The sequence below is a fragment of the Urtica dioica genome, chromosome 4 (assembly GCF_054948205.1).
Source record: "Urtica dioica subsp. dioica isolate 48M chromosome 4, U.dioica_male_clone48M_v1_H2, whole genome shotgun sequence".
NCBI lineage: Eukaryota > Viridiplantae > Streptophyta > Magnoliopsida > Rosales > Urticaceae > Urtica > Urtica dioica.
The window spans coordinates 16,613,214-16,757,392 of record NC_142759.1 but is presented as its reverse complement, the minus strand read 5'-3'; the positions used below and the strand labels follow the sequence as shown (position 1 = coordinate 16,757,392).

Sequence of the window (144,179 nt, the reverse complement as noted above, 5' to 3'; positions counted from 1 at the left end):
ATAAATTAGCTCAGCCCTAAACCGAACCTCCGTGGTTCGATCACAACATTTATAAATGAAAAATCGAAATAAACAAAATATCACAAACTATCAAAACATGTCACAAACTATCAAAGCATGTCACAAAACTATTTTTCTTATTTAAATTACAATTTCATTACATGTTAAATCAACTACACAAACTTATCACAAATTAATTAACTAATTATAAACTAAGCAACATAAATGTAATTATTAAACTAATTACAATTTCTAGGTAATAATTTACTTACAATTAATCTAAATTAATTAAAAGCAAAAAATTTAAAAATGTCACAAACTATATATCAAAACATGTCAAAAAAAAAATTAAAACTTAATTTTAACCTAATATAAACTAATCACATTATTAAGCATGTGAAATTATCATATTAAAACTAACTAATTTACAATCAATTTAAACTTTTAACCTAAACTAATAGAATTATTAAACTTAACCAAATTTCCAAACATGTTAAATTAATTATCAAATTAATACTAATTAAGTTACACATTATTATTAACTTACATATTTCACATTAATTAACTAACCTAACATATTAACTAACATATTATATATACACTAACCTAACTAACTAATATATACACTAATATATATTTATACACTAATATATATTTATCAACCTAACTAACGTAGTTAACTAAGTAATATATGATTATAAAAAAAACAAATATATACACTAACCTGCTAGGACGGCCGGCCGGGGACTCGGGGACAGCGGCTCGGAGGCTGGGAATCGGGGACAACGGCTCGGTGGCTGGGACTCGGAGGCAGCGGGGCCGGGGCTGAGCGCACGGCGAGGTCCGGAGGCACGGGACGACGAGGCTGTGAGTTTAAACACTGATCAGAGAGAGAGCGAGGCAGAGAGGGAGCGAGGCAGAGAGGCAGAGAGGGATTGAGAGAGAGAAATACTGGTTGAGAGGTGGAGAAGACGGCGGAGCGCGGCGGAGCTACGGCGGCGGAGTGCGTCGGAGGCAGCGGGGCCGGGGCTGAGCGCACGGCGAGGCCCGGAGGCACGGGACGACGAGGCTGTGAGTTTAAACATTGAGAGAGAGAGAGAGAGCGAGGCAGAGAGGGAGCGAGGCAGAGAGAATCGTACCTCGAAACGAGATTGGGAACGAAATCGGCGAGTCTCTCGTAGTCGGTGAGAGCGTTCCAGACGGAATCCACGTCGGCTTGGACGAATGTCTCGGCCTTGACTCAGTAAGACGGCGGAGCGCGTCGGAGTGCGGCGGAGGTGGCGCGCGCGGCTTGGTGGAGGAGTTGCTGGCCGAGCGCAACCAAGAAGGAGAAGAGAGAGAGAGAAGCGGCGGCGGAGCACGGAGGAGGGTGTGGAGCGCGGCAGAGTTGCAGAACTGGCCGGAGAGAGGGTTTTTTTTTTAAATCGGCGGAGTGAACTGGTGACGCAGATGAGGCAGAGAGAGAGAAGCGGCGGAGGTGGTGGATAGGGCGGAGCGCGGCGGAGGTGGCAGAGAGAGAGAGGGTTTTTTTTCGGAGAGAGAGGCGGTTTTGAAATGAGGAAGACGAAGTGCAGACGATTTTGTTTTATAGAAAACCTAACTTTCAGGTGCGACATTGTCGCACCCAAAATATCTATCAGATGCGACTAGTCGCACCTGATGATGTATCAGGTGCGACTAGTCGCACCTGATAATATCTTAAAAAAAAAAATAATCCAGAATGCCACGTCAATCCTGAATGAAATAATGAGGGGGAAGAGTTGGCCCGCTTAAAATTTTGAAACTATAAGGTGCGACGTTGTCGCACCGGATAGTTTTTATGACTTTCGGGTGCGACTAGTCGCACCCGATACTCAAAAGCAAACAACAAATTTAGCGAAATTTTTAACACTTCGGGTTGACAATCCGGTGCGACTAGTCGCACCCGAAAGTAATTTAGATGTGACTTTTAGGTGCGACTAGTCGCACCTGATAGTCATGCGCATCAGAAAACCAAATTTGTAGTAGTGTATAGGAAAGCAAATCCGCAACAGCATAGTTGGTCATGATTGGGGGAGGTACTGTGCTGTACCCGAGTTCGATTCGAACGTCAACTTCGTGTACGAATTCTACACAAACTTGACGGACTCCCAAGGTGATGTTGTGACGGTCCGTGGGAAACCGGTCGATATGAGTGTCGAAGCTATCAACGATCTTCTTGGGACCCCAGATATGCCTTTCGAGAACGAGGGCTATCGAGAATGGCTAAGAAGTTGCAGCCATCAGGAGATGTCGCAGGTGTTGTGCATTCCGGGAGAGGATTGGGTCACTGATAAAGGAAAAAGGGTACTCAAGCATGACCAACTCACCAGGATCGCTAAAGCGTGGATTTACTTTGTTTGCGCTCGTCTCTATCCGATCAAGCACTTCACCACTCTCGACGAGGATCGTATCCAGGTGTTGTTCTGCATTGTTAAAGGCCTTTCCATTAACGTCGGTCGATTCATCTATACTTGGATGAAGAAACTCGACTATACTAATGAACGACACGGTTTGCCATATCCGTCGATCATTACCGGCCTTTGTACAAATGCGGGGGTACCACGCTCGAAAAGGGATACGATCAACAGTCCAATGGGGCCTATTACGGATTCCATTATCGAGCGGTACAAGATTAGGGAGGATCCACAAGCGGAGGAAGCGGAGGAAGAGGGGGAAGAGGGGGAAGCGGAGCCCCTATTGCGCTTACCAGCACCTCCGGTAATCGACCCCGCCACCATCGACTACATTGCTCATTGCTCCAACTATCTCGTCGGGGGGTTCCAACACACGCAACAGTACATGCACCAACAAGCGGAGTATGGCGCCTCTCACATCAATCAATTGAACGATCTCTACTCTCGGTGGGACATCAACCAAGAGAATAAGGTGTTATTTCCTCCATATCCTCAGTACTCCGACTATCCGTACGCACCACCACAGTGGCCACCGCATATGGCACCTCCTCAATATCTGGCGAACCCACCACCACCACCACCGAATGACGAGTAAATTTCAAGAACCAACAACACCAACTCTTCCATATAAATTTCAAACTCTTTTTAAATTTAAGTTTCAGTTTAAGACTCGCTTGGTTTGTTTATGTTTATGACTAGATTACTGTGTTTTATTTGTGTGTTTGAGACTTCAGTCTTTGTTTGAGACTCGTTTGGTGTGTTTTATTTCATATATGTTTGAAACTTGATGTTATATGTTTAAGACTAGTTTGGTTTGTTTTATTGATTGTAGAAATTTTAATTGAATGATCATTTTTAGTTGGAGAACAGGTTAAATATTGGAAAAAAAAAGTGAATGATTAGGTGGTAGAGTACTTCTTCGCCGCGGCTAGGTACCTTTCTCGCCGCGGCGTGAGTATTCTTGCCGCGGCACCGTATAGTCCCCGCCGCGGCGAGTGCTCTACGCCGCGGCTAAAATATTACTTCGCCGCGGCGAGATTTTGATTTTTTTCATACCGAGAGTCTGTGTTTTTTAAGAACTTGTCTCGCCGCGGCGAGGTGATATTACCGCCGCGGCGAACTACCATCGCCGCGGCATGGAATAAACGTTGCCGCGGTGAGGTTTCTACAACGCTTGTTTAAGCGTTGTAGAAAGGTTCTCGCCGCGGCAGATTTTGTATACTGCCGCGGCGAGATTTTGATTTTTTGAATACCGAGAGTCTGTGTTTTTTAAGAACTTGTCTCGCCGCGGCTAGGTGATATTCCCGCCGCGGCGAACTACCCTCGCCGCGGCATGGAATAAACGTTGCCGCGGCGAGGTGTCTACAACGCTTGTTTAAGCGTTGTAGAAAGGTTCTCGCCGCGGCAGGATTTGTATACTGCCGCGGCAAGATTACCCTGCCGCGGCGAGAGTTGTACTCAGCCGCGGCGAAGTCGGAGAAATGTAATTTTAATGTAAATGACATTGTATAGAGAAATTTTGAATGAAAAATAACGTTGTCCACAGGAGAATAACATAAAATCCAAAATGAAAATACATTATCTAAATGTTCAATATCAAACAAAAATAGGATCTATATCCTTACGAAGTAGATGTGAAACATCGTCATCATCAAAATCATCCATCTCTTGATCAATTGCCGGTAATCCTGATGTGAACGGAGGAATGCTAGACATGTCTTCGTCTTCTTCTTCGTTACCGTTTCTCGCTTTCATATGAACGACTAACGATAATTCAGGATTTGCTGGATCCGAAACATAAAACACTTGACTTGCTTGCGAAGCCAAAATAAATGAATCATTCTCGTAGCCAATCCGTCTAAAGTCGACAATTGTAACTCCTTCATTATCTACTTTAACGTGATTATTGTCTGCCCATTTGCACTTGAATAATGCGACTCGCAACCCGCAATAATCAAGTTCTCAAATATCTTCAATGTATCCGTAATACTTCATAAAAGCATGTTTTGGATTCTTATCTTTTGCCGACGAAACATGTAAAGCTTCGGCAAAATATGTAACACCACTATTTTGTACGGGATGCTTGTTGTCTCGTTCTCTTGTGTAAAATGTAAAATCATTAACAGACCAAGCAGTGTACCTTGTAACCATTGAGGAAGGCCCGCCAGATAGTTTACTCAACGTAGATGAATGTCCTGCCTCTTTAAATAAGCGTTTTCCAAGCCAGTTTTGAAACAAACGGTTGTGCTCTTCTTGCAACCATTTTTCATTTCTACCCTTCTTTGGATTATTCACTCTCAACTCATTCAAATGAATATCCACAAATGGCGTGACCTCGGAAACGTTGTGTAGCACATGGAGACTTGCTTGCTCCCATTCTTTTCGGTTGACGATCGAATAAGTACCTATAATGAAACAAATACTTAAAAATAATGTTCATATATAATTTAAATAAACAAATAAAGTGTTAAAAAAATATCTGTAGATAGAGCTTTTGAATCAAAATTGGTATTCTTGGGTAACCCAATTTCGTCTGTTTTAGCTAAATACTCAGAACAAAACTCAACCGACTCTTCTGCTATGTAATTTTCAACTATGCTTCCTTCCGGTCTATTGTAGTTCTTCACGTAGCTTTTCAACACTTTCATATAACGTTCGATTGGATACATCCACCGTAAAAACACGGGCCCTCCTAATTTCACTTCACGTACCAAGTGGACGGTTAAGTGGATCATTATGTCGAAAAACGAAGGTGGAAAGATCTTTTCGAGCAAGCACAGAGTTTTCACCAATTCTGACTGCATTAAATCCAATCGAGTTGGATCGATGACCTTCGAGCAAATCGAGTTAAAGAATACACATATCTTTGATATTGCAAACCTCACATCTTTTGGCACAATTCCTCGCAACATGGGAAATCAAATATCGGAAAAAGTGTGTACAAATCTCGAACGGGCCGAAATGGATATCGAAAGCTTGATCAAGAAAAGGTTAGATTCATTTTTTTCTTTTAGTTATTCCAAATGTTGCAATTATTTTTTAATTTATTATATAATTACTTCTTACTAGCATGACGAAACGGGGGAATGGCCTACGAAAGAGGAACTTTGGATTGACTCGCGAATGAAAGATGTAGATAACTACAAGGATGAGAAAGACAAATTGATGGGAGAAAAAATCGTAAGTTCTTTACCTTTGTTATAACAATTAACCTTGTAATTTTATTTTCAAATAATTTTATGTGTAGAAAACGTTATTACAACAAGCATCGCAAGGGACATGGTTGCCGGAATCGGGAAATAGTGTTTTGCAAGAAGCTTTGGGAACGTCGCGAGTTTGCGGTCAATCCAAACACACGTCGCGTTTTAAGTACTTTGTTCCTCCAACGCCCAACGAAGAAGTAATGAAGATGCGTCGGGAAATGAGCGAGTTAAAGTCTTTGGTGATGAAGGCCTTCGGTGGAAATGGTAGCATTAATGTCGAGTCGCCTAGTGTCGAGCAAGTGGAAGAGAATCTCAACGCGAAGGTTGTTGATGATAAAGAGATGGCAAATGTTGAAGAACACGTCAATGAAGCGGTCTCTTTAGGTATGTTTAATTTTTTTTATCTATTTATTAATAAAGATAAATGTTTTGGTATTAAGTTATTGATAATATTCTTGATTTGCTTAGAACACAACGATGTTGATGATCGTCCGAAGATCGATCCTATCATTGTTGATGATCGTCCGAAGATCGATCCTATTGTTGTGGAAAAACCCAATAGTGTTCGTGCTAGTTGCTCATTGAATCCAACCACCCCGGTGACACCGACTTCGGATGAAAGCGTCGAGTGTCTTCTTTTCATAGATGATGTTGTGAAAGGAGGCATGATTCATGTTGCAAATGGGCGAGCATACTTAAATGGGAGCGTAGTTCACTCTTTACCTTTGAAGGAAGGGGATGTACGTGTGACCGTTTTGGGGGTTTTGATTAAAAAAGCAAAATTGCCAATTCCCACCGAAGAAGCTCAAACCATTGAAGATGCCATAGGAGGATTTGTCTCGTGGCCGAAGAGATTGATCGAAATGGACACGGGAATAAAGAGTCGCGGTCCGGTTGTCAAACAACTCTCAAAGCTCGGTTTTGAGAGTGAACCTAGCATCGATGATGCTAAGAAGATTCCGTACAAGATGATTAATCCAAAGTTTCGATTGCTCGCTCAACATGCCAACAAAGTAATGTTACCGGAAGGGGATGTGATTATGGTCAATGTTAGTCCAAGTCTCGCGGCTATCCCGATTCCGGTGTCATTTGAAGATGTTTCCGACTTTTTGCAATACTTGGAAATTGGCGCGGAGAGCATAACGGTCTATATGGAGTAAGTGTTTTCTTTATATGTGTTTTTAATATAAATATTCAATATTTAGTGTTTTGATCAATCAAATACTTGTTTTTCATAGCTATCTACGCTCAAGGCTAGAAAAGGCGAAAAAGAGTCGAGACTATTGTTTTATAAATCCGGGCTTAAGTTCGTACATCGAAAACAACGACGAGGATGCTTATTTGTCAAAACGAGTCAAGGACGTTGGAAACATTGTACGAAAATGCAAATTTGGTGAACTAGCTTTGATGCCGTACAATAAAGGTGCGCATTGGATGCTCGTTGTCCTCGACCCTTGGAGAGATAGTGCTATGTTCTTTGACCCGTTTAGAAATAAAATTCCAATCGATTTAACTCGATTGATAAAAAGGTAATATTTTGATTTTTTTTAACTATTTTTTATTATAAATCATTGTAGAGGTTTTTTCTCTTATGATTTCCGTGTTATAGGGTTTTTGTGGATTTCAAGCTCGAGCACCAAAACGCCCATAATAACGGACAGTCAACGTACATCAATGCTTGGAACGCTCCGAGACAAACCGGAAACACGGAATGCGGTTATTTTGTTATTTCGTATATGCGCGATATAGTCGTAGGAGGTGTAGAAAAATTAGAAAGTAAGAAAAACTATACAAAAGAGGATTTAGAGAGAGTTAGGGAAGAATGGGTAACTTATGTACAAACATTTATTCATTGTGATGATTAGTTAGTTTTTGTATTCAATTTTGGATGTAAATATTTCTTTTGAATGTTTTGAAGATGTAGATATTATTTTTTGGATTGAAGGTTATTTTCAGGTGCCATATTTTTTACACCGGGTTTTAGTACGTGTAAAAAATGATTTCGGCTTCAAAATGAAGCCTTCGCCGCGGCGACTTAGACATTTCGCCGCGGCGAATAACGTTTGCCGTGGCGAAAAATAAGAGTCGCCGCGGCAAAAAAGATACCGAGAGCACATTATTCATACATCAACACCTCGCCGCAGCGATGTTTTGGTTTCGCCGCGGCGATATACACCACGCCGCGGCTAAGCTACAACGTCGCCGCGGCGTGTTTTTAAAAAAATAATCATAACGCTTCTACCACGGATTTTTATCCGTTGTAGAATCCCCTCGCCGCGGCGCAAAACCTACGCCGCGGCTAAGTATAATTCCCGCCGCGGCGACATGATTCTACAACGGTTTGACAATCCGTTGTAGAATGTTGTCGCCGCAGCGCGGAACGTACTTCGCCGCGGCGAAGTATAATGTCCGCCGCGGCGAAATGATTCTACAACGGATTGAAGATCCGTTGTAGAATATCTCGCCGCGGCGAGAAATATACTTCGCCGCGGCGAGATGTTTGAAAATATTTAAAAATTACACAATGGATTCAAACCGTTGTAGAAGCTTTTACAACGCTTAAATATCCGTTGTAGAATCTTAGTTTCTACAACGGATAATTAAGCGTTGTAGAAAGCTGTTGGATTCTACAACGGATTTTTAAGCGTCGTAGAAGCTTCTACAACGCAGAATTCTACAACGCTTGAGAAGCGTTGTAGAATCATTCTACAACTGTTTTTAAGCGTTGTAGAATCCTAGTTTTGTAGTAGTGATATGATTAATTTTAAGGGTTTATTGTGGCGTACATACTTAATGTTTCTTATTTTATACATATTTATATACTATTATTTTTCCAGAAAAATACCAAATGTCACGTTTTAGGACTACCGAAGAAAAAATCTCGTTAAAATACACGTGTGGAAGGTCAAGATTTAGCAAAGCCATTGTCTTATCAATATTACATTTTACTCACCTAAAAAAAGTAATTATTTAAAAAAAATAGTACGTATGGAAATAGAAATTTCCACTGATAGAAATTTCGGTCAACTTTGCAAAGAAAAAATCCTTCCAGTCAAACACGGAATTCCGTGTTTAGTAGAAGTGAATTTTCACGTCTTTCCATATAGGATTGAGTCCTTCCTTATATCTAATTGTATCAATTCAGAACCCATGCCATGTTCAATACTTACACGAAGTTGATCATTGTTGCTTGAATTATTAACGTGCGAGTGATTATTTTTCGCTTTCCTTATAATTGACGCATACTATTGTCACGTACATTGATTTGCCACTTTATTTCCGTAATTTATGGTTAAAGAATTGAGTCTTTGAAAAGTCGTCCTTTGGGCATAAATATTGAAACAAAGATTCCCTTTTTAAGCTCCTTAATTAATTTGCATGAAAATTGATGATGACTATGGTGATGAGTGCTCTTATGTCTGCCCTTCAATCCATACTACAAGCTAAAACTAACAGAAGTTCACCATATTGTTGAGTTTGATGAAATTGAGATCGGGATTTGATACGGAGAGAACGAATTAAAGCAAAAAGCTAGGGTTTGTATTGTAATGCCTTGATATTATATAATACAAGAGACACAATAAATATTGAAGATATAAAATAATACGCTAAAGTTCAAATACATTTATTAACATATATTTTAATATATCTTTTCGACTTCATGATGCATTGTATTGGTTAAATTTCATTGTTTAGATCAATCTCAAACACCCTAGAGATTTCTAATATTTTGCCTTCATTTTTCTAATCTTTTCGAAATTTTTTATAATATTATTTTGGACGTTTTACCTGCATAAATACTTGATTTTTCTAAAATGTTATTAAAACTGGAACTTGATTTTTAAAGTGAGAAGATATTAAACTTGATTTCTCAAATTTTTCCATGATAATGTCACTGATTTTTTATACTTTTAATATTATTTTTGGTATAATAATAATTGTGTTTGATTAACTTTAAGATTGCATACCTCGTGATTTGCAAGGTAGATTTTCTTAGACACTTCCCACTTCCATTATTACTCCTGCTTTAAAACAGATCAATCCTAGACCCAATTATTTTAATCCTTACACAATCTAATCCAGCTAACAAATGCCACTTTTAATAATAGATAAATGCATAAATAAATAAAAATTGAAGGCTGCTTGAATAATTGATGTGCGAGTGGTTATTTCCCATTTTCATTGATTGCATTTCAGTAAGTATAATTGATACATATTTCTCACTTCTTTTCCATATTAAGGAGTATACTGATTAATCAGTATACTTTCGACATTAACTTATTTTGCGCTACATAATCTATGTTAATGTTTTTCCGTGGTAGTTATACTCTTTTAAGAATAATTATACGGTGAAGAGCATCTCTTATGCAAAATTTTATTTTCAACGCAATTTAAAAGTAAATGTCAAAGAAGTAATTTTTGGTGCGACTTTTAGGTGCGAAAAATCGCACCCAAAAGTCATCCGCACCGAAAAACTGTATGTGTAGTAGTGGTAAATGTCAAAGAAATAAGTAATTCATTTCTAACCGAATTCTATTTTAACTTCAGATAATATTGTATATCACTAAGATAAATTAGATCCTTAGAAGTAACAAAAGTGTTTCAAAAAGTCCGCTTCTAAAGATTATAAATAAAATTTTAGAAATAACATGTCGTTTCTACTGTCGCTTATAATCCATCGTCCAAATCCCGACATAGAAGCAATATTGCGTTTTGAAGTGTCTTCCCGCCATATAGTCATATATCGCTTCTAAATTCATTATCGCCATATCGTCGAAAGACATATATATATATATATATATATATATATATATATATATATGAACAAAAATTCAATTCTAATGGACTGTTCTCGCGGTCCATATTTAGAAACGACTTAATTGCTTTTATATCTATTTTATTAATATGATTAATTTTAAGGGTTTGTTGTTGTGACGAACCGACTTTTCAGACTGTCTGACTTATCTTACTTCTTAAAACTTTAGAAAATTTGAGGTAAATTTTTTTAAAAAAATATAACTTGAAATATAAAATTTGAAAACTCATGACCAAAAAATAAAATTTTCATTTAAAAACTTGATGAATAAAAACAACCAAAAATCAAATTTGCATAATCGAAATATAAAACTAAAAATTGCATTGTAGATAATACCATAAATAAAGTCATAACCTTTAACGGAATTGAAATGCGTAACTTACACCATAATAAATAAAACCTTGGGTTTTGCTTACTTAAAAACTGAAAGCAAAACGGAAGTCTTTTATTTTTGTAAACGGTAACCATAACCCAACCCTCTCGCTCGCCCCCGCCGATCCAACCTCTTCACTTGTTCATATGTTGTTTACCTACAACACGAACGTATATACATAGAGTGAGCTAACGCTCAGCGAGAATAACTATAACTCACAAAATATAAGCTGTAAAATGCATGAACCAGTTATTAATGTTTTAAGCTAAACCGTGAGATAAAATACTCTATTATAAGTCTACATATTTTAATTCAGAGGTCCTCTTGAGTAGCCGTACTGATTTCAGTGTACACTTTGGAAACTGTTGGTGATTATTGCAACTTAAATAACCAATTAAATTCGTATAATAATAATTACACTAACAAGAGCTAATTATTAACATGGTTATTAAACAATATCTAGATTATGTTGTCAATGGTGCCCACAAGAAGATTAGTCATTACTTATATACATTTGATGTAATAAAGTCTTACGAAGACTCTTGCTTGTAACTGCTGAATAATTAATAAAAGTTGAAACTTTCATTCATTTTTCCTTGTCTGTGTGAAGCTTTATGATAAACCATAGTCTTTAGTCCTTAAACAAACCTAACAACAAATGAAGAGTCAAATATAGATTTACATGAACAAACTCTTCATGGTTTGCTTAAAACAGTATATTCACAATCTAAGGATCAAAAGGCTATTGATCTCAATATGATTGTTAGAGAATCTATGATGTTTGGTTATGAGACATAGACAGTTGGAGACACTATAGTTCTTCCTAGGTATCTTCTGAACGTACTGAATTGACCAGTGCACTTCTAGAGACATTGTAAGAAAAAACCATTTAACCTCTTCTGTCTCAGAGTCACTATGTATGAATTGCATCATGCTTACCTCAATCCTTAAATGAGAGATGTCATTTCGTAGCTTACGTATTCTCATTTGAGAAAGTCAAAGTTCTAGATTCACTATGTGATATAGACACGATTTATTGGTGAAGTACTAAGTTATGAAGATATCATGAACAACTTTGTGAAGATCTCATAGATATGGAATTCATGTACAAAATTGCTGAAATGCAATGTATATCACCTCATGCTTTGTTCCTTGGAATGTGAATAAATGAACTGGCCAGTGTCCAAAATGAGTCATGACTCTTTTGGACGAATCAATGTGACTTGTTAGCTCATCTTCAATACATTGTTTCTAATTTATTCACAAACAACAAAGGAGTTGAGTGTGACGACCCGACTTTTCGGACCGTCTTACTTATCTTACTTTTTATAACCTTAGAAAATTTGAGGTAATTTTTTTTAAAAAAAACACATCGAATAAAGGCAAACCAAAATTTTAACCAAACATAGCGGTAATAATACTAAAACATAATCCATATTCTAAATCTCAACCAAATTAGAAAACTCTTTGAAACTTCATAACTTTGAAATAATTGAAAATAAAAACTTTAAAAAAATTATTTCTAAAAGACTTGTAGTTGGAGATGTATTCTTAATAACGAAAATAAAACTTTAAACTTTATTCTTAATAACTTGTAGCAGAAGACTTATTTCGTGAATGGAAACCATGATCCAACCATCTCGCTATCGACGCCACTAGTCCGCCCTGCTCAGTTCATTGCAAGTTGTTTACCTACAACACGGACGGATATACATATATAGGTGAGCTAACGCTCAGCGAGAACAACTATACTCACAAAAATAGCAATGCAATGCATGAACCGGTTATTAGTATTTTAAAACTAAATCGTGACTTGATCTTTCTTTTCTTGATTCTATCAACTTTTAGTTCGGGGTGCCCCTAGGGTAGTCGTACCTATTTCAGTGCACACTTCAGAGACGAAGATATGGGGTTGCAAGGTCTCACACTTCGCTCTATCTAATAAACATATTAGGGCCTCAGCCCGAGAAATTTCCCCATTTGTGCCCGTAATTCGGCTCGAGAAATTCTCCTTAAGACCTCCGTAGCTCGAGGCGGTACGACTCCCTTGCTTATCTTTATCTTTTCACTTTTTTTTATTTTCGTTACATGCACGAATGAAGTATGACATACAATATACATGATAACATGACTAGAAAAAGAACATGATATAAGTATCCTAATTTATATCATATCATCACATAACATACCATACCATATCATATCATCACATACCATACCATACCATATCATATCATAAACTCAACATATCATTTATAATTTATCATACCACACATATCAAAACAATCAAACATATATAGTCATATAATACAACTAAAACAAATCGCATAGTCGTTAATTTTATTTTCGAACAAATCCGTGTTGTAGTGAGATTATTCTCACCTGAATAACGGAAGTTACGATCGTAGACCGTCGAAGGAATTGAACGCTCTAAAAGGCTTGGAACCTAAACGGGATAAAAGACTATCGGGATCAGCTGAGAAAAGGATTCAATACAAACTTTTGGTTCTGGAAATTTTCATAAACGACTTTCAAAGTGAAATTACCAAAATAACCTTGGTTATTAGAGTTTCGGTGAAAAACTAAAACTCTGAGAAAACTTCTGTAAAAATTCAAGTACGTATAAAACATAATTTTGATCATTTTTTGTAAAGAAACCACCGCCAAAATCATTTTTAATTATTTATTAAAAATAAAAGAAGTGCTAAAATCTAACTCTAAAATTTTTGTCAAAAACTGTCTGCACACCGTTTTTAAAATAATCAGCAATATTCTGTATTTCATAAAAATATTTTTCGATTAAAGGTTTAGATAGAAGACATTTAAACCTAACTTTTGCAAAAAGAATCAACGCAAAACCAAAATTTTTTAATACACAGTAAGCGTTTAAAGTCTGAAAATCGGAAATAAGTCTCAGGTATGCGCACTGATTTGAAAATAATCGGAAAATATTCTGTATTTCATAAAAATATTTTTCGATTTAAGATTTAGATAGAAGACACTTAAACCTAACTTTTCCAAAAAGAATCAACGCAAAACTATACTTTTTGAAACCAGGGCAAGCGTTTTAAGAAGCTGTTTTCAAGGAATCCGAACCAGATAGAAAAGAAAACATACCTAATTAAAGCCACGAATTTCCAAACAAAGAGAGGAATGGGGGAGGGAGAACAGAGAATAAACGTGAAAAAAAAAAGATGGGATGTTTATATATAGGGCTTGATTAAACCCTAAAAACTCAAACTAAAAGACCAAACCTTAATCCTACTTCTAATCTTAATATATTACTTATTATTATTATTATTATTATTATTATTATTATTATTATTATTATATGTATAACCTAACTTAAACGCTGACTACTATATATATATATATATATATATATATATATATATATATATATATATATATTACATGACATAGTATAATATTATATTATATAACATAATACATAACCTAATTATATATTCATACATACATATAATAACATAACACGTACATATATATAATAACTTAATAAATTAATTAAGTATATATAATATATAATCATATAATATATATAGTATATATATATATATATAATTTAGTTATAATATATAACTTATATACAATATATATATATATCCAATATTTGTATTTTAAAGAGTATATTAAAATTTAAAAACACTCTAAAGCACACATAAAATAAAAAAAAAAATAAAAAAAAATAAAAAAAAACTTCAAAAACTACCACATAAATAAATCATTCGCTACTACTTTATTAAAAAAAATATTAACGTCACTCGAACACCAATATTTTAGTTTTTTAATTAAGCTTAAAATTTGGGATTTCACATTGAGGAAATAACAACTAGAATGGTAAAATGGTAATTTTGTAAATCACATCTCGTTGATGATATTCATTAAGGGTAAACATAGATAATATTCAATGGATCCACTCATCACAATTAAGTATAATTCTTGATTAGAAAATATATTCATTTGAACCGAGAGATTTCAGTGTCAGCTCTTTAGTGGAGTCAGTTGACATTAAGTTAAAACTTGGAAAAGGTTTGTGAACTTTTGAGTCCAAGTATGCTAGCTCAAGCTTTGTTCATTTGTATATATGAGGTCACTACCACAAGTCATTAGAGTGGGATAAGTTAAACTAGAAACTAAGTCAAAACAAGTTCAAATGTTGAACTAGACAATTTTTACGAAAATTGTCTAAATGGTAATTTTGTCCATTAGGACATATGTGGTATGAATGTCAATAAATAAGTTTTTTTTTTTACATTGTCATAAGATGACAATGAAATAGTCCACACAGCCACAATTGAAGGTATTTGGGCATTGATGATTGAATTTCATTTCATGGAATTTTATGTGAAAATTCTACATGGGTTTTTCTTATATTGTCATGAACAAATAAAGACACATCTAGAAACATATTCTAGAAGCTAAATTTCGTGCATACCATAGAGAGAAAGAGAAATTTATTTTGTGCATTAATGTATGAAGATACTTACCCAAAAAAAAAAAGAGAAAACAAATTTGTGCTATGATAGCATCAATATGGGCGGCAAAGGCTATGAAAAAAAAGGGAAACTACTTCCAACCTTGGTATTTTGATAGGAATGGGAAATAAATATTATGCTCATGAATATTTGATATTCAATAGAAAAGAGGAAACTGCGTCTTCAAGGCAATCCATGCGACGACCCGACTTTTCGGACGTCTTACTTATCTTACTTTTTAAACTTTAGAAAATTTTAAAGAAAACTTAGAGGAATTTTTTTTTAAAACACATCGAATAAAGGCGAACCAAAATTTTAAAGATCTTAAAAAGAAACAAAAACATTTAAGAAAAAATATGAAGATTGCATATCAAACATTTCATGAGAAGCACTTAACCAAAATTGAAAATACGAATTTGAAACAAAACATCACAGCAAACATACTAAAACATAATCCATAATCTAAATCTCAACCAAAATATAAAACTCTTGAAACTTCGAAGTAAATGAAAATAAAAACCTTTTAAAATTATTTCTTAAAAACTCGTAGCGGAAGACTTATTTCTTAATAACGAAAACAAAACTTTAAACTTTATTTCTTAATAACTCGTAGCGGAAGACTTAATTCGTGAATGAAAACCATGACTCAACCCTCTCGCTATCGACGCCGCTAGTCCGCTCTGCTCAGTTCCTTGCAAGTTGTTTACCTACAACACAGACGTATATTTTTTTCGAAGAAATGAGCTTACGCTCAGCAAGAACAATATAAAGCCTATAAAGTAAAAAGAGTAATGCGATGCATGAACCGGTTATTAGTATTTTAAAACTAATTTGTGACTTGATCTTTCTTTTCTTGATTCTATCAATTATTAGTTCGGGGTGCCCCTAGGGTAGTCGTACATATTTCAGTGCGCACTTTAGAGATAAAAATATGACGTTGCAAGGTCTCACACTTTGCTCTAGCTAATAAACATATTAGGGTTTCGGTCCGAGAAATTTCCCCATTTGGGCCCATAAGTCGGTTCGAGAAATTTTCCTTAAGACCTCTGTAACTCGAGATGGTACGACTTCCTTGCTTAACTTTATCTTTTCATTTTTTTATTTTCGTGACATACATGAATGACGTATGACATAAAATATACATGATAACATGACTAGAAATAAGAATATGATCTAAATATTTTAATTTATAACGTATCATAACATAACATACGATACCATATCATATCATTACATAACATAACATACCATATCATATAATAAACTCAGAATATCATAACATATCGTTCATAATTTATCATACCATACAATATCATACCATACCACACATATGTCAAACAAACACACAATATCAATTTCAAAAAAAATATTATTAACACATTCAGATCATATGCTTATCGTATTTTATTTTGAACTAATCTGTGTTGCAGTGAGATTATTCTCACATTCGTTTCGGAAAGTACGACTGTTGATCGTGGACGGCTCGAAAAAACTAGACGGCTCGGAAAAGCTAAACGACTCGGAACCTAATCGACGGAAAAGATTTTCGGGGAACAGCTTAGAAACGGATTTCAAGACATACTTTAGATTCTGAAAATTTTCATAAACGACATTCAACGTGAAATTACTAAAATACCCTTGGCTACTTGGGTTGCGGGGGAAAAATAAAATTCTGTAAAAAAAAGGTAACTATAAAACATAAATTTGAGCACTTTTTGTAAAGGCATCATGGCCAAAACCATCCTTTAACTATTTCTTAAAAATAAAACAAGTATAACATCTTACTTTAAAAACTTGTGAAAAATTGGTTTCCGAACCGATCGTAAAATAATCAGAAAATATTATGTGTAGAATGAAAATATTTTTCTATTACCTTTTTCAAAAGAAAACATGTAAAACTAGAGTTTCCAAAAAAAGAATCAATGCAAAATAATAATTTTTGAATCCACAGTAAATATTTTAAAGTCTGAAAATCGGAAATAGGCCTGACCAACGAATCAGGTATGCGCACTGATTTGAAAATAATCGGAGAATGTTCTGTATTCATAATATTTTTCGATTAATTTTTTTTAAAAGAAGACATGTAAAATTAGCGTTTCCAAAAAGAATCAATGCAAAATAATATTTTTTTCAATCCACAATAAACGTTTTAAAGTCTCAAAATCGAAAATAGGTCAGACCAGCAAATCAAGTCTGCGCACTGATTTTAAAATAATCGGAAAATATTTCGTATTTCATAAAAATATTTTCGATTAATGATTTAGATAGAAGACATTCAAATATATCTTCTCCAAAAAGAATCTATGCAAAATAACAATTTTTGAAACCATAATAAGCGTTTTAAGAATCGATTTTTATTGAATCCGAACCAGATAGAAGAAATACATACCCTTTTTCAATGATTGAGTTGTCTATCTAGGGTTACGAATTTTCAGAGAAATGAAGAACGGAAGAGAGAGGGCTGAGAGAAAGCGTTTTAAAAAAAAGATTGGATGTTATATATATGATTTGATTAAACCCTAAAAGCCCAAACCCTAAAAGCCCAAACAAACATATTAATTATTATACTTATATTTGTATATAGACATAATATATGTACTACGTTATTTAAATTACTTATTATATTTATATAAGTAATATATTTATTACGTAACATAATATTATATTACATAATATGATATTATACTATATAACGTACTATGTATACATATATATATATATATATATATATTACTTATATACGTACATACATTAACTTTACTTTATAATCATAATATATATATATATATATATATATATGATAATATATGTTAAGTATATATATTTATACACACATGATTTATTTATAATATATATAACTTATATATATTATATCCAAATTTTGTAATCTAAAGAGTATATTAAAATTCAAAAACACTCTAAACCACGCATAAAAAAAATAAAACTTCAAAAAACTACCACATAAATAAATCATTCACTACTACTTTATTAAAAAAATTAAAAAAAAATTAAAAAAAACTAACGTCCCTCGAACACCAATATTTTAACTTTTTAATTAAGTTTAAAAATTTGGGATTTCACAATCCATCCTCCTATAAATACCACACCTCATTCACAATGTTGAACACACATTTTTAGAGATTGAGAGCTTCTCTCTCTAGAACTAGTAGCCGCCCAACCCTCTCTCTCTCTCTCTCTCTCTCTCTCTCTCTCTCTCTCTCTCTTCTTGCTCTTTTGTTTTGGCACCTAGGTCCTCATTAGACCTAGCGTTTTGTTTTAGCTCTTTGGCCTCAAGACAAGTTCTTGAGTCATAGTGTTTAAAAGTGCACACAAACTAAATCCAACCTATACCCAAAAGACTCTAGTGGTAGAAACTTTCGTGGTTGCTCACAGGTTCAAGAAGATCCGAGGGAGGTGTGCTAAGTGGAGAGACGAGTGTTTCAATCTTTCTAAGGCTTCTCAACGTTCAAGCTCAATTCAAGGTTGGTACCGAGTAAAAACTCAAAGTGGTTTTAAAATTTTAAATTATATGCTCATGTACTTTGTCTGGGTAGTAAAAACGTTTTATGAGTTTTTAAAGAAATTTTTTATATTCCGCCGCTTGCTAGAAGCGATAAATCTTTTCTTAATCCTAGATCTATTCCAATAGATTACTTAATTAATTAAACATAAGAAACTTCATCAAGCAACCATATCAGATACAAGACAAGTTTAAGAAAACTTACAGTTTTTGGCTCACGAACCAAAAACTTTCACAATCCGTCTTCGTCTTGAACGTACAAGCCTCCACACGATCAGATCTGGAACTCATCCTTCAAGGACTCGATGTGATGACACCAAAGTCTTCCGAGACGTAATCTTCGAGGAAGATAAGACAAAAGAATGGGCTTCGTTATATTTCACTAGATCTGCAAACGGGGTGTTTCCAATCTTTCTCTCTTATTTCTAAGAATGAAATTGAAGCAATTCCGATGAAAAGAAGAGGAGGAAGAATCGGCCAACTCAAGGAGAGAGAGAGAGAGAGGCCACAAAATGATTTGGCAAATTAGGTTAAATTTTGCTTCTCATTAGCCATCTATTTATAGTAGTTCAAAAGGTATCTTGTAGAATATCCTAGAATATTCTAAAAAAAAATTATTTCATTTTATTGTGTTCACACTAGTGGATTAAATCTCAGCCCTTTGATCTCAACAAGTGAATCATATTTTTCCTCTCATCCGCCAGATCAGTATCTAGAATTTTGTTTTATACATCAGTATAAAGTATTTGCTGTTGAGAAAATTTAGGAAAATATATTCTCCTAAATATTCTCTTTATATTTAGCCTAAATATTAGGAGAGAATATAGGACAATTATATCTCTTATTTATTCTCCTAAATTTTAGGAACAGAAAAAATACTGGTTACTAACCAGTAGAAAAAATCGCCTACTACAGTGTAGGCATGCCCAATTTTTTTCTTTTTCAAGGTCCAATAGATTTAAACACATCTAACACATATTTACTTGCCCAACAATAAATATAAAGTTTATTTGCTTGATCTAGCAATAAATAAACAGCATTACCATAAATATTTATTTAATTCCCCAAATACCCTTTTTGGAATTAATCTTGTCAATCACTATTACAGCAAGTGAGATTATAATAATAATACATACTATTATAACGTTCTTATCCGCCTTTATCGAAGCCGATTCGGGGACGGTGGACCTAATACTAGGAGCTTAACAATCTCGATAAAAGACAAAATATTCATTTTTATTTTCTAATCGAATTGTCTAGTCATTTACAATACTCCACCGTGTAATCCAAGACTGAATCCAACTTTGATACTAGAATTATATTTACTCATCGTAACAAGTGTCCACTCATTTAGTCAGTACATGATCATGACCCTCCAGGTTCTCTCGTATCGAGATATGTCAATTTGTTCCGTTATACCTTTCTCGTTACATATAAGCCATAAGTATCGTTGCTTCCCCAACGAAAGATTCAACCGAATGTAAGCCAACCTCAGAAGTGTGCACAATCAATCAGTTCTGGAATCAACCCTTAGGTGAGAGAACATTAACCTTTTTTCAGGAAGGCTGGATTCCGTATCTCTAAAACACTTTCTTCTACAATCATGTCCTGACTTCCTAAGACACCTATTTGATCAGCATTTAACTAGCCATTAACGTGATGAATCAAAGAAGCCGGTAACATGATTTCGAAGTCCATGATTACTTCAAGATATTAGATCAAGCGTCACTGTGACCATCATAAACGGCCTCGCTTTAACGTGCGAGTGGTTATTTTTCGCTTTCCTTATAGTTGACGCGTACTATTGTCACGTACATTGATTTGCCACTTTGTTTCCGTAATTTATGGTTTAAGAATTGAGTTTTTGAAAGTCGTCCTTTGGGCATAAATATTGAAACAAGGATTCCCTTTTTAAGCTCCTTAATTAATTTGCATGAAAATTGATGATGACTATGGTGATGAGTGCTCTAATATCTACCCTTCAATCCATACTACAAGCTAAAATAAACAAAAGTTCACCATATTATTGAGTTTGATGAAATTGAGATCGGGATTTGATACGGAGAGGACGAATTAAAGCAAAAAACTAGGGTTTGTATTGTAATGCCTTGATATTATAATACAAGAGACACAATACATATTGAAGATATAAAATAATATGCTAAAGTTCAAATACCTTTATTAACATATATTTTAATATATCTTCTCGACTTCATGATGCACTGTATTTTTTAAATTTCATTCGTTAGATCAATCTCCAACACCTTAGAGATTTCTAATATTTTTCCTTCATTTTTCTAATCGTTTCGAAGTTTTTAACAATATTATTTTGGATGTTTTACCTGCTTAAATACTTGATTTTTCTAAAATGTTTAACCTGGAACTTGATTTTTAAAGTAAGATGATTTTTTTACCGAGGTTAATAAGATTTATTATTGTTCTTGTTACGGTTAATAAGATTTATTGTTGTTCATATCACCATTAATAAGATTTACTGTTGTTCTTTTAACGGTTAATAAGATTTACTGTTGTTTTTGTTACGGTTAGTAAGATTTACTGTTGTTCTTGTTACCGTTAATAATATTTATTGTTGTTCTTTTTACCGGTAATGAAATTTACTATTTTTCTTGTTACCGTTAATATTATTTACTCCGACAGTTAATAATATAAACCCTTAAAGGTATTATTGGAATATTGAAATATTATTTTAACAAATTGGCTACTTTACTAAATATGTTAATAGTTTGGCTATAATTTTAAAGTAGGAGGCTGTTTGGGCTAAATACCTAGCCCGTCCTTCTTTTTTTTCGCCGGATAAGATATATAATGTTACTTTATGAAATTACTTAACGTGATTAAGATAGTTTTTCAACTAGTGGGTGAAACAACTTGTTGAACAACTGATTGTTTTTAGCCAGTTTAAATTAAACAACAATGAAACAAGCAATTAAAGAGAAAGCAATAAAGGACACAAAAGATTTGTAACCCTATTCGATGATAAAGCATCTACTAAAGGGGACTGATACGTCCGGTGGTGAAAAACAATACACTATTGACAAACACGTCAATGCAAAAACACGCGCTTACAAACTCTACACAAATAAAGCTACAACAGTTGGAAGCACCAAGAACCAGTTGTCGATGATGATCTCCAAGGCAGAGAGATTGATTCAATGTTTAAGACGGCGTGATTTTACCTAACAGAAAAAGTGAATAACCTAATTCGACTATGAAGGATTTTATTAGATTACCACAAAATCTTTGCGAATCTAATACTATCGGAAACCAAATATCCTAGAATATTTCACCAAATAATATCAAAATAGGAAACACGAATATTTCTTATTTTATTCGCGCGGGAGAAAGTGATGTTCGTAACCCGGTCTTGAACAATTTCTTGGAACTTGTCTTGAACAACTTAAACAAAATTGTTTTTTCAAATTAAACCATGTCACAGAAGGATCCAACACTTTCTAGTGTCACCGTTACTACGTAGTTCAAATCAACGGTCCAGATTAAAAGTTTTTTTTATTATCTAATGAGTAAAAAAAATTAAATCTCTCTCTCTCTCTCTCTCTCTCTCTCTCTCTCTCACGTGAATGTGAAGGGCATCGTCCGTCAGCTAGCTTAAACTCTCAAAAGACTAAGAGCAAATAACTTAGTTAATTATCTAATTCTTTTTATATATAATGGAGTTTAGAGAATGGTTGACTAAATATTTGTATTTCCTTTCATCCTGAGACGTGATTGTTTTTTTTTTTTTATTATTTCAAGCTCAATGTGTTCTGTGCTAACAGAGCTTAATTTGTCCGCAATCGAAACTCAAAGACCATAAACACGGACACAAACAAAAAAACGAAACACATGCGGTTGTCATTAAACCCATTTTTCCACTGATCCTATAGCTGATATATCCTAATTTTGGTCTCATAATAAAGAATCAATTTTTCCTTGACCATGATTCTACGACGTCCAGGACCGCCTCGGCTATGACCGCCCAAGCAAGGCTCATCAAGAAGGGTAAGTCTGCCGTTGACAACCCTGAATCTTCCCCCATGATACCCCACCCCCGCCAGACGCCCAACTCAGTACCAACTTTCTTTTTCACTTTTTATTTTTATTTTCTTCTGATTTTTGTTGCTTGATTTTATTTTATTTTTTACGAGGCCTTTTATTTAAAATCACATCGCGTACGCGTGTAATTCCGTTTATAAATAACACAAAAGTAGTAATGGCGAAATTATAAAATAATATTAGGCGTTTATGTCGACAAAAATATATATATATATATATATATATATATACCCAACCCAAAATATTAGTTATTTATTGCGTCATTTTCACTTGAATTAAAAAAGGTGTTAAGAAGAGTTATTTTGTACAAGTTATCATGAATTTATCTCAAATAATGACCTACTAAATTGTACAATATATATCAATTGTCCGATATTTTGAAAGTCTCAAGTTCTTTAAACGAGATTGGAGTTCTGGAGCACATTGCAATACTATAGTATGACTAGGATAAATCCTATATAATTGTGCTTCGAGCATGTAGTTTGGATTTCGTATTTTATTTACGCGGATGATACAATTCATGAATTACAGTTATTTGGGTCATAATAGTTACAAATATTTGCGGCTAGTGCATGCATAACTGGGAATAATTGAATCAGTTTGTTTGAGCAATGATATATTGCTTGGTAATTTATTGCATAAATTTAAAACAAAGATAAAATAATACACGTGTCGCAACTCGCTAGAAAGTTGATTAAATAACAGTTTCTGTAAAACCGTGTTTACAATATAAATCGTCATTCCCTATAAATAGGGTCAACATACAGAGATCCCAATACTCAGCTAAGTCCAATCGAAGAAATATTGTACACTATAACAGAGATGGAATCTACTCGGATAGCTATTTTAGCTCTTCTTTCTGTACTCCTGGTAAAGCTTTATTTCCTTTTTATCTGTAAAAAACTGAACGTCCCATTATTTCTCCATTCAAGTATATATATTGCTCGCATGGATACTTTATTTTTCCCAGTTCATTGTGCGTTGAATCCAAGATGTCTTACTACCACTGAGTTTCCTCTCTTATCACAATAGGAATACATTTTGTGTTTAAAAACAAACTTTGCTATTTGTATGCAGTTTGGGAGTATTGCCGTGGAATCGAGAAAGTTAGGAATCCAAGAATATTGGAAGATGATTATGAAAAATGAGGTTATTCCAGATGTCATTAACGAGCTTATTCAGCCTCAGTCAAAAACATTCATAGCTAATAAAGGGACCGGAGCCAACGAGAAGGCATCCAAAGAAATCGACGGAAACTTCCTCTTCTACGGCTACAGAGGCAAAGAGAGTGAAGCCAACAAGGCGGCATCCAAAGAAACCGATGGTAATCCTTTATTCTACGGTTACGGACGTAAAGGGACTGAAGTCAAGGAGACGGCATCCAAAGAAATCGACGGAAACCCATTTTTCTACAGCTACGGACGCAAAGAGACCGAAGCCAACGAGAAGGCATCCAAAGAAATCGACGGAAACTTCCTCTTCTACGGCTACAGAGGCAAAGAGAGTGAAGCCAACAAGGCGGCATCCAAAGAAACCGATGGTAATCCCTTATTCTACGGCTACGGACGTAAAGGGACTGAAGTCAAGGAGAAGGCATCCAAAGAAATCGACGGAAACCCATTTTTCTACAGCTACGGACGCAAAGAGACCGAAGCCAACGAGAAGGCATCCAAAGAAATCGACGGAAACTTCCTCTTCTACGGCTACAGAGGCAAAGAGAGTGAAGCCAACAAGGCGGCATCCAAAGAAACCGATGGTAATCCCTTATTCTACGGCTACGGACGTAAAGGGACTGAAGTCAAGGAGAAGGCATCCAAAGAAATCGACGGAAACCCATTTTTCTACAGCTACGGACGCAAAGAGACCGAAGCCAACGAGAAGGCATCCAAAGAAATCGACGGAAACTTCCTCTTCTACGGCTACAGAGGCAAAGAGAGTGAAGCCAACAAGGCGGCATCCAAAGAAACCGATGGTAATCCCTTATTCTACGGCTACGGACGTAAAGGGACTGAAGTCAAGGAGAAGGCATCCAAAGAAATCGACGGAAACCCATTTTTCTACAGCTACGGACGCAAAGAGACCGAAGCCAACGAGAAGGCATCCAAAGAAATCGACGGAAACTTCCTCTTCTACGGCTACAGAGGCAAAGAGAGTGAAGCCAACAAGGCGGCATCCAAAGAAACTGACGGTAATCCTTTATTCTACGGCTACGGACGTAAAGGGACTGAAGTCAAGGAGAAGGCATCCAAAGAAATCGACGGAAACCCATTTTTCTACAGCTACGGACGCAAAGAGACCGAAGCCAACGAGAAGGCATCCAAAGAAATCGACGGAAACTTCCTCTTCTACGGCTACAGAGGCAAAGAGAGTGAAGCCAACAAGGCGGCATCCAAAGAAACCGATGGTAATCCCTTATTCTACGGCTACGGACGTAAAGGGACTGAAGTCAAGGAGAAGGCATCCAAAGAAATCGACGGAAACCCATTTTTCTACAGCTACGGACGCAAAGAGACCGAAGCCAACGAGAAGGCATCCAAAGAAATCGACGGAAACTTCCTCTTCTACGGCTACAGAGGCAAAGAGAGTGAAGCCAACAAGGCGGCATCCAAAGAAACTGACGGTAATCCCTTATTCTACGGCTACGGACGTAAAGGGACTGAAGTCAAGGAGAAGGCATCCAAAGAAATCGACGGAAACCCATTTTTCTACAGCTACGGACGCAAAGAGACCGAAGCCAACGAGAAGGCATCCAAAGAAATCGACGGAAACTTCCTCTTCTACGGCTACAGAGGCAAAGAGAGTGAAGCCAACAAGGCGGCATCCAAAGAAACCGATGGTAATCCCTTATTCTACGGCTACGGACGTAAAGGGACTGAAGTCAAGGAGAAGGCATCCAAAGAAATCGACGGAAACCCATTTTTCTACAGCTACGGACGCAAAGAGACCGAAGCCAACGAGAAGGCATCCAAAGAAATCGACGGAAACTTCCTCTTCTACGGCTACAGAGGCAAAGAGAGTGAAGCCAACAAGGCGGCATCCAAAGAAACTGACGGTAATCCCTTATTCTACGGCTACGGACGTAAAGGGACTGAAGTCAAGGAGAAGGCATCCAAAGAAATCGACGGAAACCCATTTTTCTACAGCTACGGACGCAAAGAGACCGAAGCCAACGAGAAGGCATCCAAAGAAATCGATGGAAACTTCCTCTTCTACGGCTACAGAGGCAAAGAGAGTGAAGCCAACAAGGCGGCATCCAAAGAAACCGATGGTAATCCCTTATTCTACGGCTACGGACGTAAAGGGACTGAAGTCAAGGAGAAGGCATCCAAAGAAATCGACGGAAACCCATTTTTCTACAGCTACGGACTCAAAGAGACCGAAGCCAACGAGAAGGCATCCAAAGAAATCGACGGAAACTTCTTCTTCTACGGCTACGGAGGCAAAGAGATCAAGGTGAACAGTGGTGACATCGCCAACAAGGTTGCCCACAACAATTTGGCACACGCATGATGGCATGTTGATGCATCTTGAATCGTTTGAACGCACTGTTATGTATTGTTATGTGTGTATGTGGTGTGTGCAATGTATAATTATCATATAATAATTAATCATACACCAGCATTAATTAATGTTTTCTGTTTACTCAACTCTACGTCTATTGGTATTTTCAATAATGGGATAATATTATGTTTGATTGTCTTTTTACTCGGTTTTCAATTTCTTTTGTCTCCATGTGTGTGTGTGTGTGTTTTTTTTTTATGAAATGCAAGTCATGTCTTCGTTCAATAATCTTTCCATTGAAATCGAGATTGAAGCTATTAAAAATAAATAAAATTGCTTAGCCTATGGGATATTCTTATATAGCCAATCATGGGGAGCGTGGAAACTATGTTCTATTGTTCAAATTTTATGGCATATGTCCACGCGAAATTGATGTAAATCAGAATTCAGAACTACTTACAATTGTAGGATTTTTTTTTATTTTAACTTTAATTTTGTATTTCTTCCTCACTGTCTTTAAAAATAGAGGGACATAGATATTTAAACTACATAGAAGTAATAATATAAATAAAATATTTAGCTATATAGTAAAGTTATATCATTTCATTGAACTACATAAATATTTGAAAGTTTCCTGCTTTATGAAAAAGATTGACTAAAAAGTGTCCCGTTACATGTCCGAACTTACATACATAGTATATTTCTGAACTTGCATACATAGTATATTTCTGGACTTACATACATAGTAGCAACAAAAACAATATAATATGTAACGTAAATATATACTAAACCACTATGTCAAAATCTCTACCCCAAAGCTTCTTCAGGGAATAGTTCATCCTTGATGGAAGGAGCGATCCACTGGATCTGAATGTAGGTGATCTCCCATAGATCATCACCTTCCTTCTTTGCCAGAATCTCCATATCTTTCATCTCCGTGATGATCCTCCTAAGCATGTCAGGGACAGAGCCGTGAAGCCTGGACTTTCCATACTCTCCCAAATCCGCCTTCATGTACGTGTCCATTCTCCGAAGCACTCCGAGCCAGAAGGTCCTAAACCCGGGGCTATACGATATTAGCCTCATGAACCTAGAGAAAACCTCGGTTAGAAGATCCATGGCGAGCTTCAACGTCCCTTCCATGCTCCGGGTCTCTCTCTCCGCCCCGTCCCGCCTCGAGTACTCGAGCATCTTCTCGTGGAGGTCGTCGACCATGGCGAATATCACCAGGTTGAAACAGTTCATCACGTTGCTCGGAGTCAGGTCGAGATTCTCCGCGAGCTCGAAGCTCCGCCGGAGAGCCTCCACGGCATGGTTTCGGATCTCCTCCCGGCGAGCGAGGCTCGTCTTCCTGAGAGCCTCACCGAGCTTGAGGAAGAGGTTGACGGAGTAGCCGAGGGCCTGCTTGTTCGAGGGACTATTATCCGGCGAGTTCGACGATTGAGTCTTGTACCTGTTGGAAAAAAAAAAAAAAACGTCCACATCAGCTACAGGCTGACATCAAATATAGCCGCTGAATCAGACGTGATAAAGTTAATATCTGTTATATTTTAGATATTTGTATACTTTTTATCAATGACTCCTTTGCAAAATTATTTATCAAAATTTAAACATCAACCTGCTACAGCCTACAGGCTGGCATAAAATATAGTCCCTGATTAATCAGATGTGATTAAGTTAATTTCTGTTATACTTTAAATATTTGTATACTTTTTGTTAATGGCTCTTTTGCAAAATTATTTATTAAAATTTAAATTTGTACGTGGTCAATTAGCTACAGAAACTTTTATTTTTCCCCTAAATAATTTACAAAATAGCTCTCTTTAACTTTTCTTTTCGCATATTAGCTCCTTAATTTATATTTTTGGCTTTGTCCCTGCCTATAGTCGAGAAAATCATCCTTACCACATGACGAGTTTTGTAACGCTGTCGGAGAGGAGGTCGAGGATCTTGATGTTCTTGTCGAGCGGGCTGTTCCTGAGGGCGACGAAGCTGAAAGCCGCATCAACACAGTAGGCGTAGTTTAGCCACGACACGTGTGTCCCGTCGGAGATGAGCATGATTAGGGTTTCGACGGCTTGCTCGTACGTGTCGGGGTGCCTTCCGATGATGGATAGGAGGTGGAGGACGGACTTCCATCCGAGCTGGCTCTTCATGTTCGCCGGGTACTCGGTCAAGATCTTGTTCACCGACATCCTTACGGTATCGGAGCAGGTGTCGAGAACCTCCTTGTCCAGCTTCCACATCAGGTTGATCGATTTGAAGATGAGCTCTTCGGGGAGCTTCTCCGGCTGGTACGTCCCGAGGAGCTTGAGGCAGACTTTGAAGAGCCCGACGATGGCTCTCTCGGCGAACAGCGCCGGCGAGAGAGCCGGGAAGTTGGCGACGAGGATGAGGTGTTCGTGGAGAGCCGGCCAGAAGGCGTGGAACCTCTGGAGATTCGACATCGTGATCGTGATCAATAGGTCCCAGCAAAACCCGACGGTGTCTTCTTCTTCGGCCGAGCTGCTGAACTTCTGCCCTTTCCCAGCGGCCGAGAAGATGAGAGCCCGGCCGAGGTTGATGAGCGACTCCTCCGGCAGGCTCGCAGTGTTGCTGAACACCGACCCGATCCGGCAGTGCCTGATGATCTTGAGATTCTGCTCGAACTCGCTGACGCAGAGCGAGAGAGGCTGGTCCGGATCCGCGGCCTGGTCGGCTGCGAGGAAGCGCGAGAAGCGCCCGATCACGCGCGAGCCCTGCCGCGACCTGATCCCGAACATCATCTTCTTCTCTTCGGGGGGGTCTGAGGACGACGACGACTCGAAGTCGAACTCGAGGACGGACTGAGGGAGGAGGCGGAGGCGCTTGAGCTTGAGGAGGCACTCGACGACGTTCTTCCAGGCGGCGCGGATGGAGCCGCCGTGGGAGGCGGCGAGGGTGAAGACGGCGAGCGTGGCGATCTTGGGCTTGGCGTCGTGGCTGAAGGCAAAGAGGGTCTCGTCGGCGGAGGCGTAAGGGTTGAGGAGCGTGGTGAACTTGCAGAAGGAGGCGAGGAGCTCGTCGAGGGTCTCGTGGAGGCCGTAGCGGGCGATCCTGGCCACCGAGAACAAGCCCTCCACGCACTCGTGGAGGAGGTCTTCCTCGTCGGCCGCCTCGAAGAAGGCGCAGAGAGAGGCCACCGCGGGGCCCGCGATGCAGGAGAACATGTCCCTGCCGAGGCGCCGGTCGAAGCCCGAGCTGGTCTCGAAGGGCCGGGCGGTTCTCGAGCGGTTCATGAGCTGGAGCCAGCGCGTGGAGTTCATCTCCGAGCCCTGCCCGGACTGCTGCCCGAAGATGCTGATGGCGTTGTTGGAGATGGACAAGAAGAGCTCGTTCAGATACTCTTTCGGAAGGTCTCTCCCTCCGTTTATGGCTCTGTTGTTTCTGATGAACTCCTCCTCCGTCATCTTCTTCTTCACCTGAGGGTTGTGCTGGTCTGTGTTGAGCATGATGAGAGAGTAACACAGAATGAACACCACGTCCTTGCTCTCGAAGATGTTCTCGGCGGCGCTCTGTTGCTCGTAGAATCGGTCAGAGAAGGCCTCCAAGATCCTCTGAATCTTCTGCGACTCGCCGGGGAGCCGGAAAGTCTCGAGGTAAGTCCTCAGGGCAGTGTCCAAAACCATGCCAGAGAACTCGAAAAACTCGGTAAACTCCTTCAGAACCCGGAGGTTGAACTCGTCGGGGTCGCCGAGATAGTCCCCGAGCATGCTCTTGTCCAGCCCCGGAGTGTACCGGAAGAAGAAGGCAAACGCTCTCGGGTCAGGCGGGTCAGGAGCGAGCTTGGAGAATTTCAAGTACTCCAATCCTTTCTTCTCGTCGCGGTTGAAGTGATACGCCGCGACGAGGAGCTTCCTCTTCTGGACTCTCCTGAGCCTCAAGAACTCGACACGGCTCGTCACCGAGCCGTCTTTTGGCTCGTCCTCCCAGAAGGGGCTGAGCTCGGTGATGGACACCGGGTACGGGCCCGAAGGAGTCGGGTCGTCGGGTCTGTCGACGTTTTCGGCGATGGTGTGGATTACGGTCATGAGGCCCTCGAAGGCCTGGACTTTGAGGGAGGTGAGAGTCGAGGCGGTCGGGTAGGAGTGTCTGCAGAGAAGCTTTCCGATATCTTCGAAGACGTTGTTGCAGAGAGGGTCGCAATCGTAGTTTGCGTAGGCTTCCACCATGAACGTGGGTTGTCTGCAAAAGTTTATGATCGCTTCCAGAGACACTTCTTGGAGTTGGATCGGAACGCCCTGCGTCGCCCCCGAGATTCGGAGCACCACGAACACGAAGAACGCTTCCACTTGGAGACGAAGATGCCTGTCAAAGAAACTTAACTAGTTACATGAGTGTGCGTTTTGCATTTGAATATGCTGCTATTTTCCTAATCTTTTTTATAATGTAACATAGCAGCGTGGCGGCTATGTATGTATGTTTACCTGCGGAGAAAGTGGTAGTTATTCAAGACGGTGCTACAAATCATGGACAAGACGAGAGGGCTACAAAAAGTGCCGTAGTGGATGAGATGGTGGAACAAGTCGTCTTGGACCAAGGCCAGCAGGTTGGGGTGTCGGCCAATGGTGTCGCCGCAGAGCTCGATGGCTGTGGTTATGAGGACAAGGGCAAAGAGCTGCACGTCCTCGTCCGCCGCCGCGGTGCCTTCCCCGTCCGACAGCTCAACTCCGTTGAAGAGGGAGCACAGGAACCGGAATATGTCCGTCACGCACCCGATCCCGTACCCGCTCTCCCCTTCTTCCTCTGACGCCGTCCCGCCTCCTTCCTCGAATTCCGGCATTCGGGAGAAGACGATTTGGATGAGCTCGTGGGTCGCGTACCGCGCATTCCGTTGTAGGAGGTCCCCGCGGCCCGAAGATTGCTGGACTATCTGCGAACCAATAATGGATGCAAGAGTAAAATGTTACTTTACTTAAAATCGCGGAATTTGCCCTCACAATTTATCGTTTAAAATATTTTTATCTTTTCTATTCGCAACAAAATAATTTTCTTTGCAACGACAAAAAAAAAAAAACACATTTGATCTACGAAAAAATGGCTGAGTTGTGGAGCTTAATGTATCGATAAGACTATAAATTATCTTACGATAATATATCGCGGGTCGACTTGTGTCATCTAATCGACAACTTGGTTTTTGGAAAGGGGTGGTACGTAAGACCCCTCCTGAGAGTTGCAAAATTAAAATTGTATTGTAAAGTGTGTTTAGTCGATGCTATTTCGAAAATTTGCAAGAGACTATAGTCTCCATTTGGGTCATTCGTGAAATCTGTTGTGACAAAGTGGAGATAGCTCTTGCATTAAAAGAGCATTGCTATTCAGCACCTTCACGATTTTGGACGATCCACACAGCTTTTGACAAGTGGAACAATTTTAAAGAGTTTTTGGTGTTTATCACTTTGTTGGGGAAAATCGTGAGTCGTGAAGTCGTGTCAAAAATCATTCCCGGCATTAAAAGTAAATCACTATGAAAATGTGTGTTATATTATTATTTATTATTTTTCATTGTTTTCTCGTTAGGTATGGCTCAAATTTCATCACTAGATACAAACATGTAAAATAAAAGTCACAAACAAAGGTAACAGACCATACAAATTTAATTTCATAATTTGTGAAAAATTTACATCTTAGTTTATTGGCAAGTTTTTTTTAGTGTTAAACATTAGAAATGCAAGCTATACCAAATTTAATGAATTTTGTTTATACAATAGAAAAAACTGTTTCTAATGCAAAAACATATTTTCGTTTCTTATCTAGCTTTCTCATAATATAAAATTAAAAAAAAAAGAAGAAAGTAGTACCTGAAAGCAGGTATTGAGGAGGGTACAAACGGAGTGATCAGAGATGAGGGAAGAAGCGGGGTGGTGCATGAGCTGGGAGAGAACGAGAAGGATCTTGAGCATGACGGCGTCCTCGGAGAGGGGATCGGTCTTCTCGAGGCGGCAGCCGGTGACGGCGTCCACGACGGCGGTGACGGCGCGCCTCGCCCCGGGGCTGCCGCCGTCGAACACCTCCAGCTTCAGCGTCTTCAGCACGGCCGAGAGGGCCACCCCCGTGGCGGCGGCGGGGACGTTGTCGCTGGTCACCACGTCCAGGAACGGCGACAGGTACGCCGCGGGGTCCACCGCGCGCCACTCCACGCGCTGCTGCGCCGCCGCCCCGCGCAGGGACTTGAGCGCGTGGACCAGACGGGGCTCCGCCGACTCCTCCGCCTCCGCCGACCGCCGCAGCACCGCCAGCACCGCCCCCGCCTCCACGTTTAGCATGCACGACACCCCCAACTCCTTTCTCTTCCATTTCCGCACATCCAATTCTTCTTCTTCCATCTTTCACCGATCTCCTTTCTCTCTCTCTCTCTCTCTCTGCCCTCCAATCATATATTTGGCTGCTACGTGGACGTATATTCATGCATATTTGTCTCCTCATTCTTCTCGACATCGTTTACGCCTTAGGGGAGAGATAGATATACTCATATATTTATATAAGTTTTCTTTTGTAGCCCCGTTACTTTTATGAATTTCACCCAATAGTAACTTTGCAAAGGCCTTAGGTTTGACCCAAAGCTAAATTCTTCAAGGGTGGGAATAAAAAATAATAACTTTAGCAGGGGGCTACAATTATATTTAGGATAATTTACAATATTACCCCCTGAACTCGTGCATGATTAACAAACTGCATCCTGTACTCGGATTTTCAACAAAAAATACCCTGAACTCAGGTTTTTGTTGACTTTTGCCCCTTCTGTTAAACCTTTTCAGTTACCGTCCAATGGAGTTGCACGTTTAACTCACGTGAGCTGAGTATGGAGGGTATAAAGGTATATTTGGTTTGTATTTCATTTATTAAATAACTCGAAAATATTAATTATATTATAATTATATTCGAAATTATATCTAAAATTAAAACCGCCAAAAAAGTCTGAAAAATAAAACCCCAAATCGCAAATTTTTAGGGTTTATTCGAAAAAGGATAATTTCGGCGTGGATTCCTCCAGGTTGTTCGATGCGAAGCACTGGTGGTGGAACGAAGTCCCCGGCCAAGAAAAAGATGTCTCCGGCCAAGAAAAAGATGTCTCCGGCCAAGAAGAAGATGAAAAGAAAGTCCCCGAAAAAGAGAGCTCAGTCTCCGACGAAGAAAATGGATTCCAAAAGTAGCGCAACAACCCATAAGTTACCAAAATACGGTGAGAAAGTGTTATTAAATAAGAAATGCAGTAGGGACCACTGTGTACGGTGGACCTGAGATTGTTGTTGCGAAGCCTTAAATTCGAAACACTTGGGACCACATTTGATGTGTTTGTCTGATGTTAGTGGGTTTGTAGGTTTGAAGCTTCAATTTCGAAATAGTAGGGACCACTAACTTCAGTTTTTGGCTTTGTGTTGTTGGTTGTTCACGCTGGATTCATTGTGAGAATCCTTTGTTTATTGATTATTTAACCTCTATCAAATGTGTTTGATTTACTAGTTTATTGATTAATTAAACTTTGGATATCCTTAAACTTTATCTGATATGTTATTTAGGATCCTGTTATTCACTAGTTTAATGATTAATTAAACTTTATGTTATATATATTGATTAAGATGTTGTTTAATGATTACTTTATCTGATATGTGTCCTTTTATTTACTTGTTTATTGATTAAGATGACTGTATGTAACGTGTTTTCTTTACTTTTTTGTTTGATTACAGTGGATGGGTCTGGTAAGTTCACATTTCAAATTCACCATGGTGGTAAAATGAAATTGGTGAATGATCGGTTGTCTTACGTCGAAAGCAAAGTAGATTTTGTAGACTACATGGACATGGATCGGTTGTCGATAGTGGAGATCGACGGGATACTCATTAAAGACTTGGGATACTACTGTGGAGCAATGTATTACGTCATACCCGCGTATTCCGATGAGCTTGTATTGCTTGATTCAGACCAGACCTTGATGTCAATCGTAGGCGAGCTAATTGAGAACACGTTTGAGGTGTTGTTGTACTGTGACCACCCCATTCAAGAAGGAGGAAGTAAGCCGGTGCTGCTATTAGATCAGAGTCAACATGATGACACTTCACGTCCAGTTGAAGAGACTCAGTCAGTAGTTGAAGGGAATCAAGGATCAACGAGTCCAATTCCAGAGAGTCAAGTTCTAGAGAGTCAAGTTCCTGAGAGTCCAATTCCAGATAGTCAAGTTCCAGAGAGTCAAGTTCCAGAGAGTCAACCTCAAGCGTCCCAGAGTCCACCTCAAGTGACCCAGAGTCAACCTCAAGCTTCCCAGAGTCAACCTCAAGCGTCAGAGAGTCCACCTCAAGCTTCCCAGAGTCAACCTCAAGCGTCAAAGAGTCCACCTCAAGCGTCAAAGAGTCCACCTCAAGCTTCACAGGTTCCAACACAAGATACTCAAGTAGAAGTGGAAGCAGACGAAGAACCAGCAGTGGAAGAGCACAAAGAAACAGAGATCGAGGAAGATAGCGGATTTGAGATGAGTGAGGACGACGTAATCGTTGACGGAGCAGCTATAGATGGAGGCCTAAGAGGCAAAGGAAAAATGCATCTCAGTGATGAAGAACCAGTATCTGATACAGATAGTGACTACAACGACGAAGATGATATAGACTTGAAGAACTCGGACGCGTCTAGCGAAGACGAAGCGAAGACCGATAAACGTCGTTCAGTTTGGAAGAAGGTGCTTCCCAAATTCCAGGAGTTTAGAGAAGACACGGATATGACACAACCAGTACTGAAACTAGGATTAACTTTTCCTAGTGGAAAAGTATTCAAAGATGCTATTCGAGAGCAGTCTATCCGATCCGGGAAGCAAATCAAGTTTAAGGTCAACGATTCAAACAGAGTTAGAGCTGTTTGTAAAGATAAGACGTGCAAATGGTTATGCTATGCCTCTTTTCTCGGTAAGACAACCACATTCGTCATAAAGACGTACGTGCCTGAACACACATGCCCGAGAACAAATGAAAACCGGTTTGCTACGTCACGATGGTTGTCTAAAAAGTATATGCCAACCTTCACAGAAAACGAGTCTTGGTCTGCTGTTGGCTTCATGAACAAGGTACAACAAGACTTAGTCTTGAATTGCTCAAGACAAAAGGCGAACCGGACAAAGAAATTCGCGGATGCGGTGATAGAAGGCTCGTACACAGAGCAGTACGCTAAGTTGTGGGACTACGGGGCTGAGATCAGGAGATCCAACCCCGGTTCCACGGTTGAGTTTCTAACCGAGTCCGATGCTGAAGGTAATCCCATATTCCAGAGGCTCTATATTTGTTACGCCGCTTGTAAAGCTGGTTTCGTTGAAGGATGTAGACCTGTTATCGGTTTGGATGGATGTCACATAAAAGGACATCACACAGGTCAGTTGTTGACGGCCATTGGCATCGATGCCAATAACAGCATGTTTCCTATAGCGTTTGCAGTGGTTGAGTCCGAGTGCAAATCGTCGTGGGCATGGTTTTTGAACTTTCTGCGAGACGATGTGGGCATACACAATGGACATCATTGGACATTTATTACTGATAAACAGAAGGGGTTGAAGGAAGCACTGAGTGGGATGTGGGAAGAGAGGGTTCTGTACAGGCAGAGCATAGACATTGTGCACGGAATCTGCAAAGCAATTTCACGAAGGTAATGTACTACTTTTCTGATATTATTAATTGATGTCTTGATGGATTCACTCACTTAAATACTGAATTCTTGATTCAATGTCAGGTTTTCAAAGGTCAATTTCTTAAGAACAAGGTAATGGCAGCGGCAAAGCAATATTCCGTCTCAAAGTTCTTTCAAGAAATGGAATTGATCAAAGCAGAGGATCAAGACGCGTATGATTGGTTACTGGATAAAAACCCCCGTAATTGGGCCAGAAGCAGTTTCAGAACAACACCAAAGTGCGACATCCTGCTTAACAACCTTTGCGAGAGTTTTAATGGAACTCGGGCCGTGTTGCTAGCTAGAGGAAGACCTATTCTCTCTATGTTAGAGAGAATTAGGATGTACCTTTTGCAGAGATTCAGCAAACAACGTCTAGCTGCGGAGAAATGGACGGGCGACATTGGTCCTCGGATTTACAAAATCGTTGAACAGAATAAAATCAGCAGTGGTGCGAACATAGCAATCTGGTCCGGGGGTTTTAAGTATCAAGTTCAGAACATGTATGGGAGCATGTACGCAGTTGACTTAGGCACAAGAACCTGTTCATGTTGTCGATGGGATTTATCAGGTACGTCATGAAATGTATCCAATATTTTAAGTAGTTACCTTATTACTTATATGGTTTCAACATGTCCGATCATCCATAGGGATTCCGTGTGCACATGCCATTGCATGTATATGGGAAAGATCGCAGCAAGTAGAAATGTATATCGACGATTGCTACAAAAAAGAGACGTACATGAAGGCATACAAACACCAAATCTTTTCGATGAATCCCATCGAGCAGTGGCCTAAGACAGGTCTAACACCTATGGGAATGCCGCCAAATAGAGCAAAGCCGGGAAGACCCAAGAAATTGAGGAGAGTAGAACATGATGAGGTTATTCCACCGGGTGGAACCAGAATGACTCGAAGATACGTCACGGTTACTTGTTCTGGATGTGGAAAATCGGGTCACAACCTAACGACATGCTTTAGGAGGACACAAGAAGAACAGGTCATCTATTTTCTTAGCTACAAAAAAACTGTAAACATTTTCTAATTTCTAATAAACTTGCAGAGGCAACAACAACGACATGCTAGAGATCAACATCAAGCTGCTAGACATGCTCACCGAGGTACTGCTGAAGGTGAAAGTAGTCAAACAGGAGGCAGTCAAGGCACTCAACAACCACAGCCTAGGGTAAGTCTATCAGAACTGAAATACATTACCTTATACATACCTTAAATAGCAATGTATCTAATCAATTGAAATGTATACAATTACAGCGTAGCCCGAGGCTCAACAGGGTTCCAACGAGACGAAATATATTAGAACCGAAGAATTTGTTCTGATTCTCGTGTTTTTGGACCACAATATTATGGTGAACAAGTTATGAAGTTGGATTACCGGTCTCACAATCATATTTTGTCCTTTTGGGTAGTTTTTTTTGTGCATTTTGGTAGACTTGGCTCGTTTAGGTCTCGAAATGATGTAATTTAGTGTGTCAAACTTTTGGGTAGTTTTTTTTGTGCATTTTGGTGTTTCTTCAGTTTCTGGACATGGAATGCAAAGTTTGTAATTTCTTACTATCTTGTTTGATCAAATTGAATGATAACTTTTGGTTGAAATGGAATGCAAATTTACCAGCAAAATACCATAACATAATGTACATACCATTACACTTACACAGTTACACATACCATTGCTCACATAAAATACCATAAACCTGTTACACATACCATTAAACACATTCAGTTTGGGGCTATTTGAAACAAAACGCATAAATTAATACAACAACAATTATTAACATAATGTTCTTGATTTTCTGGGCTTCTGCAATCAGTTTCACACTCACTTCCTTCGCTTCCTTCATCTCACCACGGACTTGAAACACAGCGGCGTTAATATTGCGTAGTTCTGCTAGAATCAACTGGCTCCCTTCCTTAGTCTCGCAACTGGCTTCATATACAATATTCTTCTTCGCGCCTTCATCACTCATTCCCTCCTCCTCCAGTTTATTTATTTTCTTCAATAAACCCGGGATAATTTGGAGAGACCTTTTACACATTTTCGGATCAATCCATTGTAACATGCCACAACCAGCTTCCACATTTTTCTGCAAATAAAACCCATCACCGTCCTCAATTAATCAAGTGATACGCAGACGACAACTAGGAATACAAAACCCTTACCTTGTATCTGGAACAGCCATAAAACCTTCGACCTGGGTTGTCACACGTCCATGACGTGCGCTCGACACTCAACAGACCGCATTTGCAACGAGGACTCCGACGACTCTCCACTGCTTCGTCGACGCTTGCTGTAAATGCGCTACTCGACGACGAATCCATGTGGAACAAGTATACAATCTGAGATTATGGGTTCGTTTTGGGTTGAGAAGATTGGTTTGAAGATCGACGACAACGCCCGATTTGGGTTTTAAAATTGAAGAGACCGCGCGATTTGGGTTTGAACACCGACGAGACGCGCGATTTGAGTTTGAAGACCGACGAGCCGCGCGATTTGGGGGTTTAGGGTTACACGAGTTTGGGATTTTGTAATTGTTTCAGATTATGTTCAAATGTGGACATTTATTAATTTATTTAGGATTTTATTTATTAGTTTTTAATAGTTTGTAAGGGTATATTGATAATTTCAACTCCATACTCAGCTCACGTGAGTGAAACGTGCATGTCCATTGGACGGTAACTGAAAAAGTGTAACAGAAGGGGCAAAAGTCAACAAAAACCTGAGTTCAGAGTATTTTTTGTTGAAAATCCGAGTACAGGGTGCAGTTTGTTAATCATGCACGAGTTCAGGGGGTAATATTGTAAATTATCCTTATATTTAAGAAGAATATAATTCAGTTTTTTACTTTTTTTAACTCGTCAATTGCTCGTTTAATTAATATTAATAAATTCAATGCTACTATATGAAAAATAAATATAAAAAAGGACTAAAAGTGAAAGGAAAAAATTTTGAGGGGACATTTAGTATTTTCGTGAGCTTTTATGTTCATTATTATTGGTGATATCTGAATTAAGTAACCTCTTCGACAATACAAAACCCAATTCCTTTATCATAATAATAATTAAGTCATGAAATTACATTGTTTCTCAGCGTCGTCAAAAACAAGAGCTTCTCAGCTTGCACATCTGAACATCACTTTTTTCTTATGTTAACGTTGCGTACTAAAGCTCATGTAATAATCACCAGAAAATTTACATTAAACCAAAGAGTTTTTTCTCCTTTTGTTTTTCTCAGTCTTCAAACGCCTGGCCTAAACGAACCCTTAATCTCAAGCCACAAGCAGAGCAACGTGTCAAAGACATCATCGGCATCAACACTATTATCTCCGAACCGTGGAACGGCCATGAGATTCTTCAACCAACCCTCGTGGAGTGTTGAGAACTTCGATCTCCCTTCGCTTCCCTTGAAACTATCACCGATCGACCTTTCCATCGCCTCGCCAGCCACCGAAGCAGCTTCGACCACCCGATCGGGGATCCCCGCCATGGTGGCAACTTGCAGGCCGTAGCTTTTCGGGCACGCTCCTTGAGCGAGTCGGTACAGGAAAACCAGGTCATCGTTTTTGGATAAACGTCCCGGTCTAGGTTTGAAACTGCACGCCATGTGTTGGAGGGTTACGCGGGGGTGAGAACCGAATTCCTTTGTGAGAGGGTGGTAATGAGTGGCAAACAGTAATCGACAGTTCACTTTTTCGATCAGATGGCGAAACACCTGAGAGGGGTTTTCAGAAAAATAAGTAAAAATTGAGGAAATGTAAGATTTAAAAGTTTCTGACATGAAGACCATGAGTAAAAGAGTTATTACAGCATATGCAATGGCGTATCCATCGAACGTGCTTGTTCCTCGACCCAACTCATCGAGAATAACCAAAGAATCTTGAGTTGCATTTTGAAGAACTGAAGCTGTTTCTGTGCATTCGATGAAGAATGTACCTGATCATAAACCAAAGATCTCCTCATAAGAACACTCAATTATGAAATCATTCTGATTGATCACTGTGATTTATTATTTTCAGGACCATGACCACCGTGACTGTGAAACCTACATTGTCTTTATTACAATTATCACCATTGGCAAGTCTGTCACAAATAGTATGTAATACTAATATCCCAACCCCGAGCGATTTTTTTTTATAACTTATTCTGATAAATACAAATTTTAAACCAATCATGCTGAACTTACTTTCGCCTGTCAAGATCCGATCACTTGCTCCAAGCCGAGTGAATATGACATCCACAAGTGAGATAACACACATTTCACAAGGGACATAGCAGCCCAACTGAGAGAGTAAAACAATAAATTAGAATCTCAAGATCCTAGGAGTGGGTCGAATTCTAATCGAAGCTAAAACAGCTGTAAATAAAGGAGGTCAACCTGAGCCAGTATGACAGCCAAACAAGTTGAACGAAGAAGTGTTGATTTACCACCCATATTGGGTCCGGTCAATAGCATTGTGTGAGGATGATGAGAATCACTGGCATCCTCGCCGAGGACCACATCATTGGGCACAGCCACTCGTCCATTCTCACCAAAGGCAAATGGATGCCACAGCCCTTTGATTTTAAGTACGGGGCTGTTGGTTCCTTCACTTGCACGGCTAACGTTTTTTGCAGCCTGTACAATGGTCGGTCTCGATACGGTCCCAGTTGAGGAGCTAGCCGTGAGCGCAAACGATCTCAATACATCAATGCAGTTTATGGCTTGGATGATTTTAGACCATTCAGCCCCTCTCTCGACAAACAGCTCAATCAGAATAGTGATGATTTCGGCATCTTGATCTGTAACATCGTGATTCTGGAATATAATATGTATATATGAGAGTCAGAAATGTCTTGATAACACCACAAAAGGGTGAAAGTGAGTACTTAATAGTGTCCGGTTGCACTAATAAGAAAACTGGAATGGATGTATTTGGACAGCAAAATTCTTAATCGGACAATATGTACCTGGTAGTTTGGAAAGTCACTATTTATTGCTGCTTCAAACTGAGTCAGAAATTGATCTAGCCCATTAGTTCCACTCAACACAGGAAGCTTGAAATTTTTCAAGAGAAGTGCAAATGCATGTCTTTCCTTCTCCAATAGCTGCACCAAGTCAAATCCAACACGAAGTCCTTTCACTAGGGTCCCGAACAATTTAACCTTCACAGCAATAAAAAGGAAAATGTTAAATTTTATTGAATAATAACCTTAACGGACTGACAACACCCATCTCTTAGAGACCTGATTGAAATAAAAGATAGGAAAAAGCAAACAAGAGGAATGAGAGAAACATCTGTGACCCACTCCACCGTGAATTTTTTTTTTTTTTTTTTTTGTCTTTGTCTTTGTCTTTGCAGAAGAGACCGCAAATCAGTAATTTGCACAATGCACAGAGAAGACTTACTCTTCTTTTCAACACTTTCTTTCCAAACACGGGTAGCGAGAGAGAAGCTGATGACTGTGCGCTTGCCCTAATTTGTCCAAGCAACCTTTCTAAGTCTGGAAGCTTGCGAAGATACTGAGCAGCGAGTAACATAATTTCTGAATGTGCCATCAGATATTCAACAACATTGAGCCTATTATTAATTCCGTCAGCGTCCTTCAGCGGATGACAGATCCACCTCCTTAAAAGCCGTTTACCAGATGATGTCACACAGTTATCAAGATACTTGTACAAAGTACCTGAACATCCAATCAGTATAAAACTATTAGCCCTGTATCCGCTTAAAACACAAGGAAACTAGCATACTCTTATTTAGGGATTTTCCTCGAGGCTAAGGATTCACAAAGCACTTGCCTGATGGGCCACCATCGGCGTTATTACAGAAAATCTCGAGATTTACTAAAGTTTGTCCGTCCATTTTGAGGCAGCCTCTGTACACTTGGTATGGAGATATTTCCCCGTTTCGTAAAACATCATCTAACTGTAAAACACTAGAATACATCAGTATAATGGATGAGATCGTTCTCCCTCTCCAAATCCTTAATGAAAATATAAAAGACAAGCTTACCATAATCCGGGATAGATGATCAATGAGCCCACCAAGAGCAGATATGCTAATATCTTGGTCTATCACATTGTCAACTACATTATTCCACAAATCGGAAGATCCTTTAAAGTATCCCTTCATCTGAATCAGGTTTCTTATTTCAGAAGCATCTGCAAAGTCAGTGATCGGCTGCAATGGAGTCAATTGTGGAGCTGAAGAACCTGCAAGACAAGACTTGATTCAGCTTGATTATGAACATACACCTTGGTCTGCTGGAAAACAACTAGTAAAGTGCAATCGAGTCAATATGAAAAAGCCGCAGATATTATGACCTGTTAAGGAGTACTTTCTGAGTGCTCTTTGAAAATCTTTGGACAGCCCTGAGGAAAAAAACAAGTTTTAAATAACAGGATTGCAAAAGAAAAAGGGATAAGGAATGGGTTAGGATGTGATAAATTCACCTCTACTCTCATACAGAACTTCTTTGGGTGACACCTATAATAGAATACGAATGAGGGAGTCAACTCAATACTGATACTTCAACTGAGAAGAGACAATGAACAAAGATATAGCAGATAAAACAGTAGAAAGCTTGCCTGCATCAACAAGGCCCCCAGGCCAGAAAAGGATGCATCATCTTTGATGGAACCAACCCAAAATTTTAAAGCAGCACAATCAACAAAAGCAAACCCATAAACCTTCGATCCATTATCAAGCTCTATATTACCCTGAAACAATAAGCCACGCAGATATTTTCAACAGGTCAGTGATTGACCTTGCTGTCATGGAACAAAATTAGAAGCTGATATGATTTGCTTGGTGGTAATATTTCCATAATTGACATTGGGGATGGAACTATAGAAAAATTCTCTACAAACCGATCTTACCTAATTATGCATTAGAAAATTATGTATTCACGACTGAAGATAACATGGCTATATTGATGAATATTGTGTCATTAAGTTTCCCTAATAGAAGTTCCCTAGACCACAATGAAAAGTACGCAATTGAGAAAGAATCTAGCATAAGGGCAAAAGGTAAGACTCCAGGCCTGAAACTCATCTGCTCACACTTGGATCACAATTATTCGGAACACAAACCTCTTTTATAGCCAGAAGGTGGACAGCATCAGGACCCAAACTAACATCTGTCGCAGTTGACGGTGTGACCACCTGAACCAGTTTTCTTGATATTACCTGAAATTAGAGGGGTAACATTCACACCATTTTGTTATCCATCTGGTTTCTTTCACTATATTATTCATTTTCATTGTGGTTTGTTTGAGTCAATATATGATTGTAATTATGTTTTTCTTCACAGCATATAGTTAGTCTTTTAGCAAAAGAATTGACCATGATCATGCACGGACCATGAAGGGAAAGCACTTGATATTTTTCAAGCCAAACAAGTAGAGCTTATGTAACATAATTTTCGCCGTATTAGGCATGTTAAAATTAAACTTACAGAATTTGCGCCTCTTGCTTTTGCATCACCAGATGTTTCCAACTGCTCGATGCGGCCAACTTTATACCTGTGAGTAAAATGTAGAGAACGAAGCGCCATTGTAGAGTTTTATTCTTTGAAAAAGCGGAGTACCGGACTGTATTCGGAGTTGAATAAGCTTGAACAAGTAAATAGTCAACCCTTACCCACGTGCAACCAGCTTTTGAACAGCATCGTCAATCCCAGATTCAGAAACACCAACCTAAACAAGAAAGCCTTTTTAATTAAAATTCCAAAAATAAATAAATTACATAAGCAAAAGCTTATGAAAGGTTGCACATTCACAACTGAACAATTAACACCCCACCTGCTTGCATTTTCCAACTCCACTTAATGTGATTTTCCAATCAAGCTCTTTATGACCTATTTCAGCATCTAGCTCATAAAGCTCATAAAACTTTCCCTGCATTTCACAATACATCGCGGCATTAAATATGTTCAGTAACATAATGAAAACCACAGAATCCAAAGCTTGAACCATATAAGTTTCGAGCGTGGAATGCAAAAGTTGCAAGAAGCAATTACTAACCACTTTAAAGAAAATAACAACATCCATATATTGGCATTTAACACTCCAATATTGCTTCTGCGATGCTGACATTTTCTTCAGAGCATCGGGCGGTATATAAAGTGTCGTGTTATCATAAAGCGGATCATTGCGCCTTCTTCGATTAGCATCTCTGATTTGAGATGGATCGAGCCACTCAAACTTGCTGGCAGCTGTTTCCTTCGCTTCCCCCTTACCCTTCTTCAAATCTGCTGGCTCCTCCAAAAGCCTCATCTTTTTGCTAGACCCGAGCAATGATCTCTCAAAACCTTTATCCACCGAATTCGGTCCATCCTCTTGAATCCTTTTCAAACGTGGAAACAGACGCTGAGTTCCTGGTGTTTCGGGCGGGGCGATATCGCCATCGCTTTCGACACAAAAGGCAAAACTTTGATCAGCTTTCCCGTAGGATTTCACAGCATTTTTCTGTTCAAGAAGTTGAGAACCCATGTCTTTATTAGGCAACTGTTTGGGTTCGTATGTCTTTTCAGACGCCTTATGAGTGTCCCTGAAAAACAAGGCACAGCAAAATTACCAAAAATCAATTATACCAAAAGCAGCTTAATGACAAAATTTAAAAGTGTACAGGTTTGATAACAACAATGACAAGAAAACCTATATCAGAAACACCATGTTTAGTTGGTTACAACAAGCTCGCAGACTTGAGTGCTAAATATATGATAACAAGATCAATTTCAGGGATAGTTTGACCACCAATAGTAGCATCAGCGAGAAATTATTAGTTATTCACCCATCAATATCTTCCTCAACGACATAAAATTTTAACGAATACAAGAAAAGGAAAAAAAAATAAAAAAAGAACAATTAAACATAGGAAATTTACACAGTAAAACCCTGTCTCGCGTGCTATGGCGAAGAATTTACCTCTCGGAGGCTGTCTCTCTATCACCGGGCTTCGCAAACTTGTGCATGATGCTAGAGAACAGCGAACCACCATTTCTTCTCTCGGTGCCGATATAATTTTCCGGCAAAACCTGACGCGGCACCTTCTCCGGCGGAGTGTCCGTTCCCGTGACCTCGGGGTCCGAGTCCGTCGCACGACCTGGTGGAGGGTTCTGGATCTGCTGCTTCGCCGGAAAGTGAGGGAATTTACGGTCGCCAGAGGTTTGGTTCTCCGGCGAGGGTTTCTGGAAGAACGAGAGAATGGATTTTTGGCGCTGCATTTTCTTGGGAAATGAGAGAAATTAAAAAATAAAATGTATTGGGCAAAAGCTAATATTAGTACCAAGTAAAATTGGCGCCAAATACTTTTGTTTTTGTTCTTTTCGAGATTTTAATGACGAAAATATCAACGCAATTTCAGCCCATTATAAATGTCAATATCGTTTTGTTGGGCTTTAGTGTTGAAAATGAAATATTCGGGTCCAATCCAGCAGCCCAAATTCACACCACTAATTTCTTGCCCCGCACGGATTAAACTCTGAGTTTTATTCTATCCGAAAAGAAAAAATGTCCGAGAAGGTTCCAGAGAAAGAAAGATTGATCATTACGCACAGAACTTTCCAGATTCTCGTCGTAAACAAAAACACCTATATATACACACATCCAGTATCTCTAGGATCAACCATTTCAAATTGCAGAACACAGAAATTTCATCAAACTAGGCACCAAGAAATGCCAAGCAGATATCCAGGAGCCATAACCCAGGAGTGGGAGCCAGTGGTCCTACGCAAGCCGAGACCCAAATCCCAAGCCCTGCGAGACCCCAAGGCCGTGAACCAGGCCCTCCGCTCCGGCCAGGCCGTGCAGACCGTGAAGAAGTCCGACGCCGGGACCAACAAGAGCGCGGCGGCGGCCCGGCCGGCGAGGAAGGTGGAGGACGCGACGGAGCCGGCGGCGGTGGAGCGGATCGGATCGGAGGTGAGGCTGTTGATCCAGAAGGCTAGGGTGGGGATGAAGATGAGCCAGGCCGATCTGGCGAAGAGGATCAACGAGAGGCCTCAGGTGGTCCAGGACTACGAGGCTGGCCGTGCCGCGCCGAACCAGGCCGTGCTCGCCAAGATCGAGAAAGCTCTCGGTGTCAAGCTCAGGGGAAACATCAACAAGCACTAGTCATCCATATGGATGTGTGTGTATGTAAATACGGATATCGTTGTAATTGTAATGTTCTAAATTCGTTTTGATAGTGATTAGCTTTCCCGTTGTAATCCGTATTCGAACAGGACAAAGCGGAATTCAACTATCATACGAATCTTGTTTTGATCTTATCATACTTTTTTTTTTTTTGTAGTGCATATCTGATCGTCTTTTTCATTTGTTGATCCAAGTATAATAGCCCTGAAATCTGTGTTTTGAAGATGGAAAAGAAAGACTACAAGAGTGAATAAATAATAAACTGTCCTGAAAACATGAATCAAGTATGATTCATTTTCTTTGTCGAGTCTCAACCCAAAATAAGAAAAGAAACTTCATTTGTAAAAGAAACTGCCAGAAAAAAATATACGGAATGGTACAAAAATTAAAATTAGGATTGGTAATCCAACTCTCTAATTAAGATCTTTCATTTCCTTCAGTCTATAAATGACCAACAAAATTGTCAGAAGTGGGGTTTGAACCCACGCCCTCTTTCGAGGACCAGAACTTGAGTCTGGCGCCTTAGACCACTCGGCCATCCTGACTTATGTGTCTATGCATTGAAAGTTAAAGTTATACTTAAAACTCCAATGCTTCTATTGCTTTACATGTAAGATATATATAACTGTCGTTTACTTTGTGCACACTATATATATTTTTTTTCATGGATGCAGAAATATGACAAAGTTTGTTATTATCATAGCTGAATATGGGAGTTCAAAACAAAGCTACGGTAATCAAATACACAAAAGCAAACCAATTCATTATTCATTACATTATTATTTTATTCACATAATTTCAAACGCTTGTACACTCCAAAAGCAAATTTGATTCCGTATTTCAAAGCCAAGGGGAATCATGAATGGGAGTAACAACGGCCTTGGTGTGGAAATACTTGTAAAGGCCTTCCATTCCCAAATCCTTCCCAAACCCACTCATCTTGTACCCGCCGAAAGGGCAATCATTACCGAAAGCAAAGTAGCAATTGATCCATATCGACCCTGCTCGGATCGACCTCGAAACTGTGTTTGCTACATCGATGTTGTTCGTCACAATTCCCGCCGCTAGCCCGTACCTCGTGTTGTTCGCCATTTTCACTGCCTCCTCAACCGTCCTAATTAATTTTATGCGCTAATTAATTTCATTTTTTACAGATACAATTAATTAATAACAAAACAAATAGTGTCTACTCACTTGAACTTCATGAGTGCCATAACCGGACCAAAAATCTCATCCTTCACAATGAGCATGTCATCCTACATGAGCGATCACACATTCACTATTACATGTTACAAAACCAAGATTTTAAGCGATAAACGATACTAATTGAACACAAATATAAACTCTAACAAGATATACCTTAACATCGGTAAATATGGTTGGCTCAATGTAATATCCCTTCTTCTCCAAAGGATTTCCGCCTGTTAACAATGTCGCTCCTTCTACCTTTCCATGCTGAATGTACCTCAAGATTCTTTCGTATTGCGTCTTGTCCACCTAAGAATATTTTGGAGCTTTTTAATCATGAATCTTATATTGAAAATTTTCCAATTATTCTCTGAATCAGTCTTCGATAAATATGCTAACCTGAGGTCCTTGACGAACAGTGGGGTCAAAAGGGTCACCAACCGGCCAACTTTTTGCCTTTTCGACTAGCTTCTTCGCAAGCGCGTCATAAATCCCTTCTTGAACAAGAACTCTAGAACTCGCCACACAAATTTCACCCTAGTGTAGACGACAAAATGCTATCAGCCAAGTAGATATTAAGATAATTTTGAACCTGATTTATTTGATTATTAAAAGCCAGATTGAATTAAATAGTGACCTTGTTGAATAGTATTCCTAGAAGAGCGAGGTCGGAAGCCTTGTCTAGATCAGCGTCATCAAAAATTATAAGAGGCGACTTGCCTCCTAATTCTAACGAAACATGTTTCAAATTACTTGATGCCGACGCCTTCATGATCTCGCGCCCGACTTCAGGCGAGCCGGTAAAACTCACCTAAGAAACAATCAAATTATGACAAATATTAAATATCTTGTACCCAAATTAAGCTACTGCAATATATCAACTTGATTTGATTTGATTTATAAAAATCAAAAAATAAATATAAATAGGATAGATATTCAAATTACCATGTCAATGTCCATATGAGAGCTTATGGCAGCGCCTGCAGTTGGTCCAAACCCGGTCACAACATTAAGCACTCCGTCTGGAACACCAGCCTAATTATACACGCAATTTTATTAGAATACTACTATCTAACTGTTAGCATAAAATGATATGAAATAGCCAATTCAAACTATGACTTTTGCAAAATAGCCATAGTTTCATTAGGTATAGGAAAATAGCCAATTGAGAGTACTACGACTTTTAATCCTGCCTCGATTAATTTTAATCCAGCCTTCATAAAGCTTACATTCTGACTTTATAGTTCGTTGGGATTAAATTTAATCCAACCTAGATTAATCTTACTTGGCTAGTTTGCTTATAGTTGGCAAACTATGGCTATTTTGCAAAACCTTAAGTTCTATTTGGCTATAGCCGCTTGACCCTATTTATAATTATATTATCATGATTTGATTATGTAAGGGTAGTTTAGTCTTTTAACTATATTTTCTATTTGTATTCTTCTTTGTTGTATTATTCACAACTCTACAATGTAATCCTAAAGTATTTTCAATCTTTTTTTTTTTTGTGTTCTCTCGAAATCTAATTTCTCTTTATTTTCATATGGCCCTCGGAGCTTTAAACTTAAATTTTCGCTTTCGTTTACTGTTGGATCTCTACGAAATTTGAATATAATATTCATGAAACATATTCGTTATTTCATTAGTTTATAATATGATTAAAATACTACAAAATAAATCATTCGAGAACTATTTTATTTTTAAAATTAACTTAAGAGACCAAAATATCACTTGCAACCTCACGGATTAGGTCACTTGAAACATTAAAATTGCAATCTAGTCTACGTTTTAGACACGTTTAAAATCTAGCCGCATTTGATGACATGATCTCATTAATCAGATAGTATTTTACATGATTGTCCCTAGTATTTTCATACCGTAATTTTGGTAATTGACGGTAAATAGTTAATTTACTAAAATAAACGAAACATTGACTAGTTCTTTAAAATAAAGTTTGAAATTGACTAAATAGCTATAGCTCCCTAATAATTTTGACTGTATTTGCTTCTTAAAAGAATCATAATTAGAATAGAAGGAGCAAAAAAAATGACCAAGGTATACATACAAGCTTAGCAAGATGAGCGTAGTAGAGAGCGGAGAGGGGGGTTTGCTCGGCGGGCTTGACGATCATGGTGCAGCCGGCGGCTAGGGCTGGAGCAACCTTGAAGAAGAACATGGTCGCCGGAAAATTCCAAGGAATTATGTGGCCGACCACACCAACGGGCTCACGAAGCGTGTAGGCCTGAAACGGTCCCGCCATCTTTTGCACCGTTCCGTGGACTTTGTCGGCTGCGCCGGCGTAGTAGTGGATTAGGCTTATCACATTGGGTATGTCCATTGCCTTTCCTAGACTGAACAACTTCCCCGCATCGATGGTGTCTAGTCCCGCCACCTCCTCCGTGTTTTCTTCGATTAACTCCGCTAATTTCATCATGACCCTTGACCTCTCCTGATGATTTAATCGAAATATATCATTCATCAATAATATGACCATAGAACAAAAAACACAAAAAATTCAGTTAGATTAGAACTAATAGGCTTAGGCGCATTAGATCAATGCATTGTATATGTTTAAACAATCAAGCAAAGACAAAACAGTGAAGGAATTCAATTCATGTATGTTTTTGTTAGTATTTCTTTTGTAAAAGAGTGAGTACGTTTCCATAAAATAAAAGTAGTTATGATTTGTAGCACTAATTAATTCCGTAATCAGCTGTTCATTACGATATACATTCCATCAATAGCGTAGGAAAAATATTAAGAGTATCACTCGTGTTTAATCGAAATGCGAGATTTATCCCTTCGATTTTTAGAAATATAAGACATATCCATTTAGTTCAATATAAATGACATATACCTCCCCTAAAAAAATGTTATATTACAAATATCACATTTTTCATTTATTTTTTACAAAAAATAATTTGAACTCCCCAAAATACCCTTAATAGAATAAATATTTATTTACTATTTTATTAAAAAAAAAATCAAAATCTCTCTTTATAAAAAAAATCCGTAAATTTTATAAAAAAAAAATTAATTTAATTTTTTTGTTTATAGAATAGAAAATAAAGAAATTATTTCATTAAGGGTATTTTTGGGAGTTCAATTTTTTTGTTTTTTGTAAAAAAAATAAACGAAAATGGTGATATTTGTAATATAACATTTTACCTCATAAGTGTTACAAACATATCTAATATTTTGCTTATAGCAACTTTTTTTTAATCATGATTAAAAATGATAATATATATATATATATATATATATATATATATATATTACCTAAAATCTCTATACGTATTATAAAAAGTAGACGTTATGTTTTATATAATACTTCATATAATAAAAAGTTATACTAAAATTCTAGTATTACAAAAAAAAAAAAAAAAAAAACAAACAAACAAAAAAAACTAAGGGCCCCTCACTCTAAGGTGGCTGAGAGTGACTCTGTGTGTGACGTTGTTCAGACGGCATCATTTTTAAATACTCATTACTTTACTTAAAATATTGTTTGTATTTAAGTTTTTTTATCGATCTTACATGTACATTATTAGTGTAACTCAGGTAACACGTTGAATTAATCTATACTAGACCTCATTGTCAAAAAATATCATGTGCTAACGAGAAAGTCCGAGCATCTTTTTTATTATTTTATTTTTAAAATTTCAATAATAAAGAAAACAAGTGCTCTTTGTCGATCTCTAGCTAGCCAGCAAATTTCAACCGGCGTGGAAAACAAAGCATCCAAGAGTTTGAGCGAAAACTCAAGTCAAACAAAGGACAATATTAGTAAAAAGGTAATATATGAGAGAAGAGAAGAGTATGTATATATATATATATATACGTACGTAGCCGGACATGCGAGGCCAAGGGCCGTGGTCAAAGGCGTGGCGGGCGGCTTTGACTGCCAATTCAACATCTTCCTTATCTCCTTCCGCCACACGTGCTATCACCTCTCCGTTTCGTGGATCTATAGTCTCAAATGTTTTCCCTGTTTTTCCACATTAAACATTCAGATTAATTTTTAATAATAATGGTAATCATGCAACGTAAATCGCAAATATCTGGGCTATTAATTAGTCGCATGAAAAATATCAGGCGTTGAAAGATTTAATTCTGGTAAAAATCTAGCCGATCTATTCGTCTTAAGGCGTTGACTTCTGTAAATATTTAAAGTAGTTTTGCTTGGGAAGAAATGAACGAGGGACCTAGTAGTTTTGTAAATTATGAGTAACAAATAAAAGATAACTCAATTTTCAGAGGGATTACATAAGAACACTCAATGGTGTTGCAAACTATATATGTATATATATATATATATATATATATATATATATATATATATATATATATATATATATATATATATGTGTGTGTGAATATATTAGAGAGAGAGACCTGAAAAAGAGTCAACAAACTCGCCGTTAATGAAGAGCTTCGTGAATTTAATTGTTGGCGTCTTCTCAAAAGACTCTGAAGCATCGGTACTTCCCATCTTCTTCTGCTAACTCTCTCTCTCTCTTGAAAACTTAATTAGTTTCAGATGTGTTTATTGTTTCACTCTCGCATATATAATGCATATATATATATATATACATATATATATATATATATTCACACAGCAAAGCAAGTGTTCTTACGTGAGCAAATGGGAAACCGATGTTGAAAGCAAAGGCTATCTTATTCGGGGTCAACTATTAGTTTTGTCGTCGTATGCAATATATTTTTCCGTCGATATCTTTGCCCGACTTTCGATATTAAACAGCAGACTTTTTTTTTTTTTGAAAGAGTATTAAACGGCAGACTAGTAAATCATATTAAGTCACTCATTTATTTATTTTTTTGTACTTTATCTTGATTCGACATGTTATTAAATGAACAGAATATTTCTTAATATCATCACTACAAGATATTCTACAGCGACACCTGGACTTAATATCTGTCCATCAATCCCCTCAAAAAAAAAAATGTCTGTCCATCAAAAGTCGCCGCTGATTTATATATATAAATTAGTATTATTTTCTCAATAATTATGAGTAATAGATCAATTAGAGCATCTTTAATGGTTTGTAGCTTAACAATTGTGAGGACTTGCTAGCAATTAGCAAAAGTTGTAAGCTAGTTGCTTACCATTATTTTGCACTTTACATATTAGCTTAACTAAGCTACTTTGCTTAACTAAGCTACTAGCTTACACTACTACAAATTTGGTTTTATGATGCGCATGACTATCAGGTGCGACTAGTCGCACCTAATTGTCTCATCTAAATGACTTTCGGGTGCGACTAGTCGCACCCGATTAGCATCCAGAAGTCCAAAAAATTTCGCTGATATTTTGAGTATCAGGTGCGACTAGTCGCACCTGATAGTTAAAGAAACTTTTAGGTGCGACAGAGTCGCACCTGATTGTTTTAAATTTTAAGCGGGCCAATTCTCCCCCTTCTTTTTTCATTCAGTTATGACGTGACTTCCGAAATTAATTAATTTTTTTAATATTAATCATATGCGACTAGTCGCACCCGATAACTTATCAGGTGCGACTAGTCGCACCGGAAAGAGCCATCAGATGCGACAAAGTCGCACCTGTAATTTAGGTTTTTGTATAAACCCGACTCTTCTGCACTTCGTCTTCCCCACTTCGCCGACAGTTTTTAAAAAAAAAAAAAAAGCTCTCTTTCTCTGCCTCACTGAGCCACGAGCCCCTCCGACCACAGCTCCGGCTCAGCACCTGTATTTCTCTCTCTCTCTCTCTCTCTCTCTCTCTCTCTCTCTCTCTCTCTTGGCCTCGAGCCCCTCCGACCACTCTCACTCTCACTCTCCAGCTCTCTCTCTGCCTCACTCTTGGCCTCGAGCCCCTCAGCACCGGTATTTCTCCGGCTCACTCTCACTCTCCGGCTCGCTCTCTGCCTCACTCTCACTCTCTCTGCCTCACTCTCACTCTCACTCTCTCCGTCAGGCTCTCTCTCTGCCTCACTCTCACCGAGCTTCCGACCGCCGCGCGCTCAGCCTCGACACCTCGGTGTCTCTGCTCTGACAGCCCTGCTGCCTCGACGCGTGCTCAGCCTCGGCGTCGCTGCAATCCCGGTAAGCTCTCTCTCACCGCCTCTCTCTCTCTCTCTCTCTCTCTCTCTCTGACTGAACCGAGAACCTAGAGCAGGGCTGCTGTTGTCCCGAGCTGTCCTCGACGAGTCTGCTGTCATCCCCGGCCCTGCTGTCGTCCCCTGTCCTCGACGAGTCCCTGCCTCGTCCCCTGTCCTCGACGAGTCTCTCTCCCCGCTGCACCGAACCGTCGCTGCCTCGATCCCTCCTCCGCCGTTTCACCGAGCCGTTTCACCGCCGCGTGCTCAGCCCTGTTGTCCCGAGCTGTCCAAGTAAGTCTAGCTTTAAAAAAAAAAAAAATTGTTTGTTATATAAGATGGCTAGTTTAGTTAGTTTAGTTAATTAGGTTAGTTGATATAAAATGTTAGTTAGTTAATTAGTATGTAAATGTTAGTTAATTAAATAGATATGCTAGTAACTAATTATTTAGAATGTTAAGTGTTAGTATGTAAATGTAAATGTTAGTTAATATAATTGTAGTTAATCATTGTAAATTGTAATTACATAGTTGGTAATATGTTTAGGTTCTTTAATTTAATTTTGATTAGTATGTTAATTGTAATTGTAAAGAAATTGTAATTAATTACAATGTTTAGTAATGTGTTTAGGTTAGTGTTTAGTTTAAATTTGTTTTGTTTTAATTAGTTTTGATTTATTGTAATTTATCAATTAGGAATTTTAATTAGTCGAATAATTACATGAATAGGTTGTTTAGTTTAAAATTATTTAATGAAATTAAAATTGTAATTGTAACATGCTACTTTGAAATTGATTAGTAATTGTAATTGATAATGTCATCACATGTTTAATAATTTGATTAGTTTATAGGTTAAACTAAGTTTTATTTGTGTTTTGTGACATGTTTTGATGTTTTGTGACATGTTTAGTATAAAATGAAGTTTAGGTTAAAATTAAGTTAATGAATTTGAGATTAGTTTTAGTTGATTTAACATGAAATGAAATTGTTAGTTTAAATAAGAAAAATAGTTTGTGAAATGTTTTGATAGTTTGTGATATTTTGTTTATTTGGCTTTTTCATTTATAAAATGTTGTGACCGAACCACGGAGGTTCGGTTTAGGGCCGAGCTAATTTGTAGGATAGTTCTGGATGGTTTGTATATGTTTTTAAATAATTTTGCAGGTTTTTGGTTTGTCTGTATAATAGGGGAAACTCTGCCGAAATTTCGGTAGAGTTTCCAATCAATTAGTCTAAAAACTCTCAACTTATTCAATCCGACTTCAAAATAACATACAATTCATAATCTCTCTTTCATTTTGTTCTCCGTCGTCCTTTATCAATAATTCTTCACAACTTTCATTTTTCGCTCTCATTCAGCGAAATGTCCAATCCAAGTAGAGATTGGATCATGGAGAATAATCGGGTGACATTGCAGTACAAAACCGGTGTTAACGAGTTTATTCGCGCTGCAAGAAGATTCCCTAACGAAAATGGCAAATATCGGTGTCCTTGCAAACCTTGCAACAATGTGAGATGGCACGACGTCGGGGTTGTCAGGAATCATTTGTTGAACAAGGGGTTTACCCCAGGCTACACAAAATGGTATCATCACGGCGAGCTCGAGCGTGTCGTCCTTCCTCATGAAGAAGATTCCATCGGAGGAACAGATCAGAGAGAAATAGGAGGATTGCACGGTGCTGTGGAGGATATCAGGGATCACGAGGATTTCGACGATGCTACGGAGCCGACCCAGAGCGAGGTGCATTCAGAGGAGCAAGTGGAAGACCTCTTCGCCGAGTTGGAAGCAGAATTGTACCCTGGATGCAAAGAGTTTTCTTCTTTGTTCTTCTTGGTTTCGTTGATGCACCTCAAAGTCACGAACCATTGGACGAACAAGTCGTTCACAGAACTCTTGCAGCTCTTGAAAAAGTCTCATCCACCTGGTAATCGAATTCCGGAGAAGCATTACGAGGCAAAGGCGAAGCTGAAGCGTTTTGGCATGGGATACGAGATGATCGATGCGTGTATTAACGACTGTGTCCTATTTCGAAAAGATCTCGCGGAAGTCGACGTGTGCCCAGTATGCAACGAGAGCAGATGGAAGCCAACTGGGAAAATGATACCGCAAAAGATTTTGCGATATTTTCCCCTGAAAGATCGATTGAAGCGGTTGTACGCATCTCAACACACGTCGCTTCTGATGCAGTGGCACGAAAGAGATCGCGTCAGGGAAGTTGGTGTTCTACGACATCCTGCGGATGGTACGACGTGGAAAAACCTGGACGAGAGATACCCAGGCTTTGCTGCAGAGCCTCGAAACGTGCGGCTTGGACTAGCTGCGGATGGATTCAATCCGTTCGGAGAAATGAGTTTATCGTACAGCATGTGGCCTGTGGTACTAACTGCGTACAACTTGCCGCCTTGGTTGTGCATGAAGAAAGAGTACTTGATGCTGACGCTTTTGATCCCGGGGCCTCACTAACCAGGAAAGGACATGGACGTGTTCTTGCAGCCAATTGTCGAAGAGCTGAAAGAACTGTGGGACACCGGATTCCGCGTTCGAGATGGCGCCAACGATGAAGTGTTTCGATTGCGTGCCGCGCTACTCTGGACGATTAACGATTTTCCAGCTCGATCCTATTTATCGGGATGGAGTGGCCAAGGGTATCTCGCTTGCCCGACGTGAAACCTTGACACGCCGTCTTTGAAAGTCAGAAACAGGATCGTCTACTACGACCATCGTCGATTCTTGCGTACGCGTCACCGATTGAGAAAAAGCACCGATCACTACAAGGATCGCCACGAGAAACGCAGTAAACCCGAGAAGTTGACTCCGCAAGACATACTCGCTCAGTTGGCTAGTGTGTCTTGCACGACAACTGGCAAACATGCTGGCTCCGTGGGCAGAAAACGAAAGCTAGCCGAGTGCGAACTAAATTGGGCCAAGAAAAGCATCTTTTACGAGTTGCCGTACTGGTCAGATTTGGAGTTGAAGCATAACATGGACTTCATGCACATAGAGAAGAACGTGTGCGAGAATCTTCTCGGAACCTTGCTCAGCTTAGAAAAGAAGAACTACGACACAGATAAGGCGAGGTTTGATTTGATGGACTTGGGCATCAAGACCGCTCTCCACTTGAAAAAACAAGGGGATTCGTGGTACAAACCGCGAGCATCGTACACCTTAACCCTTGATCAGAGGCAGCGATTTACCGAGTTCCTCCAATCTGTCAAATTCCCAGATGGGGTCGCTGGGAATTTGAAGAAAAATGTGACTACTGATGGAAAGTTCACAGGTTTGAAGTCGCACGATTGCCACGTGATCTTGCAGAGGTTGTTGGCTGTTGGTATTCGTCATTTTGTGCCAAAAGAAATACATCAGACGATCTCCGAGTTTTGCAAATTTTTCAAGCTGATAAGTTCGAGAACCTTGAGAGTAGAAGATCTTGAAAATGCGCAAGAGTCTATCATCGAGATCTTGTGTAAGCTTGAGATGATATTTCCACCAGCTTTTTTCACGATCATGATTCACGTGGCGATTCATCTACCAGAGGAAGCGTTGTATGGCGGCCCGGTGCATATGCGGTGGATGTACCCATTTGAGAGATACCTTGGGACGTTAAAACATTTTGTCAAAAATAGAGCTAGACCAGAAGGCTCTATTGCGGAAGCTTATGTTGTAGAAGAAGCTCTAACGTTCGTTGCAAGGTATCTTGAAGATAAAAAAAGTGTAGATGAAGTTCAAGTGCGAGAGCTCTCTGTTTTTCGATCCGAGATGTGTGTGCCTTATGGGATGATGAAACCGATAGTATTAGACGATGAACAGAAAGAGAACGATGAGTGGTACATCTATACCAACTGTCCTGAAGTGGATCCATATTTGACGTAAGTTATCGTTGGGAATGTGTTTCAATTCATTCTTTTTATATATTGCTATTGAAGTAATGTTTTTAATAACAGCGAGCATTTGGATCTCTTGAGCGAATCTGGAGTTCGCGATATTGAAGCGGAGCATAGAAAGAGGTTCAAAATTTGGTTTGAGAAGAAGGTAATAACACAATATCAATGCAATTTTTTGATAAACGCACAAGTGCTAATCAATGCTTTATTTCGTAATCAGATTTTTGATATGAAAGCTAGTGGTTCTGACGTGTCTGACGAGCTCTATTCGCTTTCTATCGGTTCCCTTCAAGTCGCCTATCAATATCCGAGCTGCTTTGTAAATGGCGTGAAGTTCATCACTCGTCGTCGCGATAATCAACGAGTCACTCAAAATAGCGGTGTATGTGTACTTGTGGATGATTTCACTTACTATGGTCGAATGGAAGACGTCATCGTCGTGAACTATAGGCATAACTGTAGTGTTGTATTGTTCAAATGCATTTGGTACGGTGACAAGTATCATGCAAACCGACTAGTGCACACCGATAAGACTACTGGAGAAACGAGTGCTTATACTGCGAAACAGTGGTTTAAAGAGGAGCCGTACGTACTCGCGACTCAAGTCAAACAAGTTTTTTACATCGAAGATCTTGTTAAAGGCGGCGACTGGGAAATCGTCCAGGAATGCAATCATCGAGGGATTTGGGACATTCCTGAAGTTGACCCCTCCAACTCAGCCTCGATCCCATTGACTATAGAGTTGTCAAACATCGAGCGTTTGAATCATCGACACGAAACCGATGAAGCTGAGTTAGTGACTGTCGTTGATGATGATGAAGAAGACGATGATGAAAATGAGAGACGGGTCGTTTTTTAGGGATAAGATGTTGATGTCGATATAGAAGATGATATTAACATTATAGACATAGATGACGATGAATGAGTAATATCTTTTTTGTATGTTTATTTACTATATAATGTAACCACGGTTTTCCTCCGCCATATGTGAGGTTTGTTAATAATAAAATCCGTGGTGCCGTCCACGTTTTTTTAAACAGAAAACTAATATTTATTTACTAATATTGTTCACATCTTACAGGATGTCAGATGCAGGTGGAGATGAGTCTCCGCTACACCGTTCAGGAGCAATTGGAGATGAGTCTCCGCTAGAGACACCGGGTTCCCAAGGTCCTAAGAAAACAAGGGGACCAACAACCGGCTCTACTTCGGCAAAAGCAGCGCTTGGGGTACCCGATGCGAAAGTTGTTAGGTATGACCCAATCAACCAAACCTTCTACCAGGACGTAAGGAAAACAATAAAAAAAAGGTAGGAGTATTCAACAACCGCGTCGGCGCTTTGGTGAAAGTCCATATCCCGGTCACACTTCGTGATTGGAACGAAGTGACGCCCCAGATGTTGGGCAATATTCTGAGCGCACTTCATTCCGAGTACACTTTCGTGTCCAAGGATGATGAGACCGAGGAGCTGCTTCCGGCGGATTGCTTTCGTCATCAGATTGACCAGACTATAATTCGCGATGCAAAGCGAATGAGGCGCAACCAAAAGTCTAGATTATCAGGGACATTCTTAGGCAAATGTTGTGGGCAAATGAATGTCACCAAGAAAGAAATCCCAAAAGGATATCAAAAAAACGATTGGGAGAAGGTGATAGAGGAGTTCGCAACTGACGATTGGAAGGTAATGTATAATTCAAAAAAATTATGTTATCTTCTATGAAATCGAATTATAACGCAATTTAATATGTGCAGAAAAAGTCTACTCGCAACAGAGACAATTCAAAGAACAAGAAAACGAAGTCCATACAATGGTCGATTTCTTTTTTGGCTCATCGACATTTGAACGTAAGTTTATTCTAATTTTGTAATATTTTTTTTTGCAATAAATACATTACTCATATTTTCATAAGAACTGCAGAGTAGGGAAGATGGGACTTTGGCCTCGGCGTTAAACACGTGGGAGAAAAAACATCAAGATGATCAAGGCAATTGGACGACAGCTTGGGCGCAACAAGCATTTGTAAGTTACTTGTGTTAATTACTTAATAATCAAGTTTCGATAATCTTAATAATTTTTTTTAACATATGTTTGAAGGCGCAAATTATGACATAAGTCGAGGATATGCAGCGACAAGCAGCGGAGTCAGGCCAAACGTTTGACATAGACCAGGCGGAGCAGTACGCGATGGATACTGTTCTCCGGCAACGTCGAGATTGGTATGTCGGGATAGGTCCCTCGATCCCGAGATCCTCGTATCTCTTGGCTCAGGCTCAGGACGACAGCTCGTCCTCAGGTTCTTCATCGAGACGCGTTCCAGATCCAGTGGTTAGCGAGCTACAAGCAGCGTTGGCCGCACAACAGGCTGCAATGGAAGAGATGAGGCGTGAGCAACGAGCTCAGATGGAGACGTTTCAGCGACAGTTCTTTGCCTACACACAGCAGCATCCGTCTCCCATGCAGACATCCCCCGCGACGCTGCACCGTGGGACGACGCCGCCATCAGCTTCAATGCCGAATGTTCAGACGCCGCCATCCGCTTCAATGCCGAATGTTCAGACGCCGCCATCCGCTTCAATGCCAAATGCTGATCAGACGCCAGGTTCGGTAGAATTTCAGCGACATCGTTCGAGCGCCAGCGCACCAGGCCGCCAAGGCGCACGAGGAAGATCTGGCGGAAGAGGAGGCCGTGCATTCCAGAATTGGAAGACTTCGAGTGAAAAAGGGAAACAAAAAGAATAGATTGTAATTTTTTTTAATTTATTGAACGTAAATTATCAAATTTTATGAATTTAATATTAGAATTTCTATTAAATTATTTATATAATTATTCTAATTAATATTATTCAAATTATTTATTTAATTTAACAAAAAAAATTATTTAATTAATTTTTAAATAATTTTTTAAATTATAATTTTTAAATAATTAATAGGCTGATTCTATTAGAATCAGCATTAAAAAAAAAACTACAGACAATCAGATGCGACTTGTCGCATCTGATACCTTCGCGGGAAAAGTATCAGATGCGACTAGTCGCATCTGATTGTACTGTAACCCGCCAAATATTAAGCGGGGAATTACTATCAGATGCGACTATTCGCATCTGATACTTTTTTCGCGAAGGTATCAGATGCGACTAGTCGCATCTGATACTATAATTCCCGCTTTAATATCTTATTTTGGAGGATATTTAGGTGCGACGTTTGGTGCGAGAAGTCGCACCTGATAGTGATGACTTTCAGGTGCGACATTGGTGCTTTTAGGTGCGACTTTTGTCGCACCTGATGCTATCAATTGTACTAGTGTTAACAAATTAAATGGACCAATTTTTTTATTTTTTTATTTAATAAGTGGAAATTGAATAGAAAATAATAATAAAATATTAATTATTGACATGTGGGATAAAGTTAAGCTAGGAGAGTGATTTAGCATACTAATAGAGAACAAATTTGCTTAAATTAGTTGTAGCTTAAATTACTTATGTGGCAAGTTAAGCAAATATGGTATTTGCTTACCATTAAAGATGCTCTAGTTGCGTATAACTGAAGGAACGACTTGCCGTCAACAAACACTGTTGGATATAAAATAACCAATATACACTATTTAAATTTTAAAAAATTACATATTTGCCCCAAACTAGATTACATTACTTGCAAGGACGTGTACTTGTTTTTCTGCCTTTTTGCCATTTACACTCTCATCTTTAACATATTCTCTCTCTGTCTAATGGGTCATCAAATATTTTGTTAAGTGACCATGTGTAATGCACGTGATTAGCTCATGAGGGAAAAAAAATAATGCGTTGCCCTCAAACCTATTATTAACTGTGTTTTAAGTTTATTCTTTTTACCTTGAATATTTTAATTCGGAAAAGAAATCGAAATCCTCAGATGGTCTCGATCTACGATTCTTCTTCTTCTTAATTCCTTCTTCAGTTCGTCCGAGAGTTTGCGATGGAATCGAGTTTTTTGCATCCCAATGCCGAAAGTCGCGCATAACTGTAAGTAAGATTAGAACAGAATGTCGACGAGCTCCGACGTGTTTCTGTGGTCTTAGCGGTGGCTTGTATCGTGGTGGCTTGTATCAGAATAAGAAATTGAGAGGCTGTGGGTTTTTAGAGTGGTTGGACTCACATATGTGCTCAAGATCAGTTAAAATTATTTCGGGCTTACTGAAGAAGATAAATTCATACGAAACCAAAACACCTAATTTTATCGATGAAGATTTCTAAGACAAAGAACGGCTGTAGGCGTGAAATAATGTACTGAAGGAAGTGAAATGAAACAGTACATTCTATCTGAATCGTTACATATCAAAATATTGCTTCTTGTTTTTTTGTTTGTACTTGTTGTTTCTATGTATTTGTAAAGTTTTACTAAATGGTGTGGAATCGTAAATACGTTTTGATTTGTATGCATCATAATATGGTATTGACATGTATGAACATAGGAGTGGTAATGACATAATAAAATAAGGACATAATATAATATGGAATTAACATAAGAACAATACCATCATGTTTGTAACTTGACATTTAATTGTACATGGACTAGTGTTACCAAAACAAGCTTCACATTCAAGCTTGATCTAAACAGTTTCTTACATTGCCTTTTGAATAACTTACACCAAAACAAGCCTTACATACAAGCTTCTTACCAATGACAAGTTCGCAGGTGTACAAACCCCTAATACAAAACGCAACAATATTAACAAAATCAACAGACAGGCTGGATTATCTTTGTCCTCTATTAACCCATATGGATCACTCTCTGAATAAACCTCTATGACGCATTTGAGGGTCCTTTAAGTATTCTGAGTCCTTTATCTTAGGCTTCTCTCTAACATAATGAACACAACATCACAAAAGATATAAACAATAGAGTATCTCAGGAGAGTAATGTGATCAAGGACGAACCCTGAGTACTCATGTTTGTGACATTGGACCAGCCTGAGACAATGATAGTGTTAGTTGTGATGATGCATGTGCATCACTGTCTTGAGTAGTGATTGAGTAGCTAGACCGGTTGGCATTCTGTTTGATCTCTTCTATCTCTTAATCACATTATCACGTATTAATATCAAGATTAATATGCATTGCATATCACAAAAACAGCTTAATACCTATAGTTCTTGTCGTTGCCTAAAGCAAGTTTTGATGTTATGACAATGTTGTCCACATTGTGAGCATTTCACTGTTACATACTTTCTTGTCATCCTTGTTGCACGCCTTGGAACCACCTCATCATGTTCTAGTCGTCTGAGCTTCTTAGGTCTACCTGGTTTTGCTCTATCTGCAGGCATCGCCATGGGAGACCTATAGAATAAATTTGATATTCAAACCAAAAGACCCTATGCTTGATCAATATAGGAGACAAAATCACCAATATTGGGACCTATACACAAACCAAGAAAACTCGTAAAGGTTTCATACACTCTTCGACAAACAGAAATCGACAAATACCTAGTGGTTAAAAAAAAATTATAAATAAATGTATGATTTTACTTACCATAAACCCCACTTCGAAGCGGGGTTCTATTTCTACTCCCATAACGTTTTCAGAATGACGACTTCATTCCCAACAATGATTTCATTCAAAGGCGATTCATCTTCCCATCGACGCCTTGAGGGTTCATCAGACTTCGAAGGAATCTATTTTTCTTTCTACAAGCAGTGTTCGAATGACATGATTTCTGCGGTGTCATCTTCATCAGAGATTTCCCCTTCGATTTCACCATTTTCAAACCTCAGGGTTCAAACGTTCAACATTCTCGATTTAGAGTTTTTTGTTTTCTTTTCGATTTTGATTTTCTTTTCTTTTTGGCTTATATACTTTTATTTTTGGTATTCTAAAAATTTATAACATAATTAATCCTATTTGTTTTGTTTTGTCCTCTTTGGCTAATCACGTACATTACACGTGGTCACTTAATAGAATATTCGACGACACATTAGACATAAGGAGTTAATATGACAAAGATCAAAGTGTAAAGGGCAAAAAGACAGGAAAAAATACGCACGCCCAGTTGTTACAAGTGACGTAGTTTAGGGGAAAATATGTAATTTATTCTTACATTAATAGAGGAAAATCTTGATATATGCAGTATGATGGAGATTTTTCTTAATGAAGAAAAACTCACACAAAGCCAGCATACGTGTTGTCAAGTAGTAAATGTGCACAAGGCACGGATATCAATCCCACGAGGACTTTGGACAAATTTTGATGTAAACTCACTAACTTTTCTTTTCAAGTTATGAAAATTTAAAAAATGGGGGTTATTTTATGTTTTTTTTATTCAACCCAACATTCAGCACAATTCTAATCTAAGGGTTAACCAACCAAAATTAACTCACTAACTCCATCGCACCCCTCCTTAACTATTAGGCTACTCATACTTTTAAACAAACAAAGAAAAATAGAACTAAGCAAAAGAAACAAAGCAAGAAATAGAGAAGACATTAAATGCTAAACTTCAACAATGACACTACCAGAAATTTGGCCTCTAACTACTGCCGAACGCCGTAGTCATTTTAAGTCGACTACAGTTTACTGACTGTCATCTATTGCACTGGAGTCTTATCTCTTTGATTATGACTCCAGTTTTTGGCCGTAGTGTATCTGTTTTATAAGACTGTAGTTAAAATATATAACTACATTTTATAGATGTAGTCTTACTAGTCTCATCTATAAATACTACAGCGTTATGATGTAGTTACATATAACTCAATTACATAAGAAAAAAACACTACAGTTTTAACAAGTAGTCTTAATTGATTTAATTAGATAGACTACGGCGTTTTTGTGTCATCTATTGCACTGGAGTCTTATCTCTTTGCCTACGACTCCATTTTTTTTTTCTGTTGAAGACTACATCTTTAAAATGTAGTTGTTGAAGTTAAGAGTGCATAAACACTACAACTTTAGAAAGTAGTTTTAATTAATTGAATTTGATTGACTACTGTGTTTTTGTGTCATCTATTGCACTGAAGTCTATTCTATTTGGCTATGACTCCAGTTTTTTCTCTTGAAGACTACATTTTTTAATTGTAATTTATATTCATGAAATTATATTTTAACAATATAGACTACATCTTATTTATGTAGAGCAATTTTTTAAAATAAAAATATATTTAAATAAATATAAAATTAAATACATAAATGAATATCTAAAAGAACACATGATATCCAAATAAATCTCATATTCCATTAAATCATCAATCAATATCATTATAGTCTCATACAAATAAAATTCATGTCTAATTTATTGCATACTTGACCAAACAAGCTATTAAGCATGTTTTGATATCAGTTCATTAGCATGCAAAATTAATATACCCATTCACATGAAAAAAATAATTAAACAAAACGCAATAAAGTTTCACCGGGGAGAGTGGCTGGACCGGACGACATAAAGTCTAATTCCCTCTGTGAGCTTTTTATCTTGGTCGCCAACCTTGAGAGCAGAGAATCAGAGAAACCATATCAAAAACAAGTTATGACATAAAAGCTTAAAACAAACATTTATTTAAAAAAAAAAAAAAAAAAAAAAGAATACCAGATTGACCAGGTACTTCCTCACCAACTTCTTGATCTAAGTGGGAAAAGTGTTAGTGAAAACTGAACCAATATGTACAGAGTCATACACTCATACACACAAACGAAATGAGTAAAGCTTACCCCAAATTTCGAGAAACGTCACAACACTGTAAATCTTCCCTAGAACGTTGCTCGTCGATCTCAGCCAAGTCATTTCTTCATATCTTCCTCGAGAGCCTGCATTGCTGCCTATTTTCCTCCAAGGACAACAATCAATTCCCAGAATTATTTCTTACAAACTTAATCACAGAAAATATACTCAACTATTGTTCAGATACTAAGAGTGATAAAGCTGTCTTTGCTGCCTATTAATCATGGTCACAGAGTATGCCCACCAAAAACGTTTGATAGCATTATTAGAATCTAGTTAGAAAAAAAAAATCCTCGTTTAAACATAAAAATTATGAACTTTCTACCAGCCATCTCATATAGATCTGTTCTTTTTTCATACTTTTCAACACTCAAAACCATTAAAGCTTTTAAATTTCTCAAGTGCGTACTCAGTCTTTACCACAAAACCAAACAAAGTATCATAAAAAGAACACACAACATTTGGTAACATTCTAAGAGATCGAATATAGAGAGACTTGAAACAAAAAGACGAATTTATGAAAATACCTTATCGAGGCCAACGGGACCGAGAGACGATTTGACGATGTTTGCAACGGATTGACAAGCCATAACTGTACGCATACATGGAATAAACTCAGTCCATTTCTTCAACATAATAACACAAATACATCATTAAATATCCATGCATACATATATACATACATATATATAGAGTGTGAGAGAGAGAGCGAGAGAGAGAGAGAGAGAGAGGTTTGTACCGTTTGGTGAGTTTGGGCCAGCAAACACCTCTCGAACCCCACAGCCAAGCAAATTAGAGTTGAAATATAAAGGGACTGTGGATAGAATATATAAGGGGACTTGACAAAGACTCGTAAAGATGACTGGCAGAAAAACAAGTTTAAGATACACAGAACTTGCGACTACAAAAAAGAGGCGCTATTTAGTCGACTAAACCCAATTTAACTTCTTACCCTCAAAGACTTGCAAGAGTTTTAACTTTTAAAGCAAAAGCACACAGTAAAAGAACATCAACAGTAAAATAAATTTTAAAAAAGCGCTGAACTGGACTGGCTAAGGTTGAGGCTTTTGCAGTTTTGCTCAATTTGTGTAAAGAAGACGAAAAGAAAAATAGAATATAAGATCATTACACGATAAGTTTCCAACTCTGTTTTGAATATCCACAGACAGACTAAACCCAATTTAACTTGTTACCTTCAGAGACTCATTCAAAAGCCTTGTCAAAACTTGATGGAAATGAAACCTCAAAAGGGGTTTATCACAAATTCATTCAAAACTAAGGGACAAAAAGAAAGAATGACAGAAACAAATGAGAATTCATCATGTTATTAAAAAAGCAATATAGCACTAGCTCAAGGAAAATGGCAGTTTAGCTGAGCTTGCATGCATATCTATATCCATCTATCTATTTACACAGTGTATTGATGCACTAAACAGTCTGACTAGTTAAGGCTAAAGGTCGAACATAAGCATCTCATTTCGGCAGATCAGAAATCAAAACATGAAAACTAATTTACCCTCCATTTGTTTTTTTTAAGACTTTTATAACATTTAGGTGTTGGTGGCCCTGGTGTAGATCTGCTGACTCGCATGAGCTGCGACCATTCTAATCAAACCCTTTGCCATCAGATCCTTGATAGCTCTGCATGCCAGTGATCCACTAATCTGAAAGAAAAAAAATATAATCCACACAATGTAAGACTAGAAGCAGAATTTAAAGGAAAATTCAAATTTGTTGCTCAAAAATTCTGCAAAACAAGAATTTCCTTTCTCCAATAACACTTGGGGGCCAATGTCAAACTGCCCCAAATTCATAATTAAAAAAAAACAGATCATCATTCCATCATAATGCAATTCAAGATCTTAGGGTATGTTTGGTTGAAAAAGAAAAGTGGAATATGAATGAGAATGTGAATGAGAATGGTAATAGAATGAGAATGAAAAGCTAGTCTGGTGTTTGGTAATTATTTTTAATCAATTAAAAATAAGAATGGAATGTGATGGTAATTGACAAAAATAACCCGACTTTATCGTCTGCAAAGTTCAAAGGCCCTCTGCTTCGAATGTCTGCAAGCCACAAAACCCCTCGCCGGACAATTCACTGCCGCCACAGCCCCTGCCGACTCCTCGCCGTGACAGCGAACCCCTCCGGCAGCCTGACACGACCTGCCCATCCCCAACCCTCTTCTCACCAAAATTCCCGGTATCGCCGCACGAACTTCTCCACGAAGCCTCTGCACGATGAGCTGGAAGGCCGTAGCAGACGCAACACGAACACGCCGTTGGCAGGCCCACTCCACGAAGCATACAGAGCTCGGATAGTTTCAGGATTTGTATGACGTGTAACAAGTGAGAACACATACCCTCAGTCTGTCAGGATGAATCGAGGGAGTGACGAGCTTGAACTTGGGAACCTCGACGAGAAGCTTGTCATAGGTCGCCTGGTCAAAGAGAACCATGTTGTTCACCTTTTCCTTTTGCTTTCCCTTGCTCCACTTCTGCAAACCCAAACCCACACAGTTAACAAGTGACCCAAAATTAATATCTTACCTCTATTCCATCGAGTTCTTTGATTTTTAACCTAGCTCTAAAGAAAACAAGAGAGTTTTCAAGCTAGAGAGAATTCAGGAACCCTAAGTCAAAGAATTTCAGATCAAGAACAACAACAAACCGAGCCCAATCTAACCCATATACCACGAAAAATCACTGAACAAGCAAGAGAAATCCAAAACCCCTAATTTCTAAACCTAAATCGAACTAAAAGAAAGAAGAAATTTTCAAATAGAAACTCCTACCTCTTATTAATGAACGAACCACGGACTCTTTGTCTCTCATTAACCAGAAATCCGCGCTCAAGACCTTGTAAAGAAATGAAACGGAGCCATAGACTAAGATTAGACGCGATTCAACTAAAGAAACGAAGATGAACGAAGGAAAAAGAAAGACGAAGAACAGAGGAAGGACGAGATCTCACCAACACTAGTCCGGCGACGCTCAACCCCCACTTACTCGCTCGCTCTCTCTAGCTCTCACTCTCGGAATCTCTCTGGCTCGCTCCCTCTAGCTCTCTTTTTTTTTTTTTTTTTTTTCTTTTTGATGTTTTTACGGTGAAGTAAAGAAAATATTCAATTTGTCTAAGTGAATATAGTGTTGTTTCTATACTTAGTCAAATTTGAAGATTTCATACATTGTCTTAAACAAAATTATTAGTGGGAAATTTTCCTCCACACTTAAATAGTAAAATTTTGTTAATTTTTTTTATATTTTAAGTATTACAACTCCATCTTTACATTTGACTGTAGTGTAAATGTGCCAAAATTTTGTGGGAAATTTCCCTCCATTTTAAAATGGTGAAATTTTGATCATTTTTAATTTTTTTAGTAAAACCACTACTTTTTTATATAAGCTGTAGAGAAAAGTAGACCATTATCTACAGTTTTATATTCGACTAGAGTCTAATATAGGCAAAAAAAAAGGTGACCGTAGTCTGTATTCAAAAACTCCATTAAAAGGCTAAACTGAAGTTAAAAAAAAAAACTGTAGTTGTATCCAATATTTCTGGTAGTGTGTACAACAAATTGCATTAACTCTAGCTCAAAGTTTCAGTATTCAACTCAACAAAGCAATAAATCAAATGTGACGACCCGACTTTTCAAACTGTCTTATTTTACTTGCTTTTTAAACTTTATAAAAATTCTTTAAGAAAATTGGAGGATTTAAAAAAAAAAAAACACACACACACACACACACATGTTACAAAGGCAAACCAAACATAGCGGCAAAAATAGTAAAACATAGGATGGTCCAACGGAGACAGGGAGAGTGGGAGAAAGAGAAAGAGGGTGAGAGAGAGAGAGAGAGAGAGAGAGAGAGAGAGAGAGAGAGAGAGAGAGAGAGAGAGAGAGATTCTTGAACGCACGGCGAGCATGGGATGGTCCAACGGAGGCACGCGGTAGGTTCGAGAGAGATGGATATAGAAGAGAGAGAGAGAGATAGAGAGAGAGAGAGAGAGAGACGGATCAAGAAGTCTGAGTTGAGTTTGTTTGGTTTGGAATGAAATAGGCTTTTAAAAGTTATTTTGTAAGTGACGAAATAAAATGAACAGAATAAGGGGGAAATAAATCCCGCTTAATTTTTTAAACTTTCGGATGTGCATATGTTGCATCCAATACCCTTTGAAATTTTTTGGTGAAGGTCGGTGATGTCGTTGGATGCGACATGTCACATCCAAAAGCAATTTAGATGAGATTTTTGGATGCAACTTGTGGTATCTAAAAGCTATCCGCATTCATAGACCTTCTTTTACCTAGTGCTTTGAAGTCCTCGAACCTCTCGTTCAAAAAAATTAGAAGAGATCTTAAAAAAAAACCTAAAATCTTTGTGACCACCATTGACAAACCGGACTAAAAGTCAAGGTTTATGAATGAGAATAAGAGCTTGCATCGAAACCTGTGATTCTTACATACATTGCATAATGAAAATTGGGGATTATTTGTTTATGTATGTTAATGTTTGTATGTTTGTGTCAGTTCGAGAATGTGAGCCCATGCTTATTTCCCTTGTTTGCATGTGTTTCCATATAGGAATCATGCCAAGAATAGTGAATTCTACATTAGTGATTGAAGTTTGAATTGTTGATGGGTTTTGTTATGCCGAAGGCTTTTGCAAGTAAATGCATATTTTGGTTATTATGCTCTTAGTGTTGATTATAGAAAATGATATTTTATCTGGTAGTGCTTGTTAATTCTGTAAATTTATGTTAATGTCTGTATGTTATTGTTAATTATGATGTTCGAGCCAATCCGGGAATATTATGTTAATTAAATTTGTTAATATTAGTATATTTGGGTTCCCTGTTTGTATCAATTTGAGAATTCTTCCTAAATGTTGTTTATTCGTGTTTGTGTTGATTTCTGTAAACGTTTGTATATTTGTGATATAGTTCTCTTGCGCTCAAAGTTTTTGAATTTTAAAGAAACAAAATCAGTTTGGAATATTGTTATTTTTTGTGTCATGATTTGTGTTTTAGTTTGGCAAAATAATTTATTGAATAAGTAAATCAAGCATCCCTAGAAACATATTATCTACGAGTTTTAAACTTTTGACTTTCAGTTCCAACTTTATTTAAGATACGATCGAATTTGGTTTTTTTTTTTTAATCACGTGCTCTATGAGAAATATTTGTTATTTGATTCTAACAAAACCTCGCTAGGGTTATTTTTGTTTTCGAATTAACTCTTATTAAATCATTCACGTCAACTTTACTTTCTCATTCCGAAAGTATGATTAAGCGGAAGGCTTTTTTTTTCCATCATCTATTAGGAAGAATTTATTCCACTTTTATGAATATGATTTTCATTAAATATAAGTTTCATGATATATTTGTCATTAATTACAATTTTTAATGACAAATGTTGTCATAAAAGTGGAATAAAACATTCGGAATCCTAATAGCTAATGGAAAAAATCATCCAGTTAATTATGTTTTTAGCACAATTATTTTATTATGTTCTACTAGATAAGACTAAACAAACATACATCAACTATATATAATTGATAACTAAAGAACATATGAGGCAGTACTATAGCTGTATAAGTACAATTACATCACATTACCTTATAAAAAAAAAAAAAAAAAAATTACATCACATAACAAAATGATCTCATTTCATACATATTTTTTTTTTTTTCATTTTTCTTCAATATGCAAAATGTCATTAATTTTTGTTTTGTTCACAAGTTGATCACTCAAAAGCAATCAATATGTCCATCGTCTCTTGTTTGTTCCCGTCAATTTTTTTTTAAACCTTTAAAGGGAGACGCATTTATTTACATAAAGATGGTATTAAAGCCAAGGAGAACTATAAATTGGAGTGACTACGGACTTAGTTTGGAGGTACTTGTGGAGGGCGTCCAAGCCGAAATCTTTGCCAAAGCCGCTTGCTTTGTATCCTCCGAAAGGACAATCGTTGTCCATCGCAAAGTAGCAATTGATCCACACCGTCCCTGCTCGGATCGACCTTGAAACCGTGTTTGCCACGTTCAAGTCCTTCGTCACAATCCCTGCGGCGAGCCCATACATCGTGTCATTTGCTCTCTCTATCGCTTCATCCATTGTCCTACACGTCGTGCGGGAATAATAGTATTATTATATAATTAAGGTATTTTACTTAATTGTTTAACCCTTTGCAAAATAATCAAAGTTTCACATCCATAAATTACTTAGGTATAATTAAGAAAAAAGCTTACTACGTATAAATTTTAAAATACGATTATCGTACTCAAATTAAATATTTGTCCAACATGACTAGATGAAGAAAAAAAAATCATTTGTAATACTGACTTGAACTTCATCAGGGTGGCAACCGGGCCGAAGATTTCGTCCTTCACGATCATCATGTCCTCCTGATAAATAATTAATTTAATGACATGCTTCTGGGTTAAGAAAAAATAGCAATAAGATGTTTTGATTAATTACTTTTTGAGACGTACCTTACAATCGGTGAAAATAGTTGGTTCAATGTAATAGCCTTTGTTACCAACAGGTTTACCACCAGTTAGCAATGTAGCTCCTTCTCTCTTCCCATGCTCTATGTACCCAAGGATTTTGTCAAACTGTGCCTTGTCAGCCTGAAACAATTAATTTGAAATATTTTAATTTATTGCTACGTTAATTAAATGTCAAATAGATTTTGAGAATGAATTAGTTAATTAAACCTGAGGTCCTTGATGAACTTGAGGATCAAAAGGGTCTCCGACAACCCAAGCTTTAGCTTTCTCCGCAAGTTTCTTTGTGAACACGTCGTAAATCCCTTCTTGGACGTAAAGCCGAGTACTCGCAATGCAAACTTCTCCCTGAAAATACCAAAAAAAAAAAAAGGATCAAAGAGTTAAAATCAAAGGAAAACATATGTGAAATGAAGTGAAAATATGAGGACCTTGTTAGATAAGAAGCCAAGAAGGGCAAGATCAGAAGCCATTTCAGGGTCGGCGTCATCGAATATAACAAGAGGAGATTTCCCTCCCAATTCCAGTGACACCGGCTTCAAATTGCTTGACGCTGCCGCCTTCATTATTTCCCGCCCAACCTCCGTGGACCCCGTAAAACTCACCTAATTAAATAGTTACACCAACAAATCATTTAAATAATGACAATATTAGTATTTAACTAATGATACCATGTCAATGTCCATATGAGAGCTAATTGCCGCTCCCGCAGTTGGTCCGAACCCCGTCACCACGTTGAGCACTCCGTCTGGGATTCCCGCCTAAATATCAATAAAGCCCAAATTAAATAAGGAAAAGTACACGCATTATAGTTGGTCTTTTTGTGTATAAAAAAAATCTTTTCATTTCAAAACATATAAATAAAGGGAAAAACTATACAAAATAGCCATTTAAAACTAATTCACCAGCAAAATAATTTAAGTTTCAAATTTTCAGCAAAAAAACCAAAATTACGTTGTCAAATATTTTTGACACCAAGATTAAATTTTTTGACAATTATTATAAAAAAAAATTATTACTTTCAAAAATATTAATTTAAGAGTCATCAATTTTTTTAAAAAAATCTAATTATTGCACATTTGGCTATTTCACTAATTTTAGACAAACCTTACTATTTTATAAATCTAATAGTTTAAATCGACTATTTCACTAATTTTAGACAAACCTTGCTATTTTGCAAATCCAATAGTTTAAATTGGCTATTTACCTAAATCACTCAAAACAAAGTGTAGAGATACATTCATTTTAGTTAGATAACCTCTCCCCATTTATTTCATTTAAAGAAATATAATTATAGGAAGACACTAATACTTTGTGATAATTTAGTTATAGATAAATGAAAGGAGACACTAAAAAAAAAGAGTGACACTTAATAGTAGTTTAGAGTGAACGGACCAATTTGGCGAGATGAGCGAAAAAAAGAGCGGAAAGCGGGGTCTGCTCGGCGGGCTTGAGGACCATGGTGCAGCCGGCGGCCAAGGCGGGGCCCACCTTCATGACGAAACATGTGGCGGGGAAGTTCCATGGGAGGATGAGTCCCGCCACGCCCATGGGCTCGACCAAGGTGTGGGCCTGCAGGGGCCGGCCCATCTTCAGGACGCGCCCGTGGACCTTGTCCGCCGCACCCGCGTAGTAACGCAGCGTGCTTGCGGCCCAGGGGATCTCCACCGCCTTCCCCGACCTAAACAACTTCCCCGCGTCCAACGTGTCTAGAATCGCTAGCTCCTCCGCGTTCTTCTCTACTAGTTCCGCAAATTTCCATATCACTCGACCTCTCTCCTGATCATCATCATCATATCGTAAAAATACTTCCATGTAAAATATACCAACAAAAAAATTGTATTTCTATTTGAAAATTAACATTTTTCAGTGAGCCGAGTTGTTTATTTATTTATTTTTTAGGGATATAAAATTGTGAATTTATTTCCAAAAGACATTTCTAATTAAAAGAATTTTTTTTTTCCTTTTTTAGGAGTGAGTACAATTTTAAGCAGATAAAAGTAAAACAACATCTGCAATTTTTAGATTAAGAAAAAAATAAAACAAATCCTTCAAAATATTTTAATTTGAGATTTTGTTACATTTTTCTTTTTATCCTAAAAACCTCCTACTCCTTTTTTTTATGTTAGTTTTGATGAGACATGATAATAGTACCATCCTATGTAGTATAATCTGATGAGATACAAGTGACAAAAGATCTTTGGAGTTATATAATTATAATGCACACACACATTTCGAATTCACAGCCTGTAGAATATTTAGGTGCTGTTGGATGTAAACCAAATCTGTTTACTTAAATATATATAATCATTCAAAATCATAATCTTTATCCAAATTATGTTATAAGCAACGGTCGTTGTTTATTATCAACAATCAACGTCTTATAGATTTACATGACCGTGAGATCAGAATTAGTATTTGATATCCTATATTATATTCGTTTGAAAAACAACAATATACATTACACGCAAAAGATAGCCTAAACATAAGTCAAATATTAAATCAAATAAAAAATAATAATAACCACAATAACTGAAGTGTGGTTAATATGGTGTGAAGAGCTATATTTAAGCGCAAACAAATTAATACATACAAATTGCATGGAGGCTCACATCTAAAACTCAAAGGAAACTAACAATATACAATTCAGCATTATTATTTTAGTAACATTATTAAAGACTGAAAAAATAGAAATTACGTACAGAGCCAGGCATGCGAGGCCAAGGACCTTTGTCAAAGGCGGCTCGGGCGGCTTTCACGGCCAAGTCAACATCTCGATTGTCTGCTTCGGAAATTCTCGCAATCACCTCTCCGTTCCGAGGATCTTTTGTCTCAAATGTTTTTCCTTTTCGAACAAATTACAATAAAGATTCATGCTTTTATAGTGGATTATTTAGAAAGAAATCAATTTTTGAAGCTGTACTATAATATCTGAAAAAAGCCATTTATGATAAATGTTAAGTGAAACCGATATTTCCCCTAGAAATTCTCTTGAATGATTCTTGAATTTAAACTTCATGAAATACTAAGGCCAATAAACACGACCCAAAAGAAGGTGTGGATAAGGTTAATAAGTACAACAGATGATTAAGTTCTACCTACCTATAAATATTTTTTATCGTCCTTGAATTTATATTATGTTTTAAATTATTATATTTATGTTTTATTTACATTAAGCTAAGGCCGATACTATAAAAAGTTCAGGGATGTAATTAAAAAATTAAAATTAAGTTTAAGGATGAAAAGTTCAAGTACTAAATCGTCAAACTTAGGACTATTTGTACCAATTGCTTTATTAAATTATTCTAGTACTTTAGCATAAGATGTGATCACAACTAATGAATTTATTGGAATTCTACCGGTAGCTCGTAGAATACTTGACTAGTTTTCAGGACCGGCCTTACTGTGAAGCCAGTTAAGTCATTGATTAAAGCCCACAAAATTTGAGGAAAAGAATGCCCCAATTTTTTCTTGTCTCTAGGTATTCTTAGGCCTAAAATTTTGTTCAAATAAAACCCAATTTACTCTTTGGTATTTTGCCCATTTGTTGTTGGTCAAATAAAATCAAATAAGCCCCATTTGTTATTATTATCAAGAAAGATAACGAGTTCACTTGGACATTATTGCGACTAAAAGCTTCAAACACTTGGACGTTATTGCGACTTTTCATTCGGAGTTTGATAAGATACTTTTTTTTGTTATAGTTTTTTTTTTCTTTTTTTTAGGAAATAATATTTTCTAATTTTGAGGATTTGAAAAAGTGTTCAAGGCTTAAACTATGAGGTAAATTTTGATAAATTGAGTTTTATTTATTTTTACATTATTTTTTATGTTCCCCAACTTTTTTCTATTCAGCATTAGTTATTATTTGGGAAGATTAGATACAACACATTAAATCACATTCACAATATGAGAAAAATAAGAGAAAAAGGCAACCATCAATTGACTTCCAGGAATTCTTCATTAAAATATCAGGTTTCATATTTCTAATTCGATTATTTGAAGCTTTAATTTTTTTGGGGAACTGTACTTCTTTTATTCTTTTTTGTGTGTTGATTTGCGTTTTAGAACATAAAATAATCATGTATTGTCGGAAATATGTTTTGGGTTATGTAAAAATAGTTAATATATTAGTGTTTTTGTTAACAAAAATTTAAAGCTTAATTTTCATGTTTCGCTTCGCCGGCCCTACTTGTTTCTATATATCTCTTAGATTTTTTTTTTCTTTTTTTGTTTATAGCATCTCTAACAATATCAGTAATGTTTTCAACAAAAGATCGCACCTGGAGCACAAATTATTGTTAATGCGTACTTAAGTATCTTATTAAAAAAGACTGCGGGTAAAATTCTGTAATAAAACTATTTTTATTTTTATTTTTAGTAGAATGCATTATGCAATAATGAGAGATGTTGAAGTAAGAAAGAGTTCGAGAGAGTGAAGAAAAAAAATCTTCAAAGGGAGAGAATGTGCAGTTAAGATGCCATGTAACCTATTAATGAAACGAATAAATAAAAAATATGAACTAAGCAAAGCTTAAATAAGATTAGTTTTGGAATAACCTGAAACAGAATCAACAAACTCTCCATTGATGAACAACTTTGTGAACTTTATTTTTGGAATCTTCACAAATGACTCAACCCCAATGCTATCACAATGACTATTTTCCATCTCTAGCTGGTTACACAAACGTTGCAAAAAGATATATGGTGTTTAAGTAGCCTTGTTTTGGCATAGAGTGTATGGTTGAGTAGTAGTGTGTAAATAAATTGAAAAATAAAGTGTCATATATATGGATTCTCATCGGCCTTGTATATTTCAAAGTCATGAAAAAAGCCTCTCCCCAACTTTTGTATAATCCTCTCCCAAGACTTTTCATGAGATTCATCTGTCACCAAACTAATGAGCCATAATTAAGGATTTTGACACCTATATGTCTATCAGTCCTCTCCAAAGAATCTGCTTTATTCAAGATGTATAAAAATAGATGAGTTTACAAAGTCCTCAATTCTCATCTATTCCATAAACCTTATCTAAACCACAATGGACACCAACCAACATATTCATATTCACAATATGAGAATTATTCGGGAACAAATATCTCACCCATGAAATAGTGGTACCGAATTATATTAATAAAAAAAATTAGTCAAATCAAGTAAACTAGTGCCTTGCATGTAAAATTAGACCAGTTTTTACTTTTTTAAGTAATTAGAAAAATCTCATAGTTTTAATGAATTAACACTTTGTATTAAAACCTAATTTATCTAAAAAAAAAGATTATTCACATTATTCCGTAAATATTTAACCACTAATTTAAATGACTTATTTAAATATTTTGTCCAAGTTTGAGGTTGGAATATTTTTATTTAATGAAATTGACGATAACAACATATATTTATATTTGAGCCCGAATTGATTATCCCTACTTCTTCGCCTTATGCTCAATTTATCTAAAAACAAAGCTTATGAGAAAAATGACACTCCCGCCAAGGACCCCATGCCAAGTACCCCACGCCAAGTCCACATGCACCATGTTTGCTCGCCCCGATCTAGCTCACGCCACTCCACACACCTCATGCGCCCTGCACCAAGCCCTTGCATGCACCACGCATTACGCACTCATGCACCACACCATCGCGCGCCCTACGCCACGGTCGCGCGACCACCCTATGCTACGCTCGCCCCTGCGACCTCTTCACCCACAGGCTCACCACGAGCTGAACTCTTCGCCACTGACTTGGCCTTGTATGTTGATGATATGATTATTACTGGTGATGATTATGATGATTAAATCATTGAAGTCTGACTTGGCCCGGTATTTTTCTATGAAAGATTTGGGTTTGTTACGTTACTCTTTGGGTATAAAGGTAACCTCTTCTCCAAAGGGTTATCTTTTATCTCAGTCAAAATATATAGTGGATCTCTTTGGGGCGTGCACGTCTCACCAACAATAGGACCGTTGTCACTCCTCTTGAAACCAATGATCACTACTCTCTTTCTGATGGGTCTCATCTCTTTCGTATGTTGGTAGGCAGCTTGATTTATCTCATAGTTACGCGTCCAAATATTACGTACGCGGTCCATGTAGTTAGTTAATTTGTCACTACCCCTACTAGAGTCCATTGGGATGTTGTGTTTCGTATCCTCGGGTACATTCGAGGCACTCAGTTATAGAGTCTTTTGTTTCTGTTTTCGTCACCACCAGAGTTGCGCACCTACTTTGATGCTAATTGGGTTGGTGAACATACACATCACAAGCACCACTGAATTATGCATGTACCTTGGTGATTCTCTCATTTCTTATAAGAGTAAAAAAAAAACAAGATGTTATTTTCCGCTCCTTCACATAAGTTGAGTATCGCCATGGCTTCAACTACATATGAGATTGTTTGGTTGTGGTGGTTACTTATTGATCAAGGGGTTACTCTTCGTCACCATATGTCATTATACTGTAATAATTATAGTGCTATTCAAATTGTTCGTAATTCGATCTTTCATGAGCGCACCAATAAGTATATTGACATGCTTTTTCATGTCACTCGCCATCAACTATAGCTTGGTACGATCGTGTTGCCTTATGTTCCCATTCTCTTCAGATTGTTGATTTGTTAACAAATGCCCACTCCACTTCGCACTTCCACTTCTTAACTGACAAACTCTCAACGGTTATCATTGTAGCATTGTAAGCTTGAAGGGGATATATTATTATTCCTATTACTAATATATTATTGTGTGAGGACAATATAGTAATTTCTCTCTTTCGTTGTGGTTGTATTAGAATGGAATATATATCTCGGATTCTTGTATTTGGATTATTACATTATCATCAATATATGTTGAAATCCCTAAATTATCAAACGCCACAACTCGCCAACAAAAAATCCCATCTACAACAATCAAACCTCCACCACCGCCAACAATAGGAAAAAGGAATAATAGCAAAAATAAAACTATTAGAATGTCTCACATCGATTGGGTACTTGAGCAATGTGCTCCTTATAAGTGTTTGGTCTCCCTCCACTCTTGAGCTAGCTTTTAAGTGTGAGTTAGGCCCACACTTCTAATAAAAATAACCACATGATTTAATGAATATAAGCATTACGGAACCATCCACAATTCCACATAAAAAAAAAAAAACATAATTATTTGTGTGAAAACATTTCTTAGAGAGCAAGCAATGATGTTGAGTGATCTCTCAGAGCCACGGAGAATTGTGAATGGGCATAACGACGGACTTGACTTGAAGGTACTTTCGAAGGGCGTCCAAACCAAAGTCTCGGCCAAAGCCGCTTTGCTTGTAGCCACCGTAAGGGCAGTCTCGGTCAAAGGCGAAATAGCAATTGATCCAAATGATTCCGGCGCGGATAGAGCGAGACACAGTGTTAGCCACGTCCAAGTCCTTCGTCACTATCCCGGCCGCTAGTCCGTATTTTGTGTTGTTCGCTGCCTTTATTGCTTCCTCAATCGTCCTGCAATTCACAATCAAATTATTTTAGCTTATAATAGAAATATAACAAATATATCATTTGGTTATGTCAAATTAAAATAAATTATCTTTATAAATATAAGCGCTCTCTTCCTAGCAATTTTTTAGATAAATATAACAAATATATCATGGCTAAACTTCAATTTTTTAGATAATTTTAATTGACTGTTCATGATTTGATATGGAAAACAAGAAACTAATTAATACTTAGCAATTTAGCCAAACTTAACTTTTAGCGAAATAGCTCAGATTTTCAATTTTTATAAGCGAAATGGATAAAGTTTAACACTGTAAAAAACAATATTTTTTGACATTGTATACATATGACATCTATGTATGTATATAATAAATGTATGTATACAAACTTTGACTATTTTGTTAATTTATTACTTTCGATTGACTATTTAGCGAGATGTTTCATATAAAACACCACAATTTAGATATAAAATTCTCAAGGCTAAAATTAATTTTTGCATTAAATCAACTAAATATTTGTTTGGAATTCACAAAATCTTTTGATGCTAAAAAAATAATCGTATACCAATTTCGCAGGACACCGAAGTTTAATAGATATTTGTTTTAGATTCCTCTAAAGTTCATTTTTCGCATTATTTGATTTTTGATATATTTGACCTGCAAGCTTTGGTTTCTCACTCCATAACGAAACTAGGCTCTTTTGAGAACTTACTTGAACTTGCTAAGAGCCATGACAGGACCAAAAATTTCGTCCTTCACAATCATCATGTCCTCTTTGACATCGCTGAAGATCGTTGGCTCAATGTAATACCCTTTCTCTCCTATGGATTTACCGCCGGTTAATAAAGTTGCTCCTTCTCTCTTACCATGCTCAATGTAGCTCAAGATCTTGTCAAATTGCAACTTGTCCACCTGAAACCATCCACGTCATTTTTTAACTTAGATTTTTTTATTTGTTCCATTTTATTTTAGTTATAACTTTTCCTTGATACTAACCTGGGGTCCTTGATGCACTTGGGGATCAAAAGGGTCACCCACAATCCAAGCCTTTGCCTTCTCAATCAGCTTCTTCTCAAACTTGTCATAAATCCCTTCTTGAACCAAAACCCGGGATCCCGCGACACATATTTCACCCTAAGAAAAAAAAATCAAGTTGAATAATAAATACAATTACATTTTAATTTTTCTTTTTAGAAGTTATTCAAATTAATTACGGGGACGTGCCTTGTTGAACAAGATTCCCTGGAGAGCTAGAGAGGAAGCCATTTCTACATCGGCGTCGTCGAAAACTATGATCGGCGACTTCCCTCCTAATTCCAATGACACCGGTTTCAAGTTGCTCATCGCCGCCGCCTTCATTACCTCCCGTCCCGTCTCCGTTGAGCCCGTAAAACACACCTACCCAATTAATTACCCAAATATTAACATCTCCAATCTAAAATTACATAGAGAATCATGGCACAGAATTTATACCATGTCGATGTCCATGTGAGAGCTGATGGCAGCCCCAGCAGATTGTCCAAATCCAGGCAACACATTAAGCACTCCATTAGGTAGACCGGCCTTAAGAATAAAAAGAAAAATACATAAATGAACACTTATAAAAAATTCGCTTAAAATTAACTTAAAAGATTTAAGGTTACATGCAGTGGCGAGCCAAGATTTTCAGTCAGAAGCGGTACAATTTAAATTTTATTTGAAAATGTGAGAAATTAACAAATTATTCAGGAGGGGCGAATATGAAAAAATAAATAATTTAATGCTACAAATGTAGAGATAGTTGTAGGTGTATTACATACCTGCTTGGCCAAATGAGCGTAGTAAAGAGCGGTGAGAGGGGTTTTCTCAGAAGGCTTGAGGACGATGGTGCAACCGGCTGCAAGGGCGGGGCTGATTTTCATGAAGAACATGAGGCTCGGGAAGTTCCACGGGATTATGTGCCCAACCACCCCGATTGGCTCCATGAGCGTGTAGGCGTGGAGTGGCTTCGACATCTTCAAGACCTCCCCGTGGATTTTGTCCGCAGCTCCCCCGTAGTACCTTAGGGTGTCCGCCACGCCTGGGATGTCGTAGCTCTTCACGAACCCAAAAAGCTTTCCCGCGTCCAAGCTCTCTAGCGTCGCAATTTCATCGACGTTCTGGTCGATTAGATCCGCTAGCTTCCACATGATCTTTGCTCTCTCCTGCATTGCATCAAAGATTTAGATCCTACGCTACATAAATATATACGGAGATCTAACAATGTGTATAACTATAATAAGACTGCGTGTTATTCATCTGATTGTCAAATGGTTTTCTTTATGTTCAACCAAGCAAATAATGTTAATATTGTGTGTGTATTGTACAAGGATGAAAACACTAAATTTAGATTATTGTGACATTGTTACATCAAAATGTAATTAATTTTTTTTTTTTACAAATAAAACAATAAGAGTATAGAGTAGTTCATTATTTAAAAAATTTCCTTATTTTGGATCCTGTGATAAGATTAGTTGTTGACTATTATTTTTTGAAACATACTTGCTGATTATTTCTTTGCTATTTATTTATGAAAGAAAGGGATATGAATAAAGAGTGAAATGTAAAATATTTGTTGAAAACTTCAGTTATTAAAAGTTGATTGAAATGTAATGTAATTGAAAGATGAATTTTTTTGCCAACTTAAGTAAAATCTTAGTATTGAATTTTCCATTAATGTTAACTTTAACCGAAATATTCAAACACAGTTAGCTTCAATTAATCTTATATTAAAATATTTAAAAAAATTGAAAAGCCTATTTTTTTATTAAAAATAATAATTTTGGTTAAAACCCTATCAACCATTTTATAATTAAAAATAATAATTTTGGTTAAAACCCTATCAACCATTTTATAGTTAAAAATAATAGTTTTGGTTAAAACCCTATCAACCATTTTATAATTAAAAAAATAATTAACCATTTTTTTTCAATTAAAAAATATTCAAAATACCTTAAAAAGCCATTTTATAATTTCTGTTTTCAAATCTTTTAGCCTTAATAAGCTGTAACTATTTATAAGAACTTAATTTTTTTCGATTACTAAACAGTTGAAGACTAAATTAGTCGAAAGGCAGATCTTTATGTATGCAAGAAGAGAAAAACAATCAAGCCACGCATGTATGCAAGAATGAAAGACAATTGACGCAAACACATCATATCAGGTCTGATGTAACGCATGCACACGCAAGTGGTAACAAACTAACAATATTATTTATTTCTCGCTTTTCATTTATTGCCCTGCTTTACCATATGTTGACCTTCTAATCAATTATTATAAAATGAAAGTAAACGCCGGTAAGTTTTAATGTTGCTGTTTTGTTATTCTTTTTTTAGAAAATTTAGAAAAATTGTCTCGATTATCACTATTCGACAAAAAAAAAAAAATTAATTTCTCCCCAAAAATTTAATTTGACAAAAAAATACTAGTAAATCACTTGTACAAATACAATTTTACCATCAACATAATGTCAACAATTAACATCTATTGTTGACGTCCGTGAGTTTTGGGTTCATCTATTGTTGAAATCTATATCAACAATTGACATCAATTATTTTTATGTTAAATTGTATTTGTACAAGTGATTTAGTAGTATTTTTGACCAAATTAAACTTTTGGTAGGAAATTGGAAAATCTTATCAAATGGTAGTAATTGAGACAATTTTCAATTTTTAATGATGTTTTTATTGGCAAAATTATATTAATAACCAGAAAACAAAATTGAGATTAAGAATGTAGGATTTTAAATGATTACTATCTTTAGAATTCAATTCATATGCTAGAAATTAAAAGCAATATATATTTTGTAATTAGAATGTTAATTTTTATATCATTATATAAAAATTAATTTAATTTATGATATACATTAGTGTATCAATTAAGTCCTTTTCTAAAGAACGTATAATATATTTTGTTGGAATTAAAAAATAGTAGCATAATTGATAAATTTCCGAAACGATGTAAAAACAAATCGTTGTGATAGTGACCAGATGGAAACGAAAAAAAAAATCTTTTAAAAATCAACAAACAAACAAAGAAGTGTCCATTTCAGCCAATTATTTTCTATATATATTAATGCATATTGTTATCTCATTGCTATCTGTTACGATGCTATATATGAATAAAAACATTTTAAGCCTTATGCATATTTATAAAAAATAAGGTCAAAAATAGCTGGCTGATTTCCGTGTCCTGAACAAAGACGACACGTAATATACCCCAGATTCCAAACTGGGTGATCATGCCAAAACTCTTGTATATGAACAATGGTATAAATACAAAAATTGTACAGCGACTAATAGTCATTTATTTTCTATTAATTGTATCCTTATTTTTTGAGCTAAAACATATATAAAACTCCCGACCATGAAATTTATAATAGTAAATGATTTTTTTATACAGCAAAAGTCAATACAAATAATTAATGATTATCGCTGTCAATCATTAAATAATATGAGCTTTAGTTGGTTAATACAAAGTAATCAATACTTTAATTACAATAAAATTTAAATATTATGATTATGGACTCGTGGTAGCATTATTAATCCTGATTAATAATATTCTAGCCAAATCTGACGTATAAAAAAAATGATTTATTGTATCAAACAAATACGTTCCAGTAATGATAACTAGGATACATAGACATTAGCCACCCCACACTACGATTTGAAGCGATAGCCTCTCAATTATTCATAAATTATTTGAGAAAACTTTTATCGAAAGTTCCAAATCATTAGAAAGTATTTTTTTAAGTACATACATAAAAAAGAAAGAAAAAAATTAGAAAAATAACCAGTTTAAACGTTACATTTGTACCAGTGTACTAATTTGTTCTCACTGTTTTAATTAATGAATGGTAATAACTAGTTGTAATTAATATAATAGTTAGTACTAGATTAAGGAAATTAGTGAGAGTGATAAAAACGTACAAGGCCAGACATGCGAGGCCAAGGACCGTCATCGAAAGCCGCACGTGCGGATTTCACGGCCAAGTCAACGTCATCTTTGACTGCTTCTGCTATCTCTGCTATTACTTCTCCATTTCTGGGGTCTCTCGTCTCGAATGTTTTTCCTGTTTTTTTTTTTTTTAATCAAAGTATTAACGATAAATTGAAAACCAGTATTCATTAACATGCACATAAGTATATATTTTGAGGTCAATAATTGAGATATTATGTGGTGTGGAAATTGTATGAGCCTTTGACCGACAAGATGACAGAGATATATGCAAGTATAATTAAGAGCTGGCGAAATACCTGAAACCGAATCAACAAAGTCTCCATTGATGAAAAGCTTTGTGTATTTGATGGTTGGCATGTTCTTCAGAGCACCCTTAGATACGTTGTCACTAAAATCGCTGCCCATCTCTCTCTCTCTCTCGATTTTATGCTATGAATAAATTTGGAGAGGCTGGGTCGGAAATATATAGTACAATAAAATAAACTAGCACGAGAGAGAGAGAGAGAGAGGACATCATCAGTGATGGCATTGCAAAACGACAACAATTCATTATGAGAGACTTCTGTTTTCTGGGCCACATTGGAATTTGGACATTTTACGCACACATAGATGTATATTGGTATTTTTTTTTTAGTAAACATAAATATATATTGGTAGACTCGTAATTTCGGATCGGTATAATATTCAGCATCCTCGTGATATGGGAACTTTATAAGCCCATCTTTGTTATTTTGTTTTTTACTGTATAAACTATAAAGTACATATAAAATTTAAGATTAATATTCTTTAACAATATTTTCTCAAAATTCTTATATTGAATAGTTGAATTCACCCTTTCACGGATTACAAGGACTTTCATACCCGCAAGCACAACGTATTTTCCTGAAGTTAGCTCTTCATTCAGACAAGTTATAATCTTCGATTTTTATTTTCTATTTTATGATGTTTGAATTTTTTTTCATGCACGGAATCGTCATCTTTTGACTAGTCAAAATGTATGTTTAACTTCACATTGACGTTTTATTATCGGGGAAGTGATGTTCACATATTTACTATTATTGATCCATTTGGTCTCTATATATATATATAAAGTCTTTATTTATTTATTATTAGCACCTATATATACAAGCAGGTACGAATAGGAGAGGCTAATATGCCGAAAAAAGTTGAGGGAGTTGATTTGTAAATTTTTAAGATAAAAAAATATAAAATAAATTCAAAAAGGGGCAAAAAAAAAAAAAAAAAAAAAAAATTGCTTTACTGGCTTACAAGTCGGTGTGCCCTCATTTTTAGCCTTAGACCACGCCTTCTGCAAGAAAATTTGTCTTCAACTTATATACGATATTTGACCCCAAAAAAAATATAATTCCAACGCGACTACGTCTTGTGGTTGTGGCCATCAAATTGTTTTGGCTCTCATCAATTGGAGATTTGGAATATTGACCCAGAGTAAAGCCGACTTGGGGTACGTCACCGCTCATGTATTCCCATAAAAAAAATAAAAAAATAAATTGGGAGAGAAAATGTATTCCATATACATCTAGCTTTGTATGAATGATGCTTGAAACAAAAGGTAAATAAATATTTAAATGCAATGAATTCTTTTGTAAATTTAAATCATTTTATACCCTGACCGACGAAATAAATAAAAAGTCAAATTAGATATCATAAAAAAAAAATGATCAATCATTGAAAACATTTACAAGATTCACCCTTGCAAGAGCTTAAGGAAAAATAATATGGGGAATTTGAGTAGATTAACCAATAAAAAACATAAAATTGTCAAAATAGTCAATGTTTAGTTTATTTTGCGAAATAGTCAATAAATTACATTAACCTTGATCAGACAAAAGTACCCTTCATTAAAACGAAAGGTTACAAAAATCAATCAATTAATAAAATAAAATAAATAAATAAAAAATATTACAATAAATAACTCTTTCACTAATAAATTAAAAATCTCCTAAAAATATTACGAGATCTTCACCATTGATCTTCACCGTCGATCTTCAACACCGAGTCAACTTGACATCCTTCTCGAGCCGCCGATTCCAACTTGAGCCACCGATTTCTGAACGGATACGGAGCCTACTTCGCTTTTTGAAATAAACAAAAATTCCATATATATAATGATATTAACCAGCAGAAATAAACCGAAATTAACACGAATAAATCGAAATAAACATAAATAAACCGTAATTTTTTTAACAAGAAAAAATAAACAGAAAATATTAACATTGAATTAACAAGAATTAATACTGAATTAATAATAATTAACACTGAATTAATAATAATTAACACATAGTTAACAAGAATCAAACCGAAATTAATACGAATAAATCGAAATAAACAAAACATACTGATTTAGTCTCCCAAAAGCTTGGTCACCGAATCTGCGATGAATGATGCGCCATCAAATCTAGAGTGGATCCTCCTCCGTCGCGCGGCTCCGGGAAGCACGAGCCATTACCTTGAGTAGCATCGGGAAGGAAATACGTTGACGAATTTGAGGCAAGCAAGCCACGGTCTCAGGCGAAACCAGAGGAAGGAGGCGCCAGAATCAATGGAGGTTGAGGGGGATAGAGAGAGAGAGAGAGAGAGAGAGAGAGAGATTAACCGAATCCGTTCGTCATCGCGCGACAACGTGTAAGAGTTTGCCAGTAAATGGGGGTTCGGCGACCGAAGCTGAGGCTTAGGCCGGAGAGTCGACATGGCTCACTCGCACTCCAATCTCATCGCCGCGAACGATGCAGATCCGATTCTGCCGTCGCAAGAGATTCGACCATGACATTGACTTATGAAAAAAGAGAGCGAGCGAGAGAGAGAGAGATAGAGAGAGAGAGAGAGAGAGAGAGATGTGGAAACTCTTGTTCTTTGATATTCATTTGGAAAGTATGTATCACATGAACGATACATGAAATCGTATGCAACTAACAAGAATAGTTGCAAAATAAAAAATCTATTTAATTTGGTTAATGAATTAAAAAAATAAAAAAGTCAACGAATCAATTATATTGATATATGATAAATATTGAAGGAAAGAACAGTATATTTGTAGTAGTTTACGTGTTATGGATTTTTAAAGTACAAAACAAATACGATTGGAGAGATATGGAGATAGAAGCAAATATTATCATTAATTATTTTTTATTTAAATAAATATTTATAAAAAGTGTAAAAACCAGAAGCAAAATAGTGATTTAATTGTCACGTCATCAAAACTGACTATTTAAACAAAAATCTTAACACGTTGACTATTTTACAATTTCAATGTTTCACGTGGGCTAGTCCGTGTGATTTTTCAATAGTAATATAGAGTTATATATTAAACATTTGGGGTACACTGTGTACAAAATATATTTTCAAAATTAAATCTAAGATTATTAAGGAAACTAATTAATAAAAGAAAACTTTGAAGAATTAAATACAGTGAACTTAGAGCAAGATCCGTGATTTTGTTTTTTTTAATGGATAATTTATTTCCTTGCGGAAAACGACCTACAACGTTATAGATAAATCGGGTTTTTGATGAGCAATGGACTAGGACTATTAATCGCGTTAGCCGCTCGAGAACACGAGGTTTCCAACCTTTTCGAGTTTGAAGCTGTTAGCTTTCGGGAATTGAAATCCTTCCTGAATCGCCAAGCACTCGGCCAGAAGAAAAAAAAAAATCATACACAATCCTTAAGGAAGTAATAAAATTAGGGATGTCAATTTAGTCCGGACACGAAACACAAAATAATTACGACACGATTTAAAACGGATTTAGATCTCAATAAATAGATCAGTCCTTAATTTGGTCGAACACGTTAACACGATTAAATAATGGGTCAAAACGACACGATTACGATAACACGATTAAAATCCAATTAATACGATTATTAAATGGTCGAAATGAAACACGATTACGACATGCACGAATATGACACTATTAATACGATTACGAGCAATAGCAAGATTATGACCCAGTTAAATACGATTAATATTATATATGTAAAATTATTAAATTATAACTATAAACAATAAATTGATATTAGAAAATATGGTGTAATAAAAATAATTTATCTGTCCTATATTTGTTAGGAATTCTTGCCCACGAGAAGATGCTTATGTAAATTCTCGTTGAAATTATTAATAAAATATAGTTTTGTTATTTATAATTCGAATCGAAAACGTTATTTCTTCTACATTAAGATTTATCAAACATTCATCAACCCATAGTCTCTGTATCAAACTGATCATATGCTCGGCATCTGAGATTGGGCAGTGAACTAAAACTGGTCGATGATTGATTCATGCTTGTGTAGCTGAGTCTGAAATCATATATGTGAAACACAAGTGAAGGTAGATCACTTAGTGAGAGCATTCTACACTTGTGGTAAGTGTACTACTCGAACAAGTCTTGGTTGTAGATGTGTCGTTTAAGGACCGTTAAGACACACTAACCGAGGTCGCTAATGGCGATCACAGTGAGATTTGATGTAAATCATGAAGTGATCGTGGACACTGGATCATGTTACCGCGCTCTTTGACTCATTCGTTAAAAGGCGACTATCATGCTAATCACAGCTTATGTCTTGGGAGTTTCGGAACATTGTTCGAGTGGGAAGTGATTTACAGATATGGAATCCAACCTTCCTAAAAGAAGTAAATGTTCTCTCACCTAAGGGTTGATTCCAGAACCGATAGATTGCGCGCACTTCCGAAGTATGAACGCTCGGAAGAATCTTTTGCTCGGGGTGTCAGGAAAAGTATAACAGAATAATCGAACTTTTTTACACGGGCTTGATTTGACTATTGCCAGCCTTCTTCTCTGAGGGGAGGATTTTCACCCTATAACAAATCACATTAACAATAGTCTCATAATAACTTATCGTATTCAATTTTATTTTTTTTCAATTCATATCGAACAATCACAATTCACAGTTTCATGAATTGATCATATCAACCATGATTAAACATGAACTGCCCTTTTTCTTTTGTGGAGTACGATAAAATAAGAGAAATATTTCAGTGTTTGCATCCTGATATTCAATTAGTTTTACGAAACACTGCTAAGGCTGATGCTATAAAATTGTACAATAAAGAGAAACTCTGACTCAAGAGGTTGTTTCGGGTCAAGTTAGTTTTATAACTGATGCGTGGACCTCTTTGACTTCTGATGGGTATGTATGTCTCATTGCGCATTTCATTTATAAAGATTGGAAATTGCAAAAGCGCCTCCTGAATTTTAGTTATATGCCCCCACCTCACATCGGTATTGCGTTGTCTCATGGTTTTCTTAGTGATTGGGGACTCAAGGATATTTTTTTAGACTTACATTAGCTAACGCTTCTTCGAATGATGTTTCCACTGAGTTATGGCGGAGTCAATTGAAAATGAAGGGATCCCTTGTTTTCGATGATGATTTGTTTCACATGCGATGTTGTGCTCATATCATCAATCTAGTTGCGCACGATTGTTTGAAGCAAATTGATAGATCCGTTGGTAAGATTCGTGATAGTGTTAAGTATTTCAAATGATCTCAAACTAAAAATGATAAATCCTTGGATTGTGTGAAGTTGGTTTCTATGGGTTATACTAGGGTTGAGTGAAGATGTGCCAACTAGATAGAACTCCACTTATCTCGTGATCAAGAGTGCTACACATTATCATTATGCCTTTCAACATTTACACTTGACCGATTCAAATTGCAAGCATTGTCCTTCAGAAGAGGAGTGGGAGAAAGTTGGAAAAACCCAATATTTTTGAAGTGTTCAAGTTTTCTGGTACCAGTCCTACTTCGAACTTGTATTTTCCATCTATATGGCAATGTTGTGTGACTCTTCAACTATATAGACAAAGTGGTGGCGATGAATACTTGAAGATTATGGCAACTCAAATGTGGATTAAGTTTCAAAAGTATTGGTCCGACTTTCATCCTACTCTAGCTAATGCTTGCGTATTGGATCCTTGATACAAGCTCCAATTTGCTGATTATAGTTATAGAAAACTGCATGGAAATGACTCTTTGGATTCACGCAAGTGAGAAGGAAAATGTACTCTATCTTTGAAGAGTATTATGATAGATCAAATAAGTATTCACCACCACCACTTGCCGATATGAGTCCAAGAAATGATAATGATCAATATGAACCAATAGATGAAATTTTTAAGGTATGTGAAATATAATTTTTATTTATTTTATAATAGTCTTTAACTTAGTTATATATAATTTTTTTTATGAAACTTGTCTTGATTTATTTTTATGATCTAATGTAGGAATTTGATGAGATGTCTCCCTCGGAGTTTACATGTTCTCAACCAAAAACTCAATTTTAACTTTATTTAGAAGAACCAAAAATGGGTAGAAACATCGAGTTAGACATCCTCGCTTATTGGAAGTTAAATGAATGTCGATATCCCATCGTTGCTACAATGTCTCGTGAGATATAGTAGTCGTTCTTGCTTCAAATGTTGCTTCGGAATCCTCGTTTAGTACCAGCGGTAGAGTGTTGGATGCATATCGTAGCTGACTTATACCTAACACGGTCAAGGCATTAGTTTGCACTCGTGATTGACTTTATGGTAATTGAGCTTTTTATTTTATTTTATTTTATCATTTTAGTTTTATAAGACTTGAATTTATTTTTGTTTTGATATATTTAATTATTTATAAAATTTATGTATGATCGAATGGAGAAGCCAATGAAATTTCATAGAAGACGTTTTGAAATTTAAGTTACATGACGAGGATGTACAATCCGAAGATTCAAGTATTCGTATTGGCTAAAACTAATCGTATGTCTTCTTTTATTTGTTTTTGTGAAAGATGATTGGATTTTGGAGTCTTATTTTCATATGACTACTATGTTTGAGATATTTTTATTTTGTTAAGACTATTTTTTTGCCTCTTATGACTACTATGTCTTCTTTTATTTGTTTTTGTGAAAGATGATTGGATTTTGGAGTCTTATTTTCATATGACTACTATGTTTGAGATATTTTTATTTTGTTAATACTATTTTTTTTGCCTCTTATGACTACTACGTTTTTTATCATTTAATCGCAATTAATTGAGTCCGAATGTCTAAACACGATTAAATAAACCATTTAACACGACTATTTAATGGTTTAATTTAAGAACAAACTATACCAACTAGCCAAATAGCTATCCTCCATTAAAATTATAGCCAAACTATTTAGTTAATTAAAGAAACAACGTATTCATATGTCTCCATTACATGATGCATGCGTCATGTTTTAGTTTTGGCTACTTTCTTAATTTTTAAAAGGGTTATATAGGTGAATAGCCATTTGGTTATAGAGGTTTTGTTTTTAGCCAACCTTTTGTTAATTTCCAGTAAATAGTCACGCCCACCAATTAACAACTAATTAAAAGACCAAACAAACCTCAATAAATATCCCGCTCATTTTAAACTGAATAATAAAACATAATTACAAAGATTTGGTCATCATAACTGTCGCTTTATTTCTGGAAGCAAATTAAAATTCATTAATTTGTTGCTCCTCACTCTCTCCACAACCCACCCTCTCCTCCGAAGCCATCACACCACTCCACCAACACCTTCCTCCTTCTCTCTCCGCCTCCTCGCCGCCGCCATCCTCGCCGACGGCGATGACGAAGACGACGGAGAAGAACAAATCTCCGACGGCGGAGAGAGTTGCGCGTACTCGCAAACGATCATGGTCCTGGACGTGATCTGGAACATCGCTTTCATCCTCGTCTCGTTCTTCGTCCTTCTCTCGACGTTCCACGAGAAACCCTCGACGCCTCTCGGGCTTGGGTCTCTGGGTACGCCTTTCAGTACGTTTTGCATGTGGGTTTCGTGTACTTCGATGATCGGAGTACTAGAAAATTCTTGGATCCCCTTGGATTCCCACCACCTGGGACTGATCTCGATCGATCGGCCCGCTCGTCGTCCATGCTGAGAGGCAGATCTGCCACGAAGAACAGCCTCGTCGCCTGGAAAAACTCCGGCGCCTCTCACTTCGTCCTCCGCTCCGCGATCTGCCACGAAGAACAGCCTCGTCGCCGGGAAAAACTTCAGCGCCTCTCACTTCGTCCTCCTCTCCACGATCTGCGTCCAAAGGTCCCGATCGGAATCATGGACTCCGTGAAGAATAGTTTTTTTTGTTGTTGCTCACTTTAATAGTATGTTCGTGTAAATAGAAAACAGATTTACAGTATATTCATTGTAAATACAAAGCATATTTACAGTATATTCACTGTAAATACAAAGCATATTTACAGTATATTCGTGTAAATAAACTGAAAAAAATTCTGGAAATATTTTGGGCACGAAAATTCTGGAAATTATGAATATATGGTAGACAAAATAATATCAATAAATGAAGAATATATTTACAGATTTTATCCATAATGAATTGCCACGAAAATATAAACTAATTACCTAAACTCAACGCTAAAAACTTCCAAATACATAACAATAAATGGGTTGAGAACTTTCAAAATCTGCTGGAAAATTCAAATTTCAAATTTGAAAACTTCCCTATTCGGTTTCAATATTTGATTCGAAATTAAAAAAAAAAACTGCCTAATTAAAATAGCGTAAGGGCAAAAATGTAAAACTAATTCAATTAATAAGCTGCCACGTAAGCAAGATGACTATTTACGAGAAATTAACGAAAGGTTGACTAAAACCAAATTGCTAGTGTTTAAGATGGCTATGCAGCCAATTATTTGTTTTTTTAAATAGTTTGGCTAAAATTTTATCGTAGGGGGTTTGAATGGGCTATATGCCTAACTCTTCATTAATTTAAATGGTCATGGATTTGTAAAAAAATAAACGATCGGATTTGGATCCAGACTTCAAACACGATTAATAAATGGTCAGATTTGGTTCTAGCAATTATATTAGAAAACACGATTAACACGACACGGTTACGACACGAACACAAATTTTCATCTCTAAATAAAACACGCTTAAGATGTAGTTGATGGAGTGTCTAATCACACCTCTGAATCCCGCACCAGCACTATTAGCATGCACATTGAGTTTGATCTGCCTTTCTAGAGCGTTCCAAATTTTCTAAATTACTCGCTACTCTATTGAACGGGTACTTCGGAGCCTGAATATCATGACTCGACTAACTTGTTGTTTTGGAAATACCAATAGGATGAACTCGTACGGACTTGTCATCCAACGACAGACGTTGACTATCTCTATTTCTTATCTTGTTCAATACTCGGGAAGGAAATCATCATCGATCGTGATAACAAAAAATTACAAGATTTTACAAATTCTCTCTTTTCTCTTTTTTATTTTCTCTCACAAAGTTGGCCTAGTGATTTTTTTCCCTCTTTTCTTTTCTCAGACCCACTCTTTCTCTTTTCCCTTATTTTGTATCACTCACAGACAGTGTGTCATCTTATATATATATATAACAATTTTTTAATAAATAAAACTATCCATTTTATTTATACTATATTTGTGAATAGTTGAATTACAACTTTTGTTTAATATATAAGTAAACCCTTACAATTTAATGACTAGAGTTTATAATTTAACAATAACATTTGTTTTTAAAATTGGAGTTTTGTACTTTTACACTTATCTTCTATTATTTTAAGTAACAAAATATTTCTTTTAAAAAGATGTCGGGTTACTTCGTTTAATCCTTTTCTGACTTAAGAAGGCATACCAGCTTTTCAAACTTAATTCTTCAACTACCGCCTATTTTTTTTTCCATAAAGATGGCTGTCTATAATTTTTCTAACATTTTCATTTGGCATTTTACTTAAGGTTTACGATACTCTTACTGTTTATTTAGAATAAGAGTTGTTTACCATTTTTTTTTTTAGTTGGTAAGAGATTTCTTAAACAGTGAATTGAAAAATATATGCTCTATATAACTCTTCAAAATATATAGAGTTAAACTCTTCAAAATATCGGCCCAATCATTTTTATGAAACGAGTCCATATCGACGTAGCACACTGTTTTTGGTTTTGGTAGCAATTATTACTTTATCTTTATCTCAAAATATTGTGTTTAACAGTTTTATTGTGAATATAGAATTTTTTTTTTTAAGTTGTAAACTATGATTTTCTATATGTTTACAATTTTTTGATAAAAAAGTTATATACTTTTTCGGTTTTATTTACTGTTTCTAATTTTATTCATAAAAAAATAATTATTTATCATTTGAAAAAAATGCTATTCAGAAAATGATTAAAAATAATCACTATTTTCAAAATGTTACACTTAGAAAATAGTATTTTTGTAATTTCCCCAGGACAATGTGTACTATACTAATTAACGCGGGCAAACTCGTATTGCCAGTATTTTATCTCTACCGCGAGAGTGTCCTTGTATTTGAACACATGTATGGTAATTACTTATTACTCTACTCCAATGTAAAAAAGTAAAATAGAAAACGTCATTACTCTTCCTTGCTTTTCCTATACGAAGTATTATAACATCCGTTTCAAGCAAAATTTTATGAAAACAAGTAAGTTTTTTCTCTCGCCAATCTATTTTATTCTAAACGTATACTCATTTTAGAAAAGAAAAAAAAGATTCTTTAAATAAGGTTCATGATATCGGAAAAATAGTTATTTGTTGGGGACCATTTTTAATGACGACGCAAATGAAAGATTAATATATCAGCCATTAAACTCAAAATAAAGAGGGTTTGAAATATTTGGATCATGAAAAATAACCTATTCGTTACAATTATGTGCTGTGTACGTGACACGTATCAATGCATTGTTTTTGTGATTTCGTCCCTATCTATATATATGTATATATATATTATATATATGTATATATATATAAAATATATATAGGACGAGGCCAGGATTTTAAATTAGAAAGAGCTAATATGCAAAAAAAAAAAAAAAAAAAAAAAGTTCAGAGAATACTAATTTATAAATTTTTAGGGTAACAAAATGTAATTATTTGTAAAAAACTGAGCAAAAATACAAAAAAAAAAAAAAAAAAAAAAAATTGAGGGGGGGTGGGGGCTAAAAGCCCACCCTAGAGTGGCTGTAGCTATAAATATATACCCTCTAGCTTGTTTTTTTTTACTATGCTATTTGTCAGATAGTTAATAGAATGAGTTACTCTGATGAGAATTCCTCTGAATCAGCTCAACCTAGTGTTGAGATCCAACTTCACATTATAAATATGCCAAATTCGATTTTTTTTTTAAATCAGTTTTTTAGATAATTAGATTATTTTCTTTTTCAACATTCAAATGAGGAGACCCACACTTTCAAGAGTACATGATGTTGTCAGCAATATTCTTCTCTGGTATTTGGCAATTATTAATCACCATCACCACTTACATCCAAACTAACTTCATAGTTTATACCAAGACTCAAATGTTATGTTTATTCACTATTCAATAACTAACCCCTTTATGTTGATTTATACTAGTGTTTTTACTTTCTGTCTTGTTTTGAAGGCGTGCTTGGTGATCCATGGCTTATAAAATTATTGATGATTTTATATAAAGTTGTATCAATACGTACACTGGTACACATATATGGTCCTTAAAGGCATGGTTTTAACCACAAGGTGTATTTTCAATTTAATATGGTCCTCTGAGATATATACTTTTCCTGTGATCTCATCAAAAAGCAATAAAAGTGAGATTTTTTTTTTTTTTTTTTAATTTGCTTAATGATTATTGTGGCGTTGAGCCATTTGTTATCGCATGAAAATTGCTACCTAAAGTGTTCTATAATTTTATCTTAAAAAAAACAATAAAATACTTAACGGATTGATTAAATTTTCCTGTTAAATCAACTGAACGACTAATGTATTTATTGAATTGAACTAATGAAAAGTTATTAACATAATGCTTTTGGACAATCTGGTCTTCAAAAAAAAAAAATGCTTTTGGACGATCTGAAAAAATACAGTCGTTAACTTAGATTTCGCGACTAATTGATTTTAACTTGATTGAAATGAACTAAAAGTAACTAATGAAATGCAATTTAAACATTTATTGTTAATTTTAACTAAGGTTATGATTTATATTATCTTAAGTAGACCAAAGATCAACATTTATTGGTAATTTTAATTAAGGTTATGTTTTCATAATAGGGTTTATGAAAAAGCAAATCTACTGTTTATCGTGATGTTTGTAAAGATGTTCTAACACGTTATGAAACAACTTTACAGTTTAGCAGATTATAGAAAGCAAATAAACTGTAAGTAAAGAGACAATGAGTTGGTAACCCAGTTCGGCCAAACGTGTCTACTTTTGGAGAGATGATACTCCTTATGAAAAGAGAACTTCACTAGACAGTGGAATATGTACAACGTAGGACAATCATAGATGATCATCTTTCCGATTTCCTAAACTTCAAAACTATCTTAGTGATTTCTAACACAGACTTCCTCTGTGTTTGAGCTCCCCTCACTTTCCACTCAACCTCTCACAGTATTTCAACAACATTTATAACAATACGTGTTTTTACAATAATCAGAATAACCCCAAACAACTATGTGACTAACTTTAAGAATGGTTGTCAACTACACAGAGTAAAATGCACACCTAGGACACAGAATTTCGACGATGATGACTGCAGCAAAATACCTAGCAGATGGGTAATCCGACCAGAAAAGGGAAACATTCCTTATATATGACACATTCCAGCTGAGTGTCATTGACTATGCACTTGATGAACGCTCATTGGACGATTAGAAAAAAATGCGGAAGCATATCAGACAAAAATTCTGTTTGCACGTCACAGTACTGACGTGTAAATCAGACATCTCATGTTGTAGACTGATATTTTCAACATCATAAAGAACAACAGTTTTTTCATAACGAAAAACCAACACAAAGTAAAAATATATATAAAAACAATGCTTGATATATCTGTATAGTACAATATTTTATTAAAATGGACTAGTGAAGTCCGTTTTCAAGTCCCTAGATCCGCTCTCCTCCACTACACTATGGTCAATCCTTGTTCTTAACTATATACTATTATTATTTATTGTATAGTTCACTTCGATGTATATAAATTATATATGACATTTTTCTGCACCAAAAGAGTTGAAGTACAGACACTTGGACATTCGCGCCTGAATCAAAGGGGTGGAAATATTAACATTTTATTGTTTAGTTGAATATATAATTCATGTTCAAACATAGGATGCATGAATTTGACTAACAGCACCATATAAGTTATTTTTTCTTTTTTAAATTTATGTCTCTTTTTTTTTAACTGCAATATATGCAGTCTGACAAATCTCGATGCCTTCTCTTTAATTCTATTTTTATAGAAAGGAAAAAATAAACGTCAACTTCACATTAAAAAGGCTGCAAGATTCCATGTAACCAATAATTATCTTTAACTCGGTTGTGGACTTGTGATCTACATTATTAATAAACGTGAAAAAAAAAAACATTTGAATGGTTTTTGTGATCTAATCTAACACCTAAAAAAATATAGCTTCATTCCTCTTTGTCACACCGTTATATCTTTTCAGATCTAAACAGAAGGGATTCATAGACATGTTGTTCATCAACAAATCTGCATGTTCGTTTGTTGTTCCTAGATACTGAGCAACAAAAAAAAATGCATACTATTATGATAACATGCTATAATATTCTATAAAAAAGAAACATAATACATATTTGGCTCTATGAACTCCCTATCAATGATAAAAACCCAAGATCTCTTTGAACATACTCACATATAGAGCCACACAAAGTAGAGTTTCATTTCATCTCTAATTATTAATTAATTAATATCAATTAATAATCAATTAAAGGTGGTGAACAAGGACATAAATAATTATCAACATTAGAAGGGTTTGAGAAGCGAAAAGAAAAGGAACGAGAGAGGTTGTGGTCATGATCTGGCTCGTCGTCGTGATCGTCCCATGCAAACCCTTGATCGAAGTTCCGAGAATAACTCAGTTCATCGTACGGCAAAACTTTTCCAAGGCTTTCACAACAAACTCGACCCTCAAACCCAGTGTAGCTCTTTCTCTTGCTCTTCCTCTTCTTCTTCTTCGATATTATTAGCTTCTTCCAAAACACCAACACTCTCCAAAACCCCAGTTTGTACGGAGATCGAGACACGTAATTGTCTTCTCCAAAAAGATTATCACGTAATGACGAACTTGGTGCTGATTTTTTGGCTGAGCTACGCAATAAAGTTTGGGAATCCATTTTCTTTTCTTTTTTAAGAGAAAAAGAAGAAGAGAGAAGACTAGTAGTGCTCTGATTCTGACCTATTGGTTTTTGGAAATCACAATCCTTTAGGTCTATATTTATAGTCACACACTCTCACATGAGAGTCTCGAGAAAGGTGAAAAAAATGGTTATATATTTATGAAGGGGCATTGATGTTTTTATCATGAGCTAGCACATGGTATTGGACTTTAGTACTAGGATATATAATACTTTAGTATAAATTTAAGTCGATTTTTTTTTTTTAAATGTGCAAGTTGGCTAGCTTGCTCGTACCTGATATACCTCAACTTTGGGTTCAGCTTATGTAAGATAGTAAGTTCATCGCAGCAAATTTGACATAAAAACATCGCCAAAGACACCAGAATAGTAACACCACTATTAAAATATTCTGCATTTAAAAAAATATTTTATGTATATGACAGACAGAAACTAGCTATATGTACATTTTCAAGCAAAATGTTATATAACCTTCTAATTTCAAGATAATGTCTCATACACTCTTCAATTTGACCTCCTATCACTCTCCATATAGTTAACCATATTCATTACATGAGAATTTTATGTGGTTTTAGTCTTACAAAATCATCCTTGGTCGACACTTTTTTGACATTTTTGTTTGAATATTTCCTAATTACTAAAATACCCTGGATAATAAATATAAAAAAATTACGAAAAAGCACATATATATTTTGTCACCTAAAATATTGTAAAACATGTTGGAATAAAGTTAATAAATATTATTTATTAACATGTGGATGGCTGATTTTGTTTGCCAAAAATCGGACCTAAGGTGAATGAGAAATTGACAAGGTCGAGCTGGACGAAGTGACTAAGTCATTCCATCCAGCTCGACTAGGAAGGTCGAGCTGGACGAAGTGACTAAGTCATTCCAGCTCGACTAGGTAGGCTGGGCGAGGTCGAGCTGGACGAAGTTCCAGCTCGACTGGGCGAGGTCGAGTAGTTCCAGCTCGACTGGGCGAAGTCGACTGGACGAAGTTCCAGCTCGACTGGGCTAGGTCGGCTGGACGAAGTGACGAAGTCATTCCAGCTCGACAAGGCGAGGCCAACGTACTCGAAGTGACGAAGTCATTCCAGCTCGACTGGACGAGCTCGATTGGACGAGCTCGACCAGACGAAGTGGTGACGAAGTCATTTTAGGTCGACTGGACGAGCTCGACCAGACGGAGTGATGAACTGTACGTTTGAGAATTAAAGCCAACGGTTTGTGTGCTTTAATTCAATGGTTTTTGAGCTTTAAATGCGCATTATGGCTGTATAATAATGCCATTAAGGCTGGGAAAACGTTGGTCTGTTCACTTGGTTTGAATTCAGAACGTTGTATTAACTGGGTGCATTAACCTGCGTTAATGCCTTTATGGCTGGACGTTTTGTTTTGAGTTCAAACCTCACTGCCTTGGCCCTATATATAGTGGCATCAACTCTCATTCAGAGATATCCGAAAATCCATTGATTCCCCACTGTTCCCGAATACTTTCTCTTTCCCAGAAAATTCTTTTTGTCGTTGTGATATTTTCTCACAGGTTTAAGTTCGCCGAGAGAGTCAAGTCTTTGGTGCTAGGCTTGCCTCTGCTAGTCGTTGTATCCTGGGAGGCTTTCGCTCAAGTATTCCAAGCATCCGTGGGAGGGCGATAAAAGCTTCAAGGAGACCGTCCAACGGGCCTCGGCTTTTTCTGTTTTGTTTTTCCGGTTCAAAGGTTTAACCGGGTTTTTATTTTGTATTTTTTACGATTATTTTTTCCTTTCCATGCAACTTGTCTTATGTCATTTACGTCAATATTATTTGTAATATTGCTAACAAAACAAACTAAACCATTTGAAGTTTATTGATGAGTTACAATTATTTTTAATTTATTATATTTTAGTCATGACTAGCTTCGTATTTTAAATTACTAATAAGTATTCAAAATAAAAATTCAAAGGTTTGGATGATTTTCTGAGAATGTATATTTATGTAAGTTATATATGCAATGGATACGGGAGAGTTAGTTATATGGCCTAGTTAAAGTTTATGGCACCACTTCTGTTAATTAATGCAACAGGTAAATGTAACGTACCACGATAGTTAATTCAATATAATATGATGGTAGATTTTTATTTATTTTTGAAGTACTCAATTACGAACACAAAGCTCGGGAACAATAAATTGACCGATAATGTTTTGATAAAACTTTGATTAATTTTACTTATTATAATAGTTAATTTAGTTTTCTTAGTTAGACACGGAATTATGTAAGAGTTGAGCTATATTTAGCCTATAATTTTAATTGAGAAAAGTCGGGTAGAATAGTATCCAAATTGAGGTATATCATTGATATTTCCACATTTTTATAATATGCAATCTCATTGAGCCTACACAATCCTAATCCTAACAATATCATTCAGTGGGAAATAATGGTAGAGTGTGTCAAGACCGTCCTTTTTTATGGATCCGATTCTGAATCACGTGACACAGTGTGCCGATCTTGACACTTGCAATTCAATATCACGTGTAGAGAGAGAAAAGAGTTCTACGACTTTTGCATGTGAAGCAAAGACCATTTTGCACTGTCTGATCCTGTTTTTCTACTCCAAGATTTCACAACATACTGAAGTAAATTAAGTTCACAAATATGGAAATGAGAGAAGGTCAACACAACATTTTCATTGCCGAATTATGAGGAGAAGCTGAAGCCAATTAATATGACAAGAAGATACATAATTGTCTCTAGAGAGGTAAATATATGGATGAATAAAATAAAGGGACGAAGATTTCCTTTTCTGAAATTCACTATTCAGAACTAATCCAAAGTTGCAATTTCTTAAAGAGAGATTTCACCTCCACCTCTCTCTGGACTGTACAGACTTTTTTTTTTCTTTCTTTTCTTTGTTCATTTTTTTTCTTTAGCAATTTTATGCCAGCTGTATCAGAAAGATTAGTTGGAAAGATGTTTTCTTGCGTTTCAAGATTTCTTTACCATAACACGTATTTTTTGCGGTATAAAGATCAAGAAAACCATCTTTCGCTTGTTGAAGTTCTTGAGAACAAACGAGTCTCGTCCAAAAACCCTTACAAAATGTTAATATCACCTGTAATCATTTTTCAAAATAAAATCAGTGCTACTTGGTCAAATTCATAATTCCGCCACTAGGATCTGAGTGCACTAATAAAAAAAATGATATAAATATATAGACGTGAAAAAAAATATCCAAACCTGCCTATACTAGGCTTAGATTCCGTCTTCAAAGGTTGAAAATTCAAGTGGCCGTTCTTCCGTGGCATATAGCCGAAATATAGAGGTTCTTCGACCATTTCTCCTGCCATATAACATCATTCATCGTCCAACACAATTAAGATACAAAAAATTAGCCAAATAAGCCACCGAAAATCTAAGAATTGCTAGATAGCCAACTTTTTTATTTTTTTTGTAAAAAGCCACCTCAACTTATTTACGGCACTAAAAAAGACAAAAATACCCAAAAACATTCCCGCATATTTTGGGTTTATTTTGTCTTTTTTAGTGCCGTAAATAAGTTGAGGTGGCTATTTACTGAAAATTAAAAAAAGGTTACCTATTGTACATAGCTATAAGTCAAATGGCTATATAGCTAAAAGATCCATTAAGATAACAATAGTGTTTCAAAATAATTACCCCATCAAATATCAGGTGTGAAATTTGAGTAATTTACCTTGACGTGGGTGGCGGGGAAAACAGAAGTGCGAAGAGTTTCTTGGGGCACATCGGTGGATTTCCTCTTGGGTGCACTAAGAATGAGAGCAGCTTGGTCCGGCGTTGCTGCGACTGCGGTGATTCGATACCCACTTTCCCATCTTCTGTGGATGCCTTCACTTGGGTACTGAAAATCGAGTTCAACGACCTAATAAAACACACACAAACAGAATGTGAGATGGTTTCAACTTCGGAGTGTTACTGTAATCGATGAGATAGAAATATATGTATAATACATGTGGGTAAAAGTGTATACCTGATTCAAGTAACCTGCATTACGGGACATTACAATGCCCCATTTGTTACCAGACGATGTCATGCATGTCACAAAGAAACCCTCTTTCCACTTCTTATTAATCCATTTGAATGGAAAAACATCATTTACTTTGTAAGATTGCTGAGTGTAAGGGACACCTAAGAAAACAAACGAGAGAAAATAAGAGAAACACAGACATTGATCAGCTTATGAAGAAAATATAAAGGACCACAATTAGCTGATCATTCAACAAGCATTCCACAACGAAACAAAACAAAGCAACTCAAACTCATAAAGCTAGAGAAATAGAATCAAACGAAGAAAAAAAAATTGATTTATGTTACCTTGAGACATCACTACCAAGGCATTGCCGTTCAAAGCGCCAGCGACGGCCGTGATATAGTAATTCTTGTCCCATTGTTCCATTATCCACTCCTGAAGTTATGATTAAAAGGTAAGTTTACTGCCTAAGCCACGGTGCATAAAAAAAATCTAAAAGGGGAGGTTTTGCGAGGAAAAAAGATGCATCGGAAAGTACAAACCTTGTGCAAAAAGATGGGGGATATCTCATAGACCTGCGATGTGAAACCCGTTCCTGCGTCCATGACAACAGCCCACATACTCGACGACGATGATACGCAACTAATGTACAGCCCGTCTTCCCTTCCTTTATCAACGTGCTGTTGAAGCCTCGAGTCCAATACATTGTAGTGATACCTGTAAACCATAGCCTTACTTTTAGAACTCCCAATAAGGCCTTTTTATTTCTCTCCAATTCCCTTTCTTGGCTTGGTAGTCAGAGAAAGACCACATACAGTCACCAAAAGAAAAAAAAATGTGTGGCTTGCAACATTTCTAAGGTTTCGTTCATGGGTCAAAAGTGCATTTGTAGCAGGAGATTTTCAAGAATGAAACTAGGAGCGCATCAATTACCTTTGCTTCATCGCTGCTCTAAAGTTGTACACGGAGATCCATTGAGTAACTGGGTTACCTAGTCGGACTTTCTTCCTGGGTTGCTCGAATTCTTCCAAGTCCATTAGCAATCTTCCTCTTTTTTGACCAAACTGTATTATGAAGATTCAACAATCATTCAGAAAATAAACCATTTTTAAAAGACAATCGACAATAAGCTGAACCACCTTTGCTGCACCGTCGGTTCTGATTGGTCGTAACAACGCATTGGAATTAATGACACCATCGAAAAGAGATATGAGCTTTGAATAGTTAGGTTCTTCGTCAAATTTCATGGTGGTCACTATCTCGAGGAACTGCTGAAAAGGAGAGGGACACGAATAGCACAAATTCTCGGGAGAAGTCACCATCTTTCTCTTACATACAAGAAACCCTTTATTATCTCCCTGTATCCCAAAAAATATTCCCACAGATCATCACAATGAAGAAAAATGGATGCGTACTTATTAAAGGAAAAATATTTCAAGCTCCAATGCGAAATGAAAAATTTAAAAAGAGTAATAGACTCACAGCGTAACCCTGCCAAGGCAGCTTTCCTTTGAGTAGGAAGACCAATGTGTAAGCTAGAGACTCAAGATCGTCTCTCCGGCTTCCTGTTCTACCTAAATGAGCATGTACACTTGCATAGCGTACTGTTCCCCTGTAAATGAAAATAAAAAAAATAAAAAATTTAACAATTTCAACTTTATGATCAGCCCGATTATACATGTTCTTCTACCAATCATCTCCAATCCTGAATATCCACCATGGAAAACCTCAGTCAAGGAGTAGAGCTTACCTGAATATGTCTGGCTTTTGGTCATAATCAACATGGCGACCAGACGAATCTCTCCATTTCGATGCTGATGAAAAGAAAAAGAAAAAAAAAAGTATGTCAGTTGTAAAGAAATTTATGAGCAAAAACACCTTATATTATAATCTCTATACAGTTCTTATATCGAAATTTATCAAAGGAAACAATAAAATAAAAAATGAAATACAAACCTAGACCAAGATCAACAATATAAAGCTTTTTCTCGGAATCTGTTCCACGCTGACCGAGCAAAAGGTTCTCAGGTTTAACATCTCCATGCACAAAACTGAAATCCGTAAAAGTAACATAGATAAAGATCAGAGATAAGTAAATTGGAAAAGGTAACAAGAAGAATGTTTAAAGAAGTACCCTTTGATATGAAGCTGTTGTAAAATTGATATTGCTTCCACGGCTATACAAGCAACCGTTTCTTCAGATAGCCTTAAAAGGAGGATAAATAAACGTTACCAAAGTAAAAGATATTGGTATAATAAATAGCGTAAGGTTGTAAATACTACACTCGATCAATCAAAAGATTCTTACATTTGATTGTTGGTGTTCCAAAAATCCCACAGACTTTGTCCTAGCCTGTCCATAACCTATTTCAGTAATAACAATGTTATCGACATATTCTGACAGGCAAAAACATTCTCAAAGAAAAGTTAACACTTAAAAGGAAAATACAGATAGGATAGAAACTGACTAAGATATAGTAGTCTCCCTGTTGGCCTCTGTAATGGACAGAGGGAAGTCCATAACAACCACTGAGATTGCTTCATTATGATTTTAAACCCCAAAAAAAAAAAAAAAAACAGTTAGGTAACAAAACTATGGCAGGATTTCTTCAACTTTTTTTTCTTTTGTAATTTCTTTACCTGTACACTTGCCATTCATACGGAGGTCCGTGACTACAACCTTTGCTGTTCTTGTGCTCAAACTTCAAAGCAACCTAAGAAAGGTGATATAGCAAACATATTTATAAGATATCTAATTAACTTCCATAATTACGTATACTAAAATAAATGGATGGATTGAGAGGTGAGACCTCAAGGGCATCAGGACCAAAGTTTCCATTGCCACCGTTGACCCTTCTTCCGATATGTACTTGTCCAAAACCCCCTTTTCCTATCTTCCCGTTTAACATGTACTCAGGAGAGTTTCCAACTTGCACCTGAGTAGTTAGTTCGTTAGTTAGTTAGTTAGTTAGATCACAAAGCAGCGCCATAAACAAAATTTGGAATTCGAGTTTGCAAGAGTTAAAAGATCCTTATGAGAATTGTGCTTTAGATTTCCACAGCTCTTTAATTGAATGCAAAGCCTATACAAGAACAGACTATATAAACTAAAAGTGGCAAAATTGATGGTACATACAAGTTGATCATAGGTCTCTAAACCATATGTGACATATACTTTACATCAAGACCTGAAATCATTGACTAACTGAAATCAAAACGCAGATAATACGGGTATGTTTGGAAGCCGGAAAGTCTGAGGGGGAGAAAATGAGAATGCATTATATTTTTCTTATGTTGTTTTGATTGAGGAAAACTCAAGTCAAAGAAAATTTGAGGGAAGTGTTTGACCAAAATTGGGATTTCATATTCCTTGGAAAAATGAGAGGAAAATGAAAACCAAAAGCACATTTGCACATATGGGATGTTGATTCCTTCATGTGCCGCATGTGGGACTCTCTTTCCCTCAAAATTTCATCAGATATCCAAACACAAAAGATCATTTTAATTCTCCCTCACATTTTCCTTTAAATTTCCTTTTCCATCATAAAATTCGTGTTCCAAACATAGCCTCAAGAACAACTGAAGGCCAGAGAGAGAGAGAGAGAGAGAGAGAACCCTTTCAGGAAGGGGACTTGAGGTCCCATCATCCTCAGCGACTGCCAATTTCTCCGCGCTCTTGTGAACCACCAACTCGTCACGAACGGCAAATATATCTCCGGCCGCTAATCCAGCAAATCCCTGACCACCGAAACCCGCCCCAAGCGGCTTCGAGTTCTTGTTTTGATTCGCACCTCGGGCTCCTCTTCCTCTGCCTCTACTGGCCGGCGCTGCAAGCATTTAAACATAGCTGAATTGCAATTGGCTCAAGTCGGAACAACTACTAAAATAAGCAACATTATGTTTTTATAGAAGCCTAACCTAATCGAGCATTAGGGACAGGAGGAGGAACTAGAACAGGAGGGTTATCTGGTGTAATGTTATTATTAACCCTCTTCGATCGCCGAACACCTCCTCTTGCATCGGCCATTTTTATTTCATACAACAGAGAAATCTTGAGCTCTTTTTTCGTCAGCTCACAAAGCTCTGAAGAATCAGAAACCGAAAAGCTTTACAATCTATAAAATACAAACTTTAAGCGAATTATTGTCGGCACTATGGCACCAAGAAGCTTTCTTGTCGAAAGAGAATACAGATAAATCACTTGAAGGATCACTCTCACTCATAAGGAAGTTTGATCCAAACAGAATCAATACATTTCAAACTCACAAACAATGAAGAAACTCCAATAAAATGCAGATTCAATCATAAACCCACTACATATCTCTACATTGCCTCATCTTATAACGCATTTCTCATTTGATCTCCAACTACCAAAACGTATTTCTACTCATCAAATAATCTGAGATTATCACAAAACAACAATTTCTAGCTTCAGGAACTACACAATCCAAACCCTAGCCATTTAACATTGTTGCTTAGCTGAAAATCAAAATCAGCCACAACCATAAACGGCTTAACAAGAAAGAAAAAGATGCTACAACAGAAAAGGCGAATCAGCGAAAGCAACCAAAACCAATCAGGCAAATCGCAATCAGTGAGTACTTGTGGAAGAGAAAAATCAAAATCAAAATATCTCAAACGGTAAACAATCAAAGAAACCGAAAACATCAATCCAATCGAAAATCAACACCGACCTTCATTGGGCAATCCAAAAGGTTAGAGCGATCATCCAATCAAAAAGCCCAAAGAATAAGAAGTCAAGAACCAATTTTGATAACTAAGAAAAGTATCAATACATACACGCATGCAGATTCGAACACAGCAATGCAAACACCAATATAGAAATGAAATTATGTGTTTCTCATCCACACATGTATAAAAGTAGATGACGATAGTTTTTACGATACCTGAGAGAAGAGAACTTTACCAACACAAACGTAGCTTGTAGTAGTTTTAGAATGAATGAATGAATGAGAGAAACGTTTAAACTTTAGGGGAAAAAAAAAATTGGTTGTAATAATAATAATAATATTAAATAATTATAAGTGAAGCTCTAAGCCGACGAGGTTAAGCCTAAAAAATGAAAGAAGATTTGACGGTCGGTGACTTGATGTTAGTGAGAGAGAACGGCAAAGAGAAATGGTGAAAGACGGTTTGGCTAGTGACATGTAGTGGTTGGATTTGTGGATTGTACTGGTCTTACCATGTCCGCGTCGTACTGTACCGTGGCTCCACAGCCTATTTTGCTCCCCGGACTTCTGTTACTGGGACCCGCGCAACAAGACTTCCACGTGTGACTCGATCATTGGCTTTGGGACCGAGGATTGGAATTTTGATCGCGTCGTCGTTTTGTTTGTTTTCGTTGGCACAAAAAGCTACACGTCGTTTGAAGAAGATATTTTTACGATATTTTTGTTGATATAAATTTTTTATTTTCCTCAGAGGAAGGTTATGTGAAAACGTCGTTAGGGGTGGGTGGTTTGGTTGCCGATAATCGGGGGGCGTTTAATTTTGTGGAATTTGAGTTCATTAAGTTTTATTTAAAGTTTTAAACTATTGAAATTTCTTAATAATGGACCAAATTAACGTGTTTTTTTTCTTCTTTCAGAGAAGTTTACTGGCATCTTTTGATTCAATTGATACTATAATATTTTAAGACGAGTAATTAAATACATCTTGTCGACTTTTTATTATTATTATTATTATTACTATTATTTCATTTTGGGTGCAGTACGTACGATTCGCACTCTATGTTGACGTTTTAGAAGTCTTTAGAGTTTTCCGTTATCATCCAATTTAATTTCTTTTTATATATTTCGAAATTACTAGTCAAACGTGCAATTTGCAATTTAAATCTTAGTACAACGAAGAACCAAAGGCAACTAACAGAATATTATTGGTTTTTAGAAAGCACGAAACTTTATGTAGAGTGCAAAGGAATGTTGAGTGAGCCAAACTGATAATAGAGCGTTCATAATCTTTTTTTTTTTATTGTTATTATAAAACAAAAACATCGAATTTGAGTTTGAGCTTTGATAAAAACAACAACTCGAGCTCCACAATTATTTTTTCTAATGAGTTCCATCTAATTTTTTTATTAATCAAAGAAGATAATAAAGAAAAAAGAATAAAAAAATAACTTAACTTTCTGTTTAAGTTCTCACTGGATTTTTTTTTTTTATGAAATCATTTTTACCACGTGTTTTCTTAGATTTAATCCGGTGGAATTTTCTTTTACCAACATTTTTTTTGGGGGCTGCATTCAACTTTTGTATGTTTGAAAACGTGAGCCATTCACAGTAGTATATCTATATACATAACATAATAAATAAATTAAAAAAAAAACATGTCCCATTTCAATATTGAAATTGAAAAAAAAATATGATTTTCTAAATTGTATGTCTATTTATTATTATTATTATTATTATTATTATTATTATTATTATTATTATTTTATAAAAAGGCTCCTCAAATAAAAATATTGATAAAAGCAAAAAAAACTTAGATTACAACAATAGCGCAAAGGAAATTCAAAAACTTCTACATGAAAAAGATGAAAAGTAGATCACAAACAATCATTAATACAATAAAATAACTTGTGGGTTACCGTCTATACAGGCAAGGAGTCATTATCAGATTACTACACAAATCACAAGCGGAAACGCCGATTTTTGCCTTCGCAGATTGCAGTTATAGTGATCTTGCCAAACTGAGATCCACGCGCAAAGAAAGTCATATCTTAGATCTGAGATTCAGATATGAAGAAACTAACCACTTCGATTAAAGGTCGGAAGGTACAAAAGTCAGATCTAATCAGTCTGGATTATTGAAACATAGTCGAAAAAAAAAAAAAAATTTGAAAAAGAAAATAATGGGCGTGTTTGGCACAGCTTTTCCAAGCCGGTTTTTGTTGTTAGTAAAAACAAAACTGCAGTCCGTGTGTTTGGTAAAACCGTTTGTAGAAAAAATTTCAAAAACGCTTTTTGAAAATGTACGTGAGTTACAAAAGCTAGGAATTCTAGCTTTTAGAAAAATCGTTTAAGCCTCCTGGTATATAATTACTGAAATATCCTCATGCATTTGTCAAATCCAGAATTTAATCTCCTAAAATCTCTCTAACTAATCGGGTACATCTATGGAAACCCAGTCGCAAAAACGTGAGATCCTAAATTTTCTCAACAGAATTATCAAGACAGATGAAATATTGAAAACGTTAACAAATTTCACATTTTATTAGAGCATCTGACAACGTGAACATCTCCTGAAAATTTCACATCTCCGAACATCTCAAATACAAAGCCATAAGAAAAATCAAACCTGTACAACGCTGAGTCCAGGCTATTTCTCTTAATCACTGAATATTTCCCGTGTGGAAAATCCTGAAAAGAACAAATCCGGGTTAGTAGTTTCACAATTATTGCTCTAATATTTCCTGTGTGCACTACTCATATGTTTGTGTTATGTGTTTCCTCTAAAATTAACAAGCGGTAGAAAACTTGCGCAGGGGCGACATATTTTAGAGACGGCAAAGCAAAAGGGTACCGTGAAAATCATACAGGTTTGTCAAAATCACAATATGTTTTGATCGTTTCTTTTTTCCAAAAGATCATATACAAACATATCAAAGAGTGGCGAAATAAAAAACAAATCAATAACATGAAGCATAAATCAGAGTTCAAACCAAAAAAATTGCTTGTTACCTCGATAGCGCTGTAATCAACCCAATCTGATTATCTCATCTCAGCATAAAACCTTTAGCTCTACATTCAAAAAGCAGAAAAGCCAATTTTGATTAATCAGTGACCTAGCGCCGCTATGTTGCGAACTTCGACTCCTCCACCGCCTACTCCGCCGCCGAGCTCTGCTCAGAAACTCCCAAACTCCCCAGCTGAAAACCCTCGAACCTGAAAATCTAGAAATCAAAACCACCTAACAAAAAAATCAGCTCAACGGAGTTGATGAAAAACCTAGCGCTAAACCGAAATGAAGAAAAAATCAAAGAATAGAATCGAAGAGAACCTAGAAATCAAAACCCCTAAACAAAAAAAAATCAGATCAACGTAGAATTAGCTCGAACAATCAAAACCCCTAATCGCTCGCTTCCCAGAATTAGCTCGCTCGACTCGAATCAGAAAACCCAGAATTCATTATTCTCTCGCTCTCTCTCTCTCTAAAAAAATGTCGTAGACGAGTAAAACTTGTTTTTTTTTATAAACGAGTAAAACTTGTTAACTTCACCGACTGTGAAACGAAAGTTGGGAATAAAACTTTAACCATGGTTAAGTTCGACCATGTATATATATCTGACTTTTTTATTTTTTATTTTTGTGCCAAATCTTATCTTTCTATATTTGTGGGATAAGACTTATAGAATGTATTTTTTTTCTTCTAAAATGACTTTATTTAAAATACAAGTTTTAATTTTCAAAATAAGTGTGGACTTCTATTCATGTTTTGTTTTCCCTCAACAAAATAGATCAATTGTCTTTGGCTTTGAAACTCCAAATTATTTTTGAAAATACATGCGTAAATATTTATGTAGTACAAATAACTCTTTTTTAAAATATTGTTATATTGCTTTTGTAAAAATTTATCTGAATTAAATGTATACTTTGTAGATGTCTGAAAATCAAGATACCCGATCTCGACCAAAAGCAATATGGGATAATGAGGCAGTTGAAATCTTATGCGACGTCTGTATTGCGGAGATAGAAGCTGGAAACCGACCGGGAACAAGCTTCACCAAAATAGGATGGGAGAATATGGTGAATAATATTTCTCAAAAAACACAAAGAGTATACGTTAAAGATCAGTTGAAAAATAAGCTGGAGTTATTGAAAGGTGAATGGAAACTCTGGAAGCAGTTGATCGGAAAAGAAACTGGCCTTGGATGGAATGGTAACAATAATACTGTTGACACAAGTGAAGAGTGGTGGAGCATTAAAATAAAGGTTTGTATCGAAAAAAAAATAAAATTAAAAACTTAAAATTTAAATTTCAACTAAGATAACACTTTTTTTTTGTAGGAGAATAAAAAATTCGGAAAATTTCGCAAAGAAGGCATTTCCCCCGAGTTCGAAGATAAATTAGATACGATGTTCAAGGATATAGTTGCAACAGGAGCGTTTGCATTTTCTTCTACAACTAACCCTCGTCATTACGATGGTATTGAGACGTTTCCTAGTGTCGACATCTTAGAAGAAAGAAGTGATGAATCGGAGGATCCCGTATCTCAGCCGAATCCTCAAAAGAGTGTGAACAACAACAAAAATCCCCTAGACGTCAATAATTTTCCAAAGTTTAAAAAGACTGCTGGAAAGAGCAAAGTTAGTGGAGCTGCCAAATTATCTTCTCAAATTGAACGTCTTGTGAAGGCAACAGAAGAGCGTAGCGACACCGTATACGTAGTACGCAAAGAGTTGCCTGGTACTAGTATCGCTGAAGTAATTGAAGTTGTTTTGTCACTGCCTGGTATTGTAGTCGGACATCCAACGTGGCTTTTTGCGACCGGACTATTTCAGAGTCGCTAGAAGAAAGAGATGTTTGCAACGATGAAAGATCCACATATTCAAAGTTGTTGGCTCACTTACGAGTATAATCTAGTTTATGGCTCTAATCCAGGAGGAGCTCCAAATATTTCGCGCGTTTGAATTTTTAATCAATTGTTTTGCATTTGTTGTTTATTTTGTTTTACTATAATAATCAAACAATACGAGAATGTTAGTCTCGTTTATATTCCTTGGTTACTTATTTTTTTTAGCATAAATAATGTTTACATCGAATGTTATTTAGTCTTATGATATCACATATTCGTTTTCAGGAACAAATGGATACCACATCAGATGATGAGTTCGACATTGTTGCCAAAAAGAAACATAACGAACGCAATGTTCTTATACGGAAAATTGCTCATTTGATGCAAATTTATTATGATACATACATACATAAAGTTCCTTGTATGGATTGAAAAAAACGGGGCATATTTTTCTTCAAGAGATGTTGAGGGGAAACAAAATTCGGTGCCAAAGAATGTTCAGAATGGAAAAGAGGTTTTCATAAGTTTGTGCAATAACTTGGAAACAAGTTACAGATTTAAAGGTTCAAGACATATGACTGCATTGGAGATTTTAGGAATGACTCTAATTATTCTGGGACATGCTCTAGGAAATCGGTTAGTGCAAGAGATGTTTCAACATTCTGGTGAGACGATAAGTTGATATTTTTCGGAGACGTTGGATATATTATGTCTCATGGGAGTCGATGTCATAAAACCTGTTGATCCAGAATTTAAGAGTACTCCCAAAGAAATAGCAAACGATCCAAGATATATGCCACATTTTAAGGTATTATAATCATATTTTTGTGATTTATTTTCATCGATACTTTGGATAAATTAATTGAGATATTTGTTTTTTTTAAAGGATTGCATTGGTGCTATAGATGGTGTTCATGTTCCAGTTTCTTTACCTCAAGCAGATCAAGTACCGTTTATCGGTAGAACGAAGATTCCTACTCAAAATGTTATGGCTGTATGTGATTTCAATATGAAATTCACTTTTGCGTATGCTGGTTGGGAAGGTAGCGCGCATGATTCAAGGGTATTCTCTGCCGCTCTTCGTGATACTGAGATTAACTTTCCGAAACCTTCGGAAGGTATGACTTTAATTATTTTTTTTTATAGTTTTGTCTTGTATACAATTTAAACTAAATCATTATATTCAACTTGATATGTCACATGAAAGTATTATCTGGTTGACGCTGGTTATCCTAATTGTCTGGATATCTTGGTCCATATAAATGTCAAATATACCATCTGGAGCATTTTCGTGCGAGAAGAACTCAACCTACTACAAGCAAAGAAATCTTCAATCGCGCGCATTCTTCTCTAAGAAGCGTCATCAAGCGAAGCTTTGGAGTGTGGAAAAAAAGATGGAGAATCCTGAATGTCATGCCGAGTTATCCATTCAAAAATCAAGTAAAAATAGTTATCGCAACTATGGCACTGCATAACTATATTCGAATGCATGCAAGACAAGAGACGGATTTTGAAATATTCGACGAAACAGAGGGCGATGGCGAGGGGGTTGAAAACGACACAACTGAAGATCAAGATGAAGATTGTCAGACTTCTTCGAGTAGTATGGACAAGTTAAGAGATGAGATTGCTGCAAGTTTAGTAGAAACGATAAATTTGTAGTTTTCATTTTTTTCAATAATTAAAAAACTTTATATTAAAAATAAAATAAATTTTTGTCGTCCATATTTTTCTAGTTTGTAATTATAATTCATATATATGCATATAAATAAGCATATAAATAATTATTATTTAATTTTTAAGACCATGTCTATTTTAGTCTTTTGACCATAATATATTTATTTTACCAAACGCTAAATTAGCTTTTGTTACCAGCAACAACTGTTTTATAAACAGTTTACCAAACACCTGTCAGTTTTTAAAAAAAACATTTTTTTTTAAAAACAGAAACTAAAAACACTTTTTAAAAAAACAAAGCTGTGCCAAACGGAGCCAATATAAAAAGTATCTTCCCCTAGATCAAGAGTCTTCCGTTAGTTGAGACCACCGGAGTCTCCATGTTCTAGGGGAGACGACACGCCTATAATTAAAAGTTAAAGTCTTGATTTTTTGTAAAGAGCGAGGCAGCTAGAATATTTTTTAGAGGAATATTTCCAAAGTCTTGATCTAACTTGTATATCTATTGAATGTCAAAATATATGGATATTTATGTCTTAAATTAATATAACAATTATAAATTTGTCAAAGAAGGCTAAAAAACAGTAAAATATGTGAATGTGGTTTTATTTTCGATGTCTTACCATATTTGAATTCAATTAATTTTATATCATTGTAAATAATAAATATTGATAGCCAATTAGTAAGTTTTTTTTTTTTTGGATATTTGTAACATAATAATCACTTAATGGGAGTCCTTTAAAATAATGGTCAAACTATTGATTTATATACTAAAATAGCCAACATTAATCAGAATCTTAATAATGCATTTTCTCTCAAATCGACATATTCTTCTACAACCCCCACGTGAACAGATCTTCACAATCCACGTATCATTTTTAACGAAGAAGCCCCTGAATCTCACCGCGTCCATGTCCACCAGAACGTTTTCAACGTAGATCTTCCTCGATGAAGCCGGTCCAACGGAGCTCCGCCGCTGTAGGAGTGAGGGCCGAGGGAGGCGGATTTGGTTCTTCTCCGGTGAGATTGAGAGAGGAATTTGCTGGTTCTTTTCGGATTGATTTCAGAAAGAAGCTCTTTTGCCTTCACTAGGACAAATAACACTATTGTATGCGACTTGTGTCGCATCCAATGGTCAGGATGTCGCATCCAAAAGTCAAATTGGATGCGACTTTTTATGCGACAAAGTCGCATCCAATAGCCCGCATCAAATGATCATGGATGAGATTATTTGGATGCGACTTGTCAAATCCATTTGCGCATCCAAATGTATTTCAATTGGCGGGTATTGGATGCGACTAGTTGAATCCAACAAACTTTCCCGCGTTGTGGCGGGCAGAGTATTGGATGCGACTAGTCGCATCCAATTTTAGTTTTATTTTAAAAAAAAAAAATTATTATTTACTAGATACATAATAATCAAAATAAAAATTCGAATTTTAAATAAATTTCTTTTATAACGTAATAGAAAATATTATACACGTTCGATAACAATAAAGTGTAACATAAAATATCCAATATTACACAAGTTCGATAACAATAAAAACTATTTCTTGTGCGCTTGGTACCACTTATCCACCGTGGTTGATCCTTTTCCGCCTCTGCCTCCTCTTGCGTTGCTGCCTCTAAGACGCTCTCACTGAAATTTGATCGAAGATGGCGTTTGGTCATCAGCCCTTGCAGGTGGTGACAGCGTAGTCTGAGGCTGCGGCGTTGAGGGCGACGGCTGACCCGGTCTCATGTTTTGTGTGAGCTCGAAGATCTGTCGCTGCATCTGCTCCATCATGGCATGGCGGGCTTGCACCGTGGACTGCAACTCACTGATTACTGGATCGTGCCGAGTGCGAGAGGAAGAACCTGATGACGAGCTCGCATCCCGAGCTGCAGCGAGGAGCAAAGCTCCCCTAGGGATCGTGGAACCTATCCCTGTTTCCCAAACTCGACGCTGCTCGAGAATTAAACGTATGGCTGCCTGCTCTACGTCATCGATGTGCACCTATGCGCATTCTTCCTCGGCTTGCCGCTGAATATCCGCCATTTGACTATGGATTTGTTCCTTTATAATGTGATAAAAAAAACCAATAAAGCTTATCAAATACTAATTAATAAATAATTAACATGATCAAATTAATAAGACATTACAACTTACATTGAGGGCTTTTGCGTCTTCCGTTGTCCAATTGCCTTTGTCGTCTTGGTGGTAGTGTTACCACGTGTCTAGTGCGAAGCCCAAAGTCTCATCTTCTCTCATCTGCAAATATTAATGAAAATATACGCAACGTGTTAATATATAATTATTAAATATTGCAATTACAATTACGAATCAACAACTTACTTGCATCCGATGACGAGCCAAGAAAGATATTGACCTCTGTCGACTTGTTGTCTTCTTCTTCTTCTTCTTATTTTCTTTGTTGCATTTAGACGATTTATGCAAAACGTAAATTGAGTTAATTCGAGCTTATAGAGGATACAATTTCTTTAAAAATATTACCTTAAACTCTTCTGACTCAAACCTCTATATCGCCTTTTCCCAATCTGCCTGACTCACACACTTTGGCATTTCTTGTTTGGCGAGATCCTTTTGGCGGCATAATTTGATTCTGAACTTCCTTGATAATTTTGACTTTGCGGTACGGAAAATTCTCTTTGCATCATGAATTATAGTAGCATCAATCTCGGCTCGATAGCAATCTACTGATCGTTCCTTGCCAGTCTCGGGATCTCTGTACACAAAGTGAACTCACTATGGAGTATGGTGAAGATAGCGTCGATAGACTGAGGCGATACATCTGGCCAGCTAGAAATGTGCATCAGAATCGAGTCGCGTATATAGACTCTCAGACCATTGAGAATACTTTGATCTTCGTATTTGTTTCCCTAATAGTCTAATAAAACGTCTTTTGTATTGGATCGTACCCCAAAACTTTCGCACCTTCGACCCCTCTGACTGCTTTCTCAGATGTGGCGCCAGTCGTCGGTCCCCGTTTAGCCTTCGAACCGGCGGATCCCTGTGTCTGTGGGGGATCCCCGCCTCCACTTGCTCCAGTGGCCATCGACATCCTATAAGATAAATACAATATCAGTAAAAAATTATTTGTTTCATCAAAATAAAGAATTAAAAAAATACATCCTACTCATTCATCGTCATCACTAGATATAATGTTAGTATCATCTTCTATATCGACATCGACATCTTCTCCCTAAAAAATGACGCGCTGCTCATCGTCCTCATCGTCGTCAACATCGGTAACGAACACAGTTTCAGCTGTTTTGTGTCGATGATTCAAAAGATCGATGTCTTACAGTTGTATTGTCAATGGAACTAAGGCCGATGTGGTGGCGTCAACTTCAGGAATGTCCCAAATCCCTCGATAATTGCATTCCTCAGCTATTTCTCATTTGCCACCTTTGACAAGATCTTTTATGTAAAAGACTTGCTTCGCTTGAGTCGCGAGTATGTACGGCTCGTCCATAAACCATTTTTTCGCGGTATAAGCACTTGTCGTTCCACAAATCATATCATCGTGCACTCTTCTCCTCGCATCATACTTGTTACCATACTACATGCATTTGAATAATAAGACACGACAATTATGTCTATAATTCAGCACGATGACGTCTTCCATTCGACCGTAGAAAACGTACTCATCCACGGGCCACATACACCATTGTTTTGAGTGATTTGTTGATTATCACGACGACGAGTGATGAACTTGATGCTGTTAACCACGCCGCTCGAAAACTGATGAGCGAGAAAGGACCTAGCAGATAACGTGTAGATTTCTTCAGAGATGTCAGAGCCCCTAGCTTTCAGATCATAAATCTGGTTACAAAACAAAGCATTGATAAATACGTGTGAGATATGCTATCCAAAAATATTATTAGCTTTATTTACCTTTTTCGCAAACCTAACTTTGAATTCTTTCCGATGCGCATCGTCGATATCATCAACTTCGGTTTCTCTTAGCATTTCCCAATGTTCACTGTTGCTCAAAACGTTTATCAAACAACTATAAAGATAACTTAGAGAAACACATAGATCGATAACTTACATCAAATATGGATCCACTTCACTGCAGTTGGTATAGATGTACCACTCGGCTATCTCTTTCTGTTTATCGTCTAATACTATCGGTTTCATCATCCCGTAAGGCACACACTTCTCGGATTGAAAAATAGAGAGCTCTTGTACTTGATCTTTAGCAACACCTTTTTGATCTTTGAGATACCTTGCAATGAATGTTAAAGCTTCTTCTACAACGTAAGCTTCCGTAATAGAGCCTTCTGGTTTAGCTCAATTTTTGACAAAATGTTTTAACGTTCCAAGGTATCTCTCAAAGGGATACATCCACCTCATATGAACCGGGCCGCCGTGTAATGCTTCCTCTGATAAATGAATCACCACATGAATCATAATCGTGAAAAATGCTGGTGGGAAAATGATCTCAATCTTACACAAGATCTCAATTATGGAAACTTGCGCTTTTTCGGGATCTTCCACTCTCAAAGTTCTATAACTTAATAACTTAAAAAAGTTGTAAAGCTCGGGGATCATCTCTTGTATAGTCTTCGGCACAAATTGGCGAATACCATAGCCAACAACCTCTGTAAGATCACGTGGCAATCCTGAGACTTTAAACCTGTCAATTTCTCATAAACAGTTACGTTTTTCTTCAAATTTCCAGCAAGACCATCTTGGAATTTGATAGATTGGAGGAACTCCGTAAACCGCTGCCTTTGCTCAAGGGTTAAAGTGTACGCAGCTGGCGGTTTGTACCACCCATCCCCTTGTCTTTTCAAGTGCAAAGTAGACTTGATCTATAAGTCCATCAAATCATGTCTTGCTTCCTCAGTGTTCGTGTTCTTCCCTTCTAAACTGAGAATAGTCCCTAGAAGATTCTCGGAAACGTTCTTCTCTATGTGCATGACGTCCATCTTGTGCTTCAACTCAAACTCAGACCAGTACGGCAACTCATAAAAAATGTTTTTCTTGGTCCAATTCAGTTCGCATGATTCTCGCCTTTGTTTTCTTCCCACAGAGCCGGCTTCTTTCCCAGTTGTCTTGCAAGAAACACTAGCCAATTGATTGAGTATGTCTTGTGGAGTCAACTTCTTCGGTTTAGGACGTCTCTCGTTTCGAACTATGTAATGATCTTTACTTTTCCTCAATCGGTGAGAATGAGGCAAGTATTGCCAATGGTCATAGTAGACGATTCTATTTCTGACTTTCAGAGATGGTGTTTCAGAGTTGCACGTGGGGCAAGAAAGATACCCTTGTCCACTCCATCCTGATAAATACGATCGAGTCAAAAAATCGTTTATCGTCCAAAATAGTGCAACACGCAAGCGAAACACTTCATTGTTGCTTCTGTCTCACACTTGGAATCCAGTCTCCCACAATTATTTCAGTTCTTCAACAACTAGCTGCAAGAAGACATCCATGTCTTTCCCTGGTGAGCTCGGCCCGGGAATTAGAAGCATCAGCATCAGATACTCTTTCTTCTTACACAACCAGTGCGGCAAGTTATACGATGTCATTACCATATGCCACATGATGTACAATAGACTCATTTCTCCAAACGGGTTAAACCCATCAAAGGCTAGTCCAAGCTGCACGTTCCGCAGCTCTGCTGCAAAGTTTGGAAATATCTCATCCAATTTTTTCCACGTCGTATCATCAGCCGAATGATGCAAAACGCCTTCTTCCCTGACGCGATCTCTATCATGCCACTTCATATGGAGCGCCGTGTGTCGAGAAGCGAACAACCGCTTCAATCGATCTTTCAAGGGAAAATAATACAATATCTTTTGCGGTACCTTCTTCCCAGTTGCCTTCCATATGTTCTCAATGCAAATTGGGCAGCTGCCAGCTTTCTTGAGATCTTTTCTGAACAAGACGCAGTCGTTTGTGCACGCGTCGATCATCTCGTACCCCATGCCTAAGCGCTTTAGTCTCTCTTTTACCTCGTAGTGTTTTTCTGGAATTCAGTTAGCAGCTAGATGAGACTTTTTTAAGAGTTGCAGGAGTTCTGTGAACGACTTGTTCGTCCAATAGTTCGTGACTTTGATGTGCATCAATGAAACCAAGAACGACAAATATGAAAACTCTTTGTATCCAGGGTACAATTCCGCTTCCAACTCCGCGAATAGGTCTTGGGGTCAGATCCGTAAAGTCGTCAAAATCCTCGTGATCCATGATATCATGGAGAGTATTGTGCAATCCTCCGACTCCTCTCTGATCAGTTTTGATGGCATCTTCTTCTTGGGTAAAGACATGACGTTCGCGCGGTGATGATACCATTTAGTGTAATTTGGGCTAAATCCCTTGTTCATAAGGTGAACCCTTTCGGCCCCGATCTCATGTCATCTTGCATTGTTGCAAGACTTACAAATACACTTATATTGGCCATTTTCCGTTCGGTCGTTTGCTTGCAAGACAGATAAACTCGTTAACCCCAGTTCTATACTGAAGCTTATCCGATCGTTCTAGGTAATCCAATCTCTACTTGGATTTGACATTTCATTGAACGAAAGGAGAAAACGAGATGGACAAGTGCAGATATTAATTAACTTTGAAAGAGAATTATTACTACAGGCACGACAACGAATTTTAGTAGTGTGAGAGAAATTTCGAAAGGTATGTTTTTTTTAAGTCTGTTCAGAAAGAATTTAGCAGTGTTATACCGTTTTCCCACCATTTTAAGACTAATTAGTTTAACTTTCTACCGAAATTTCGACAAAATTTCCCCTATAATATTGACAAACCCAAAACCTACAAATTCGTATAAAAACATATACATACCATCCGGAACTATCATATTAATCAGCTAAATCTTAAACCGAACCTCTGTGGCTCAGTCCCAACAATTTATCAATGAAAATTCGAAAAAATCAAAGTCGAAAACTAATTACAATTTCAATTATAACTACAATTAAAACTAACCTAAACTAATAATAAAAACCACATAATTTAACTAAAAATTACAATTTCATTTTTAATTTCATTTTAACTATATCATATTTACTTTCAATCGTAATTAAACCTAAAATATTTGGTTATAACAATTTTTATTTCCACATTACAATTTCCATTTGAAAATCAATTTTAATTTCAAAGTCAATTTTAATTACAATTTTCAATTAATTAAAAGACTATTTACAAGAATCCCCCGTGAACTCTTGGTTGATTAACAATGTGCACCCTCAATTTCGATTTTCCACAAAAATTACTCCGAACTATCATTTTTCTTGACTTTTGCCCATTCCGTCAAAATTTAGCAGTTACCATCCGTAAGATACGCACGTTTTAGTCACATGGTACCTCAATTGAGAGTATAATAGTATTTTTAGTATATATTTTTAATTTTTTTTATATAATATTAACACACACTCTCTCTCTCTCTCTCTCTCTCTCTCTCTCTCTCTCTCTCTCTCTCTCTCTCTCTCCTGACACATACACTAACAAATCAATACACACATAAACCCATTTATATATACAACTTAAAAAAAAAATCAATACATACAACACACACATTCATAACCTCTATTCGGTTTGTTCATCGACAATCCTGGTAGAATTTCTTATTATTTACACTACAATGATAGACATCAACAACCAAATATATAAATCAAGCACTGAACTAAAAAAAAATACTAAAACAATGAAAAAAATGGTAAAACAAAGCATCAATTCAAAAATGGAAGGTTATCAACTTCATCTCCACCTTGGTCGAATCGGAGCCAAATCGCCGACTATTCGATCTCTCTCTAGCTCGAATTCAGCCTCAACTGCTTACAAATAAAAAATAGCTCGACGATTCGAATCCATCTCGGAGCTCTGTTGGTGATACAGCGAAACAACATACGATAAAAAAAAGCGAAGAAGAAGAATTAGCAGAAGGATCTGGGGCCTGCTCGAATCGTGTCGATTCTGGATTCTTTGAACATATAGGAAGGTGAAGAGCAACAGTTTGAATCGGCGCGCCACAATGGCGAGCGAGCTCTCACCTGAAATTGGCATTCCACGCGGCGAGAAGCTTCTCCATAAATACCGCGGGTCCGAGGGCCCAATTGTGGTCGCTTTGGAGCTTGGAAAAGATGTTATCGTACGACGCAGCGAAATCGTCGTCGGAGCTCCGCGAAGGTGACGAGGTTTCACTCGCCGCCAACATTCATGAAATCGATGGGATTTCAAGGCTCAAAGAAACCTAAATATAAGGTTTTTGCTGACTGATTCGATTCGAGTATTGAGATTCAATCTTCAGGGAAGATAATCGATAGGGTCTAGGGTTCGATTAGAGAACCAAGTCCGAGAGAGAGAGAGAGAGAAAGAGTAAGGAAATATTTAATAAATAATTTTTGAAATATTTAATAAATAATAAAACATATTAGTACGTTAAAAATATCATTATACCCCCAATTGAGATACCGCGTGAGTAAAACGTACGTATCTTATGGATGGTAAGCACTGCTAAATATTAACAGAAGGGGCAAAAGTTAAAAAAACGATAGTTCGGAGTAATTTTTGTGGAAAATCAAAATTGAGGGTGCACATTGTTAATCGACCAAGAGTTCAAGGTGAATTCTTGTAAATAGTCCTTAATTAAATTAATTACAATGACAAAGATACTTAACCAAATTTATTATTACTAACTACAAAAACTAACACAAATTAAATATTACCATATTACAATCAATTAACATATTAATTACATAATATTTACTAATCTAATTAACAAAATTTAATTATCATAATCATATTACAACTATTTACTAAACTAACACAAATTTAAACATATTATACTAAACTAACATAATTTACCAAATTAATTACGATATCAACATTTTACAATCTAAAAGAAATATTAACATGTTATAATAACTAACTAACCAGATTAGCAGCGACGAGGGAGCCAACGAGAGACGGAAACGAGTCTGCGTATCGAGTGTCGTTGGTCTCACAGGCTGATCGGGGCTGCGACAAGAACAGGGAGCACGACTAATACATTAGCAAGAGGCGGCGAGATAGATAACAAGAGAGAGAGAGAGAGAGAGAGAGAGAGAGAGACAGTCTTACCAAGAGGTCGAGGGCGAGATTGGCAGAGGCTGTGAGAAAGAGAGAGAGATAGAAAGAGATATATAGAGAGAGAAAGAGAGAGCGAGGGGCAGAGGGCGGAGATTGTTGAAGCCGGCCAGCCCGAGATTCGGTTGCGCCGGAGATGCCGTTGGCGGAGCGGTTGTGAAATCCCAAATTTTCAAGCTTAATTAAAAGACTAAAATATTTGTGTTCGAGTGACGTTTTTTTTAGTAAAGTAGTATTGAATGATTTTTTCTATTTATGTGGTAGTTTTGAAGTTTTTTTTAATGTATGCTTTAGGGTATTTTTCTTAAAATTAATATACTCTTTAGATTACATATTATGGATATATATATATATATATATATATATATATATATATATTGTATAGAAGTTATATATTATATATATATATTTAAGATTAATGTGTTAAGTTATTATACGTATATATATAATTATGTTATATATTATATAATATAAATAATATAATATTGTATTATGTATATATTAGCCAAGGTGTGAGTAGTGCACGTATATATTTATATATATAATAATTATTATTAATATATTAAGTTTAGAAGTAGGATTAGAGTTTGGGCTTTTAGGGTTTGAGTTTTTAGAGTTTAATTAAACCATATATAAACATCTCATCCTTTTCTTTTCACGTTTCTTCCTTGCTCTCCCTCCCCCATCCCTCTCTTTGTTTGGAAATTCGTAGATCTAATTAGGTATGCTTTCTTTTCTATCTGGTTCGGATTCCTTGAAAACGGTTTCTTAAAACGCTTGCTCTGGTTTCAAAACGTATGGTTTTGCATTGATTCTTTTTGGAAAAGTTAGCTTTATGTGTCTTCTGTCTAAATCTTTAATCGAAAAATATTTTTATGAAATACAGAATATTTTCCGATTATTTTCAAATCAGTGCACAGACTTGAGACCTTTTCCCGATTTTCATACTTTAAACGTTTACTGTGGATTCAACAAATTTGGTTTTGCGTTGATTATTTTTGGAAAAGTTAGTTTTAAATGTTTTCTATCTAAACCTTTAATCGAAAAATATTTTTATCAAATACAGAATATTTTCTGATTATTTTAAAAACGGTGCGTAGACAGTTTTTGGTAAAACTTTTAAAGTTAGATTTTAGCACTTCTTTTATTTTTAATAAATGGTTAAGAAATTATTTTGGCCGTGGTACGTTTACAAAAAGTTATCAAAATTATGTTTTATACGTACTATAATGTTTACAGAAGTTTTCTCGGAGTTTTAGTTTTTCACCAAAACCCTAATAGCCAAGGGTATTTTGGTAATTTCACTTTGAAAGTCGTTTCTGAAAATTTTCAGAACCAAAAATTTTGTCTTGAATCATTTTCTCAGCTGATCCCCGTAGTCTTTTATCCCGTTTAGGTTCCAAGCCTTTTAGAGCGTCCAATTCATTCGACGGTCTACGATCGTAACTTCCGCTATCCAGGTGAGAATAATCTCACTGCAACACAGATTAGTTCAAAATAAAATATGATAAGTATATGATCTGAATGAGTTGATGATATTTTTTTGAAATTGTTATTGTTTTATTGTTTGACATATGTGTGTTATGGTATGATATGATATGATAATTTATGAATGATATGTTATGATATGCTGAGTTTATGATATGGTATGGTATGTTATGTGATGATATGATATGGTATGGTATGTTATGTGATGACATCTTATAATTAGAATAATTATATCATGTTCTTATTTCTAGTCATGTTATATATTTTATGTCATACGTCATTCGTGCATGTAACGAAAATAAAAAAGTGAAAAGATAAAAGATAAGCAAGGGAGTCGTACCGCCTCGAGCTACGGAGATCTTAAGGAGAATTTCTCGGGCCGAGGCACTAATATGTTTATTAGATAGAGCGAAGTGTGGGACCTTGCAACCTCATATCTTCGTCTCTAAAGTGTGCACTGAAATAGGTACGACTACCCTAGGGGCACCCCGAATTAAAAGTTGATAGAATCAAGAAAAGAAAGATCAAGTCACCGTTTAGTTTTAAATTACTAATAACCGGTTCATGCATTGCATTACTCTTTTTATTTTGTGAACTTTATATTATTCTCGCTAAGCGTAAGCTCATCTCTTCGAAAAAATATACGTCTGTGTTGTAGGTAAACAACTTGCAAAGAACTGAGCATGGCGGACTAGCGGCGTGGATAGCGAAAGGGTTGAGTCATGGTTTCCATTCACGAAATAAGTCTTCCGCTACAAGTTATTAAGAAATAAAGTTTAAAGTTTTGTTTTTGTTATTAAGAAATAAGCCTTCCGCTACGAGTTTTTAAGAAATAATTTTTAAAAGTTTTTATTTTCATTTACTTCGAAGTTTCAAAGAGTTTTATATTTTGGTTGAGATTTAGATTATGGATTATGTTTTAGTATAGTTGTTGTTATGTTTTGTTTTAAATTCGTATTTTCAATTTTGGTTAAGTACTTCTCATGAAGTGTTCAATATGCAATCTTCATATTTTCTTAAATGCTTTTGTTTCTTTTTAAGATCTTCAAAATTTTAGTTTTCCTTGATTCGATGTGTTTAAAAAAAAATTCCTCCAAGTTTTCTAAAGAATTTTCTAAAGTTTAAAAAGTAAGATAAGTTAGAGGGTCCGAAAAGTCGGGTCGTCACAGTGGTTCAAGGAAGGAGTTGAATTGTGCGTGGGTCCCACACAGCGTTCTTCGAAGCCATCGGATGGGCTTTCCAGAAGGCGGCGAAGGCTCTCAGGCTTGCGGTGGGGTTAGACCTTGGTTGTTGGAGTGGAAGAAAGAAGAAAATAGGTGGCGGAGGATGTTTGGTCGGGGAGAGTTCGGGGATGGAGAGGCGAATGAGGGAGATGGCGAAAGTTGGAGAAGGCCGGCGAGTTGGTGGTCGCAGAGCAAATGGGATTCTCAGTCGGAGAAGAAATTTTCAGGATATTTGTTTGGAGAGAAATGAAGAACTGAAGATATGAGTGACGGGGAAGAAGAAGTTTAAATAGGCGTGACCTAATTCTTGGATGCGACAAGTCGCATCTGAAAATCAATTGGATGCGACTTTTCCAAAAGTCATTAAAATTAAACTACATCTACGTCATCAATTGAACGAAAATAAAAGGGGGAAATTTATCCCGGTTAAATTTTTGACTTTCGGATGCGACAAAACAAGATAGATGTTGCGTGCTACTAAATTTATCCCAATATTGAATACTGCTACTAAAACAAGATAGAATTATTGGCTAGCTCTCGCAGGCCCTATTGGATGCGACTAGTCGCATCCAAAAGTCAGCCGATGCCAATAACTCAAATTGTCCTAGTGCTCGGCTAGGGTTTTGAGAAAGACATGGAGGAAGGAGACAAGGATGACCTAGTATCGTCTCTAGTCTTGCTCGACGCCAATGAAGAGCGTCCGAGACGGAGCTATTATGGATGGATCTGTGTTTCTTGACTTGTTTTCTTCTGCAATTCCAGTTTGGCAACAGTTAATCCAACTAACTGTAACGGTTAATCACGACTAATTATGACAAACCTCTTCCGAAAACGATTTCGAACAGCGATGAGTCTCGCGGTTACGCCGATCCAGCCGTTCGAAGGTCACAATTCTAGTTCTGCGTATTAATTGTGAAGGTTAATCCGATTATGTGATAATCTTCCTCTGAAAACGATCTCGAATATCAGTGAGTCTCATTATGTCGATCCGACCGTTCGAAGGTCGTGAGTCTAGTTCTGCGTATTAACTGTGACAGTTAATCCGATTAATTGTGAAGGTTAATCGGATTAATGTTGTGTGGGTTAATATGATCGTTGCACTATCCCCGGGGAGTATCATGAATTCGGGCTTCTCGACAGCGAAAAATGACTCGACTTTGCTCTGGCGAGTCAAGTCGAGCTTTGACGTGTGTTCATAATAAGAGGTTCGTGAAGCCTAAGGTTTCGAGCTTCCGTACTATGGAGGAACCGAATCTAGCGGTATCGGAGTCAATCTCGATATCATTCAAGTCTTCAAAGGCCGAGACAGACGATGTCGGAGCTCTAGAGTCGCAGATTTCGATTTGACGAAGTTGTTAGGGTTGAAGACGATGAAGACCTTATTGTAGAAGGGTATAATTGGTATACTGTATTGTTGGGTTTGAGTTTGGACCATACCCAATTAAATTCATAGTTGGGCTATTATTTTAAAAGAGACGTATAATATGAGCTAGATAGCTAGCCCGCCCTTTTTTATTAAAAAAATTGCAAGAAAATTTCCATTTGAACAATGGTAAAACATCCATCAATAAATGAATAACATCTAAACCTAAGGATATAACACGAAGTACATGTGCTCACCCGTCTTATTCATACTTCCAACATAATAAATTATATAGAGCAGCACTCATTTTGGCTCTTTCTAAATACTGCCAATAGTTTGTGGAGAGATCCAAGCAATAGTTTGATGACCATGAATAAGATTGTTTTTCAACTTGTATAAACAAAAATATAATATAAAATCCACGATCTAAAATAAAAGAAGTATAATAAAAGAGGTACAATACAACAACATAAAGTACCGACAAAGGAAATAAACGCAAAAAAATAAAAAGATAAACATAAAGTAAAATGGGTAACAACACCCATATAATATCGTTATCTGATGAGGGAGAGAGACGGAGACACATCAACCATGGGAGGTTCGTCGACTTTCGAGTTTTGTCCACGACAAACATTTTAAAGCACCATTGTACGTCGGACCATAGGTTTGGGCATCTCCATGCCATTGACATCGGCTAAAGCTCTAGAGAACCATCGTTGTCGTCACACCTTGGCCCCAACACTGGAGATATACATCCTATCCTTGTAGCTGACACCCACCGCGTCCCATTGTCACCATCACCCACGCCGTATTAACAACTCCGCCGATGCACTCAGCCTCTTCCTCTAAACGCTCAACAACCGCCATATCGATGTACATAATTCACAACTATGTCTCCTCCTTTGGAGCCAGAGTCAAAACCCGCCCCAAGGGGAAGATGTAGACAGGTCGCGCTAGTGTTTTTTTTTATTTTTTTATTTTATTTTTTTTATTTTTATAAAATAACTAATTAGTAAGTTATGTACAATATAGACTTAAAAAGTATTTATTATTCCATCAGTGTAGATGAAATATGCAAGTGTATCACATAAAGTAAAATAAAAGTATAGGAAATTATTTAGTCTTTTTTTAAGGCAGACTAGAACAATTTACAAAGTATGCCGTAAAAAGAAATATATATGATGAAAACGATGAGGAAAGAAAACAAAATGGACGGAATAAATTAACGTATATTTTATTGGCTAGCTTGAAATTTGGGCCGACTTAACATAGCTCGAGGCCTAAAGCGAAAGTGAAAAAAAAAAGCATTTTTCTTAACACACATAAAGGGAATTGGTAACATGCCTCGCGAATTTTTTTCGAGAAATTTGTTTTTTTAGATTGAATCAAAATTTTCATTTTTCTCTCAATTCTTCAAGAATTAGACATAATTATTCTTTGATTATATTGAAAAATAATAAAGATATATTGATAATGCACAACTACAAAAAAAAAAAGTAAAAAAACATATACACACAAAATTAAAATCTAGAAACCAAACAAGCAAGAAGTATACATTAAAAAAAAAAAGGAAGAAAAAAAATTATGAAATAAAAACCCAAAATTTAAATATGACATAATGAATATAAGGTTTTTTTATCTCTTTGTTTTCGTATTAAAACACTATTCAAACACTAATACAAAATAGAAGATGAACGATTGCTCTTTATTTTTTAAGCATTAGTCATGTGTTAGTTATGTAAGTTTGTAAGCAGAGTCTGATTTCAAATAATTGTATATTAGCTTATACAAAGCCTTATTATTAATGGAGTGGAGTGTATATGGGCTTATAAAAAGCCTTTGTATTAATTGATGACAGTTGATTATGTGTGGCAGGTGGGTCCCGAATTCCTATTTTTAGAAGGTTGATTCAATTTTTTTTTTCTCTGCTTTATTTAAAGTATAGCTTGAACCGATTAAAACTTTTCAAAGTGCATATTTTTTATATTTTATTTTATATATGTATAAAGAGAGTTTTTTTTTTTGGGGTCTTTTGAGAAAGTGAGACTTAAAGCTTTGGGATTATTCCTAAACTATTACCTCCACACTAATTTTGGACCAAAATCCAATATGTCTAAATTAATCCAAATCTATGACTACCCATTTGATTAAATTACGTTTTTAACCTTATTCTTTATTTTTCCTCTTTTCATTTCTTATCCCTCTAGTCAGTTTTTTTTTTTTTTTTTTTTTTAAACAATCCACATCCTCTCTCTCTCTCTGCGTCCAAAAAACCCCATTTCTCTCATCCATGAATGTTTTTTTTAAGCATTTTGTTCATTCATTATGAACAGCTCTATCCCCAAACCTTCATCTTCTACCATCTCCGACGCTAAAGCTCCTGGGAACGACGGTCATGGCCGCCGGAGAGCAGCCCGTGGCCATCCCGGCGGCGGCGACCTCGAAGTGTCCGCCGAAACAGCCCGCCATGGATTCCGCGTAGAATTTATGTGGTTTTTAAAGTTAAAAAACAAAGAAAAAAGATTATCGGGATTCTGGATAATTTTGAAAAATTTCTGAAAATTTCTGGGTTTTCGTTGAAGATTTATTGACGTTGATGTCAATAAATATGCATTTTTATTGACATCAATGTCAATAAATCTTCAACGAAAACCCAGAAATTTCCAGAAACTTTCAAAATTTTCCAGAATCGCGAGAATCGTTTTTTCTTTGTTTCTTAACTTCAAAAACCACAGAAATTCAACGAATTAAAGAAAGATGAACCCAAACAAAGAAATCCCCCGCCAAGAAACCCAAACCCTCGCCTGAGAAATCGCCCCCGGTGGTGCGTAGAAGTCCTCGCGTTTCCCATCCCAGCGCCGATGGGTCAAAGCCGAGCGTGGTTATGTTGTTGAGATGTTAATTATGTTACTAAAAATGCATCTCTAACTCTTGGTGCCCAAATTTTTTTTTTAAACAAAGCTGTTGTTTCCCAATTTTGATAACATGTGTTTGGTGTTGTCGGGGTCGTTGACAGTAGCTAGTTTATTGATAACAATGTCAAACCTGCCGGTTTAGTGACATTGATGTCAATAAACCAGACAGTTTATTGACATTGATGTCAATAAACCTGACAGTTTATTGACATCAATGTCAATAAACCGACAGGTTTGGCATTGTTAATAAAATTGAGGGTATTTTTGTACTTAAAGAAAATAGATAGTCATAGTTTAGGATTAAATTGAACTTATTTGATTTTGGTCCAAAATCATTGTGGAGGTCATAGAATATGAATAATCCCTAAAGCTTTTGCTTTAATTCCCTTGCAGATGGGCTGATCTTTGCCTAGAATGGACGAGAATCTCGTTTTTTTTTCTCACGAAGTAACACAACCGCCATTGGCAAACATCACAAATTCAATGCAACAAAACTCGAGGAAAACAAAGACAAATAATTTTCTATTAATATTATATATTCTCAGTAAATGTCTACACACACAACACCAAGAAGTTGTACCTATTCCCATAAAAAAAAAAAAAAAAAAAAAAAAAAAAAAAAAAAAAAAAAGAAGTACCTATTCTAAATTCTAATATCTCCAACTAATATATGTGGAGAAAAATATCGAATAATAAAGAATGGTGTTAAAAAAAAATACAACAATAACACATTAATTCTCATACAGCCAAATGATTCAGTGCACAAGGTAAGTAACCGCAAGAGCCACCATTAGAAGAACATACGCGATTCCTTGATCAATAGCTGAGCCTGCAAAATAAGAAACAAGTATGAGATTGTGAAAATCCTTTAGAAATCAACACACAGTAACTAAAAAAGTGAGGGGGGTGAAAACGTAACGAATTAATAATAAAGGGGTCTGAGTGTTAAATTATTGAGAAGAAACTGACCATCGTTGGACGGAGAAGGAGCTAAGCTTTGCGCACGACCCGAATTCATCGCTGCCATCAATACGACTCCGATTATCGGTAGAGCCAGCGATTTCACTGCCTTCACCATCTTCACTTTTTTTTTATTTATTTAAATAAAATAAGGGAAAATATACGAGTCTGTAACTCTGTATTGTTGGAGAGACAAAGAGATTAATGGTGTGATGAGGTGGGTATGAAAATTCAAAGCTCAAATGAAATGGGCAACCGTGTTAAGCTACGGGATTTTATATGGGGATATGAGGTTAGTTTCCGCGAAAGTGGATTCCCGAGGGGAAAGAAAAATCGTAAGAAACGAAGAGAGAGATCGTTTTTATGTTTGACTTGTCTTTATTTATTTATTTTTTATTTTATTGGGTTGGCTTTTGGCGGCTATGTCATTTGACTTGCTAATCTAATGATAATAAGACGCGGATCGTAACTCTGAAGAGACTCTTCTCGTCGTCAATTTTACACTTAAAATGTGTAATTGTTGTAAGCGTGTTAGACTTTCATTTGCTTCATATATGCTCTTTTGGTATTCAATATATTGATCAAATTAAAAGTGTAGAAGAATTCATTTGCCAGCAGGTATAATGATCTGGTGACTTGTGTGGTAATATCGTATTTATGCTTTTCAAAGATGCCAGCTTCTAAAGTTTAAGGTATTTCAGAGAAATAGTAGGATATCTGTCCAATATCGCGTATATTATTATCATCACAGCTTGTAAAAGTTTGGCACGGCTTATTCATAGTTTGCTTTTTTAAATTTTGTATTTTTTTTAGCCCATTTGGTGAAACTTACATACACTACTATCTTACGTATTTAATACATTTTAAAGATAACATTTACAAGGTTTAATTATATATCCACATTTAAACTTGAAAAACTAAGGGTAAAATTAATAACCCTTTAAATTTTTTACAAAATAACTAAATTAGTTATCAATTATTAAACCCTTCACATGTCGCTCGCCACGTCACCACTCGCTCGCGCCTAGTCTTGATGCCAAGCATTCCACACCTTGCCTTCCCATCCCAGCATCATGTCTCAACACCAAGGCACATCGAGTCTTACGCCATAACACCGAGCCCCGCGCTTGATTCACGCAAGTCATTCCGCCAAGTTGTGCCTTGCATGTGGTACACGAGTCTTCACACCATACTGCGATTGGATAACGCCAAGTCTTCGCATCATAAAGGATATCGGGGCACACCAAGTCTTCACGTCATGCCAAGGCATGGCCAAACCCACATCCAAGAGCCTTGCCCGTGCCAAAACACGGTCAACACTCGGCCAACAGTCTTGCTCACACAAGGTATTGCCAATCCTTCGCCTTGACACAACCCTCGACTGCCCATGCCAATGCGCGCCAAGTTTTGCACTATGCCATGACATGACCAAATTCTCAGCCAAGAACCTTGCCCGACGCTACACGCCAAAAGTGCCACGCCGCATCTTGCTCGAGGCCACAACACGATAACGGTCTCGTCTACGACATTGTGCTAGTATTGAGAGCCTTCGGCACCAGCGCCCAAGGTCTCGCATGCAAACGCTGAGAGTCTCATCGCGTCTTACCTAATGCGATACGTTGAAGCCCAACGCAAAGCGTCTCACTACCTTTTGTGCACTATGCTTGCACGACGCCACACCGCTCAACCTTTGACTAATCAAGAACCCTCAGCCAAACCGAGCCCACAACAAAAATGAAGAACACGACGAACTAGAACACAAAAAATGTGGAAAACACAATGAGCACAAAGAATGTGGAGAACATGAAGAATACACGCGACGCGAATAACATGACGAGCATGAAGAATACGAAGAGCGCGAAGACCAATTATTGACGAGGCGACGAGGAACCAGAATACTCTTTCTAGTGAGACAAGGACGACAATAATAGAAAACTTAACCACATCTCAACCTACGTGCGGTCATAGGGTCTGGTCCTAAACTGAATCACGTATGGTTATAAGTGTTGATCTAAGAACAACGTTAACAATTATCTACCGTTATATATAAATTTATTGACGTCCAATATCTCTCGCATGTTTTATACATTTAATTATTTCGTTAAATTTAAATAATTATTGATTATATTATAAATTTATTAATTTTATTTTACTATTGAGCTAAACACTTAGAAGACTATATAAGTTTAGTATGTTCATATCAAAATAAATTAATGCATTTAGTTGCAATATGAATATATATATATATATATATATATATATATATCTCCTTTAATATAATAAATAGATATAATTTTTACTGTTCATAAGGATTAGCCAATGAAATTGGTGCACCTGTTTATATTTTTTTTCTCTTACGTTAGACGTGTGTTTTGTTCTCCTACTAATCAAATTTCGACGTTTGTTCATCAAGAGTCATTTATACCTGTCTATGTTTGACAATTGTCTCCCAAAATTGAAAATTACATGTTCACATAAAACAAAATAAAAACCCATCAGATCTGATTCAGGCGTGGCGAAGAGGAAAGACGTAAAGAAGAGTTCTTTCAGTCAAAATCCACTGAGCATCTTTAATTTGATTCTGATCACTCTATGTATCGATTTTTTTTAATTTAATTTGAGAATTTATATGGATTGAAATTCGGGCACTGATTCGAAAGTAGCGAGATTCGTGGAGGGAGGGTCATAGAAGCGAGCAATGGAGAATTTGATCGGATGTTGCTGCGAAGGTGACGAGAGATTGCTCGTCGCTGAGTTCATGCCTCACGGAACTCTCGCTAAACTCTCTTTCACCGTAAGAATTATTTTGGGGTCGAATTAGCCATTGTCTCTTTCGTTTGGAAAATCACGCCGCTTTATATATTTAGCTAATCTCTCTACTCTGGAGATCTTCATCAACAACTAGCTATTGGTGCTTGCAATTTTCTGAGTCATTCTTTGATCAGAGTTTGTGAGTGCGTATGTTTGCCTTGACGTGACGTATTTGATAATCTTTGGGAGAAGATTGGGTAAAACATAGAGATGGAGTCTCTAATCTGAAGGGGGGGGGGGGGGGGGGGGGGGGGGGGGGGGGGGGTAAGATCTACATCCATTGGAGAGATCAAAGACGACGATGTTTGCAAAATGGAGTTTTGTCAAACTTAATATTTATATTTCTTTAACGATTGATTATAGTGGATTGTTTGCACCCGGACATATCAACCCCTGAGTAGGTTGTTTATACTGAACATGGTTATCAATTCTCATGTGTCCTACTTGCTTTCAGCTTGATTGTTTTCTTTGTTTATCATCTTGATTAAAACTATTAAAAGCAATCAATTGTTCAACAAGTTGTTCTACACTCTAGTTGAACAACCATCTTAATCACGTGAAGTAATTTCAATATTGTTAAAAAACGCATTAGCATGTATCACTCTCTCATTGGTACATTACTAAGATTCATGCATCAAAAGATACAATGCAAAGAGTAATTATAGGACCACAATAATCAGATTATGAATTGACTCATTGACGTTCAATCTGAAACCAAATATCCGATAATATATACCCAATATATGCTAAACTAAAAACGGGAAGTTTCCAGTTTTATCTTGCGCGAGAGAACATTGTAGAACAAATAACCCGGGTCTTGAATATCTTCTTGCAGCTTTGCTCGAACAACTTTAACACAAATGGTTTTGCTAAACAACCCATGTCACAGAATATCTAACAATCTCCCTCTTGGCATTTTTGGTAAAACAAACAGATACTACGCTGAGCACTTCGAGCAAAAACGATAACCAAATATCATCATGTTCAAGCAATTCAAAATAAAGCATGGTTAAAATCTAGCTTTACAACCCATCAAATAAAGCTAGCACTCAACCAAAATACTCCTCATTTTTTCCACAAAAAGACAAGCAAATGAAATAAAGGAATATAGGTTGAGTACCAGAAGATGCTTAAAATACTGAAAAGTAAAGAAAAGAAAAGAAAAGAATACAATATTCTATGCAGCGGGGACTTCTTCTTCTTGGACTTCATCTTCAGCAAGACATCTTCAACCGGGTACTTGATGTCGCAAATGAGTGTAGTCAGGTTCAACCTCGATACTGTCAGCTTCTTGATCTCTGCAGTCTTCTCCTTGATGTTAGACTCATTGAACCTGATAATTTCTGCCTCATTGCAGAAGAAACAGAAGATGTTGAACCTACACAGGAGGAAGATGGTTGAACATCTCCTTGAACATCTTGAGCAACAAACACTCCCCATATGTCATTGGTGTGCATCCCAGTAAATAACTTAAGATCAGCATTGAAGTGAAGAGGCTCTCCACACAAAGCATCATCAGATGCCTTAAGCCAACGATGCTGAGCAATCACCAACTCATAGATCGAAGAAGGGAAACCAATAGGATTGTTGACTTTTTCAGAAGGACCATGTGCAGCAATTTGATAAAAAAAAAATGATTTGACCAATGTCAAATTTTCCTTTGTGGCCAACGTCGTACAAAATTTGACCCATAAACTTGCTAACTGCTCCCTTGTGGAGATATGGGAACCAATTCTTGATAGCAATACCAAAAGCTATGAATACTTAGTGGTCGTATATGTATAAGGCAGATTTTGATTTACCCAACACGACCTATCCTTTTTCGTCAGAAGACAGTCAAAGTATAGCTTCCCCTGAAAGTCTTCAACAACATTTGTACAATAGAAACCATTAATGGCCCAATGATTGATGGGCACCTTATTTCCTCTGACCATAAGGGTTTCATAGACTGAGCTAGATGGATCTCCAAAATTCTCTGGCATATCATCAATTACCTCTCTAACCAGTTGAACAGAATACTTCTTGGAATAAGTAACAGTGGGAAATAGATTTACCTCCTTCAACGGATTCACAATCTTTGGAACTGTGTACTTCTCTTCAGGCATGATCTTCTCATTAATCACATATCTCTTTAGAAAAATATCCCACTTTTCAGAAAATGACTTAGAGGAAAATCAAACACCATTCTTATAAAAACCTAACAAACTAGCACTCTTTTTCTTCGAATGACTCCTTTTTTTCTGAGAAGGATCAGGCACTTTTTTACCCACAGAAGCATGAACTTATTCAACCTTCTTCTTCTTGTCAGCAATGCCTTTCTTATTTCGAGATGGGTAATCTCTCTATCTCATATGTGGCTCCTCATCACTTTCAGTCTCTTCTTCATCAACAACATTCTTCTTAGATACGTCTTCTTCAAGAGACTTCCTCTTGGATGAGGTCTTCAAGGACTTCTTCTGGGAAGCCTTCTTCTTCAAAGCTTCAGCATCACTGTGACTTTTGTTGAGAAGTTATGAGAGAATAGGTTCAGGGAAACCTTCTTCGGCACAATTCTCTGGTTGAGCACCAACATCTTCATCCCGAGTCATAGGAACCGGCACAATGACATTCTCAGAGAGTTCATCTCCAACAAAGGGTTGAACCACATTGACTGGTTCAGACACAGGACCACCTTCTTCTGCAACAAATTCCTCTTCGGTAGAGGGTGCATGAATAATAGGAATCACTTGTTCAGACATCTTCTTCCTGGGCAAAGACTTCTTGGTCAAAAACTTCTTCTTCTTCTTGGTGTAGGTCTTCAATGGAGGTACAACTGCTTCACTAGGGTTAGGAATTGACAGAATCTCATCCCCCCGTGTTGCATGTGCCTGGTCAGCCAAAACAACATTGTCATTTGAACCCATTACACGTTCAGAGACTACATCTCCAACAACACCAAGAGAAACATCAAGATTAGGGCATACCTAATTGAGACCAGAACCATATCCTTCTACTTCCTGTTGAGCTATATGAGGACCTTTCGCGACATTCTCCAAACTCGCGACATCGGTAATCATGTTCAGAGGGAATCAACCGGCTACGACAACGAACCAACCCCAACGGTACCACATCCATAAACAGCAACAAGATTATGAGCGCGAGTAACCACCATTTTCTTATAAATAAGCATAAAACACATGGACTTAGAGGAATTTTTATGAGAGACGAACAAGGGTTTTCTGAGATTTTTATTGAGTAAGAGAGCAAAAGTATCGAACAAGGCAATGAGGGGAATGAATACTATTCTCAAGAAGCGAAAACGGTTTAATGACACTCTTCATGATCAGTACACGTGTCAACAATCTCAGCCTTAATCAAATCATATTAAGACCAACTAACTCGTCAAAAGCCGTCTAAATACAAATCAAAAAATAACTTCCTTTGGAGAACCAATGTAGAAATTCATTCCCCATTGAATCAACGTCAATCATAAGTCTGAGACTTAAAGGCGCAGATTGACGGACAAGAAACTGAGAAAATTAATTCTCAATTACACAAAAACCCAACGAGGATCTAAGTGTTTCAAATTGAGTGTTATCAATGGGCTTGGTGAAAATATCAGTAAATTTCTTATCTGTGGCCACGTGCTTCAATTTAATCACCTTTTTCTCCACCAAATCTCTGATGAAGTGGTGTATATTATTAATGTGCTTAGTTCTCGAGTGCTGGACTAGATTCTTCGATATACTAATACCACTCATGTTATCACAATATAGAGGGATGACATCTTGTTTAACTGCGTACTTTAACAACATCTGTTTCATCCACAACATCTGAGCATAGCTACTTCCTGCTGTTATGTACTCTGCTTCAGCTGTAGAGAGAGCGATATAAGCTATTTTGTTTCTTACTAAACCAGGAAACTAAGTTATTTCCCAAGAAAAAAAACATCTTCTAGATGTACTCTTACGATCTTCAGTGTTGCCAGCCCAATCTTGATCGTAATAATCCACTAGAGTTGCACAAGTGCCTTTGGTTTACCAGATGCCATAATTAATTGTGATACACATACACTTGGTTATTCTCTTGACATTCGCCAGATGGCTTTCCTTGAGATTTGCTTGATATATAGCATACACTCCCATTGAATAAGAGATGTTTGGTATGCTAGCATAAGATACAAGAAACTTCCAATCATACTTCTATAGAGAGTATGATCAACAAAAACACCATCTTAATCTTTGGTGACCTTGATTTGAATAACAATAGAAGTTCTCTTGTTAGCAGATTTCCCAGGATTGAATTTCTTCACCAAGTTCTTAACATATTTGCTCTATCAAATGGATATGCCATCTTATTTCTGCTTGACTTGAAGACCTAGGAAATAAGACATTTCCCAACCATGCTCATCTTGAATTCTCTTTGCAGTTGTTCAAAAAATTGCTCAACCTACTTCTGCAAACTTGAACCAAACACAATATCATTAATAGTCATATAATAAGTGTTTAGTATCATGCATAAAGCTATTTACATTAGTTAATGATAAAAGCGTGTTCCTTTCCCACTACTAATATAAATTCGATCTTACTAGTGAATGTGTAAAAGATGTAGCTGATTTGGTCCAGTGATAATCTCACACATATTTCGATTGAGAAGTATTGAGTTCGTACTTTTTAGGCTGCAAAATTATGTATTATTGGTCAATAGTGCCAAATACGCTTGCACAGATATAGTATATCATGTTATGTTATCCAATAATATCACTTCTAAAAAAAATGTAAACGATCTATGAAACATAAGAGACTATTTATTTTCATGCTGAATTATAATATGGACCCAAACGGCGAAGCATGCGACAAATAGGTCGCCGACATTTGGTCCTTTGAATTTGAATGGAAAAATGAATGATTTTTTAAGAAGAAATGACAATATATGTATATATATATATGATATTTATCGTTTTATACACTTAAATATATATTTTTCGCGGAAAACTTACCTAGTGTTAAGTTTTAGTTGCACTATTACTAATTTACCGTTATTTTTTTAACAGAAATACACATGTGTCAATCCTATCTTATGACGTGATTTTATTTAACATGTTTAATAAAAAAAATCAAATAAAAATCAGAAAAGAAAACAAATTGAGTAAAAAAAAGAATCTAAAATTGATCTAGAGGAAAAGAACGTTTATGGCGGAGTGCCGAGTGGTGGCGATGAGTCGATTGACGTGTATGGAAAATCTCGCCACCGATTGTTTGGGCTCTATGCCTTTCGGGCTCGGTCTTCGTCGAAGCTCTATTGTGGCGATGAATCGATCGATGGCGTCTATGGCGGATCTCGCCAGCGATCGCTTGGTCAAACTATCGGAGTTGGAGATTGTATCAGAAATGCAGAAGGAATTCACGTTGCAGACATGTTGGAAATTTGTTACAGTAATGAGTTTTCTATTTCTTTTGTTAAAAGAGATGGAAATGTTGTAACAACCATCTTGCTAAGTTAAATGTTGTCTCTCAGCCCTTTACGACTTGGTTTGTAAATCATCCTCGCTATACTGTTCTTCTCCTGGAAACTAATTTAATTTAAATCCCTTGAGGTTTATAAAACTGGTTTTCTTTTTCTAAAAAAAATATAAAAATAAATAGAGAGGAAGCGTATCAAGAAATGGAAGACGGGTATGAAGTTTACGAGGATTGCGACCTGAATGCGAGGATGAAGATGAATATGAGGAAGAGGACGGAGAAGGATACAAAGAGGACGGAGAAGAAAATCCGAAGTTACAAAGGAAGCGTCGGAATATCTTTTGATTTTTTGATTTTTTTTTTCTGATTTATTTTACTTATTTTTTTTATATAAAATCACGTCCACACAGGATTGTGACATGTGTACTTCTGTTAAAAAAATGAAAAAGTAGTAACGGTGCAACAAAACCCAACATTAGATAATTTTGTCACAAAAAAAAAATATGTATTTAAGCGTATGAAACTGAAAACATCTGTATTTATCCCACTTTTTTTTTTTTAACTAATTAGCAGATCCTACTATTTAGAAAATTAATTATTTTTTTTATTTTTTAAGTTTTTCTTTTTTAATTTTTTTATTATCAAAACATTGACTAAAATAAAATTGGTATGTTTCAAATGACTAAGTTGGTTATATCTTTCTTTAAATTATAATTCTTTTATTTATATGTTAATGCAAAAATCGCAACAATTTAGTCAATAAGAACTAATTATACTGAGCGGAACAAGAAGGGCATAACTAGGATCTATGCCAGAAATCTTTACAATAAAAGAATCTAATTATAAACGTAAAATGTAAACATAATGTGAATTGCAGGTGCTATGATAAGTGAATAAATCAATGGTTAATTTTCTTTTTATGTGAAAATTTCATGCCATAGTTATTTTTTAAACTAATCATAAGAGTAGTGAGTCTAAAGTTTTTATCGTGAAAACAGTGTTATTAAATTGTAAAAATTTATCTTTCTTGATGTTTACAATTTTTTTTAATTAATTATTTAGTATTTTGTCCTCTATTTTTATTCGAAAATACATTTAGAGTCTTACTGATATTTGAGTATATCTTATATTGAGTCCCTTAATGGTTTGAATTATGCAAATTCAGTTGAGCTTTTGATATTTGTTATCAAAACCCGATTTTTTTTTTTTTTTTTTAAGTTTATGTTTAACGGATCATTTAAATGTATGATTATATTAACTTTGTTTGAATTATGCAAATTCAGTTGAGCTTTTGATATTTGTTATCAAAACCCGAATTTTTTTTTTTTTTTTTTTAAGTTTATGTTTAACGGATCATTTAAATGTATGATTATATTAACTTTCTAATTCCTACAAAAAAAAATGTCACCAATCCAACCTAGGTCGGCCCGGCCCGGCCCACTCTTCTGAACGGTGGTGGCACATGTGGTGGAGATGGAATTGTACATCATACTCCATTTATATATTGGGTTACTTTTAGAGAGCCGGGTCACTTTTTGGAGACCCGAACTTTTAGTCAATGTAATTTTATATAAATTTTACAGAGAGATTTTTCTACCTACATGAGATTTTTTTTTTCCATTTCCATCTCCCTCTTTCTATTCCACTACAGAATCAATTTATGGTAATTTTCTTAGCACTTTTATTCATATTAAGTGCGACTTTAAAAAATAAATAATCGATCATATATCTTTGACTACAAAATATAATAATTTGCTCTTAAATTTTAGATTAATGAGTAAATTAACTCAAATATTTACATAAATAAGCCAAACAATTACTTATAGTAAATTCTCTTTAAATGGCCAAACTTCCAACTCACCGAGCTGACACTAATCCCTAGATTTTATTTTAATTTTGGCTAATAAAATCATAGGGTATTTGTTGTGGCATAACAAATAATAGTATAAAAAAACAAAATCAGAGTTGTGTGATATGATCAACTGAATTTATTAAAAAAGAAAATTAAAAAACAAGCCGGAATGTATAGCCATTCGGTGAAGGAGCAAATCCAAATTCTATATCTTCTCCATATATTATATATTATATATTATACCGATCTATATGGCATTTACTATTCATGAAAAATCCAAATAATCGATGTAGTCGAAGACTGTAGGATAAGCTTTTTGTCATCTTTTTCTTTTGTCTGTATCTTATTTATCTCTACGTACCGAAAGTGCCGAGGGATGAGCTTCGCTTCGTCTCTATATAACCCACATGTTCATGCATTTCGCACTCTATGTTTACCACGATCATCAAACACATATCCAATTTATGATATATTACTGTGTTTTAATTTGTCAGTGTCTTATTTTTAACATATGTAATTGCATCCGTGACCGAATAAAGATGTCTAGCCGTGATGTTCAGAGAGATTATTAAAACGCTGAAATATTTCTATCAATATTTCTTTTCAAGGAACAGATTCTAACGATCTTCGAAAATATGTTGGAATTATTGGACTTGACAAAATAAATAAAAATGTCACTTCGTTATGTCAATTTTTTTTTTTTTTTTTTTTTTTTTTTTTTTTTTTTTTTTGTGTTATAGTTTAATAATGTAAAATGCTATCCTGATTCCTGCGATGGCTTTTGATGTAAATATGGATATGGTAATGACATGAAATCAGGGATCAAGATAAGTAACATGCACCGTTGTTGAAATTAAAAATACGAAATGTTATCCGAAAATCTTGAAGTATATCTGCAACTTTGTAGATGATTAAGATAATTTGTTTTATTTACTTCACAAAACCCAAGAAAGGAACTCGAAAAAATCGTGAGAGAATGGGGATAAAGGTTTGAACAACTATATAGTCTATATAAACTCTATACTGATTTTTTCTTCCCAGTGTCAAATTAAATTACAAATAAATATGGACCTTTAGAATTCCCGTGACTATATATATATATATTTTTTTACCACTTGACCAACATTCTCATTATTATTATATATAATTATAAAAATTAATTAAAATGGATAAATGGGTAATATATCCAACACTTTTATAGCCATTTATCTGATGGGTATATATATCACACAGTCCGCCTAAAGATTCAGGTAAACGGATCTAAATAACGAGTCCATTTTATCATACAACATATAAGTAGATCCGATTGATCCGTACACGTTGTCATTCCTAATAAAAATTCCGATTCCAAATAGCCTAAATGTTCATATTTCTATCTGAACAATACAGTTGATTCCAATGTTGTCCATGGATAATAAAAAAAAAATAAAAAAAATAAAAATTACTCTTAACAACCGGAAAAAAAAATTTAAAAATTCGTAAATAGTAGTAGATGATCATGGAACTGTACGTTCCTGACAATACTCTTAACAGAATTCCGTATCATACCATGATATAACTCTGATTCTGTTTTATTCCGCAGGCTCAGGTTTAACCCAAATTTAGTCTAACAAACTAAGATATAATGGCTAGGCTCGTCCATTCTTGTTTAGCTTTGGCCTACCACAGTATGTATTTGAATTTTGATAATACTTCTATAATTTTATTTAGGAAAAATCGTACAAAATAGCTTTGATTAACAAAATAGTCAAAGTTTCAACTTTTCACTAAAGTAACCAAATTTACGTTTTCAAAATTATTTTGACAACTAAAAATAATTTTTTTTACTATTATTATAAACAATTTATCAGGTTCAAAAAAATTAATCTTGAGGTCAATTTTTTTTTTAAACCAAATTGTTGCACATTTTGACTATTTCACTAAATTAAGAAAAACTTTGACTGTTATGAAAATTCATAACTCTAAATGGATTATTTAGCTATACATCACCCTTTTATAAAACGAGGAAAAAAGAAAAATGAAAAAGGACTTCCCACGGTGCAACTAACAATGGGACAAGTGGATCACCAAGTCTCAATTCGGAACCACCGCCAGATAGCCACGTGGAGGAATCAGAGTGACGTGGCAAAGCGGAAGGACGCATCTAATCCTCATTGGGAATCGTGGTGGGCCTAAACCTAGTAACATCCCTACCTTAACTTTATCATGCCAAAGCTTATTTTCCAATATATATACACACATACATGCATATCAATGTGCATATATTCCAAAATTGTGGACATGTGTAGGCGCGTTTGGCTCATTGCCCACAGAAATCTCGTCAGCTTAACGACCAAAGCAGGAAAAACACACATACACAACAAAACTAAATGCTTCTCTCTCTCTAAGTTAAATCCATCCGCAAAAGAAAAAAGAAAAAAAACAAAAAAAGCAATTCCTTCCTCTATAAAATTATATAAAAAAGCAAACCCCTTTGCGAGAAGGAATATCAAAACCCTCCCTGATCGAAAAGTTATAATCGCTTTACTTTGCCTACCCCTCTTCCTTTCCCTATATAATGTGTTCGCTTATATACCTTCCTTTTTGACACCACACTCCTCTATACAAATCAAGGCACAATCACAAACAAGAAGAAGAAGCAAAGCTAAAGAAATATGTGTTGCTCGGGTTCGGCTTTAACCAGCCCAAGAGACTTGGCCCTTCGCCGGAGATGGCAGGCGTTACAGGCAGACACGGTGGCGGCGGCGCCGGAGGCCGTGCATGTTTCCGGAGAAGACGGAGGCGCCGGCGGAGAGACGACGGTGAAGCAATACTGTCTTTGCTCGCCGACGCAGCATCCGGGTTCGTTCCGGTGCAGACAGCATCACGGTGAGTACGCGTGGGGTGGCGGGAGAGTTATAAGAAGAGCCAATCACCATCCACGTCTGAGTAATTAGGAGAGAAAGTGTGTACAAAAAAGAAACGCAAAAACAAATAAGTGTTTATGTTTCAGAAGCTGTCTTTTCTGTTGGCTTACTCTGTGTGTGTGTGTAAGCGCGTCATATACGTTGTTAATTATAATTGTTTCTTTGTGTTGCATACAAGTAAAAAAAAAAAAAAAACAAATCTTGCTCTTTTTCCTAAACCTATGAATTTCTATTTTTTTTTCTTTTTAATTTTTAATTGTTGATTGGATTTTTACAGCGACCAATTCCATACAACGTTATAACTGGATGTTATTTGGTTTTGTTTTTACTCGATTTTTCTTCCTACGAGAATTCAAGAGGGTTAGACGGCTATGAAGATGAAAACGAAAACCGCACACAATTGATGGTGACTGATTCGAAGGAAACTAGACAAGTATGAAGAAACGGGAAAACGCAAAAGAGTATGAAATTTGGAAGAATTGATTGTGATTCACCAACCACTTTCAGGATCGCCAGTGATGTTTTAATCAATCCCCATTTTAGGTATATCAATAATCAATCAAGTAAGTGTATGTGAAAAGACACAGGACAAATCAAGTTAAATTGGATCACCTGTGATGTACTATCTTGTCTGGTGAATTAAAAGGCACAAGTCAATCCCTTTTGCTTTGCATGTTACAAGTTCCAAATTGTATTTTCTTTTTTTACTTTGGGGTAACTTTTTCAAAAGGGCAAAGAATCCTATAAGAGCGCTTTTAAAAAAGCACT

The 144,179-nt window shown here is 36.4% G+C and overlaps 11 protein-coding genes, 4 long non-coding RNA genes and 1 other non-coding gene across 18 annotated transcripts in view; 6 read left to right on the top strand and 10 right to left on the bottom strand.

Moving 5' to 3' along the window:
• Positions 1-23,681: 23,681 nt before the first annotated feature.
• On the top strand, positions 23,682-26,634 carry LOC149400897 (uncharacterized). Its single transcript, XM_089610541.1, has 2 exons — positions 23,682-23,787; positions 23,995-26,634. Exons 1-2 carry the CDS (start codon positions 23,740-23,742, stop codon positions 26,425-26,427), a joined length of 2,481 nt encoding a protein of 826 aa, XP_089466667.1. The 5' UTR covers positions 23,682-23,739; the 3' UTR covers positions 26,428-26,634.
• Positions 26,635-27,053: 419 nt separating this feature from the next.
• GNL2 (GNOM-like 2) lies at positions 27,054-32,762 on the bottom strand. The gene is made up of 4 exons (XM_089610540.1): positions 32,238-32,762; positions 30,864-31,321; positions 28,324-30,744; positions 27,054-27,871 (listed from the first exon to the last, which is right to left on the bottom strand). The coding sequence occupies exons 1-4, from the start codon at positions 32,760-32,762 to the stop codon at positions 27,226-27,228; spliced, it is 4,050 nt and encodes a 1,349-aa protein (XP_089466666.1). The 3' UTR covers positions 27,054-27,225.
• A 407-nt stretch (positions 32,763-33,169) lies between these two features.
• Positions 33,170-34,355, top strand: LOC149400895 (uncharacterized). Its single transcript, XR_016296762.1, has 3 exons — positions 33,170-33,253; positions 33,431-33,619; positions 34,125-34,355. It is a non-coding gene; the product is annotated as an uncharacterized LOC149400895 (long non-coding RNA).
• Positions 34,356-36,177: 1,822 nt separating this feature from the next.
• LOC149400894 (uncharacterized) lies at positions 36,178-36,890 on the top strand. The gene is made up of 3 exons (XM_089610539.1): positions 36,178-36,652; positions 36,732-36,819; positions 36,872-36,890. Exons 1-3 carry the CDS (start codon positions 36,178-36,180, stop codon positions 36,888-36,890), a joined length of 582 nt encoding a protein of 193 aa, XP_089466665.1.
• On the top strand, positions 36,859-37,579 carry LOC149400893 (uncharacterized). The gene is made up of 3 exons (XM_089613475.1): positions 36,859-37,081; positions 37,145-37,267; positions 37,354-37,579. Exons 1-3 carry the CDS (start codon positions 36,896-36,898, stop codon positions 37,417-37,419), a joined length of 375 nt encoding a protein of 124 aa, XP_089469601.1. The 5' UTR covers positions 36,859-36,895; the 3' UTR covers positions 37,420-37,579.
• Positions 37,580-39,139: 1,560 nt separating this feature from the next.
• On the bottom strand, positions 39,140-45,304 carry MSH7 (MUTS homolog 7). The gene is made up of 17 exons (XM_089613502.1): positions 45,004-45,304; positions 44,101-44,626; positions 43,879-43,974; positions 43,718-43,773; positions 43,533-43,599; positions 43,169-43,264; positions 42,665-42,796; positions 42,530-42,563; positions 42,401-42,448; positions 42,090-42,289; positions 41,876-42,002; positions 41,483-41,760; positions 41,044-41,238; positions 40,472-40,891; positions 40,280-40,376; positions 39,902-40,029; positions 39,140-39,808 (listed from the first exon to the last, which is right to left on the bottom strand). The coding sequence occupies exons 1-17, from the start codon at positions 45,300-45,302 to the stop codon at positions 39,335-39,337; spliced, it is 3,273 nt and encodes a 1,090-aa protein (XP_089469628.1). The 5' UTR covers positions 45,303-45,304; the 3' UTR covers positions 39,140-39,334.
• A 292-nt stretch (positions 45,305-45,596) lies between these two features.
• Positions 45,597-46,346, top strand: MBF1C (multiprotein bridging factor 1C). The gene has a single exon (XM_089612607.1). The coding sequence runs from the start codon at positions 45,754-45,756 to the stop codon at positions 46,189-46,191; it is 438 nt and encodes a 145-aa protein (XP_089468733.1). The 5' UTR covers positions 45,597-45,753; the 3' UTR covers positions 46,192-46,346.
• Positions 46,347-46,673: 327 nt separating this feature from the next.
• Positions 46,674-46,757, bottom strand: TRNAL-CAA (transfer RNA leucine (anticodon CAA)). Its single transcript has one exon. It is a non-coding gene; the product is annotated as a tRNA-Leu (tRNA).
• Positions 46,758-46,891: 134 nt separating this feature from the next.
• Positions 46,892-51,980, bottom strand: LOC149400889 (aldehyde dehydrogenase family 2 member C4-like). The gene is made up of 9 exons (XM_089611868.1): positions 51,796-51,980; positions 51,246-51,388; positions 49,466-49,849; positions 48,346-48,435; positions 48,038-48,211; positions 47,800-47,937; positions 47,572-47,709; positions 47,407-47,468; positions 46,892-47,326 (listed from the first exon to the last, which is right to left on the bottom strand). The coding sequence occupies exons 1-9, from the start codon at positions 51,890-51,892 to the stop codon at positions 47,053-47,055; spliced, it is 1,500 nt and encodes a 499-aa protein (XP_089467994.1). The 5' UTR covers positions 51,893-51,980; the 3' UTR covers positions 46,892-47,052.
• Positions 51,981-65,805: 13,825 nt separating this feature from the next.
• Positions 65,806-67,899, bottom strand: LOC149400888 (uncharacterized). Its single transcript, XR_016296570.1, has 3 exons — positions 67,835-67,899; positions 67,403-67,537; positions 65,806-66,704 (listed from the first exon to the last, which is right to left on the bottom strand). It is a non-coding gene; the product is annotated as an uncharacterized LOC149400888 (long non-coding RNA).
• Positions 67,900-70,751: 2,852 nt separating this feature from the next.
• LOC149400887 (aldehyde dehydrogenase family 2 member C4-like) lies at positions 70,752-76,215 on the bottom strand. Its single transcript, XM_089612271.1, has 9 exons — positions 76,107-76,215; positions 74,249-74,391; positions 72,942-73,325; positions 72,218-72,307; positions 71,978-72,151; positions 71,757-71,894; positions 71,532-71,669; positions 71,383-71,444; positions 70,752-71,158 (listed from the first exon to the last, which is right to left on the bottom strand). The coding sequence occupies exons 1-9, from the start codon at positions 76,213-76,215 to the stop codon at positions 70,885-70,887; spliced, it is 1,512 nt and encodes a 503-aa protein (XP_089468397.1). The 3' UTR covers positions 70,752-70,884.
• Positions 76,216-78,480: 2,265 nt separating this feature from the next.
• LOC149400886 (aldehyde dehydrogenase family 2 member C4-like) lies at positions 78,481-84,438 on the bottom strand. The gene is made up of 8 exons (XM_089612356.1): positions 84,283-84,438; positions 83,956-84,098; positions 80,809-81,192; positions 80,483-80,572; positions 80,234-80,407; positions 80,006-80,143; positions 79,722-79,921; positions 78,481-79,016 (listed from the first exon to the last, which is right to left on the bottom strand). The coding sequence occupies exons 1-8, from the start codon at positions 84,389-84,391 to the stop codon at positions 78,743-78,745; spliced, it is 1,512 nt and encodes a 503-aa protein (XP_089468482.1). The 5' UTR covers positions 84,392-84,438; the 3' UTR covers positions 78,481-78,742.
• Positions 84,439-100,812: 16,374 nt separating this feature from the next.
• Positions 100,813-107,284, bottom strand: LOC149400885 (casein kinase 1-like protein HD16). 2 transcript variants are annotated; one of them, XM_089611595.1, is made up of 19 exons: positions 107,063-107,284; positions 106,074-106,238; positions 105,771-105,982; positions 104,966-105,091; positions 104,796-104,869; positions 104,624-104,693; positions 104,464-104,519; positions 104,290-104,361; positions 104,112-104,206; positions 103,906-103,969; positions 103,638-103,767; positions 103,295-103,513; positions 103,089-103,219; positions 102,698-102,872; positions 102,500-102,590; positions 102,156-102,313; positions 101,859-102,047; positions 101,384-101,486; positions 100,813-101,258 (listed from the first exon to the last, which is right to left on the bottom strand). In XM_089611595.1, exons 2-18 carry the CDS (start codon positions 106,180-106,182, stop codon positions 101,427-101,429), a joined length of 2,031 nt encoding a protein of 676 aa, XP_089467721.1. In that variant the 5' UTR covers positions 106,183-106,238; positions 107,063-107,284; the 3' UTR covers positions 100,813-101,258; positions 101,384-101,426. The 2 variants fall into 2 exon arrangements, with proteins under 2 accessions (XP_089467721.1, XP_089467722.1); XM_089611596.1 differs by lacking the exon at positions 107,063-107,284 and having other exon boundaries at positions 106,074-106,250.
• A 22,658-nt stretch (positions 107,285-129,942) lies between these two features.
• Positions 129,943-130,686, bottom strand: LOC149400884 (uncharacterized). The gene is made up of 2 exons (XR_016296735.1): positions 130,411-130,686; positions 129,943-130,270 (listed from the first exon to the last, which is right to left on the bottom strand). It is a non-coding gene; the product is annotated as an uncharacterized LOC149400884 (long non-coding RNA).
• A 12,082-nt stretch (positions 130,687-142,768) lies between these two features.
• Positions 142,769-143,855, top strand: LOC149400883 (uncharacterized). 2 transcript variants are annotated; one of them, XR_016296728.1, is made up of 2 exons: positions 142,769-143,373; positions 143,769-143,855. It is a non-coding gene; the product is annotated as an uncharacterized LOC149400883 (long non-coding RNA). The 2 variants fall into 2 exon arrangements; XR_016296727.1 differs by having other exon boundaries at positions 143,689-143,855.
• Positions 143,856-144,050: 195 nt separating this feature from the next.
• Positions 144,051-144,179, bottom strand: part of LOC149400882 (Late embryogenesis abundant (LEA) hydroxyproline-rich glycoprotein family) — a 1,422-nt gene continuing 1,293 nt past the window's right edge. Inside the window, exon 3 of the mRNA XM_089613306.1 lies at positions 144,051-144,179. This exon is cut by the window's right edge and continues 306 nt beyond it. The gene's annotated coding sequence lies outside the window, so the exon portion shown is untranslated.

Bases quoted from the DNA above. Each gene is read 5' to 3' on its own strand.
- LOC149400897 (XM_089610541.1), top strand. From the start codon at position 23,740: ATGGAATCTACTCGGATAGCTATTTTAGCTCTTCTTTCTGTACTCCTG. The intron at 23,788-23,994 runs GTAAAGCTTTAT...ATTTGTATGCAG, and splicing joins CTCTTCTTTCTGTACTCCTG to TTTGGGAGTATTGCCGTGGA.
- GNL2 (XM_089610540.1), bottom strand. From the start codon at position 32,762: ATGGAAGAAGAAGAATTGGATGTGCGGAAATGGAAGAGAAAGGAGTTG. The intron at 31,322-32,237 runs GTACTACTTTCT...CTTGCATCCATT, and splicing joins TCCTCAATACCTGCTTTCAG to ATTGGTTCGCAGATAGTCCA. The intron at 30,745-30,863 runs GTAAACATACAT...TTTCTTTGACAG, and splicing joins AACTACCACTTTCTCCGCAG to GCATCTTCGTCTCCAAGTGG.
- LOC149400894 (XM_089610539.1), top strand. From the start codon at position 36,178: ATGGCAGCGGCAAAGCAATATTCCGTCTCAAAGTTCTTTCAAGAAATG. The intron at 36,653-36,731 runs GTACGTCATGAA...GATCATCCATAG, and splicing joins TTGTCGATGGGATTTATCAG to GGATTCCGTGTGCACATGCC.
- LOC149400893 (XM_089613475.1), top strand. From the start codon at position 36,896: ATGGGAATGCCGCCAAATAGAGCAAAGCCGGGAAGACCCAAGAAATTG. The intron at 37,082-37,144 runs GTCATCTATTTT...ATAAACTTGCAG, and splicing joins GGAGGACACAAGAAGAACAG to AGGCAACAACAACGACATGC. The intron at 37,268-37,353 runs GTAAGTCTATCA...ATACAATTACAG, and splicing joins CTCAACAACCACAGCCTAGG to CGTAGCCCGAGGCTCAACAG.
- MSH7 (XM_089613502.1), bottom strand. From the start codon at position 45,302: ATGCAGCGCCAAAAATCCATTCTCTCGTTCTTCCAGAAACCCTCGCCG. The intron at 43,975-44,100 runs GTTAGTAATTGC...TGTGAAATGCAG, and splicing joins TTGTTATTTTCTTTAAAGTG to GGAAAGTTTTATGAGCTTTA. The intron at 41,761-41,875 runs GCAAGTGCTTTG...TTGGATGTTCAG, and splicing joins CGCCGATGGTGGCCCATCAG to GTACTTTGTACAAGTATCTT.
- MBF1C (XM_089612607.1), top strand. From the start codon at position 45,754: ATGCCAAGCAGATATCCAGGAGCCATAACCCAGGAGTGGGAGCCAGTG.
- LOC149400889 (XM_089611868.1), bottom strand. From the start codon at position 51,892: ATGGGAAGTACCGATGCTTCAGAGTCTTTTGAGAAGACGCCAACAATT. The intron at 51,389-51,795 runs GTCTCTCTCTCT...GTGGAAAAACAG, and splicing joins GTTTGTTGACTCTTTTTCAG to GGAAAACATTTGAGACTATA. The intron at 48,212-48,345 runs GTAATTTGAATA...ATTGTTTCTTAG, and splicing joins CTCATATGGACATTGACATG to GTGAGTTTTACCGGCTCGCC.
- LOC149400887 (XM_089612271.1), bottom strand. From the start codon at position 76,215: ATGGAAAATAGTCATTGTGATAGCATTGGGGTTGAGTCATTTGTGAAG. The intron at 71,445-71,531 runs GTACGTCTCAAA...ATTATTTATCAG, and splicing joins CTATTTTCACCGATTGTAAG to GAGGACATGATGATCGTGAA. The intron at 71,159-71,382 runs GTCAGTATTACA...CACGACGTGTAG, and splicing joins GCCACCCTGATGAAGTTCAA to GACAATGGATGAAGCGATAG.
- LOC149400886 (XM_089612356.1), bottom strand. From the start codon at position 84,391: ATGGGCAGCGATTTTAGTGACAACGTATCTAAGGGTGCTCTGAAGAAC. The intron at 81,193-83,955 runs GTACGTTTTTAT...GATGCAATGCAG, and splicing joins GGCCTCGCATGTCTGGCCTT to GAGAGAGCAAAGATCATGTG. The intron at 79,922-80,005 runs GTTAGTATCAAG...GGATGGTTTCAG, and splicing joins AAGTGCATCAAGGACCCCAG to GTGGACAAGTTGCAATTTGA.
- LOC149400885 (XM_089611595.1), bottom strand. From the start codon at position 106,182: ATGGCCGATGCAAGAGGAGGTGTTCGGCGATCGAAGAGGGTTAATAAT. The intron at 105,983-106,073 runs GTTAGGCTTCTA...AAATGCTTGCAG, and splicing joins TGTCCCTAATGCTCGATTAG to CGCCGGCCAGTAGAGGCAGA. The intron at 102,048-102,155 runs GTATACACTTTT...GTGTTTTATTAG, and splicing joins ATGCAGGTTACTTGAATCAG to GTCGTTGAACTCGATTTTCA.